Source organism: Microcaecilia unicolor, chromosome 14, assembly GCF_901765095.1.
Source record: "Microcaecilia unicolor chromosome 14, aMicUni1.1, whole genome shotgun sequence".
In the NCBI taxonomy this organism is placed as follows: Eukaryota; Metazoa; Chordata; class Amphibia; order Gymnophiona; family Siphonopidae; genus Microcaecilia; species Microcaecilia unicolor.
The window spans coordinates 53,929,345-54,073,523 of NC_044044.1; the positions used below are offsets into that span (position 1 = coordinate 53,929,345).

General features: G+C 48.6%; 1 protein-coding gene across 1 annotated transcript; it reads left to right on the forward strand.

The window, feature by feature from the left end:
* The first annotated feature begins 21,644 nt into the window (after window positions 1-21,644).
* Window positions 21,645-82,053, forward strand: LOC115458349 (C-reactive protein-like). The gene is made up of 3 exons (XM_030188244.1): window positions 21,645-21,796; window positions 37,911-37,986; window positions 80,862-82,053. Exons 2-3 carry the CDS (start codon window positions 37,911-37,913, stop codon window positions 81,497-81,499), a joined length of 714 nt encoding a protein of 237 aa, XP_030044104.1. The 5' UTR covers window positions 21,645-21,796; the 3' UTR covers window positions 81,500-82,053.
* The last annotated feature ends 62,126 nt before the right edge of the window (window positions 82,054-144,179 follow it).

Genomic DNA, 144,179 nt, shown 5'->3' on the forward strand with positions numbered 1-144,179 from the left:
ATTCTTCCCCTCCCCCACTGCAGTCGGATCGGGTCATCGATTCCCACCCGAGGAGGTGGTGAGTGGCCACCGCTGATTTCAGCGTCCATCTCCCGGAGGAGGGCCGATCCACTCCGCCTGACTGTAGAGGGGGCTGTGTGGTTCCAACAAGGCACCTTTTTCCATTTCAGGGAGAAGCGCACGACGGCGCGGCCTGCGACCCCGGCGGACAGGCGAGTATACTCTACGTAGTGACCGGCCCAGTAAGGACCGAAGAAGAGGCGTGATCACCCTCTTTTAGCCAGTGACTAATACGGACTATTGGTATCCGACTAGGTCCCGAAACTCACTAGGCTCCGGCGACGAAACCGAGCGGCGAACGAACGGGGGGGTTTCTTGTGGCGTGTGAAAGTGTGTGAGTGGGCTTGCAGTTCCAGGCCGGGCGACCGCGTCCTGGTCAGGCCGAGTGTTGACCCTTCTGTGTCTGGTGGAACGAGACCCCTTACTCCTCCACCTCCCTTTTCCCCCTTTGTCCGTCACCTGTCCTTTGGCACTCAGGTTAGGATGGGCGGGGGTGGGTCTTCACCGTTAGATTTAATGACGGAACACTTTAGCGAAGTGTTCGACCTAGATAAATGTAGCAGGGCCGGGATGATACAGAGATGTCAATTTATGTGGCCAGGGCTAGGAATTGCTGGATGGCCCCCGGAAGGGTCATTCGAGTATGAGAAAGTGGCGGCGGTCATGAATATTGTTATAATTGAGGGGAACCCAGGCTGTCCAGAGGACATTCCATACATAGAAGCGTGGTTGGATGTAGTCCGGGATCCGCCGGCCTGGGCCCAACGGAAGGTAGAAAAGGCCGCCCTTATGTTGGTAAAGCAGAGAAAAGGCCGGAAAACCAAGCTTAGAACCCTGCCGACCCATGCCTTCGCTCTTCAAAGCTCGGCAACCGCTGCCGTCCCGAAGGCCGCAGGGACCGCCCCCATACGGCCTACCGCCCCTAGCACTGAAGCCACTGAGACCACGCCCCCTGCTACCAGAGTTAAGGCAGGAACTACGCCCAGTACTACCAACACACTTTCTAGGAAAAAACCCCCAAAGAAAACCGCAGGGACAGTTCAGGGTTTGGCCGAGAAGAAGCTTCCAAAAGCCCCGATACTTGCTACGGCGGAAGCATACGAAGACGACATCGCGCCGCCGCCCTATGCTCCTATGTACCCTGACCTTACGGGCCTAGCAGAAGGCCCCGCTGACGCCGAGACTTCCGGGTCAGAGTCGGATGCCGGGGAGACGTCCCACCCAGCCTCACCTGAGTCACCTGGCCTCGCAACCACACGGAAGAGTACACGGGTTGTGAAGAACATTACTCGGTTCCCCCAATCGAGTCCGCAACAGGCCCTTCCGTCCAGCCGGAAAGGGGGAACCTCCCACTTATTCCCAGTCCGACAGTCCACCACCTATACCCCTAACCCGGCAGAGGGGGGGGGCCAGCCCATCGAATCAACCGTCTATAGCCACGTTCCCTTCTCAAGCGCCGATTTGTATAACTGGAAATTCCATGGGCCGTCCTACGACCAGAAACCCGAGCAGCTGATAGAGCTGGTGGAAGGTATTATATACAGTTATAATCCAACGTGGGCAGACCTTAGGCAGTTGAGCGCCCACATCCTGACCTCTGAAGAACGCCGCCTTTTACAACAAAATATGGAGCAAGCCGTCCGGGATGCGAATCCGGCCCATGCCAATTTACAGAACCTACTAGAAACGGAGGCGCCCATCGCTGCCCCCACGTGGGATTACCGAACCGCCGAAGGCCAAACCTTTATCCGCCGATACCAACAGGCGTACCTGGCCGCCTTAAAGAAGGGGAAGCAGAAGGTTACCAACATGGGAAAAATCCACAGTGTAGTCCAACAAAAGGAGGAGAGTCCAGGGGACTTCCTTGAACGACTTATGGAAGCATTTAGGAGGCACAGCCCGATAAATCCCGAGGACCCTAAGAACCTCCCAACCGTGGTTATGAGTTTTGTTAGCCAGTCAGCACCGGATATACGAAGAAAGCTACAGAGAACGGAGGGGTTCGAAGGGATGAGCCTAAGCCAACTGAAAGCTATAGCTGATCGTGTATTCGGATATCGAGACCAGGAGGAGAAGGTGGAGGCCCGGAAGGAATCGACCAGACGGATGCGGGAGAAGGCAGATGTGTTGGCCACGGTGCTGGAAGAACGAATGAGGTCTAGACCAAAGGGGAGGGGCAGGAGAACAAGAGGAACGCGGTCCCCCATAGGGCGTAACCAGTGTGCAAATTGCCGACAAGAAGGACACTGGTGGGCTGATTGTCCAGAGGAGATACGGGACAACCCGAGAGAAGAGGAATCATGGGACCGGCAGAGAGAGGAGGAGACCGGCGACCGCACGGGGGCCCCTAGGCGAGGCCGTGGAAGGGGCCGAAGAGAGAGAGGACGGGATGACCGGAGGGAATGGCAGATGGCTGTGGACGCTACCCGAGACGGCACAGCATGAAGAAACCGGGAGGGCAAAGTCCCCACTGACCCTCTGGTGGAAATTCGGGTGGGGACAGAATCTATGAAGGCCTTACTAGACACAGGGGCCCAGCGATCTGTTATCACCACTGCCATAGCCCCAGCCACGAAAGAAACTATACCAATTGTGGGAGCCTCCGGGAAATCCCTTGCGGCCCCCCTCCTCAAAGAGCGCCAAGTCCAGATCGGAGGGACGATGGTGTCCCATCAGTTCATACACATCCCTGGATGCCCGGTCCCCTTGATTGGTCGAGACCTACTCTGTAAGCTCCAGGCCACCCTGAAGTTCAAGACTACGGGTGAAGTGGAAGCTCGCTTTGAAGATCGGCCAGTAACACTTATCTGTCCAGTAAGAGAAGAATGGAGACTACACGCTCCCCCAACTGTGGGACCCGGCGACTGCCGTTACGACCAGAATACCCCTTTCGCCCAGCAGAGGCGGGCCATAATGGATGAAGTGCCTGATGTATGGGCGGAATTGAACCCCGGCGGACTGGCCGTAAACGCTATCCCCATCTGGATTGAGCTCAAACCGAATGCTCAAGTTGTTAACCAAGGACAATACCACATCCCCTATGCAGCCCGGCATAGTATGCACATACATCTACAGAAACTCCTTCAACAGGGAGTCCTTAAGCCAATCAGATCCGCATGGAACACCCCATTGTTGCCCGTTAAGAAGCCAGGAACATCCGAGTACAGACCCGTCCAGGACCTGAGGAAAGTCAACAACCAGGTAGCCGACATAGTTGCCCTCGTACCGAACCCATACTCCATCCTAGCCCAAGTGCCCTCTCAGACCAAGTGGTACAGTGTCATTGATTTGAAGGACGCCTTCTTCTCCATCCCTCTTGCTGTTGACAGCCAAAAGTTGTTTGCCTTCACGTGGGAAGACTTACAGACGGGAACCAAGCAGCAATATACATGGACCCGGCTTCCCCAGGGGTTCAAGAACTCCCCCACCCTCTTTGGTGACCAGCTTGCCCAGGACCTGAAAACGTACCAAGACGAGTACGGGCCGGTCGTCCAATACGTGGATGACCTGTTGGTGGCCCGTGAGACGTACACGGACTGTGCAGAAGCCACCCTTTACCTCTTGAAAACCCTGGAAGCCCAGGGGTACCGGGCCAGTCGCAAGAAGGCGCAGATATGCGAGATCGAAGTCGAGTATCTGGGGTTTCGCCTCCGAGAAGGAACCCGACGGCTCGGTATCCCCCGAACCCAAGCCATCCGCAACCAACCCACTCCTGCAAATAAGAAGGAACTACGGGCACTCCTCGGAGCCGCTGGATATTGCCGCATTTGGATTATCAATTTTGCCATCCTGACCCACAGTTTGTACGCCAAACTGAAAGGACCTGAACTCGAGGGCCAAAATCTCGAGTGGGAGAAACACGAACTGAAAGCCCTTCAGGACCTCAAGGAGGCCCTTGTGGCCCCACCAGCGCTCGGACTGCCAGATGTGACTAAGCCGTTCTACTTGTTCATCGACGAAAAGAAGGGATTGGCACTTGGAGTTCTCACCCAACTGGTCGGCACCTGGCAACGCCCTGTAGCATACCTCTCCAAGAGCATGGACAACGTGGCACGAGGATGGCCGGGCTGTCTCCGAAGCATTGCAGCGGCCTGTCTCCTGATACACGAGGCCAATAAACTCACGTTTGGTCAAACACTTTTTGTGACCACACCCCACACCATCCGCGGCCTACTCGAGAGCCACGGACCCAGATGGATGACCAACTCCCGATTGGTCAAATACCAAGCCCTCCTGTGCGAAAATCCGGAGGTGCGGATCTTGGACACGACCAACCTCAATCCTGCCACCCTCCTTCCGGCCCCTGAACCACCACGCCACGACTGTGAAGAGGTCATGGCCACTGTGCACTCGAGCAGACCTGACCTGAAGGATCAACCCTGGCAAGGGGGCATCACCCTTTTTACCGATGGAAGCAGCCAGGTGATAGAGGGAATTCGAAGAGCTGGCTATGCGGTGGTGTCTGAGGACCATGTGATCGAGGCCATGGCTCTGACACCCGGAACATCAGCCCAGAAAGCGGAGCTAATCGCCCTCACCAGAGCCCTCCTGTGGGCTGAAGGGAAAGTTGTCAACATTTACACCGACTCCAAATACGCTTTCCTCACCCTCCAGGTGCACGGAGCCTTGTATAAGGAGAGGGGATTTCTGACAGCTGAAGGGAAAGGACTTGCAAATGCCGCTGAAATCTGCCAATTACTCGAGTCGGTATGGAAGCCGAAGAAGGTGGCTGTGATGCACTGCAGGGCCCACACTGGAAGAACGGACCCTATCGCCCGGGGAAATCAGCGGGCAGACGACGCTGCAAAAAGGGCAAGTCAGCTCCCCTACTCCTCTCACCCTCCTGACCCCGTACTCGTCGTCCAGCTCCCTACGGAGACCCCTATTTACACCCCCCAAGAAACGGAATGGGCCCAACAAGAGGGTCTACAGTCACGCAATGGCTGGTGGATACTACAGGATGGGCGCATATGGATACCCGAAGCCTTGGCCTGGACGGTGGCCAAGGAGGCTCACGACCGCACCCACCTGGGAAGGGACGCCCTGGGGCGCTTACTTGAGAAGACCTACTACATCAACAAACTATCCCTGTGGACCAAAAACGCTTCCAGCCGATGCGCGACTTGTGCCCGGAACAACCCTCGAACGGGGCCCGGCCCTATGCCAGGACATGTTCTCCGAGGCACCAGCCCTTTCCACGTGTGCCAGATTGACTTCACACACATGCCCCCGGCGCGCGGTTACAAAGCTATCATCGTCGCCGTGTGTACCTACACCGGATGGATTGAAGCCCAGCCCACTAGAACGGAAATGGCTAAAGAAGTTACCTCCCTACTGCTTCATCAAATCCTACCCAGATACGGCCTCCCCAAGCAAATAAATTCTGACAACGGCCCCGCCTTCGCCAGTGAAGTAACACAACAGCTCAGTACCAGACTGGGCCTCGATTGGAAGTTGCATTGTGCCTGGAGACCCCAAAGCAGTGGAGTAGTAGAGAGGGCTAACCGATTCCTGAAGAACCAGCTTGCCAAGCTATGCCAAGAAGCAAAAGCCAAGTGGCCCGACCTGCTTCCACTGGCCTTGCTGCATCTTAGGTGTACCCCCAAGGCTACAGGCCTTACTCCTTACGAGATGATGTACGCTAGGCCACCACCACTGCCCTCCTTTCCCGACTCCTTGCAGATACAGGGTGAGAGTTCCTTAGTAAAACAGATGAGAGCCTTACACCAGGTAGTGCAAGACATCCAGCAGTACACTGAAAGAGTAGCTCCCTTGGTCCTCACCAATCCGACGCACCGGTTCAGGGTGGGAGACGAGGTATGGGTAAAAGAGTGGGATGAATCTGACTGCCTAAAGCCAAAATGGAAGGGGCCCTCCCTTGTTCTCCTAACGACCTCCACCGCTGTTAAAATTGCAGGAAGCCCAGTGTGGATACATTGGACCCGATTGAAGCCTGCTGCTCCCACTAGCAGCTCCCTGAAGCGTTGGACTGCGCACCAACATCCTGACGCTCCATTACGGCTGACTCTAAGAAAGACGTGAACCACCAGATTCATGCCTGCCCAGCAACAGGAACTCAGTTTCTGGACCCACTGCGTTTTTGGCTCTCTCTTTATCGCAGCCATAATCGTGGGCCTTATCATCTTCTTGCTGCAAAGGCTCGGATACCTTCCACCGCATATATGATGCTTAGCCTACTACTCCTCCTTTGCTCAGTCCCGAGCTCTTACCCCTTGAGCCCGAACTGTACTGAATGTTTGCGCCTCGTGCGCCACCGTATAGAGAAAGGATATCACCTAGTCACTACCCTCATTCACCAGACGCAGCCCCCGGAAGGCGATTGCCAGTTTCTCCCGACTTGTGCCCTCATCACTCCGAATGGCCTCCAACAGTTCCACAGATGCCTCCAAGGAAATCTCACTATCTGCCACAGCCCTACCAAACCAAGATACTACAATGTCACCCTCAGCGTAGGACTCCCTGCGTATGTGGCCGGACCTCCGGGAGTCGAGGGAGATGGCATCCTGTATTACATTAATTCCACTCGTATCCTTGTCGGTGGCATCCAAACTGTGGCAACCCTCACCTTCGACGTCTGTGCCGCCATGGACAAGCACCCTTGGTCTCGCAAGTGTGGTAGCCAGAGTTGGCGAGAGGCATACGTTAAGGACCACAAGTATGTCTGCCCCTTCAGTCCAGACATGAGATGCTGCTCCCCGTGGGTGTGGCTCCCATGCGCCGGCGATACTCGAGCCTCGGGCTGGGACCGAGTATGTGCTTATACGGGAGGAGGATATGCCGGATGCGCCGGCCTGGGTGAATTTCGTCGAGGTTCTGGTAACTATGTGTCCCTAGACTGGCCCATCCGAGGACACGACATGCCCTGGAGAGGAACGTGGGGCCTCGGCATTGACGGCGGAGGAATGGATCCGTTGACATATATTACCATATATCAGAGTCTCGAAACGAAGCCTCCTACGCACTACCAGACTACTGTTGTCGGCTACCAAGACGTATTTGATGAAATTGCTCGTGCTGAGCAGACCGAGACTAAATTCCCCATTTCCCCAGAAGCCCGAAATATGTTCCTCAATTTGGCTGAAAACATCGCCCTCTCCCTCGGAATTGCCAACTGTTTCGTCTGTGGAGGCACCGACATGGGTGAACAATGGCCCTGGGAAGCGAGAGAGATCCGACAACACACATGGGATGCACTCAACACCACTAACATTACCTTTCCCCAACGGCCGAAGCCGTACGAATGGGCCCTGAGAACAAATATCATAGGTACCCTCTGCGCTAGTCGAGCGCCATCGAAGCGTTACTCTGTACCAGTGGGAGACTCTGCTTGTACGGGGGTTCTTCACTACAATGGCAGCCGGACGACCTGGTGGCAAACGGACAACCTGCCCGCCCCGGAGCCTATCTGGACAGAACCCACCTTGAACATGACATGGACCTACGGAGGGAACGCTTCCCTCAAGTGGGTAGCCCCGGCGGGCTACTACTATATCTGCGGACGCAGGGCCTATGAACAGCTCCCGACCCGCTGGTACGGTACCTGCCTCTTGGGCACAGTCCGACCTAGTTTTTTCCTTCTGCCCATACAAGTCGGCGAAACTTTGGGAATCCCCCTATACGTGGAAAAGGGGCCTGATAACCCTACCCGACGACGACGGTCTTTCCCACCCGTCAAGCCCAAGGTCCAAATTGGAGACTGGAAAGACAATGAGTGGCCGCCTGAACGCATCATTCATTACTATGGACCGGCCACGTGGGCTGAAGATGGTACATGGGGGTACCGCACCCCTATCTACATGCTAAATCGCATTATTCGCCTACAGGCCGTACTCGAAATCCTCACTAACGATTCTGCCCTGGCCCTCAATATCCTAGCTCGACAAAACACTAAGCTCATTACCGCCGTCTACCAAAATCGCTTGGCCCTTGACTACCTCTTAGCCCAGGAGGGCGGGGTGTGTGGCAAGTTTAACCTCAGTAATTGCTGCTTACAGATTGATGACCAGAGCCATGTCATCAGGGAGATAACTGACCGGATGGTCAAACTGGCCCACGTCCCCGTCCAGACCTGGAACAGTGCGTGGGATTGGACTTCCTCCCTCACCAGCTGGCTCCCAACCTCCGGGAGCCTGCGAGGCCTCCTCGTCATGGGTGGCCTGTTTTTGCTGTCCTGCCTATTAATCCCCTTGTCTCTTCCCTTAGTTTTCAGGTGCCTCCGCTCCACCATGGAAAGCATCGCTGACCGCCGTGCTGCTGCCCAACTTATGGCTCTCCAGATGTACTCCCCCATTCCCCAGTCTGATGAAGCTGACGATGAAGCACCTTGTGGCTGACGTGTACTTTGAACCCCTTGAGTCACTCAATGGGCCATCACCCTTGTGCCAGCAAAAGACCGGCTACAAAGGGGGGGGATTCCACTAGGGGCCCTCCGTCTCAACCCCGGCGAAGCGACCAACGGCTGCGCAAGGGCTTAGGGCTCGCTTGTTGCCTCCCTCGCTAACTATCCTTGTCCTTTCTTTCCGTTTCAGGGTTCATGGAGGTGATACTCTCCACCAGAATGGATGTTCAAGTATCAAAAGGGGGGAATGAAGGAGTGGAACGCCGGTACTACCTGAATACTACTGAGCAACAGGACAACCTCATGTTTTGTGCCTACTGATGGACTTTTACTTATGCACTCTACCTCTGCTTTTGGCTGTTTGGCCACACCTTATTACTGCACTGGACATTTGTGCCTTATCCAGTTTTACTGTTTACTAACAAGACAAGTTTGCTGTTTACTAATGTGCAGACAGAATGCAGGGCTATTAGAGATATATCTTGTAACAGTAGTTTGCAAGGCCTATACAAGACCAGCTTGCACGTAGCAACGCCATCTGAATAGGCGACCTTGGAGGGTGCTGACACCCCCCCTGCATTCCTGAGCCGCACCTTATCTCCTGTGCTAGAAAGGAGTATTGTGTGTACAGAATAAGCTGCTAAGTTTCGTTTTTCTTGCCAGTATCATTTCAGTGTTATGACGTGTGTACGTACTGGGACTACAATTTTGTACTGTAAGAACTACAAATGTTTACTGCGCATGATAGTTGTGACGTGTAAGGGGCCAAATGCGCAGGCCCAGAAGGGAAGTATAAATGTAAGTGTCAGATGATTTATGACACACAGTGTCCCGAGGCTACTCGGTGCTGTTCACTTGCTAGCAATAAAGTTGCCTTGTTTGGAACCAAAATTTGCCTTTCGTCTCCTGATTTCCCACCTGTTTCAAAGGTATAGTGCTGTTTTGAGCGCTTGGCTACCTGAACTGTGGATTTAAAAAAGCCAAGTTATATTGCCATTCTGAGAGAGCTTGGCTACCTGAACTGTGGATTTAAAGAGCCAAGTATAGTGCTGTTTTTGAGAGCTTGGTTACCTGAACTGTGGATTTATAAAAACCAAGGTGTCCTGAGCTGTTTTGTTTTTGGGTGTTTTTTTTTTAACTCAGGCTGTATGGTGCCTGGGTTATAACAAGCCCGGGTGGGACTGAATTAGTTTCTCTCTTTTTGGAGCCGCTCCGCCCCAGGAAACCGAAAAGGGGAACCAGCGGCTGAAGCCTGGGCTGAGTTCTCCCAAGCTGAATGAGAGAACAATAAAAGGGAAAAGTTTGTATTTGATCCTGATGTGTTTTTTTTGTTTGTTTCTTTATTGAACAAGACTTGTATGCTAAAGGCTGCTGAGAAGGGCGGATAGCCCTAGAGGCTGAGCAACGCCCAGCAACCTATTACAATTGGTGTCAGAAGTGGGATTTAATTTTTTTTTGGAACCTGTCGCTCGAGGAGGTCGAGACCAGCCCAGCAGAAAAGCCCGACGGAGGGGCCAACGCTGATAAAGGCGCAGACCCATCTTGGGTTCCGGTAAGCGGGGCCTAGACAGGTGGGGGCCGGAGGGATCTTAGAAAGACCCAAGGAAGTGGGGGAAATCGCACTTGGAGTGGTCCTCTGTTTTTTTTTCTTCCAGGAGGCGGTTCTGGAGCCAGGGGATGGATCCGAAGGAAATCTTCGCGTGGATGACCATGCAGTTCCAAAAACAGCAGGAACTAACAGCTAAGATGGTGGAGGACTCCTTGACGGCGGCGAGAGACCAACAGCAGCCGGTGCTAAAGATGCTCCAGGAGTTCTTTCAGAGGGGGATCCCCGCTCCAAGGGACATGGACCCAGCAGCCTTAGGACCATGGACTGGAGACAGCGGTGCGGTAGGAACACTATCCATGAACACACTGACCTGGGGAAAGTTAACAGAGCAGGACAATGTGGATGATTTCCTAACAGCCTTTGAAAGGGTGGCCGTGGCTGCTAGTTGGCCACAAGAACAGTGGGCCATGCGTTTAGTCCCTTCCCTGGCAGGGGAGGCCCTGGCCGCCTTTAGAGACCTGTCTCCAGGCGATGCTGCCCACTATGGGAGGCTGAAAGAGGCCATTAAGGACCGTTATGGCCTTAGTACCCAGGCCTATAGGCGGAAGTTTCGCGCCACTAAGTGGGAAAAGGGAGAAACCCCGAAAGCTGTGGCCAATAGGTTGATGGACTTATTAAAAAGATGGTTAGAGCCCGACCACCACACTATCCAGGAAATTCTCCAAGAATTGGTGGTGGAGCAATTCCTCCAAGGCCTACCTGGAGAAATAAGAGCAGAATTGGTAAAAAGAGGCTGTAAGACAGTTGAGGGAGTGACTGCCGGGTTGGAGTGGTATCTGGAAGCCCAACATTGGGGCGGACCCGAGAGGGAGGGGGGAAAGCCCCGACCCCAGGGGGGTGGGTTTACCAAGAGTTACTCCTCCAAGATGGGGCAAAAGGAAGGGAGGCCGGACTCCACTTGGCTGGGGAAAAAGAAAGGAGGGCTCCCATGGGAGGAAAAGAAGGTGGCCTCTTATGGGGTACAGCAGTGTTATAAGTGTGGGAGAACGGGGCATTTCAGGAAGGATTGCCCGGGTCGGGAGGGATGGATCTCCCAGGTTAACGAGGGATTTAAACCCAGGTATACGGCCCCTTTAGAGGTGGAAGGTTTACCGGTAGTGGCCATGTTGGACTCCGGGGCAGACCAGTCCATGATCTCCCGGCGGTTATGGGACCGAATAAGAGGGAGGAGGAATAGGGGACGGGATACCTATGAGGGAGCGGTAGCAATACAGTGTATCCATGGGGCGAGTACACGATACACCCTCCATAGAGTGAACCTAAAAGGGCCCACAGGCGATATAGAAATGGCTATGGCGGTTCTTCCAAGGTTACCCCAGGAGATGATTTTGGGAAGGGATTGGCCCCCTTTTTCCGATTGTATTAGAGAGAGAAGAGTATGGGTAACTACTCGGGCTCAGGCTCTTCGGGACCTAGAGGGGCAAGAAGAGGGAATAGAAGATATCTTTCCTTTCCAGGGCGAGGTCTTAGGGGAGCCGGGAAAAGAGAGAAAAGGGAAGGCCGTGAAAAAAAAGGAGAAGAGGGGTAGACAGGAGGCATTGGAGCAGGTGAGGGCCGAAAGCTATCTACCGGTAGCCCCAAAAGAACTGAGGGAGCAGTTTCCTCAATTTCACAGGGAACAGGCAAATGATCCGACATTAGAATATGCCTGGGGGAGGGCCCGACAGGGGGAAGATCAAGAGGCTCCGGGGTTCCGGATAGAAGGGGACATCTTATATCGGCAAGTGCCAAACTGGGAGAGCCCTGAGGGGGGCGACAGCTGGTAGTTCCCCAGGCTTTCCGTCCCCTGGTCATAAGGCTCGCGCATGATCACCCATTAGGTGGGCATAAGGGCACCCAAGCCACCTTGACTCAGATTTTGGCTAGATTTTATTGGCCGGGAGTCTATAGGGAGGTGGAAAATTATTGTAAGTCCTGCCCCAACTGTCAGAAGGTGTCAGACATGTTCCCACCCAAAGCCCCTTTAAATCCTATTCCGAGGGTGGAACAGCCGGGGAAAAGGATAGCAATGGATATTATTGGCCCAGTCACGAAATCAAAAAGGGGTTTCTTATATGTGTTGGTGGTAATGGATATGGCCACGAGATACCCATGGGCTGTGCCTTTAAGGAGCATATCCGCTAAAGTTATTGGCCAGGAGCTAATAAAAATATTCTGTGAGGTGGGTTTTCCCCGGGAGGTTCTGACGGATACGGGATCCAACTTCATGTCCAGGACCCTAAAGCAAGTGTGGGAGGCGTTTGGGATACAACATCTCCGTACAGCGGCCTACCATCCCCAAACCAATGGGATGGTAGAGCGGTTTAATAAAACCTTAAAGGGCATGATAAAAAGAGCTCTAGGGGAAGATAGGACCAGCTGGGACCAACTGCTGCCTTTTGTGTTATACGCTTACCGAGAAAAGGTGCACGACTCCTTAGGAGTGTCCCCTTTTGAACTCCTGTTTGGCAGGAGGCCCCGGGGCATTTTGGACATACTGCAAGAACAGTGGGTAACCCCAGAGGCCACTGATCAGTCAGTAGTCGAGTACTTACAGGATCTGAGGGCAAGATTGGGTAAGATACAAGAATATTCCCAGGAGAGGTTCGAAGAGAACCAAATTCTCCAAAAGAAATATTATGATAGGGGTACTAAAGAAAGGGAGTTTCAACCAGGGGATAGAGTGCTCATATTAATCTCGGAGGACCCGCATAGGTTCGCTTCTAGGTGGAAGGGCCCCTGGGTGGTGAAGAAGCGTCTAGGCCCCCTCACGTATGAGGTAGAAAACGAGAAGGGAAGAGTCCAAACTTTCCATGTAAACCTGATAAAACCCTGGGTAGCCAGGGTAGGCTTACAGGCTAGGGTGGAAGAAAAAGAGGGGGAGGAGTTGGGCCCCCAAATAAGCGATATCTTCCAGCCTGGGGAGCCGGGGGTTAATCCCCATTTGACCCCGGTACAAAAAAAGGAGTTAGGGAGCTTACTAAGAAGGTTTAAGGACGTATTAACAGCTTGCCCTGGAAGTACCCAGCTAGTGCAGCATGACATAGTAACGGAGAGGGGAAAGATAGTACGACAAAAACCCTATAGGCTTTCACCCATGAAAAGGCAAGAGGTAATAAAACAAGTGCAGGAAATGTTAAACTTTGGGGTGATTGAGGAATCCAATAGCCCCTGGTCCAGCCCCGTGGTGCTAGTACCCAAGCCCGAGGGGGAGTGACGGTTCTGTATCGATTTCCGCCAGCTGAACACCATTTCTCGGGCAGACGCCTATCCTATGCCCTATATTGAGGAGCTGGTGGACCGGTTAGGAACCGCCCAATATCTCACCACCCTGGACTTAACAAAAGGGTATTGGCAAATCCCACTTACTCCCGGGGCTCAGGCAAAGACAGCTTTTAGCACACCCATGGGCCTGTACCAGTTCAAAAGGTTGCCTTTTGGCCTGAATTCAGCAGCTGCGAGCTGTCAAAGATTGCTAGATCGGGTTCTTAGACCACATCAGGCCTACGCAGCGGCGTACATGGATGATGTGGTCATACACAGTGGGGACTGGGATACCCATGTGGTACAGGTAGCGGCGGTGCTGCAGGCTTTCCGAGAGGCAGGACTCACCCTGAACCCAAAGAAATGTCATTTTGCGCAATTTCGGGTGAAGTATTTAGGTTACAATGTGGGCCGAGGGGAGGTGAGGCCCTTGATAAATAAGGTTAAAAGCATACAGGAGTTTCCCCGCCCAAACACCAAAAAGCAATTGAGGCGCTTCCTGGGAATGGTAGGATACTACCGCCGTTTCATCCCTCTGTTTTCAGCTATGGCCACCCCCTTAACGGACATGCTAAGAGGGAAGAACCCTGATCATTTGAGATGGGGGGAGGGGGAACTGACGGCTTTTGAACAGATGCAGAAGGCCCTGTGTCAAGAGCCGGTCTTGAAGGCAGTAGATTTCGAGAGGCCCTTTATCCTGCAAACAGATGCCTCAGGGAGGGGGTTGGGGGCGGTACTATCCCAGGAACATAACAGGGAAGAACATCCCGTGTTATATTTGAGCCGAAAATTATTGCCCCATGAAGAGCATTACTCCACAATAGAGAAAGAATGCTTGGCCATACGGTGGGCCGTACAGGAATGTAATGTTTATTTGGAAGGAAAAAAATTCAAACTGGTAACAGACCATGCTCCATTGAAATGGCTGAACATGATGAAAAACAATAATGGACGATTAATGCGATGGTACCTAGCTTTACAGCCATTTCAATATGAGGTGGAGCATCGTCCTGGGAAGTGTTTGGCTCATGTGGACGCCCTATCCCGGGTAGACGAAGAAAAGGGAGCAAATGAAAGAAAAGGGAGAGAGGCGAGCTTAAGGGGGGGGGGGGGGGTATGTAAAGGGAATGTGGAAAACCATAGGGACCTGGGAGAAACACAGGGAACCAGATCCTACAACCCCCAAAAAGCCACAGAGGAGATTCTCCCTTACCGGCCGCTGTTCCCCAAGAGACAACTTAGGGGCAAGAACTACAAATCCCAGCAGCCACCTTGGGAAAAAGAGAGACCAACCAGGGTGCATTCACAAGAGTCACCAGAAGGGGGCTGCAGGAGAAGGAGTAATACTAATTCTCCAACCTGGGGGAAAGAGAGGTGGAACAGGTGGGAAAAAGAAGAGAAAAAGCCCGAAAGAGTTAATGAGGAAAATGAGGAGCAGCTGGGAAGAGGGTGGGGCGAGGAGAGTATGGACTGGGCTCCTGAGAAGGAGAAAGAGGAGTTTGGGCCTTGGCCCATGGAGCTGACAGTACCCGAGCAAACCCTGGAGGAGCCCATGGATGTATCAGCTCTGGCCCAGAGAAAGCCACAGAAGTAAGACAGTCCCTGGCTAAGCAGGCCAGAGAAGGAAAGGGGTCAAGCGGGAGGAGGTCAGAGGAGTAAGTAAAAGTCTGACCAAGTGGGTGGGACCCCAGGCTTTGAGCCCGCGCAAAGCCAGAGGAACTGTGGACTTGAAAAGCCAAGGTATAGTGCTGTTTTGAGAGCTTGGTTACCTGAACTGTGGATTTATAAAGCCAAGGTATAGTGCTGGTTTGAGCGCTTGGCTACCTGAACTGTGGATTTAAAAAAGCCAAGTTATATTGCCATTCTGAGAGAGCTTGGCTACCTGAACTGTGGATTTAAAGAGCCAAGTATAGTGCTGTTTTTGAGAGCTTGGTTACCTGAACTGTGGATTTATAAAGCCAAGGTATAGTGCTGTTTTGAGCGCTTGGCTACCTGAACTGTGGATTTAAAAAAGCCAAGTTATATTGCCATTCTGAGAGAGCTTGGCTACCTGAACTGTGGATTTAAAGAGCCAAGTATAGTGCTGTTTTTGAGAGCTTGGTTACCTGAACTGTGGATTTATAAAAACCAAGGTGTCCTGAGCTGTTTTGTTTTTGGGTGTTTTTTTTAAACTCAGGCTGTATGGTGCCTGGGTTATAACAAGCCCGGGTGGGACTGAATTAGAGTTTCTCTCTTTTTGGAGCCGCTCCGCCCCAGGAAACCGAAAAGGGGAACCAGCGGCTGAAGCCTGGGCTGAGTTCTCCCAAGCTGAATGAGAGAACAATAAAAGGGAAAAGTTTGTATTTGATCCTGATGTGTTTTTTTTTGTTTGTTTCTTTATTGAACAAGACTTGTATGCTAAAGGCTGCTGAGAAGGGCGGATAGCCCTAGAGGCTGAGCAACGCCCAGCAACCTATTACACTACGTCATGCAAGGTTCCACGTTAGGAGTTACGGACCAAGAAAGGGATCTGGGTGTCGTCGTCGATAACACACTGAAACCTTCTGCTCAGTGTGCTGCTGCGGCTAAGAAAGCGAATAGAATGTTGGGTATTATCAGGAAAGGTATGGAAAACAGGTGTGAGGATGTTATAATGCCGTTGTATCGCTCCATGGTGCGACCGCACCTTGAGTATTGTGTTCAATTCTGGTCGCCGCATCTCAAGAAAGATATAGTAGAATTGGAAAAGGTGCAGCGAAGGGCGACTAAAATGATAGCGGGGATGGGACGACTTCCCTATGAAGAAAGATTAAGGAGGCTAGGGCTATTCAGCTTGGAGAAGAGACGGCTGAGGGGAGACATGATAGAGGTATATAAAATAATGAGTGGAGTGGAACAGGTGGATGTGAAGCGTCTGTTCACGCTTTCCAAAAATACTAGGACTAGGGGGCATGCGATGAAACTACAGTGTAGTAAATTTAAAACAAATCAGAGAAAATTTTTCTTCACCCAACGTGTAATTAAACTCTGGAATTCGTTGCCGGAGAAAGTGGTGAAGGCAGTTAGCTTAGCAGAGTTTAAAAAGGGGTTGGACGGTTTCCTAAAGGACAAGTCCATAAACCGCTACTAAACGGACTTGGAAAACTCCAAAATTCCAGGAATAACATGTATAGAATGTTTGTACGTTTGGGAAGCTTGCCAGGTGCCCTTGGCCTGGATTGGCCGCTGTCGTGGACAGGATGCTGGGCTCGATGGACCCTTGGTCTTTTCCCAGTATGGCATTACTTATGTACTTAAACCACTCAGAGAAAAATTGCACTGGCTACCAATCAAAGAACGCATCACTTTCAAAATCTGCACGAGTTCACAAAATTACTTACGGCGAGGCACCAGGATACATGACAGACCTCATCGACCTGCCAACCAGAAACTCCACAAAATCTGCACTATCATATCTAAACCTCAACTACCCAAGCAGCAAAGGACTCAAATACAAATCCACCTATGCAGTCAGCTTTTCCTACCTAAGCGCTCAACTATGGAAGGCATTGCCAAAAGCAGTAAAAACTACGCTCGACCACCTAAATTTTCAGAAAGTACTAAAGACAGACCTGTTCAGAAGAGCATACCCAGTCACTTGCGACACAACATAACCAAAGACTGCAACGGACATTACCTGACTCTTCTTCCCCCTTTCCCTCTCTGAGTTCCCCCAACAGTTTCCTACCATACATAAACCTCATTATACCACAATATCACTTTGTATTCATTCATACTATGTATTTGTTCAAACCGTAATCGGCTAACACCATTAACGGTTATATGTAAGCCACATTGAGCCTGCAAAAAGGTGGGAAAAAGTGGGGATACAAACGTAACAAATAAATAAATAAAATAAGTAAATGTTGGTAGATGACAGTATATATAAGTGAAACATCAAAGCATTTCAGTGACAGACATGTTCTACTGCATGTGGAAACTGAAAAGAATAAGACCATTCTTCCCAAGATTCGTCTTTCGCTGCCTAGTGCAATCCCTCGTATTAAGCCATCTGGATTACTGCAACTCACTATACGCAGGTTGCAAAGAGCAAATACTGAGGAAACTTCAAACAGCCCAGAATACAGCAGCCAGACTCATCTTCGGAAAACCAAAATATGAAAGTGCAAAACCCTTACGAGAGAAGCTACACTGGCTTCCACTCAAGGAACGCATTACTTTTAAAGTATGCACATTAATCCAAAAAATCATTCACGGCGAAGCCTACATGTCTGAGTTAATAGACCTACCACCCAGAAACGCCAAAAGATCATCCCGAACCTTCCTCAACCTCCACTTCCCTAATTGCAAGGGCGTAAAATACAAGACGCTACACGCGTCAACCTTTTCTTACGTGGGCACGCAGTTCTGGAATGCACTGCCGCGCAACCTAAGAACGATCCACGAGCAAACCTCCTTCCGCAAACTATTGAAGACCCATCTTTTTGAAAAAAATCTACGGAAAGAAGCAAAACACATAAAGTTCACACTCACTGTTCACTAATGCATCAATACATCCATTTCTGAACTCTCATCCCCCGTAGTCTCACCTCACTCATACCCTTACTTACAGAAATATGTATACCATACATAATGCCCTTTTAACCTCCCGCTGTCTCCTTCCAATGTTTCAAGGTTTGGTTCCAGTGTTTATATTCCTTAACAACACTTTGATTGTCTTGTATAACTCTTCACAATGTAATCCATAACCAAGTTGTAACAAATTGTATTTCCATCATTCATATCGTATTGTAAGCCACACTGAGCCCGCAAAGAGGTGGGAAAATGTGAGATACAAATGCAATAGATAAATAAATAAATAAATAACTGGATGAGGGTGGGTCAGGTGAGAGACAGAGAGAGCCATGTGGATGAGGGACAGGGAGATATGCATGGAGATAAGAAGGTGACAAAGCAGTACAATTTTATAATTTATAATGGGCTAGAAAACCCAGATCTTTGTTAAGTCCACCCTCATCCTGTTAGAATGTCACTGAAATGCTTTGATGTTTCACTTATATATACTGTTATCTACCAACATTTGTTTATTTCCGATCTGACGAAGAAGGGCTTCCTTCGAAAGCTAATCAAAAAATGTATTAAGTTATGGCCAATAAAAAAGGTATCATCTTATTTTCTTTTCCATGTTTTATTTTGTTTTATTTCTATTGATTACCTTCAATATTTGGAAATCACTATTGAATTCTGCACGTCAGATCATCTTTTGCGGGGCTTCCAGCTTCCAAAGCAATGGTTGCTCACTGGATTAAAGAATCTATTTCTGCCACATATATGCTGGGTGGTAATCAGACTCCCACGTCTTTGTGAGTTTACTCTACGAAGTCCTTTTCTACCTCATGGGTGGATTCTCATGCCTTTTCTCTCAGTGAAATCTGCAGATCAGCTATGTGGTGCCTGGTGCATAGCTTTTTCAAACATTATCATTTTGATAAGGTGGCTAAGTTGCAGGGGATTCTGTAGCCCATCCTGTTCCTCAAACAGGACTGCTTTGCTATATCCCAATACATTTCTGGATTCATCTGCTCTAATGCTAAGTACAGAAAAATTATGTCTTACCTAATAACTTTCTTTCCTTTAGTCACAGCAGCTAAATCCAGAGGCCCACCCTTGGTGGCTGTGTTGTGGCTTTCTTAGTTGTTTTTTCTGTTTGGGTTTTTGTTTTTCAAATTTCAATCACATCAAGCTCAGTATCTACAGTTGGTGCTTATTGTATGCTGTGGGGATGGAGAAGTCTTATGGTTTATCATTCCTTTTGCTTTCTGTGCTGAAGAGGATGCATATGTGCCTCAAGATTGGACTACGTATAGGCGTAGATTGACTGTTTCATTTTTTTTTGGGGGGGGGGGGGGGGCAAAGGATGGGCGGAGCATATTAGCATATTCATTTGCATATATACATATGCAAATGAATATGCTAATATGGAGGAAGGAATTGAAATTTACAGGCAAAATATCACAGATGCACATTTCAAAAAGCTGACATATTTCAATTAATAAATTCTGAATAAAATACTTGTATCTACCTTTGTTGTCTGATCATTTAGTTTTTCTATTCACTTTGGTCCCAGTGTCTTCTGTTTTATGCAGGCTTCCCTCTGCTCCCCACCCTCCGAGTCCCATCCATCTGTTGCTCCTTCCCTCTGCTCCCCACCCCTCCGTCTCATCCATCTTCTGCTCCTTCCCTCTGCTGTGCCTGACCTGTCCCAATACCATCCATCTCCTGGTCCATCCCTCTGCTCCCCACCCCTCCCAGTCCCATCCATCTTCCCTCTGCTCCCCACCCCTCCCAGTCCCATCCATCTCCTGGTCCTTCCCTCTGCTCCCAACGCTGCCAGTCCCATCCATCTCTTGCTCCTTCCCTCTGCTCCCCCCCCCCCCCCCGCGAGGTCCAAGATCGTGACTCCGTCTACCCCCCTCTCTTCCTCCCTCCGGCGCAGTCAGCAGTCTTTTCCAGCGTTCCTGGCAGCGGTAGCGATGTACACCCTGCCTTCGGTCTGCCCCGGAAGCCTTCTCTTCAAGTTCCTGTTCCCACCTATGCGGGTACAGGAACTTGAAGAGAAGGCTTCGGGGCAGAGCCGAAGGCAGCGTGTACAACGCTACCGCTGCCAGGAACGCTGGAAAAGACTGCTGCCTGCGCCGGAGGGAGGGAGGCAGTGTTGCCATATTAAAAAAAAATTCCCACCCAAAACAGCCCAAAACCCGCCCAAAAACCGCACACACCCCACCCCCGACGTCCTCACCCCCGCCCCTTCCGTCATCACCCCCACCCCGCCATCAACCCCGCCTCTTCCGTCATCACCCCCACCGTCATCAGCCCCACCCCTTCCGTCATCACCCCCGCCCCGCCATCAGCCCCGCCCCCACCGTCATCGCCCCGCCCAATACGTCACCAAACCCCGCCTCTGACGCCATTAGCCCCACCCCCCTGCCGGCCGAAAAAACGCCCAAAAGCCGCACAAAAAAAAAAAGCAAGCCCAAAAATCCGCAACCCGCCGCGGGCAAAACTTTCCCGTGGCGGGTTGCGGAAAACCGCCCAATTGGGCGGGAAAACCGCCCATCTGGCAACCCTGGGAGGAAGAGAGAGGGGTAGACGGACACGCTCCTCTCCGTCCGCTTGGCTTCCCTGCCCTCTCTGTCTGCGTCCCCTCCCGTCCAGCCCGAAAGGAAATGACGTCAGAGGAAGGCGGGACGCAGACAGAGAGGGCAGGGAAGCCAAGCGGACGGAGAGGAGCGCGTGCCTGCTTGTTTTTTTTTTTTAAACTACTGGCGCGGCGGCGCCTCGTCGTCGTTTGGGGGGGCATTGCCTCCCCCCGCCCCCTCCCCAGTCTACGCCCATACTATCTATTCAGGATTTCCCAATTAACTTTTGAAGAGATTACAGACAATACAGAATATTGCAGTTTGGGTCATTTACTCGGTCAAGACGTTTGACCATATCACCCCTCTTCTAATCAGCAACATTGGTTCTAATCCAGCAACATTGACTGTTAATACAATATAGGATTTATTACAAAATACTCTCACTCCCTCATAAGGTTCTTCATAATGGTTTTCCTTCTTACCTGTCCTCTCTAATAATTCTCCACACACCAACAAGGGCTTTGCAATAACTACATGACTATCACCTCAACATTCCACCTTCTTTTTTGTTGTACCTTCTCTGTGAAGTTCTCTCTGTAGGGATTTGCATATGGAACTTTGTAAATTTAAAGCCGCCTTGAAATCACATCTATTTTGTCTGGCTTACCCTACTCTGTGTGGCGGATGACAGTGCATTCTGGTATAAGATCTGCAAGTCCTATTCCTACTCCTTCTCACCCTCCTTGTCCCTTTTTGTACCTGTATTTCTGTTTTCTATATATTCTCTATCCTATCTGATTATTGGTGCTCCACTTCCTATAATGATTTGTTTATAAACTGCTTTGTTCTATACTATTAATGAAAAGTGGTAAATCAAGCCTATTAAACCATAAACCCCTGTTCCCTCCCTGCTTCTCTCTGCCGGAGAATGTGGTAAAGGTGGTTAGCTTAGCAGAGTTTTAAAAAGGTTTGGATGGCTTCCTAAAGGAAAAGTCCATAGACCATTATTAAATTGGACTTGGGGAAAATCCACTATTTCTGGGATAAGCAGTATAAAATGTTTTGTACTTTTTTGGGATATTGCCAGGTATTTGTGACCTGGATTGGCCACTGTGGCAATACTTATTTATTTATGTACAATCAGGGCTGGAGGCAAGAAGGAAGGAAGACAAGGAGGATCTGCAAGACTTGGCAGGCTGGGGAAAATCTCTCTTAATCCTTTTGGGGAAGAAAAAAAAAGGATAAGATAATGAGAACCTGTCACTGATTTATTGGAAGACCTCAGTGAAGATATGGTATATATGCCAGTGCCTTTAGCACTCCCTTCCACAGACTCAGAGAAACAGACCTGCAGAAAGAGACCCTTCCACAGACTCAGAGAAACAGACCTGCAGAAAGAGACCTCAGGTAAGAGCATTTCTTTCGTTTACCTGTAATATTAATAGTAGCGGGTGTATGTACCCCAAGTTTATAAGCCTCCTTTCCTTCACAATGCAGGATAATAAAAAGTGTGACCTCTCTCTATATCTACAATTATTCTAGGCACTCTCTAACTAAATTGTGTGTGCTCTCTCCAGAAACATTCCATGCAGTGTGCACTCTCTCTTTGAACTGAGTGCGCGCTCTGCAGAAACATTTGGTGCACTCTCTCCAGAAACATTCTCTGCTCTCTTTTAACTAAATTGTGTGCACTCTCTCTTTGAGCTGTGCACGCTCTCTCCAGAAACATTTAGTGCACTCTCTAACTAAATTGTGTGCACTCTCTGCAGAAACATTCTTTGCACTCTCTCTTTTAAATTGTGTGCACTCTCTCCAGAAACATTCTCTACACTCTCTCTTTTAACTAAATTATGTGCACTCTCTCTTTGAGCTGTGCATGCTCTCTTCAGAAACATTCAGTGCACTCTAACTAAATTGTGTGCACTCTCTCCAGAAACATTCTCTGTACTCTCTCTTTTAACTAAATTGTGTGCGCTCTCTCCAAAAACATTCTCTGCACTCTCTCTTTAAGTAAATTGTGTACACCCTCTCCAGAAACATTCTCTGCACTCTTTCTTTTAACTAAATAATGTGCACTCTTTCTTTGAGCTGTGCACACTCTCTCCAGAAACATTCAGTGCACTCTCATAAGTACATAAGTAATGCCACACTGGGAAAAGACCAAGGGTCCGTCGAGCCCAGCATCCTGTCCACGACAGCGGCCAATCCAGGCCAAGGGCACCTGGTGAGCTTCCCAAACGTACAAACATTCTATACATGTTATTCCTGGAATTGTGGATTTTTCCCAAGTCCATTTAGTAGTGGTTTATGGACTTGTTCTTTAGGAAACTGTCTAACCCCTTTTTAAACTCTGCCAAGCAAACAGCCTTCAACATATTCTCCGGCAACGAATTCCAGAGTTTAATTACGTGCTGGGTGAAGAAACATTTTCTCCAATTTGTTTTAAATTTACTACACTGTAGTTTCATTGCATGCCCCCTAGTCCTAGTATTTTTGGAAAGCATGAACAGACGCTTCACATACACCTCTTCCACTCCACTCATTATTTTATATATCTCTATCATGTCTCCCCTCAGCCATCTCTTCTCCAAGCTGAAAAGCCCTAGCCTCCTTAGTCTTTCTTCATAGGGAAGTCATCCCATCCCCGCTATCATTTTAGTCACCATTCGCTGCACCTTTTCCAATTCCACTATATCTTTCTTGAGATGCGGTGACCAGAATTGAACACAATACTCAAGGTGTGGTCGCACCATGGAGCGATATAACGGCATTATAACATCCTCACACCTGTTTTCCATACCTTTCCTAATAATACCCAACATTCTATTCGCTTTCTGAGCCGCAGCACCACACTGAGCAGAAGGTTTCAGTGTACTATCGATGACGACACCCAGATCCCTTTCTTGGTCAGTAACTCCTACATGGAACCTTGCATGACGTAGCTATAATTCGGGTTCTTTTTTCCCACATGCATCACCTTGCACTTGCTCACATTAAACATCATCTGCCATTTAGCCGCCCAGTCTCCCAGTCTCGTAAGGTCCTTCTGTAATTTTTCACAATCCTGTCACGAGTTAACAACTTGGAATAACTTTGTGTCATCAGCAAATTTAATAACCTTGCTAGTTACTCCCATCTCTAAATCATTTATAAATATATTAAAAAGCAGCGGTCCTAGCACAGACCCTGAGGAACCCCACTAACTACCCTTCTCCATTGTGAATACTGCCCATTTAACCCCACTCTCTGTTTCCTATCCTTCAACCAGTTTTTAATCCACAATAGGACTTTTCCTCCTATTCCATGCAGGGGCGTAGCTACGGGTGGGCCTGGGTGGGCCCAGGCCCACCCAATTTCAGTCCAGGCCCGCCCAGCGCCAGCGCCAGCTCCCATTCCCATTGCTGGCCACTGCTGCTTTTCCTGATGAGCAGCAGTGGCCGGCGCTACAAAAAGAAGAAGCGCTCAGCTGACTGAGCTGAGCGCCAACGCGTCGCTAAGGAAGAGGAAAAAATGTTTTTAAAAAAATGCGGCACTGCAGGCAGCCTCGAAGCATTGGCTGCTGGCTCTGTGCAGGCTCCTCCCGTCTCTTACATCACTGCCCCTGTAGCGAAGCAGGGGCAGTGACGTAAGAGACGGAAGGAGCCTGCAGAGCCAGCAGCCAATGCTTCGAGGCTGCCTGCAGTGCCGCGTTTTTTTTAAAACATTTTTTCCTCTTCCTTAGCGACGCGTTGGCGCTCAGCTCAGTCAGCTGAGCGCTTCTTCTTTTTGTAGCGCCGGCCCTGCTGCTCATCAGGAAAAGCAGCAGTGGCCGGCAATGGGAGCTGGGGCTGGTGGGCCTGAATGGGAGAGGGAAAATGGATGGCAGGATGGGGAGAAAGAGGGAAAATGGAAGGATGGGGAGAGAAAGAGGGAAAATAGATGGGAGGATGGCAGAGAAAGAGGGGAAACGGAAGGATGGGGAGAGAAAGAGGGAAAACAGATGGCAGGATGGGGAGAGAAAGAGGGAAAACAGATGGGAGGATGGCAGAGAAAGAGGGAAAATGGAAGGATGTGGAGAGAAAGAGGGAAAACAGATGGGAGGATGGCAGAGAAAGAGGGAAAATGGAAGGATGTGGAGAGAAAGAGGGAAATGGATGGCAGGATGGGGAGAAAGAGGGAAAACGGATGGCAGGATGGGGAGAAAGAGGGAAAACAGAAGGATGGGGAGAGAAAGAGGGAAAACAGATGGGAGGATGACAAAGAAAGAGGGAAAATGGAATGATGGGGAGAGAAAGAGGGAAAACAGATGGCAGGATGGGGAGAAAGAGGGAAAACAGAAGGATGGGGAGAGAAAGGGAAAACAGATGGGAGGATGACAAAGAAAGAGGGAAAATGGAATGATGGGGAGAGAAAGAGGGAAAACAGATGGCAGGATGGGGAGAAAGAGGGAAAACAGAAGGATGGGGAGAGAGAGAGGGAAAACAGATGGGAGGATGACAAAGAAAGAGGGAAAACGGAAGGATGGGGAGAGAAAGAGGGAAAACAGATGGGAGGATGGCAGAGAAAGAGGGAAATGGAAGGATGGGGAGAGAAAGAGGGAAAACAGATGGCAGGATGGGGAGAGAAAGAGGGAAAACAGATGGGAGGATGGCAGAGAAAGAGGGAAAATGGAAGGATGTGGAGAGAAAGAGGGAAAACACATGGGAGGATGGCAGAGAGAGGGAAAATGGAAGGATGGGGAGAGAAAGAGGGAAGACGCTGGATGGAAGGGTAGGGAGAAAGAGGTGACACTGGATGGAAGGATGCAGAAAGAAACAGGGGAGACTATTGGAAGGATGGGGAGAGAGAGGGGAGACACTGGAAGGATGGGGAGAGAAAGAGGAGAGCTGCTGCATGGAAAGGGGGAGTAGTGAAAGACTGGAGAATAAGAGGAAGGGGCATGGGGAGAACAAGGGTGAGAAAAAGATGAAAAGCCATAAGTAGATGAAGGAAATTAAAGAATGGATAGTAAGAATGAATTAAATCTGGACACAGAGAGAGGCAGAAAAATATTGAAGAAAGCAAAGAAAAAGGAGAGAAAAATGACAAATGGCCAGGAAACCCTGGCAGAAGAGTTAAGCGAAAACGAAGGAAAGCAGAATCTAGAGACAGGGAGCAACACAATGAGAAAAAGTAAATGGCCATACAACAAAGGTAAAGAAAATAATTTTATTTTTAATTTAGGGTAAAGTAATATGGTGTTAATAAAGTTTCAGAGACCAATACTTCCTTCCTTAGGTCAGGCGAGGATACCGTAACAGCATTATACTGACCTGAGGCAGGGGGTTTTGGCCTCTGAAAGCTCATTGAAAAGGGTGTTAGGCTATTAAATAAATTTTCTGAAATCTGATGCACTGAAAAGCAGCACTTTACCCTGTGTGACAAATGCATCTGATTAGCGTGACTAAATTTTGCTGGGGGAGGGGGGTAGAGAGAAAATTTTGTGCCCACCCACTTTGGGTTCAGGCCCACCCAAAATTGGCAGTCTGGCTACGCCACTGATTCCATGACCCTCCAATTTCCTCTGTAGCCTTTCATGAGGTACCTTATCAAACACCTTTTGAAAATCCAAATACACAATATCAACCGGCTCCCCTTTGTCCACATGTTCGTTTACTCCTTCAAAGAATTGAAGTAAATTGGTCAGGCAAGATTTCCCCACACAAAAGCCGTGCTAACTCGGTCTCAGTAATCCATGTCCTCGGATGTGCTCTGCAATTTTGTTTTTAATAATAGCCTCTACCATTTTCCCCGGCACCGACGTCAGACTCACTGGTCTATAATTACATTGGCCACCCTCCAATCTTCCGGTACCACGCTCGATTTTAAGGATAAATTGCATATTACTAGCAGTAGCTCCACAAGTTCATTTTTCAGTTGTATCAGTACTCTGGGATGAATACCATCCGGTCCAGGAGATTTGCTACTCTTCAGTTTGCTGAACTGCCCCATTACGTCCTCCAGCTTTAGTCAGTAAGTTTCTCCGACTCGTCCGCTTGAAATATCTTTTCCGACACCGGTATCCCACCCAAATCTTCCTCGGTGAAGACCGAAGCAAAGAATTCATTCAATCTCTCCGCTACGTCTTTGTCTTCCTTGATCGCCCCTTTTACCCCTCGGTCATCCAGCGGCCCAACCGATCTTTTGCCGGCTTCCTGCTTTTAATATACCGAAAAAATTCTTTACTATGCTTTTTTGCCTCTAATGCTATCTTTTTTTCGTAATCCCTCTTGGCCTTCTTTATCTGCGCCTTGCATTTGCTTTGACACTCCTTATGCTCTTTACCTAAATTGTGTGCACTCTCTCCAGAAACATTCAGTGCACTCTCTAACTAAATTATGTGCTCTCTCTCCAGAAACATTCTCTGCACTCTCTCTCTTTTTTTACTAAATTGTATGCACTCTCTCTTTGAGCTGTGCACGCTCTCTCCAGAAACATTCTCTGCACTCTCTCTTTTAACTAAATTGTGTGCACTCTCTCTTTGAGCTGTGTGCACTCCCTCCAGAAATATTCTGTGCACTCTCTCTTTAACTAAATTGTGTGCACTCTCTCCAGAAACATTCTGTGCACGCACTTGTTACTGAGCCATGTGAGCTTTGTGGGGACAGTAGGTTTTTGGTTGGTTTTGGAGGGCTTAAACTTTCCACCACAAGTTTAACAGTTAGAGTGGGATATGGGCCTAGGTCCCCTTCTCCAAAGTGCACTGCACTGACACTAAGCTACTCCACGGACCTGCTTGCTGCTCAAATAGGACTGATCACATCTGAGGCTGTCATAGAGGTACTGTTTCTTTAACATCAAATTTTTTGGGGGGGGGGCAGTGACCACTGGGGGAGTAAGAGGGGTCATTCCTTTATACCCCCAGTGGTAATTTGGTTACTTTCTTGTAGCATAGACGTTTTTAAACAGGTCTAGTCCAAAAAAAAGTCTTAGTTTTAGTCCTGGACGTTTTTATTTTGTTCCATTATGGCAGAAAAACATCCAAGTGTTAGGAACGCCCTAGTCCTGCCCCCAACACCCTGACATGCCCCTTTGTGATTTAAACATAATGGAGACAAATTGCATAGATAAATATCTGCAAAAAAAGTGTTTTATGCCACTTTTTACACATATTTCTCTTTCGAAAATGAGCCCCATTGCAACCAAGAGTAAATGACACAGTTTAGTCAATATAGGGGTTATTTGTTAACTTCGTGCCTAATTAGGTGCCCAGAGAGTGCCTGCTAGGAGCCTATCTATAAAGGAAATAAGTGTCTACTCTCATTAATACAATATTAATTTAACAAATGTACTTAGGTGCCAGCTTTTATGCCAACCATAGCGCTGGTGTAATTGCATGCACCTAGTTGTGGGATATACATCAATAAATTATAGTATTCTCTAAGGTACGCATGTAACTATGCACCTCAGCCTTGCTTCACCCAAGCTCCGCCCATTTGTACACCCACCTGCAAACTATGCACTATCAAAGCTATATGCATTTAGTTACAGAATAGTGCGTAGGATGCATCTGACATTTAGGTGCGTATATGCACACAGGTAGCACCTGGTGACACTAAGGTGAAATTCTCTAATTTCCCCTTAGTGTCACCAGCACTTAGTACTCATTAAGGAAGCTTCACAGTTCATGCACTAGAATTCACATGAAATACACATCTGAATCACTAAAAAGCCAGTCCAGCAAGGACTGGGATGTGGCAGCAGAGGAGATGTGTTTTATTTATTTATTTATTCATTCATTCAAAACTTGATATATCGCTAAAGCTGACGAACAGATCACAGTGGTTTACAGAATAAAAACAAAAAGCATAGGAAAAGAAATACAATTAACAATAGAATAGAAAAGCATACACACAAGAAACTTACATAGAACTTTATATACCTTTAACATATTGTTATATCTACTATCTTCCAAATGCCTTTTGAAATAACCAAGTCTTTAGAAGTGTTTTAAAATTACATTTGCTACGAACAGTTAGTGGCATGGAATTCCAAAAATGTGGGGCAAAAAAGAAAAATGCACTGTGACGTGTAATTTCTAACTGGGCAAATCGATGTCCTGGTAGTACCATTCAGTGATCATTAATAGACCATAAGATATGAGTTGAGTAATAAGGTATTTTTGTGGGAAAAATATTCAGAATATGCTTCATGAGAATTACTTTCCAGTCCTTTGTGCTCTTGTATGTGTGTGTGTGTGTGTGTGTGTGTGAGTAGCGTAGCCATGGGGGGAGGGGAGCTTGGGGGTCTGGGCCTCCCACAATTTGGGTTCAGGCCCCCAAAGTCTGCAGGTTTGGCTGGCGGGGGTCCTCCTCCCAGCAGAAGCATTCCTGCAGTGATATTTGCCGCCGCACTGCCAACCCTGTTTCCCTCTCTCTTGCATGCAAGCTTGGTTTTAATGAAATTGAGAATGCATGAGCTTTGCACATGCTCAATTTCACTAAAGCCGAGCATGCGCACTGGGGCGGGAAAAGAAGGCAGGCAGCATGATGCTGAGTATCACCACAGGAAGGCTTCTGCTGGTGGGGCTTGGAGACCCCCACCAGTCCAGGTATGTGCTTTGGGCTCAGGCCCCCACCAAATCAAGGTCTAGATACACCTCTGGGGTGGGTGTGTGGGTGTGGCATAACCAGAAGGCAATTTTTGGGTGGGCCAACACGTTGGATGGGTGGGCACTAAAGTTGCCAACTTTTTGAAAAAGAATAAAACCCAGCCACCTGATGCACCCATGCTCCACCTCACTCCTAATAACTTCAATGAGGGTAGCAGTGCAGACTTCAGTGGCTGCAGGCCAATTGAGATCTAAGGGAAGTACAAGAGACTGCGCTCTTCAGCCCCCATTGAGCCACAGTCCTCCAACACACATATGATACTGAAGCCAAATATATTCTGCAGCCAGAGTACCTCCTGGCCTTCCACCAACAATGGATGCAGAGCAGAGCAAGGACATTTCCCCATAAAACTCACCATACAAAGAAATTTTGGTTTCTAGTATAATCTCAATAATAGACATATTGTATAATAATTAAAAAAAATCTATTGGAGAGTCACGTGATGCTGTGAGGGGAAGCAGACGTGCTTAGCTTCGCCCGCTCAGGGAACCTCATCCTTCAACTCCTTTTGTTACCAAAAAGAAGTAAATTGGAACTGAAACCGTCTTAAGTACTGGAGAAGAACGTATGGACAAATTTCTAAGCAGAAATTCAATGCAAATGTCCTCGAAATCCTCAAAAAGAATACAAGATCGTGTGCGCCTAGGGGAAGACAAGATGGCGGCGGCGCCACCATCTCCCTCACAAATACAACAACCATCGACCTGGATACCTGAGATAACAGAAGCGGTGGTAAAAGCACTAGATCCCCGGTTCTTACAGCTGTCGGAACAGATAGCAGGAATTGCACAATCTACCGAGGAACTTACTCGGCGAGCAGGGGAGTTGGAGTGCAGAGTGTCGGATGTCGAGGACATTTTGGAAACGCACTCTTCAGCGATAAAACAGCTGGAGGCCTTAAATAAATCTCAGCAAGAGAAGATCGAAGATCTGGAAAATAGATCTCGAAGAGAGAATTTGCGATTTCTCGGCTTCCCTGAATCGCTACCAGAAAAAACTTTATTAACCACTCTGCAAACTTGGCTGACAGCACAATTTCCAATGGCGGGAGAAAATTATCCTATCACCCTAGAACGTGCTCACAGAGTTGGGCCAGTTCGTGCGACAGACACCAGGCCCAGGATCATAATTGCAAAGTTTCATCGATACTCACAAAAAGCACAGATTCTGAGTCATTATAAAAACCATCCCGAGGAGGTAAAATTTGATGGACAGAGAATACGACTCTTCCAAGATTACTCGGGGGCTCTCTCCGCGAAGCGACGGACATTTTCTCCAATTTGTACAATATTAATAGAAAAACACCTACGCTTTTCATTACAGTATCCAGCTATGCTGAAAGTTTCACAAGGGAATCGCTGGCATTCATTCTACTCACCAGAGGAGGCAAAAAGCTGGCTGGAGACATTAGAAATAGAACCCTGACGGGTTTGATAGACTATTATTGAAACTTATAACTGTAAAGGGAATGCAAATGATAACTGGTACGGAAGTAAGTTCCAGAGGTATAGTGTAATAGAAAACGAAATGTTAGATGTTATAAACGAAGGATGGGGGGCACCTTAGGGCATCATTCTGACTATTGTCCCGCGCTTGACGTAGAAGGCTCGGGACAAAATGGTGGGAGTTTGGGGATCTAAAAGAGGGAGGGGGAGGGAGGGGGTTGGGAATGTGAGTAAGGAAGAACTATATACTGCTAAGTGCATGCAAAAGATGATAAATGTGAAAGAGGCAATGGTAAATTGTTATAAATTCTTGCGGTCTAATTTCTCAGCAAGTTACCGTTTTAAAGTCCATGACGGTTTTTTTCAACCTGAGAGATTGGTCAGCAGGTTAGTGTCTCAGAGAGAATGGCTCCCGGAGGAGGCTGGGCATTCGGGGGCTACTTACAAGAAGGTCAAATTCTTAGATGTGGTAGAAAGCGGAGTCACAAGGTGCTGTTAAACTTAGAATAGTTTCATGGAATGTTGCCGGCATCTCATCTCCGATAAAACGCTCTAAAATATTGGCCCAATTAAAAAGACAGAACGCAGACATCGCATGTCTGCAAGAAACAAAATTAACAGATACGGAGCACCAAAAATTGCAGCAGCAATGGGTAGAACATTGTTATTACTCGTCTGCGGGCAAAAAACGTAGTGGGGTAGCCATTTTGATTAGAAAAAGGCTGCAATGTCAGACACAGTTATTGTATAAAGACGATGAAGGTAGAATAGTACTCTTGAAGGTAAACTATCAAGGTCAAAACTTTTACTTATGCGCACTTTATGGACCTAATGGGTATTCACAATCCTTTGTTCGATCTCTCATAACTTTGGGTCACAAATATCTAGATGCTCCTTGGGTTTGGGCAGGTGACTTCAATATGGTCTTAGACTCGCAATTGGACAGATCATCGCCAAGCCCTGGCCCAGGATCAGGAAGGAAGGGAGGACTAGCTCATTTTTGCTCCACTTTACAAATAGTAGACCCGTGGCGTCTATTAAATCCTACTGCCAGAGATTACACACATCAATCGAAGGCCCACCAAACATGGTCACGCATAGATTATATATTGATATCTACCACTTGGTTTCATAAAATCCATCAAGCTATCATAGGCCCTTTAGCTGTATCTGACCATACTCCAATATGGATAGATTTGATAATGGGAGAGAGAGCTAGGGAGTCTCATATATGGAGATTCCCCTCTTATTTAAAACAAGATAAAAAGTTTCTAGAACATCTACAATTGAGTTGGAAGAACTATGAGGAAACAAATTTAAGCTCCTGTTCATCTGCAACACTCTTTTGGGAAGCTTCCAAGGCAGTGATGCGAGGAGAGGTGATAGCATTTATGAGTGCTAGAACTAAACGTTTAGCGAATGCTATTATTAATCTAGAAAAGGAATACCGAAAAACAAAACAGACATTTATAGTAAATCCAACACCCTTAAATAGAGAACAGATGATTGCTTCGCTAGTGGCATTAAACGCGTATATTCATGAAAAAACTAAATCTAGACTAATCTTTAGAAAACATAACTACCAACGTTTTGGAAACAAATCCGGGAAATTATTAGCACACTTGGCACGTTCTGAAAATCATCAGAAATTTATCCCTATGATAAATAAAGAAAGTGGACGCCCTACTTCAAATCCAATAGAAATGGTACAAATTTTTCACTCATATTTTAAAAAGATGTATACAAGGCCACAAAATGAACATGGACCGGTTTTAACTGATTATCTTGAAGATGCAGGTCTACCATTACTGTCTTCGGCAGCCCAATTACACTTGTCACAACCGATCCAAGCTGCAGAAATACAAAAAGTAATTAGATCCCTGCCAGGAGGTTCATCCCCGGGTTTAGACGGGTTTTCCCATGAGTACTATAAAATGCTGGAGACACAACTGTGCGGCCCATTACTGGATTATTATGATACAGTGGTGGATGGGGGTTTTTTCAACTCATCAGAAAATGAAGCGTTAATCACTTTAATACCAAAACCTGGCAAACCTCGTGATAGGGTTGAATCCTATAGACCCATATCCCTACTAAATGTTGACTTAAAAATTTTGGCCAGGATTCTAGCTGACCGACTAGCTATTCACATACCTCAAATAGTGGGAGTACATCAAGTAGGATTTGTACGAGGACGTCATTCTGTTCTAAATGTGAGGAAAATACTTTTATCTATAGCCCATTGTAAATCAAACAAACAACACTTAGCATTGGTCAGTCTAGATGCAGAGAAGGCATTTGATAAGGTTCAATGGGATTATTTATTCCAGGTTCTTACACATATAGGCATGGGAGGTTGGTTTCTACAGGCTATCAAATCTCTATATCATAATCCAACTGCTAGTATTTTGGTAAATGGACATAAATCTCGCCCATTCGAGGTATCCCAGGGAACGAGACAAGGATGCCCATTGTCCCCATTATTATTCTTGCTTTATCTAGAACCCTTACTGCGAACCATTCAGCAAGATACGGATATCTTTGGGGTTGAGTTGCCGGAACAACCAGTGAAGATACTGGCGTTTGCAGATGACATTTTTCTTACGCTCACTCGACCAGATAGTTCTATACCAAGATTGTTGTCAGCGCTAGATGAATTTACCTTTTACTCAGGATTCTCCCTAAATTATCAAAAATCATTGGTCTTACCAATCCAATCTGAAATAAAAGATAATTGGATTGGCCCTTTCCCGTTAAAGTGGGAATCTAAAGTAGTAAAATATCTAGGGATATATATCACGGCGGATCTATCACGATTATACCAATACAATATAGAGGCCCACAAAATCAAAATGGAAGAAAAAATGAAGGGCTGGCAAGGGTTACCCATTTCATTGCTGGGTCGAGTGGCGCTATACAATATGATTTTATTTCCAAAATGGATTTATATGTTTCAAACGCTGCCGCTCATGCTGAGTTACAAAGATGAGAAATGGTTGGGTAGGCAATTAACCAAATTTCTTTGGCAAGGGAAAAGAGCACGTATATCACTCACGAGAGCTATGTTGCCACGTGCCAAGGGAGGACTGGGGCTGTTGAATTTGCGCCTCTTTTCAATAGCTGGTAGTGCTCGTCACCTTTCTGACTGGTTCAGATCAACTCAATTTTTTACCTGTACCAGGTCAGAAATATCCCTTCTGAGACCACAACACTTTGCCCACTGGCTTCACTCCACGACAAAGGGAGCGGATCTCTCGAGACACTTAAATATAATTTTTCGGCCTATGCGTAGAGCGTGGAAGCTGATGTGTAAAATACATGCTATAAATCCTAAGATGACCCCATTATTGCCAATTCAAGGGAATAGTGATTTCCCCGTGGGAGATACATCACGAATATTTCAAATGTGGGCCTCAAAGGGGATACGATATCTCTTTCATGTGATAACGGAGCAGGGAACTATTAAGCCATTTCAAAGTTTATGTGAGGAATTTGGCCTAGCCCAGAGTGATATATTTGCATATTACCAAATCCGCCATTATGTGCAGTCATTGGATAGTACGATGCTCACCTCAGAAGTGTGGGAAAGACTTAAGAATATGTTGGACTTAGAAGCTCAACTTCGCACACCATTAAAATATTTTCATGGCATGTTGAGAGATAGAATTGAAAAATATGACTATTCGAAAGAAACACAGAAATGGAATCAAGAATTAGTCTTAAACATGAGACCAGAACAGATAGAATCTTGTTTAATGTCAATTTATCATTTAACAGACAATGCCAGTTGGTGGGAGTTACATTACAAGTTTGTATTACGATTACACATTTCACCACAAAGAGCATATCGGGCTACTCTACGAGAAAATAACAACTGCCCAAGATGTACAAAGGAGCAAGCCCATCTGGGTCATATGTTTTGGACCTGCAGGAGAATCAGGCTATTCTGGGTAGCTCTCGCAACACATGTTTCTAATTTTTGGAAAACTATATGGCGCCCAACACCAGATCAATTGTTTGATATCTTCCACATACTGAGCCCCATACCACGGGGCATGAAGATCTTCCTGAAAAAAGCTATGCTGATGGCAAGGAAGGTAATATTGCAGCTGTGGTTAGATCCGGCTGGACCCACGATTGCGCACTGGCGCTCATCCATGATTCAATTTTGTACTTTGGAACGATCAGGAATATCAGATCTAGCCTCAAAAAAAGGAGATAAATTTTGTACCATTTGGGCGCCCTTTTGGGACACATTGACTTCATCAGCACGAAGCAAGATTTTGAATTTATAAACTGGACTGAATACAAAGAGATGGATATGCAATAGCAGGAATAGATAACTGTTCGGAGGGAGGGGGGAAGGGGAGGGGGGAGGGTGGAAGAGGGAGAAAACACAGTAACTTTTTTTTGTTGGTTTATTTCATGATGAAAAATTGTTGAACAAGGTTTCAATTTGTAAAATTAATCTAACTGCAAATAAAGAGAATTATAAAAAAAAAAAAAAATCTATAAACAAAGTCACTCAGAATCTAGAGCAAATCTACCATGCCAGCACTAATTTCCAAAACAAGGATCCTACCCATGAAAAGGTAGTGCTCTAAATATTACAGTGGAGCCCTAAAATATCGATACACCTATTGAGAAAACTGAATAAGCCAAATGCTACATAGAAACTTCATGGTAACAGAATACCTCGGTCACACACACAGAACACAAATACCAAATACAGAATAAGTGACCACAAACGCTATAAATATAAATTAAACTGAAACCCCAAGTTGTATTTAGTACAACACTAGAGAAACAAGAAAGAAAGGCAAAATATAAAGATAGCACATGCCAGGGATGGTGTTTGAGGGGTGCAACTAGGGCAGTAGAGCTTGGCTCTCTGGACAGAGAGAGCCCCAAGTCTGCCAGAAGCGGAAGAAGGTGCAGTCTGGTTTGGGGTCCTCTCCCAGATTTCTGCCCTGGGCCCCAGCCATGTCTAACACTGGCTTTGGCAAGATATACATGTGAAATCTGGCATATTCTAATCACAAAATAGAAAATAAAAACAATTGTTGTACCTTTTTGTTGTCTGGTCATTTAATTTTTCAAATCATATTGGTCTCTGTCTCTGGTTTCTGCTTCCCTGTCCATTTAACGTTTCTTCTCTCTCCACGTCCACCATCCATCTCCCATCTCTGTATCCCTATATTTCCTTGTCCAGCATCTCCCCTATGTTCATATCCCCACATCCATTATCATTCCTTTGTGTACCCATGTACCTCATGCCAAGCATCTCCTGTCTGTGTTCCTATTCTCCCCCTTTTCTGGTATCTCTATTCCCATTTCTCACCCCCTCCCCCCTGTGTCAGGCATTGCCCCTCTGTGCCCATATGCCATCCCAACACAAAATCTCACCTGTGTCCCTGTCCCCATGCTCCCACCCAATGCCCATCATCTCCATTGTGTTTCTCTATATCTCCCTATGTCCCCTTTCTCCCTTCCCTCCACCCAATGTGTCGCTCTCCTCTCTGACCTCTGAACCCACCTCAACCAGCTCCTCTCCTTCTCTCTTCCCTCCCCCTTATGCATCTGGCTCATTATCCCACTGTGGGTTCAGCTTTTGACCCCCTCTTCCTTTACCTCCTTGGTCCAGCATCTCTCTCCCTTCCCTCTAACCCCAACCCCTCCCCCTCCCATAGGTCCAGCCTCCCTTGCAGGTCTACATCTCTCCCCCTTCCCTCCAGCCCTCCCCTGCATATCTAGCACCTCTCCCTCTTCTCTCCTGCCCCCCCAACATATCCAGCACCTCTCTCCTACCCCCCTAGATATCCAGCAACCCTTTCCTCCCACCCCCCTGCATATCCAGCACCTCACTCCCTTCCCTCCACTTGAAGGTCCAGATCTCTATCCCTTTCTTCCATCACCTCCTTACATGCCCAGCGCCTCTCTCCCTTCCCTCCAACCCCCGCATGTCCAGTGCCTCTCTTCCCTCCCACAGTTCCGGCACCTCTGCATCTTCCTTACCCTCCCCATGCCTGCACTTCATATTATCATCGCTGCCCAGCAGGAAATCCTCACACTGCCTTTCCCCGAACCCTTCCCAGCAACCTCCGCATCATGTCTAGTGCCTCTCTTCCCTCACACTGTTCTGGCACTTCCGTGTCTTCCTTACCCTCCGCACATCCCTGCCGTGACACCTGCAATTCATGCTGTCATCACCGCCCAGCAGGAACTCCACACAGGCCTGTGTCAGGGACTTTTCTCGCTGCCGCATCCTGCCCTGCTTGCGTAAACAGGAAGTTGCATCAATGGGTGAGACGTGGTAGAGGGAAGGCTCCGACGCAGGCCTGTGTGGAGTTCCTACTGGGCAGCATGATAGTGTAAAGTGCAAGCGCTGCCACAGCAGGAGTGGGAGAGGATAAGAAAGATGTGGAAGTGCTGGAACTACAGGAGGGGAGCTGGAGGGATGTTAAATTTTCCATGGATGGGGTGTAGCGCTTCTGGGTGGGCCTGAACCAGAACTGGGTGGGCCCAGGCCCACCCGTAGTTACGCCCCTGTAGTGTTTATGTGTTTGCACCTCTGTGTTGGCTGTGTGTGTGTCTTTGACCAGGATGGAAGAGAACGGGGATAGGAGAGACAATGGGAGGAACAGTCTGAAAGAAGCAATTCCCTACAGTAGCCCATGTGTTTCAATGTATTAGTGTTTCTATTCTGCAGCTGCCAAAACTGCCTCTCTCAAGAAAATACATTGGGCCATTGGGATATTATTTCTTCAGAACCTTTGATCCAATCTGACCCAGTTTTCAACTTGGTGTGTCTTTTCCCTGGTTTTGCCACCACACCAAATTAGATCATGTTCCATTAAGTTCTTGGAGAGTTACTTTTCATCCAGATACATAAACATTCTGTTGGGTTGAAAAGAAAAAAAATAAATAAATATTGGGGGGGAGGGAGATTTGAAAAGAGACCCCCCCCCCCACACACAAACACACACAAGGCAGTGTGTTACTGGGGAAAAATCACCTGTACATCAGTAAAGAGAAATGGTGTTTCTGGTGGGTAATACTTAGCTCAGTAAAGAGAGACTGTACAGTGTGTAATTGGGGAAGATTGCATAGATTAGTAAGGAATACTGACATCCAGTATTACGGGGGAGAGCGTGCACATTATGTTACTGGAAAGGGGAGGGGGAAGAGTGCCTAGTTAGTAAAGAGGGATAGTATAGGGTGTTATTGGAGGAGGGGTGTGGGGGGTGTATGTGTGTGTGGGGGGGGGGGGGGGGAAACAATGATCAGCTCAGTAAGGAAAGACTTCATGATGTTCCATGAAATTGTGGGGGAAGGATTCTAGCTCTGTAAAATGAAATTAACAGCTCTTGTCCTGAGATTTCTATGTTCATGCTCACAAAGATTGATATCTTTTTGCACCTTAATATAATAATTTTCTTCCAAAAGATGCCAGAGAAGATGATGAAAACTTTGCTGTGTTGTCTCTTCCTTATGATTACCTCAAGGACTATGGCCTTGCAAGGTAAGTGTTGTCACTGAGAACACCAAACACAGCATAACATTCAATGCTTTAATAGACTGAGAAAAGTCTATCTGGAAAGAATTAATAGCACGGAAGTGATCTTCCCCTCCCCCCCCCCCCCCCCCCACCAAAGATGTAGCAAGGTGGGCCCAGGCCCCCAACCCCACCGGCCTTCCTCCCCGGCCTACCCTGAAGAATCCCTGGTGGTCCAGGGTTGGACATTGAGAGAAAATTCAGCAGCACTGTCTAATTACTTGCCACTGAATATTGCTGCTTAGCCCTGGAAAAGCGATTTAAATGGTTGGGAGTCGTTCCTGGCCATTTACATCACTTTGAATATTGGGAGGTTAGCGTACACATTGCACCCTAACTTTAGAAGCCAAGTTGTAGAATGGAAGGGGATTCTATATGGACATAAGAAGATATGGTTTGTCATACTGGGTCAGACCAATGGTCCATCTAGCCCACTATCCTTCTTCCAACAGTGGCCAATCCAGAATCTCTGTCCAGGGGATAAGTAGTGGTTTTCCTCATATTGCTCTTAATAAAAGTCTTTTTATCAATAAACCTTCCTTAAAGTATCAAGGTTGTCCCTCTCATTTCTGGAGTCCACGGTCGATTTCCCACTTGTTTTGTTCTGTTTCTGTTGCTCTTGAGTCTGCCACCCTTTAGCTTCAATTCATGTCCTCTGGTTTTGCCATTTCCCCATATCTGGAGGGATCTGTTTGTATATTGAATTATTGATACCTTTCAAGAATTTAAATGTCTGTATTGTATCTACCCTATGCTTCCTTTCCTCTGGGGTATGCATATTTGGGTGTTTCTGTCTCTTCTCATGTGTCTTTGGTGGAAACCCCATGCTATTTTTGTCGCTTTCTTCTGAACCACTTCGGGTCTGTTTACGTCCTTGGCAAGATACGGCCTCCAAGGCTGAGCACAATGCTCCAGATGGGGCCTTGCCCGGGACTTGTACAGGGGCATCATCCAGAGATGCCAAGGTTGGCCCATCCCAATGCTGGAGATTTACCACCACAATGCTGGAGATTGAAGGCCAAATGAGTGAGATTTTTCTCAAGAGTCCCAGCCATGTCTAAAACTAGTTCTGGCAGATGTACAATCCAAAAACTGACATATTCCAGTCAATAAACAGAAAATAAAATTATTTTTCTATATTTGTTGTCAGAGATGCCAAGTTTGGCCCATCCAGAAGAGTGATATGTACCACCCCAATAAGTGAAATTGAAGGTCAATGAGTGTGGTTTTTCTCACAGTGTATTCAATCTATAAATTTGAAATGGTGGTGAAGGGACTGAAGTCCAAGGAAGAACTGCTGGCTACACTTATTGAAAAGTAATGCCTTCATGTGTCTTCATGGATGACATTACATATTTTAAACACAATTATTTCAAACACTTAACACGGAACCACATACAACAATTCAACTGTATTTAAAGAACCCTCATCTGGCAGTATCTCATGATTTAAACTTGATCACACACGTCTGCTAAAAAGACAACTACTTCAACACACAGCAGACTGTAAATCATTTTCTAAAACTCCATTATAGTTTTGGTGTCACCTCAGTAAGACCAACACATAATCCCTCCACTTCAAAACAGTGTGCACAAACTTGTGCAAAAACACATTCAGAACCTTACCATACCTTAACAAGATTCAAAAAGCGACAACCTTACACATGAAAAGGCAGCACTGTAAATATTATACCATGCCCTAAAACACCAATGCCCTATCTGTTGAAAAAACACAAAACAAACACGACTGCAACAAGATCTCTACACAGGCACTATGTGCCAGCGGAGTACTCCTTATTTCAGTGATTCACAAACTGGGTTATTCAGAACCCTAGGGATCCACAAACTCTCTTCCTCAAGAAATTAGATTGTAGAATCTGTTTGGATGAACATATACATGTTTACATAAATTGAGGGTTCCTTGGTGTATGAAAAAATATTTTTGGGGTTCTGCCATAGTAAAATGTTTGGGAATCACTGCCTTAGTTGGAGACAACAACCCAGACAGACCCTCAACAAATATGAAACAAGGGACCACACATCAGTAATAGAGATATGAAGACATGAATTTGAACTGAAATGCAAAATACCCGAGATAGGCATTTTCAAAAGCTGACATATTCCAATTAATAAATTCAGAATAACATACTTTTTTCTACCCTTGTTGTCTGAGCATTTTATTTTTCTATTCGAGTTGGTCTCAGTGTCTCATTTCTGCATTTTCCCTGTCTGTGCGGGGTCTCCTGTCCATTTGACTTTTCTTCTCTCTCCATGTCCACCATCCATCTTCGCTCTGCATCCCTATCTGTTGTCTCTAGCATTTCCCATCTATATCTGTTTCTACAACTCCCTCCCTCCACATTCAGTATCTGCCCTCTCAGTGTCCTTATCCTCCTCTATTTTCAGCATCTCTCTTCTGTGTCCCTATCTTGACTTGTCCTGCAGTCTATATATCTTCCTCTGTGATCAGCATCCCCATAAGTACATAAGTATGACCATACTGGGACAGACCAAAGGTCCATCAAGCCCAGCATCCTGTTTCCAACAGTGGCCAATCTAGGTCACAAATACCTGGCAATATCCTAAAAAAAACTCAATACATTTTATGCTGATTATCCTACAAATAAGTAGCGGATTTTCCCCAAGTCATTTTAATAATGATCTATGGACTTTTCCTTTAGGAAGCCATCCAGACTCTTTTAAAACCTCGCTAAGCTAACCGCCTTTATCACATTCTCTGGTAGCGAATTCCGCAGTTTCATTACACGTTGAGTAAAGAATGATTTTCTCCAATTTGTATTAAATTTACTACTTTGTAGCTTGTAGCTTCATCGCATGCCCCCTAGTCCTAGTATTTTTGGAAAGAGTAAACAAACGATTCACGTCTACCCGTTCCATGCCGCTCGCTATTTTATAGACCTCTATCATATCTCCTCCCTCAGCCGTCTCTTCTCCAAGCTGAAGGGATCTAGATGCTTCAGCCTTTCCTCATAGGGAAGTCATCCCACCCCCTTTGTCATTTTCATCGCCCTTCTCTGTACCTTTTCTAATTCCATTATATCTTTTTTGAGATGCGACGACCAGAATTGAACACAATATTCGAGGTGCGGTCACACCATGGACCGATACAAAGACATTATAATGTCCTCACTTTTGTTTTTCATTCCTTTCCTAATAATACCTAACATTCTATTTGTTTTTTGTTAGCCGCTGCAGCACACTGAACAGAGGATTTCAATGTATCATCGACAATGACGCCAAGATTCCTTTCTTGGTCAGTGACTCCTAACGTGGAACCTTGCATTACGTAGCTACAGTTCGGGTTCCTCTTTCCCACATGCATCATTTTGCACTTGCTCACATTACACATCATCTGCCATTTAGACGCCCACTCTCCCAGTCTCGTAAGGTCCTCTTGTAATTTTTCATAATCCTCTCGCGATTAACAACTTTCAATAACTTAGTGTCGTCAGCAAATTTAATTACCTCACTAGTTACTCCCATCTCTAGATCATTTATAAATATGTTAAAAAGCAGCGGTCCTAGCACAGACCCCTGACGAACCCCACTATCTACCCTTCTCCATTGAGAATACTGACCATTTAACCCTACTCTCTGTTTTCTATCCTTAAACCAGTTTTTAATCCACTATAGGACACTACCTCCTATCCCATGACTCTCTAATTTCTTCTGGGGTCTTTCTTGTGGTACTTTGTCAAGCGCCTTCTGAAAATCCAGATACACAATATCAACCGGCTCACCTTTATCCACATGTTTGTTCACCCCTTCAAAGAAATGTAATAGATTGGTGAGGCAAGATTTCCCTTCACAAATCCATGTTGGCTTTGTCTCATTAATCCATGCTTTTGAATATGCTCTGTAATTTTGTTCTTTATAATAGATTCTACCATTTTGCCCGGCACCGACATCAGACTCACCGGGCTATAATTTCCTGGATCTCCTCTGGAACCTTTTTTAAAATATCGGCGTTACATGGGCTACCCTCCAATCTTCCAGAACCACTCTCGATTTTAAAGATAAATTACATATTACTAACAATAGTTCCACCAGTTCATTTTTTATTTCTATTAGTACTCTGGGATGAATACCATCCAGTCCAGGAGATTTACTACTCTTCAATTTGTAGAACTGCCCCATCACATCCTCCAGGTTTATAGAGAATTCATTCAGTTTCTCTGACTTGTCAGCTTTGAATACCATTTCTGGCACCGGTATCTCTCCCAAATCTTCCTCAGTGAAGACCGAAGCAAAGAATTCATTTAATCTCTCTGCTATGGCTTTGTCTTCCCTGATCGCCCATTTGACCTCTCGGTCATCTAACGGTCTAACTGATTCTTTTGCCTGCTTCTTGCTTTTAATATATGTAAAAAAATTTTTACTATGTGTTTTTGAGTCCAACACAATCTTTTTTTTTTAAGTCCCTCTTTGCCTTCCTTATCAGCGCTTTGCATTTGACTTGACATTCCTTATGCTGTTTCTTATTATTTTCAGTTGGTTCCTTCTTCCATTTTCTGAAGGATTTTCTTTTAGCTCTAATAGCTTTCCTTCACCTCACTTTTAAACCATGCCATCTGTCATTTGGCCTTCCGTCGTCCTTTTTTAATATATAGAATATATTTGGCCTGGGCTTCCAGGATGGTATTTTTGAACAGCATCCACGCCTGATGTAAATTTTTGACCCTCACAGCTACTCCTCTAAGTTTGTTTTTCACCGTTCTTCTCATTTTACCACAGTTTCCTTTTTGAAAACTAAACGCTAACGTATTGGATTTCCTCCAAAGCGAATATCAAATCTGATCATATTATGATCACTGTTATCAAGCTGCCCTATCACCATTACCTCCCGTACCAGATCATATGCTCCACTAAGGACTAGGTCTAGAATTTTTCCATCTCTTGTTGGCTCCTGTACCAGATGCTCTATAAAGCAGTCCTTGATTTCGTCAAGGAACTTTACCTCCCTAGCATACCCTGATGTTACATTTACCCAGTCAATATTGGGGTAATTGTAATCACCCATTATTATCGTGTTGCCCAGTTTGTTAGCCTCCCTAATTTCCAATAAAATTTCTACATCCATCTGTTCATCCTGGCCAGGCAGACGGTAGTACACTCCTATCACTATCCTTTTCCCCTTTGCACATGGGTTTTCAATCCACAGGGATTCCAAGATGTGTTTTGTTTCTTGCAAAATTTGCAATCTATTTGATTCAAGGCCCTCCTTAACATACAATGTTACCCCTCCACCAATTCGATCCACCCTATCACTACGATATAATTTGTACCTCGGTATGACAGTGTCCCACTGGTTATCCTCCTTCCATCAGGTCTCAGAGATGCCTATTATATCTAATTTTTCATTTAGTGCAATATATTCTAACTCTCACATCTTATTTCTTAGGCTTCTGGCATTTGCATATAGACATTTCAAACTATGTTTGTTGTTCCTATTTACATCATGCTTAGTACCTTACAGTATTAATTTGCAATCTTTTGTCTGATTTTCATATTTAAGGACACCTGCAGGCTTATTTTCGAAAGAGAAGGGCGCCCATCTTCCGACACAAATCAGGAGATGGGCGTCCTTCTCTCAGGGTCACCCAAATCGGCATAATCGAAAGCCGATTTTGGGCATCCTCAACTGCTTTCCATCGCCAAAGTTCAGGGGGGCGTGTCAGCACCGTAGCGAAGGTGGGACTGGGGCGTGATTAAGAGATGGGCGTCCTTGGCCGATAATGGAAAAAGAAGGGCGTCCCTGACGAACACTTGGCTGACTTTACTTGGTCCATTTTTTCTTGCGACCAAGCCTCAAAAAGGTGCCCGAACTGACCAGATGACTACTACTACTACTTATCATTTCTAAAGCACTACTAGATGTACGCAGTGCTGTACACTTGAACATGAAGAGACAGTCCCTGCTCGACAGAGCTTACAACCTAATTAGGACAGACAAACAGGACAAACAAGAGATAAGGGAATATTAAAGTGAGGATGATAAAATAAGGGTTCTGAACAAGTGAATAAGGGTTAGGAGTTAAAAGCAGCATCAAAAAGGTGGGCTTTTAGTATAGATTTGAAGACGGCCAGAGATGGAGCTTGACGTACCAGCTCAGGAAGTCTATTCCAGGCATATGGTGCAGCAAGGTAAAAGGAACGGAGTGGAGATAGCGGTGGAGGAGAAGGGTGCAGATAAGAGAGATTTACCCAGTGAACAGAGCTCCCGGGGAGGAATGTAGGGAGAGATGAGAGCGAAGCTGCAGTGAATGCACTTATAGGTCAATAAGAGAAGTTTGAACTGTATGCGGAAACGGATTGGAAGCCAGTGAAGTGACTTAAGGATAGGGCTAATATGAGCATAACAACACTGGCGGAATATTAGTCGTGCAGCAGAATTTTGAACAGACTGAAGAGGAGAGAGATGGCTAAGTGGGAGACCTGTGAGAAGCAAGTTGAAATAGTCTAAGGTGAGAGGTGATAAGAGTGTGGATGAGGGTTCTGGTAGTGTGCTCAGAAAGGAAAGGGCGAATTTTGGTGATATTATAGAGAAAGAAACGACAGGTTTTAGCAGTCTGCTGAATATGTGCAGAGAAGGAGACGGAGGAGTCGAAGATGACCCCAAGGTTATGAGCTGATGAGACAGGAAGGATGAGAGTGTTATCCACAGAAATAGAGAATGGGGGAAGAGGAGAGGTTGGTTTAGGGGGAAAAAATAAGAAGCTCTGTCTTGGTCATGCTTTGTTTCAGATGGTGCTGAGACATCCAGGCAGCAATGTCAGACAGGCAGGCCAGTGGCGTATCAAGGGCGGGGCGGTGGGGGTGGTCCACCCTGGGTGTCAACGGGTGGGGGGTGCTCCGTCCACCCCCCCCCCCCCGGCGCAGCGCTTCTCACTCCCCCCGACAGTCCCCACCTGCCTACCAGCTGAGCTCCGGCCGGCATCTCCAATCTGCAGCGCTGCTGACTTTAAATGAAGAAAACCGTCTCGTTGTTGGCCCTTCACTCACTGAGTCCTGCCCTCGAGGAAATAGGAAGTTATATCAGAGGACAGGACTCAGTAGTGAAGGGCCAACGATGAGACGGTTTTCTTCATTTAAAGTCATCAGCACTGCAGATTGGAGGTGCCGGGGGGGGGGGGGGGTTAGCGTCCACGCCAGGGGGGGGTGCCGACGCCAAGAGGGATGCCGTTCCACGCCGGGGGGGGCGCCGTGTTGCACTGCACCCGGGGGGGGGGGGGGGGTGCGCTCAGCAGCGATCCGCCCTGGGTGTCAGCCAAGCATGGAACGCCACTGAGGCAGGCTGATATTTTTGCCTGGATTTTGGCTGAGATTTCTGGTGTGGAGAGGTAGCTCTGGGAGTCATAGGCATAAAGATGATACTGAAAACCATGGGATGAGATCAGAGTACCAAGGGAAGAAATATAGATGGAGAAAAGAAGAGGTCCCAGGACAGATCCCTGAGGTACACCAACTGACAGTGGGATAGAAGTAGAGGAGGATCCACTACACTAAAAAGTACACTGGGAGAGATAAGGAGAAAACCAGGAAAGAACAGAGTCCTGAAATCCAAGTGAGGACAATGTATCAAGGAATAGGCTGTGATCAACAGTGTCAAAAACAGCAGATAGATTGAGAATGATGAGGATAGAATAGAGACCTTTGGATCTGGCCAGGAACAGATCATTGGAGACTTTAGCAAGCGCTGCTTCAGTTGAATGAAGGGGGTGAAAGCCAGATTGAAGTGGATCAAGAATAGCTTGAGATGAAAGAAAGTCAAGGCAACAGTGGTGAACAGCACGTTCAAGTATCTTGGATAGGAAAGGGAGGCGGGAGATGGGGCAATAGTTGGAAGGACAGGTAGGGTCCAATGAAGGTTTTTTAAGGAGTGGTGTGACTACGGCATGTTTGAAGACATCAGGAACAGTCGCAGTGGAAAGTGAAAGATAGAGGATATGGCAGATAAAAGGGATGAGAGTAGGAGAGATAGTGTTAAGTAGATGGGTGGGAATAGGATCAGAGGCACAGGTAGTTAGTTTCGAGGAGGAAAGAAGATGTGTAGTTTCCCCTTTCAGTGATTTCAAAAAAAGATGAAAAGGAGGCAGGGGTTGGAAGGTTGAGAGAATGGACTAAGAGAAGGAAAGGTGGAGGTGACCTGGTTGAGAATTCAAGTTTAATCTTGTGAACCTTATCATGAAAGTACTCAGCCAGAGTCTGGGGGGAAAGTGAAGGGGGGCGGGTGGAGGTGAAGGCACTTTGAGGAGAGAGTTCAGTGTGGCAAAGAGACGTCGAGGGTTTGAGCCAAGAGAATTTGTCAACTGGATGTAATAGTCCTGTTTGGCAAGTAAAAGACCAGACTAGAAGGAGGTCAGCAAGAATTTGAAATGTGTGAAGTCAGCATGGGCACGGGATTTCAGCCAAAGGCGTTCAGCAGAGAGGGCACAGGAATGTAGGTAGCGGATTCTAGAGGTCAGCCAAGGCTGGGGTTTGTTACGTTTTACAGAATGGGGAATGGGGGGAGCAAAAGTATCCAGAGCAGAGGAGAGAATAGTATTATAGGAAGAGACAGCCTCATTGACAGACTTGGATAACGTGGAGGGGTATAATCGAACGTCGCCGGCGAAATAGATCGCTGGCAATCTATGTTGGCGGTGGCGCTACAGCTGGCCGGAACCACCGGCCATCTTTTTTTTTCGATAATACGGTTTAGCTCGGCCAAATGCCTTGGAGTTCACCGGGTTTGACATCGCCGGGTGTGTTTTTCCGCGATAATGGAAAAAACTGCCGGTGATTTCAAACCCGGCGAAATCCAAGGCATTTGGCCGTGGGAGGAGCCAGCATTTGTAGTGCACTGGTCCCCCTCACATGCCAGGACACCAACTGGGCACCCTAGGGGGCACTGCAGTGGACTTTATAAATTGCTCCCAGGAACATAGTTCCCTTACCTTGTGTGCTGAGCACGCCAACCCCCCCCCCCCCCCCAAAAGCCACAACTCTACACCACTACCATAGCCCTTAGGGATGAAGGGGGCACCTACATGTAGGTACAGTGGGTTTTGGGGGGGGGGGGGTTGGAGGGCTCACATTTACCACCACAAGTGTAACAGGTAGGGGGAGAATGGGCCTGGGTCCGCCTGCCTGAAGTGCACTGCACCCACCAAACACTGTTCTAGGGACCTGCATACTGCTGTCAGGGTGCTGGGTATGACATTTGAGGCTGGCATACAGGCTGGCAAAAAAGGTGTTTCTTTTTATTTTTTTTTGTAGGAGGGGTTTGGTGACCACTGGGGAAGTACAGGGAGGTCATTCCCTATTCCCTCTGGTGGTCATCTGGTCAGTTGGGGCATCTTTTTGAGGCTTGGTCATGAAAATAAAAGGACCAAGTAAACCCGGCGAAATGCTGATTATCGCCGGGTTTTACTTTTCCATTATCCGCGAAAGCCGGCCATCTGGTAGCCATGCCCATGCCCGCCCATGTCCCACCTTCGTTTCGCCGCTGACACGCCCCCTTGAACTTTCGCCGGCGATGCGAAGGGAAAGCGGCGATGTTGTTAAAAAGCCAGCTTTCGATTATACGCTTTTCGCCGCTTTTGTGAAATCGCCGGCGATCTCCCGATTTGTGTCGGAAGATCGCCGGCGAAAAGTTTCGATTATAAGCTGGATAGTGGTAGAGAAGAGATTTGAAACACTGGAGGACAGAGTAGAAGGGTCAATAGCCTGAAGATTCTTAAATGTATTGGTTAAGATTGGTTAAGTGTGAAAGTTATCAGATGATGGTCAGAGAAGGGAAGAGTTGAGACACAGAAACTATATAAAGAGGAAAGGTCCCACTGAACTTTCTTTCTGAGAAGTTCTGAGAGAAAAGGACATTTCTCTGGTAAGAGAACGCTACTTTGCTTTGCGCTTTGGGAACTTAAAGATTGGGGTTTAAAGGAGGAATTGTAGGTTAGTGTTAGGCAAAATAAAAATATAAAAAGCAAATTTTAACAACTAATATCCATAGTCTTTCCACTTAGTTTTAAAAGCTTTGTACCACAGCATTAACAGATAGAATCTAACAGGCACTGCAGGATCTAGTTTAGTATTAAGGGGGAATAAATAGAGAGAAAGAGGGAAAAGCAAGCAGGACCTAGTATAGTGTACAAACTCTTTTCCCATAGTTTTAAACTGAAATTTTCTCTAGAAATAGGCATTTTTCCTATAGTTTTAAACTGAAACCTTTTCTAGAGGTAGAAACTAAACAGCCCAAAACTCTTGTTCTAAAGGGCAGTTATTTTCTGTTCCTTTGCTGCTGGAGAGGTAGCTCATCTAGCGACCTCAATTAAGTGTTAATTAAGATGTGGGGCAGAATACTTGCATAGGTTGCTGAGTCAGCTTCAAAGAGCCTGTTTAAAAGAGGCCCCTTAGATTCAAAACTATATAAAGAGGAAAGGTCTCACTGAACTTTCTTTCTGAGAAGTTCTGAGAGAAGAGGACATTTCTCTGGTAAGTGAACGCTACTTTGCTTTGTGCTTTGGGAACTTAAAGATTGGGGTTTAAAGGAGAAATTGTAGGTTAGTGTTAGGCAAAATAAAAATATAAAAAGCAAATTTTAACAACTAATCTCCATAGTCTTTTCCACTTAGTTTTAAAAGCTTTGTATCACAGCATTAACAGATAGAATCTAACAGGCACTGCAGAATCTAGTTTAGTCTTCCCACCCCTAGGACAAATCTTCATTTATAGTCAGTTATTGTAATTAGGGTAACAAGCAAGGAGTGCTCTTACAGAATTTTAAATACATTTCGTTACCATCTAAGAAGGAAACACTAAATAAATCATACAATATACTATCCAGCTTATAATCGAAAAAGAAAAACGCCTATATTGCGACCCAAATCGGGAGATAGACGTTTATCTCACAAAAACGAATAAAGCGGTATAATCGAAAGCCGAATTTGGACATTTTCAACTGCACTCCGTCGCGGATGCAGACTAAGTTGGTGGGGGGCGTGTCGGAGGCGTGGTGAAGGCGGAACTGGGGCGTGGTTATCGGCCAAGGAGAGATGGGCATCTTTTGCCAATAATGGAAAAAAAATATGCGTTTTTAGCGAGAATTTATGGCACTTTTCCTGGACCCTTTCCACGAATAAGGGCCCAAAAAGTGCCCTAAATGACCAGATGACCACTGGAGGGAATCGGGGATGACCTCCCCTGACTCCCCCAGTGGTCACAAACCCCCTCCCACCACAAAATATGCCGTTTCACAACTTTTTATTTTCACCCTCAAATGTCATACCCACCTCCCTGGCAGCAGTATGCAGGTCACTGGAGCAGTTATTAGGGGGTGCAGTGGACTTCAGGTAGGTGGACCCAGGCCCATCCCCCCCTACCTGTTACACTTGTGCTGGTAAATGGGAGTCCTCCAAACCGCCCCCCAAACCTACTGTACCCACATGTAGGTGCCCTCCTTCACCCCTTAGGGCTATAGTAATGGTGTAGACTTGTGGGCAGTGGGTTTTGAGTGGGATTTGGGGGGCTCAACACACAAGGGAAGGGTGCTATGCACCTGGGAGCTGTTTTACCTTTTTTTGTTTTTTTTTAAAGTGCCCCCTAGGGTGCCTGGTTGGTGTCCTGGCATGTGAGGGGGACCAGTGCACTACGAATCCTGGCCCCTCCCACGAACAAATGCCTTGGATTTATTCGTTTTTGAAGTGGGCGCTTTCATTTTCCATTATCGCTGAAAAACAAAAACGCCCAGCTCAAAAAAAGATAAACATCCATGTTTTTCAAAAATACAGTTCGGTCCGCCCCTTCACGGACCCGTTCTCGGAGATAAACGCCCATGGAGATAGGCGTTTCCGTTCGATTATGCCCCTCTATATAAAAGACACTTTTATATTAGGCTAATATCCTTAATACTGTAGCAAGTTTTAAATTATTGAAAAACATAAAAAACACTGATGGAGTCAGCAGTCCAGCAGCGAGAGGGGTGCTATCCAGTCTTTTGCATTGAGTGTCACATGTATGATTATCTCCCAGTTGGTGAGATGTCATATGTGTATGCCCAATGCAAAGAGCTCCTAGCTCTTAGAGAACATGTCCGTTCTCTTGAAACTAGAGTAGCCGACTTGGTGGAGCTGGGGGAGACAGAGAGGTACATAGAGGAGACCTACAGGGATGTAGCCCTTGTGCTATTCTTGGAGGAGGGAGGTCTCCTAGAAGGAGAGCATCACCCTGGTGAAGTAGGAAGTACTCCTGTAGCCAGGACCTGCCCATCAGGGGATGCACTATCCTCTCGCACCGAGGATATGTCTTCAAGTGCTGCCCGGTAGGGAAAGGTTAGGACAGCTGTTGTAGTTGGTGATTCGATCATTAGGCATATAGATAGCTGGGTGGCTGGTGGATGTGAGGATCACCTGGTGACTTGCCTGCCTGGTGCAAAGGTGGCGGACCTCATGCGTCACCTAGATAGGATTTTAGATAGTGCTGGGGAGGAGTCGGCTGTCTTGGTACATGTGGGTACCAATGACATAGGAAAATGTGGGAGAGAGGTTCTGGAAGTCAAATTTAGGCTCTTGGGTAGAAAGCTCAAATCCAGATCCTCTAGGGTAGCATTTTCTGAAAAGCTACCTGTTCCACACGCAGGGCCCAAGAGACAGGCAGAGCTCCGGCGTCTCAATGCGTGGATGAGACAATGGTGCAGGGAGGAGGGTTTTAGATTTGTTAGGAACTGGGTAACATTCTGGGGAAGGGGGAGCCTATTCCAAAAGGATGGGCTCCACCTTAACCAGGGTGGGACCAGGCTGCTGGCGTCGGCATTTAAAAAGGAGATAGAGCAGCTTTTAAACTAGAAATGGGGGGATGGCCGACAGTCGCTCAAAAGCGCGTGGTTCGGGATAAGGTAGCTTGCAAGGATACCTCACAAACAGGGACGATAGGGTTTCTGGATAGTGAGGTTGTACAACAGATCGTAGTAGGCCAGGTGCCCTTAAATACAACTAAAGATCAGACAAAAGATGGCAAATCAATAGTGTCAAGTAGTAAGCATCATGCAAATAGGAACAACAAACATACTCTGAAATGTCTATATGCAAATGCTAGGAGTCTAAGAAATAAGATGGGAGAGTTGGAATATAATGCACTAAATGAAAAATTGGATATAATAGGCATTACTGAGACCTGGTGGAAGGAGAATAACCAGTGGGACACTGACATACCGGGGTACAAAGTATATCGTAGTGATAGGGTGGACCGGACTGGTGGAGGAGTAGCATTGTATATTAACGAGAGCCTTGACTCAGATAGATTACAGATTACAAATTCAACAGGACACAAATCACACCTTTGAATCATTGTGGGTTGAAATTCCATGTATAAAAGGGAAAAGGACGGTGATAGGAGTGTATTACTGTCCACCTCGCCAGGATGAGCAGGTAGACGCAGAAATGATAAAAGAAATCAGAGACGCAAACAAAATGGGCAATGTGAAAATAATGGGTGACTTCAATTATCCAAATATAGACTAGGTAAAAGAAACATTGGGACACGCTAGAGAGGTACAATTCCTTGATGAAATCAAGGACAGCTTTATAGAGCAGCTGGGGCCGATGAGAGAAGGAAAAATTCTAGACTTGGTCCTTAGTGGAGCGCATGATCTGGTGAGGGACGTTATGGTACTGGGGCCGCTTGATAACAGTGATCATAATATGATCAGTTTTGATATCAACCTTGAAGTAACTATACACAGGAAGTCAAATACGTTAGCGTTTAACTTTAAAAAAGGAGACTATGATAAAATGAGAAGAACGGTTAAAAAAAAACTTAGGGGGGGCAACTGAAAGGGTAAAAACTGTACAACAGGCATGGAGGTTGTTCAAAAATACCATCCTGGAGGCCCAGGCCAAACATATTCCGCGAATTAGAAAAGAAAGACGGAACTCCAAAAGACAGCCGGCCTGGTTGAAAAGTGAGGTGAAGGAAGCTATTAGGGCTAAAAGAAACGCCTTCAGAAAATGGAAGAAGGAACCGTCTGAAAATAACAAGAAGCAGCATAAGGAGTGTCAAAGCAAATGCAAGGCGCAGATAAAGAATGCCAAGAGGGATTACGAAAAAAAGATAGCATTAGATGCAAAAAAACATAGTAAAAAAGTTTTTCGGTATATTAAAAGCAGGAAGCCGGCAAAAGAATCAGTTGGGCCGCTGGATGACCAAGGGGTAAAAGGGGCGATCAAGGAAGACAAAGACGTAGCGGAGAGATTGAATGAATTCTTTGCTTCAGTCTTCACCGAGGAAGATTTGGGTGGGATACCGGTGTCGGAAATGGTATTTCAAGCGGACGAGTCAGAGAAATTTACTGACTTCACGGTAAATCCTGTTCAGAAGGAATGGATCCTAAGGAGTGTAGCTGAGATTAGGTGACAGAGCTGGTGGCGGGAGGCGGGGATGGTGCTGGGCAGACTTATACGGTCTGTGCCAGAGCTGGTGGTGGGAGGCGGGACTGGTGGTTGGGAGACGGGGATAGTGCTGGGCAGACTTATACGGTCTGTGCCCTGATAAGGACAGGTACAAATCAAGGTAAGGTATATACAAAAAGTAGCACATATGAGTTTATCTTGTTAGGCAGACTGGATGGACCGTGCAGGTCTTTTTCTGCCGTCATCTACTAGGTTACTATGTTACTATGTAAACCTGGAGGACGTAATGGTGCAGTTCAGCAAACTGAAACGTAGCAAATCTCCTGGACCGGATGGTATTCATCCCTGAAAAATGAGCTTGCGGAGCTACTGTTAGTGATATGCAATTTATCCTTAAAATCGAGCATGGAACCGAAGATTGGAGGGTGACCAATGTAACGTCAATTTTTAAAAAAGGTTCCAGGGGAGATCCCGGAAATTATAGACCGGTGAGTCTGACGTCGGTGCCGGGGAAAATGGTAGAGGCTATTACTAAAAACAAAATTACAGAGCACATCCAAGGAGTAAACAAACGTGGACAAAGGGGAGCCGGTTGATATTGTGTATCTGGATTTTCAAAAGGCGTTTGACAAGGTACCTCATGAAAGGCTACAGAGGAAATTGGAGGGTCATGGGATAGGAGGAAATGTCCTATTGTGGATTAAAAACTGGTTGAAGGATAGGAAACAGAGAGTGGGGTTAAATGGGCAGTATTCACAATGGAGAAGGGTAGTTAGTGGGGTTCCTCAGGGGTCCGTGCTAGGACCGCTGCTTTTTAATATATTTATAAATGATTTAGAGATGGGAGTAACTAGCGAGGTAATTAAATTTGCTGATGACACAAAGTTATTCAAAGTCGTGAACTCGCGACAGGATTGTGAAAAATTACAGAAGGACCTTACAAGACTGGGAGACTGGGTGGCTAAATGGCAGATGACATTTAATGTGAGCAAGTGCAAGGTGATGTATGTGGGAAAAAAGAACCCAAATTATAGCTACGTCATGCAAGGTTCCACGTTAGGAGTTATGGACCAAGAAAGGGATCTGGGTGTCGTTGTCGATAATACACTGAAACCTTCTGCTCAGTGTGGTGCTGCGGCTAGGAAAGCGAATAGAATGTTGAGTATTATTAGGAAAGGTATGGAAAACAGGTGTGAGGATGTTATAATGCCGTTGTATCGCTCCATGGTGCGACCGCACCTTGAATATTGTGTTCAATTCTGGTCACTGCATCTCAAGAAAGATATAGTAGAACTGGAAAAGGTGCAGCGAAGGGCGACTAAAATGATAGCGGGGATGGGACGACTTCCCTATGAAGAAAGACTAAGGAGGCTAGGGCTTTTCAGCTAGGAGAAGAGACAGCTGAGGGGAGACATGATAGAGGTATATAAAATAATGAGTGGAGTGGAACAGGTGGATGTGAAGCGTCTGTTCACACTTTCCAAAAATACTAGGACTAGGGGGCATGCGATGAAACTACGGTGTAGTAAATTTAAAACAAATCTGAGAAAGTTTTCTTCACCCAACGAATAAATGGCCGACTGGGAGGACACACTGTAAGGAGCTCCGGTCCGAGGATCGTTTCCCCAGCGCTCCCACTGCAGTGCGATCCCCCCCAGGAGAACAGGTCGGCTCTGCATGGTGACTGCTGCTGTCCCGGGACCAGGCTGCCGAGTCCCTGGGTGCGTTGTGGACGGGTCCGCGAGTCCACTCCGTCGCTCCCTGAGCAGTGCGAGGCCCAGGTTGCGAGACGGTCCCTCGCACTCAGCCGCCCAGGCGCCGAATTCGCCAGGTCTGTGAGCTCGCCCTCGGCCGCCGCACTCCCCGGCAGGAACTGCCCGGGACCGTATCGGCTAAGAGCTCCGGATGACCCAGGTGCAATCGGAAGTCGGAGGGAGCTCACCTGCGGCCCAGCTGCTCCAGCTTTCCCCGACCTCATGGCGCGAGCCCAATCTAAGCGTCGCGATCTGAGCGTCGCGGTGCACGGGCGGTGGACCCTCTCACCTCTTGAATAGGTTGCAGACCTGCGTGGTCCCGGCTCAGTGGTCCAGGGGACCCACCACACCACCACGGCAGTCCCGGTCCCAGCAGCCAGACGCCCACACTGCCCTTCCCGTCATGTGGCACGGCCTAACTGCTCCGCAGTGACCGAGTCCTCCAGACTAGGGCAATTAAGGTAATGCACAACCGATCTTCACGAGGCAGTCTTCCACAGGCGCCCTGGTTGCTCTGTTGCTTTGAAGGCAGCCCAGCTCGATCGCTCTGAAACCAGCCCAGCTGCTCCAACTTTCCCCAGTCCACCCGAGCCAGCTTCTCTCTGCTTGCTGCCCCAGTCCAACGGTCCCAGCTTGTTCCAGTCCGCCGATCCAGCGTCCCCTGATTGTTCCAGTCATCTACTCCAGCCTGCATGTTCCAGTTCAGCGTGTTCCAGTCCGCCTGATCCCAGCTTCCCCTTGCTTGTTCCAGTCCAGCGGCTCCAGCCTGATGCTCCAGTCCAAATGCTCTAGTGTGTTCCAGTCCATCTGATCCGCCTGCTCCAAGCTCGTTCCAGTCTGCATGATCCCAGCCTGTCCCAGTCCGCCGATCCAGCTTCTCCTGCTTGCTCCAGTGTTCCAGCCTGTTCCAGCTTCTCCCTGCTTGCTCCAGTCCATCTGCGCCAGCTGGCTTGCTCCAGTACACCTGCTCCAACCTGCCTGCTCCAATACATCTGCTCCAGCGTGTTCCAGTCCGCCTTAACCAGCTTCTCCCTGATTGTTCCAGTCCGCCCGATCCCGGCTTGTTCCAATCCGCCGATCCAGCTTCCCCTGCTTGCTCCAGTGTTCCATTCCGCCTGTTCCAGCTTCTCCCTGCTTGTTCCAGTCCATCTGCTCCAGCCTGCTTGCTCCAGTACACCTGCTCCAGCCTGCCCACTCCAGTACATCTGCTCCAGCGTGTTCCAGTCTGCCTGAACCAGCTTCCCCTACTTGTTCCAGTCCACCTGCTCCAGCCTGCTTGTTCCAGTCTGCCCGATCCCGGCTTGTTCCAGTCCGCCGATCCAGCTTCCCCCGCTTGCTCCAGTGTTCCAGTCCATCTGCTCCAGCCTGCTTGTTCCAGTCCATCTGCTCCAGCCTGCTTGCTCCAGTACATCGGCTCCAGCGTGCTCCAGTCTGCCTGAACCAGCTTCTCACTGCTTGCTCCAGACCATCTGCTCCAGCCTAATTGCTCCAGCTTCTCCCTGCTCGTTCCTGTCCATCTGCACCAGCTTGTTCCAGCCCACCTGCTAGCTTGTCAGCCATTAACCTACTTGCCTGCCTGCTAACTTACTAACTTGTCAGCCGTTGACTTACCTGCTCTCAGTTTCTTCCTGCTCGTTCCTGTCCATCTGCACCAGTATGCTCCAGCCCGCCTGCTAGCTTGTCAGCCACTGACTCACCTGCCTACCTGCTAACTTGTCAGCCATTGACTTTGTTCATGTCCATCTGCACCAGCTTGCTCCAGCCCGCCTGCAAGTTGCCTGCTTGCTAAATAGCCAGCCACTGACTTACCTGCTCTCCAGTTCATCAATTCCTTCAATCCCGAGCCTCCAACCCAGCTATCCGCTCTATCTATCTGCTTCTCACCTCAGTCACTACACATACACCTGTTACACCGCAATCACTACTTATGGCCCCTGTCCACATTCTCTTCCTTGCCCTGTCCCTTCCTAATCTTTTTCCCCTCCCCTTACCGATGTCTACCGCTGGTACTCATTGCCCACCCGTGTTCCCTCCCGTCCTGCTCGCTACGGCATTACCCTATTCACCCCCATCACTCACTACCCCAACATTTTTTTTTTGTTACATTTGTACCCTGCGCTTTCCCACTCATGGCAGGCTCAATGCGGCTTACATGGGGCAATGGAGGGTTAAGTGACTTGCCCAGAGTCACAAGGAGCTGCCTGTGCCTGAAGTGGGAATTGAACTCAGTTCCTCAGTTCCCCAGGACCAAAGTCCACCACCCTAACCACTAGGCCACTCCTCCACTCTCCACATCTCTCCTGGCCCCCCCTCCTTCCTCGCTCTTAACCTTCAACACCTCCTTCCTGCCATTAACCCATCACCATTCCTCCTCAGTGCACCCCGTCTTCGTCGCCTTCGTCGCCCGACCTCCCCCACCCTCCTCCGCACTCTCTTGCTCCTCCTCCTGCTATCCGCGGGAGACATTAATCCTAATCCAGGCCCCCCTCACCTGTCCTCCTCCTATCCATGCAAACGATTCCGTGATGTATCCAATCTCGTTTCTATTCCCCTTCTCCCCCCTCCTCTTCTCATGTGCCTTGTGGAACGCCCACTCGGTCTGCAACAAACTGCCCTTCACCCACGATCTCTTCATCTCTTGTTCCCTTCAACTGCTCGCCCTAACTGAAACCTGGCTCTCCCCTGATGACTCTGCCTCAGTCGCGGCCCTTTGTCATGGTGGTTATCTCTTCTCCCACACTCCCCGTCCAGCTGGCTGCGGTGGAGGCGTCGGGCTACTACTCTCGCCCTCCTGTAGTTTCCAACCCCTCCTCCTACCGCAGTCCCACTGTTTCTCATCCTTTGAAGCTCACTCCATCCGGCTATTCTACCCATTGCCACTCAGAGTGGCAGTCATTTACCACCCCCCTAATAAACCCCTCTCTTCCTTCCTCACCGACTTCGATGCCTGGCTTTCCGTCTTTGTTGAACCCTCATCTCCGTCTCTCATTCTCGGAGACTTTAACATACATGTTGACGACCAATCCGACCCTCACGCTTCTCAGTTCCTCACTCTAACATCCTCCTTCAACCTCCGGCTATGCTTCACCACCCCTACTCACCGAGACGGCCATTGTCTTGACCTCGTTCTCTCCTCTTCCGGCTCCCCCTCCAATTTCCACGTTTCAGCTCTTCCTCTCTCCGATCACCACCTAATCACCTTCACACTTCCCCCCCCCCCCCCCCTCAGCCCCGTCCAACTTTAACCACTACCTCCAGGAATCTCCAGCCTATTGACCCTCCCACCCTATCCTCTATTATTTCTAATCTCCTCCCCTCCATCTTGTCCTCCGAGTCTGTCGACAAGGCTGTCTCCACTTACAATGCCACTCTCTCCTCTACTCTGGACACCCTCGCACCATCCATCTCCCGTCCCACAAAGCGTACTAATCCCCAGCCCTGGCTGTCCCCTTGCATCCGTTACCTTCGCTCCTGTGCCCGATCTGCTGAACGCCTCTGGAGGAAATCTTGCACCCATTCAGACTTCCTTTACTACAAATTCATGCTATCCTCCTTCCACTCCTCCCTATTCCTTGCCAAACAGGACTATTACACCCATTTGACCAACTCTCTCAGCTCCAACCCCCGTCGTCTCTTTTCCACCCTTAACTCCCTCCTCAAAGTGCCCCCCACTCCCCCCTCGCTCTCTCCTCAATCACTGGCTGATTACTTCCGCGACAAGGTGCAAAAGATCAACCTTGAGTTCACTACCAAGCCATCTCCTCTTCACCCTTCAGCCCTCTCCCTCAACTAACCAACCCAGGCCTTTTTCTCCTCCTTTCCTGTCATCACCGAGGAGGAAACCGCCCGCCTTCTTTCCTCCTCGAAATGCACCACCTGCTCTTCTGATCCCATCCCCACCAACTTACTTAACATCATCTCTCATACTGTCACCCCCCTCCATCTGTCATATCCTCAACCTCTCTCTCTCCACTGCTACTGTCCCTGACACCTTCAAGCACGCCGTAGTCACACCTCTCCTCAAAAAAACATCACTTGACCCTACCTGTCCCTCCAACTACCGCCCCATCTCCCTCCTACCCTTCCTCTCCAAAATACTTGAGCGTGCCGATCACAGCCGCTGCCTTGATTTTCTCTCCTCTCATGCCATCCTCGATCCACTTCAATCCGGTTTTCGCCCTCTTCACTCGACAGAAACAGCACTCTCTAAAGTCTGTAATGACCTGTTCCTTGCCAAATCCAAAGGCCACTACTCCATCCTCATCGATCTATCCGCCACTTTTGACACTGTTAATCATGACTTACTTCTTGCCACACTGTCCTCATTTGTGTTCCAGGGCTCTGTCCTCTCCTGGTTCTCCTCCTATCTCTCCCACCGCACCTTCAAAGTTCACTCTCATGGATCTTCCTCCACCCCCATCCCCTTATCTGTTGGTGTTCCCCAGGGATCTGTCCTTGGACCCCTTCTCTTCTCAATCTACACCTCTTCCCTGGGCTCCCTGATCTTATCTCATGGTTTCCAGTATCATCTCTATGCTGGTGACACCCAACTGTATCTCTCCACACCAGACATCACCGCAGAGACCCAGGCAAAGGTATCAGCCTGCTTATCCGACACTGCCGCCTGGATGTCCAACCGCCACTTGAAACTGAACACGTCCAAGACTGAACTCATCGTCTTTCCACCAAAACCCACTTCTCTTCCTCCACTTTCTATCTCAGTTGATAACACCCTCATCCTCCCCGTCTCATCTGCCCGCAACCTCGGAGTCATCTTTGACTCCTCCCTCTCCTTCTCTGCGCATATCCAGCAGATAGCCATGTCGCTTCTTCCTCTTTAACATCAGCAAAATTCGCCCTTTCCTCTCTGAACACACCACCTGAACTCTCGTCCACGCTCTCATTACCTCTCACCTGGACTACTGCAACTTACTCCTCACCGGCCTCCCACTTAGCCATCTATCCCCCCTTCAATCTGTTCAGAACGCTGCTGCACGTCTCATATTTCGCCAGAACCGATATACTCATATCACCCCTCTCCTCAGGTCACTTCACTGGCTTCCAATCAGATACCGCATTCAATTCAAGCTTCTCCTTCTTACCTACAAATGCACTCAGTCTGCTGCCCCTCACTACCTTTCTACCCTCATCTCCCCTTACGTTCCCGCCTGTAACCTCCGTTCACAGGACAAATCCCTCCTCTCAGTACCCTTCTCCACCACCGCCAACTCCAGGCTCCGCTCATTCTGCCTCGCCTCACCCTATGCTTGGAACAACCTTCCTGAGCCCTTACGCCAAGCCCCCTCCCTGCCCATCTTCAAGTCTTTGCTTAAAACCCACCTCTTCAATGCTGCATTCGGCACCTAACCCTTACCATTCAGTGAATCCAGACTGCCCCTATTTTGACTGTCCCTATCGGTCCGACCGTTCACGTGTCTATTAGATTGTAAGCTCTTTGAGCAGGGACTGTCTCTCTTTGTGAAATTGTACAGCGCTGCGTAACCCTGGTAGCGCTTTAGAAATGTTAAGTAGTAGTAGTAGTAGTAGTAATTAAACTCTGGAATTCGTTGCCGGAGAATGTGGTGAAGGTGGTTAGCTTGGCAGAGTTTAAAAAGGGGTTAGATGGTTTCCTAAAGGAGAAGTCCGTAAACCACTACTAAATGGACTTGGGAAAAATCCACAATTCCAGGAATAACATATATGGTAAAATTATGTATCATACCTGATAATTTTCTTTCCATTAATCATAGCTGATCAATCCATAGACTGGTGGGTTGTGTCCATCTACCAGCAGGTGGAGATAGAGAGCAATACTTTGCCTCCCTATAAGTGGTCATGTGCTGCCGGAAACTCCTCAGTATGTCGATATCCAAGCTCCATCCGCAGGACTCAGCACTTAGAGAATTACACCCACAAAGGGACACTCTGTCCAGCTCACCACCGCCGAAACGGGGGAGGGGAATTAACCCAGCTCATCCCCACACAAGTGGGGGAGGGGAATCCGTCCAGCTCATCCCCGCGGAGCGGGGGAGGGACACCACACCCACCGATGCGGGGGGATCTGGCTTATCCTGCAACCGCAACCGCGGGAGGAGCTGACTGACCCTAACACCGCCGAAGCGGGAGGGGTACAAAGCTGCCCTACTGCCGCACGAAGCGGGAGGGAGCGCCGGCAGAATATAAGTCTCAATTCAGCCCCGTAAAACGGAGGGGAGAGGAATGCAGCAGCTCACTGTAACACAAATTCGTCTCAACTCTTGAAGAATCCATTGAAAAACTTGAACACGAAGTCCTCCTGAACAGGAACTGAAGACTAAACTTGAACCTGAAATGCAACCAGAATATAAACAATACAGGGCTATGGATTGATCAGCTATGATTAATGGAAAGAAAATTATCAGGTATGATACATAATTTTACCTTCCATATCATCATGCTGATCAATCCACAGACTGGTGGGATGTACCGAAGCAGTACTCACCCAGGGCGGGACATAGAAATCCCTGACCGCAACACTGAAGCTCCAAACCGGGCCTCCGCCCGAGCAGCCACAGTCAAGCGGTAATGCCTGGAGAAGGTATGGGCCGTTGCCCAAGTTGCCGCCTTGCAAATCTCCTCCAAGGAGACGGACCCGGCCTCTGCCATCGAGGCCGCCTGAGCTCTAGTGGAGTGAGCCTTCAGCTGGATAGGCGGCACCTTCCCCGCGGCCACATAAGCCGCTGCAATGGCTTCCTTGACCCATCTTGCCACTGTAGGCTTAGCAGCCTGCAGACCCTTACGAGGACCTGCAAACAGGACAAACAGATGATCCGACTTCCGGAAATCATTGGTCACTTCCAAGTATCTGATGATGACTCGTCTCACATCCAGATATTTGAGAGCAGAGTATTCCTCTGGGTAGTCCTCCCTACGAAAGGAAGGGAGACAGAGCTGCTGATTCACATGGAAGCGAGAAACAACCTTGGGCAGGAAGGAAGGCACTGTGCGAATAGACACTCCTGCCTCAGTGAACTGCAGAAAAGGCTCTCGACATGAGAGTGCCTGGAGCTCGGAAACTCTTCTGGCTGAAGTGATAGCCACCAAAAAGACTGCTTTCAACGTCAGGTCTTTCAGAGATGCCCTTGACAAGGGTTCAAAAGGCGGCTTCTGCAAGGCTCTTAGCACCAGGTTGAGATTCCACGCAGGCACCACTGAGTGCAGAGGAGGGCGCAGGTGATTAACTCCCTTGAGAAAGCGCACCACATCTGGCTGCGAAGCCAGGGAAGCACCCTTCAGGCGGCCCCTGAAGCAAGCCAGAGCCGCTACCTGGACTTTAAGGGAACTGAGCGACAGGCCTTTCTCCAGACCTTCTTGCAGGAACGCCAACACTGAAGAAATTGGACCAGTGAAGGGAGAAAGTGAGCCTGCTTCACACCATGCTGCAAAGGTACGCCAAACCCTGGCGTAAGCAGTAGAAGTAGAGCGCTTCCTCGCTCTTAGCATAGTGGCGATGACCTTGTCTGAGAAGCCCTTCTTTCTCAGACGCTGCCGCTCAATAGCCAGGCCATAAGACCAAAGGGGGAGGGATCCTCCATCACCACGGGACCCTGATGTAACAGGCCCTGCTCCACTGGCAGCCGCAGAGGATCGTCCACTGAGAGCCTGATCAAGTCCGCATACCAGGGACGTCTGGGCCAGTCCGGACCCACCAGGATTATCCGGCCCGGATGCTTTGCCACCCGGTCTAGCACCCTGCCCAACATGGGCCAGGGCGGGAACACATAGAGAAGCTCCTGTGTCGGCCACTGTTGGAGAAGAGCATCTACTCCCAGGGATCGAGGGTCCCGTCCTCTGCTGAAAAAGCGCGGCACTTGGCAATTGGCCGATGACGCCATCAGATCTAGGCTCGGCTGGCCCCAGCGCTTCGTGATGTCCAAGAACGCCTGAGCAGATAGCTGCCACTCTCCGGGATCCAAGGTATGGCGACTGAGAAAGTCCGCCTTGACATTCATGACTCCGGCAATGTGGGCCGCTGACAGCTGTTCCAGGTTCGCTTCCGCCCACTGGCATAGATTCATGGCCTCCTTGGCTAGAGGGGCGCTCTTGGTACCTCCCTGGCGGTTGATATAGGCCACAGCCGTGGCATTGTCCGACAGGACCCGTACTGGCTTCAACGCCAGTACCGGGAGGAACTCCAAAAGCGCCAACCGAATGGCTCTGAGTTCCAGGAGGTTGATAGACCACTTTGCCTCTGCAGGAGACCAGAGCCCCTGCGCTGTCCTTCCCAAGCAGTGGGCTCCCCAGCCCGTCAAAGAGGCGTCCGTCGTGACGACAATCCACTCCGGGGTCACAAGAGGCATCCCTGCAGACAACTTGCCTGTCTGCAGCCACCAGCTCAGCGCCTTGCGCACTGCTGGGTCCAAGGGAAGGCGCACAGCATAATCCTCCAACACCGGAGTCCAGCGCTGCAGCAGAGAGTGTTGTAGTGGTCTCATATGAGCCCTGGCCCAGGGCACTACTTCCATCGTGGCCGTCATAGAGCCCAACAGCTGCACATAGTCCCAAGTCCGGAGAGGAGAGGCTACTAGGAACTGGTCCACCTGAGCCTGAAGTTTGACAATCCGATTGTCCGGCAGGAACACTCTGCCTAATTGGGTGTCGAATCGAACTCCCAGATACTCCAGGGACTGAGTCGGGCGCAGCTAGCTTTTCTCCCAGTTGATGATCCACCCCAGGGAGCTCAAAAGAGCAATCACCCGGTCCACAGCTTTGCCGCACTCTGCATAAGAGGGGGCTCGGATCAACCAGTCGACCAGATAAGGATGGACTTGTACTCCTTCCTTTCTCAGGAAGGCCGCGATGACCACCATTACTTTGGAGAAGGTCCGCGGAGCAGTAGCCAACCCGAACGGGAGGGCTCTGAACTGGAAGTGTCGGCCCAGGACTGCAAAACGCAGAAAGCGTTGATGAGGAGGCCAGATGGGAATATGCAAGTACGCTTCCTTGATGTCCAAGGATGCCAGGAACTCCCCTGCCTTCACTGCCGCTATAACAGAGCGGAGGGTCTCCATGCGAAAGTGCCGAACTTTCAAGGCCCGATTGACCCCTTTGAGGTCGAGGATAGGCCGTACAGAACCTCCTTTCTTTGGTACCACAAAGTAAATGGAGTAACGTCCCTTGCCAAGCTGATTTTCTGGCACCGGAACGACCGCACCCAGGCGGATCAGATTGTCCAAGGTCTGCTGCACTGCCACAGCTTTGACCGGAGACTTGCAGGGAGAGAGTACAAACCCGTCTCTTAAGGGTCGGCAGAACTCTAGCTTGTAGCCGTCTCTGATGACTTCCAGCACCCAAGCGTCTGAAGTTACCCTGGTCCACTCGCCCAGAAACGAGGACAGGCGTCCTCCAATTTGCACTGGGCCATGGACCAGGACCCCGTCATTGGGTACGAGACCCTGGGGGAGGACTGGAGGGCGCACCTCCGGGACGGCGGTCTCTGCGAAAGGAATGCTGCTTGGGGGAGAAGTTCCTCTTGAAGGAAGAGGGGACAGAGGAGCCCGACTTGCCCGGGCGGTACCGACGGGCTTCCTGAAACCGTCCTCTGGAGATACCGGGGCGAGCACTGGCCCGAGCCCTGACCTCTGGTAACCTCTTGCCCTTAGACGTGCCGAGATCGGTCACAATTTTGTCCAGCTCGACCCCAAAGAGCAGCTTGCCTTTAAAAGGCAACTTAGCCAGGCGGACTTAGAGGCGTGGTCCGCAGACCAATGTTTCAGCCAAAGCCACCGCCGCGCAGAGACTGTCTGAGCCATACCTTTAGCCGAGGCTCTCAAGACATCATACAGCAAGTCTGCCAAATAAGCCAAGCCCGATTCCAGGGCCGGCCAATCAGCCCTCAAGGAAGGATCCGAGGGGGAAGCCCGCTGCACAATCGTCAGGCACGCCCTGGCCACGTAGGAGCCACAAACTGAGGCCTGCAAACTTAAGGCAGCCGCCTCGAAGGATGACCTTAAGACCGCCTCCAATCTTCTGTCTTGGGCGTCCTTTAGGGCCGTGCCACCTTCCACCGGCAACGCCGTTTTCTTAGTCACCGCAGTGATTAAAGAATCCACGGTAGGCCAAAGAAAGGCCTCACGTTCACTTTCAGGCAAAGGATAGAGGCGGGACATAGCCCTAGCCACTTTGAGGCTCGCTTCCGGGACATCCCATTGAGCCGAAATTAAGGTGTGCATGGCATCATGCACGTGGAAGGTTCTAGGCGGGCGCTTCGTCCCCAGCATAATGGCGGAGCCAACAGGGGCTGAGGGAGAGACGTCCTCCGGAGAGGAAATCTTTAAAATGCTCATGGCCTGCATTAACAGGTTGGGCAAATCCTCTGAGCGAAAGATCCGTGCTGCAGAGGGGTCATCTGCTCCATCCGAGCGGGAATCCTTCTCCTCCAAGGAATCCCCAAAGGACCGTTGGGAGAACTCAGATACACTGCCCTCATCTACATCAGAGGAAACAGCGTCCTCTAAGGCCTGGGAATCCACCGAGGGCGTTTACTTCCGGGGGCCTCAACCCCTTTATCGGACAAGGGAGAAGGGGCAGCGTTCTGCATAAGGAAGGCCTGATGCAGCAGCAAAATAAGCTCGGGGGAGAAACCCCCCAGACTGTGCACTTCAGCAGCCTGGGCCACAGCCCTAGACGCACCCTCAACCGGCGCTCGTAAGAGCGGGCTAGAAACATGCTGCGCATCCAAGATGGCGTCCGGTGCGACACTCCACGAAGGAGCCGCGCGGGAAGAACGGCGCTTAACTTTAGCCGCTTTTTTGCCGTCGCCCAAATCAAGGGCGGCCATGGCATGAACGTCTCCCAGCTCAAGGGCGGTCCAAGAAGAAGCTGTCCGAGCAGAGTGGCCGGCCAAGATGGCGGAGGCGAGCAGCGGGGGATGGGCGTTTATGTCGGGAAAAACCGCCGCACCGGAGGAAGACCCGGGACACTGACCGGCCTCCGAACTGATACTCAACAAGGGCGAATCAGACTTTAATACCCCCGCATCCCCGCTAGGAGTGCACACGCGGTCCGGGGAGTGATTCTTCGCGCCCTCGCCCTCCGACGCCATAGGCCACGTGGAGATCAATCGGGGAACCCCCTGCCCGCTATAAAAAAGGTAAAAATTACCTGCTTCTCGCTCCGAGCTGTAACGACCTGGTGTCCCAGTGAGTAGCTGCAATAAACGTTTAAATAAACGTCGAAATAAACGCCTTTAAGGACGTCCAAAATTTTTTTTTTTTTTTTAACGGAGCCAGCGGGAGGGGGGAGAAAAGGAGGGACCTGGCGCCACCAGGTTTGCACTTGCTCAAGAAGAGCCCTCAACCCCAGGCACTCAACAAAACCTAAAAATTAGGCTTGGAGGCCTAGCCAGAGCTGTGTGACCACCACCTGCTGAGATAGAGAACATACTGAGGAGTTTCCGGCAGCACATGACCACATATAGGGAGGCAAAAGGATTGCTCTCTATCTCCACCTGCTGGTAGATGGACACAACCCACCAGTCTATGGATTGATCAGCATGATGATATGGAAAGAATGTTTGTATGTTTGGGAAGCTTGCCAGGTGCTCTTGGCCTGGATTGGCCGCTGTCGTGGACAGGATGCTGGGCTCGATGTATCCTTAATCTCTTCCCAGTGTGGCATTACTTATGTACTTATGAGCGAGCAGTTTGAGCAGAGGATAAGATAAAGACAGTGGCCATTATGGTGAGTGGGGGCAGTGGAGCACAGTTGAAGATTGAAAGAGGATGTTAAAGCAAGAAACTGTGAAAGGGAAGGAAAAGGGAAATGGAACTTGATATACTGCCTTTCTGAGGTTTTTGCAACTACATTCAAAGCAGTTTACATATAGTGAATGATACATACCTGTAGCAGGTGTTCTCCGAGGACAGCAGGCTGATTGTTCTCACGACTGGGTGACGTCTGCGGCAGCCCCCACCAACCGGAAGAAGCTTCGCGGGCGGTCCGCACGCAGGGCACGCCCACCGCGCATGCACGGCCGTCTTCCCGCCTGTGCGTGACCGTTCCCGCCAGTTGAATGACAAGCAAAAAACAACATGAAAACGCAACTCCAAAGGGGAGGAGAGAGGGTAGGTGAGAACAATCAGCCTGCTGCCCTCGGAGAACACCTGCTACAGGTATGTATCATTCACTTTCTCCGAGGACAAGCAGGCTGCTTGTTCTCACGACTGGGGTATCCCTAGCTCTCAGGCTCACTCAAAACAAGAACCCAGGTCAATTGAACCTCGCAACGGCGAGGGTACAACAGAAAATTGACCTACGAAGAACAACTAACTGAGAGTGCAGCCTGACCAGAATAAATTCGGGTCCTGGAGGGTGGAGTTGGATTTACACCCCAAACAGATTCTGCAGCACCGACTGCCCGAACGGACTGTCGCGTCGGGTATCCTGCTGGAGGCAGTAATGTGATGTGAATGTGTGGACAGATGACCACGTCGCAGCCTTGCAGATCTCTTCAATAGTGGCTGACTTCAAGTGGGCCACCGACGCTGCCATGGCTCTAACACTATGAGCCGTGACATGACCCTCAAGAGCCAGCCCAGCCTGGGCATAAGTGAAGGAAATGCAATCTGCTAGCCAATTGGAGATGGTGCGTTTCCCGACAGCGACCCCTAGCCTGTTAGGGTCAAAAGAAATAAACAATTGGGCGGACTGTCTGTGGGGCTGTGTCCGCTCCAAGTAGAAGGCCAATGCTCTCTTGCAGTCCAATGTGTGCAACTGACGTTCAGCAGGGCGGGTATACGGCCAGGGGAAGAATGTTGGCAAGACAATTGACTGGTTAAGATGGAACTCCGACACCACCTTCGGCAGGAACTTTGGGTGGGTACGGAGCACTACTCGGTTGTGATGAAATTTGGTATATGGAGCATGAGCTACCAGGGCTTGAAGCTCACTGACCCTACGAGCTGAAGTAACTGCCACCAAGAAAATGACCTTCCAGGTCAAGTACTTCAGATGGCAGGTATTCAGTGGCTCAAAAGGAGGTTTCATCAGCTGGGTGAGGACGACGTTGAGATCCCATGACACTGTGGGAGGCTTGATAGGGGGCTTTGACAAAAGCAAGCCTCTCATGAATCGAACGACCAAAGGCTCTCCAGAGATGGCTTTACCTTCCACACGATAATGGTAAGCACTAATCGCACTAAGGTGATTCCTTACTGAGTTGGTCTTGAGGCCAGACTCTGATAAGTGCAGAAGGTATTCAAGCAGGTTCTGTGCAGGGCAAGAACGAGGTTCTAGGGCCTTGCTCTCACACCAAACGACAAACCTCCTCCACTTGAAAAAGTAACTCTTTTTAGTGGAATCCTTGCTAGAGGCAAGCAAGACACGGGAGACACCCTCAGACAGACCCAACGCAGTGAAGTCTACGCCCTCAACATCCAGGCCGTGAGAGCCAGGGACTGAAGGTTGGGGTGCAGCAACGCTCCGTCGTTCTGCGAGATGAGAGTCGGAAAACACTCCAATCTCCACGGTTCTTCTGAGGACAACTCCAGAAGAAGAGGGAACCAGATCTGACGGGGCCAAAAGGGCGCTATCAGGATCATGGTGCCGTGGTCTTGCTTGAGCTTCAGTAAGGTCTTCCCCACCAAAGGTATGGGAGGATAAGCATACAGGAGGCCGGTCCCCCAATGGAGGAGAAAGGCATCCGACGCCAGTCTGCCGTGTGCCTGTAGTCTGGAACAGAACAGAGGCAGCTTGTGGTTGGTCTGAGAGGCGAAAAGGTCCACCGAGGGGGTGCCCCACTCTCGGAAGATCTTGCGTACCACTCTGGAATGGAGCGACCACTCGTGCGGTTGCATGACTCTGCTCAGTCTGTCGGCCAGACTGTTGTTTACACCTGCCAGGTATGTGGCTTGGAGGAGCATGCCGAACTGGCAAGCCCAACGCCACATGCCCACGGCTTCCTGACACAAGGGGCGAGATCCGGTGCCCCCCTGCTTGTTGGTGTAATACATTGCAACCTGATTGTCTGTCCGAATTTGGATAATTTGGCAGGACAGCCGATCCCTGAAAGCCTTCAGTGCGTTCCAGATCGCTCGGAGCTCCAGGAGGTTGATCTGCAGATCCTTTTCCTGGAGGGACCACAGACCCTGGGTGTGAAGCCCATCGACATGAGCTCCCCACCCCAGGCGAGATGCATCTGTCGTCAGCACTTTCGTGGGCTGTGGAATTTGGAATGGACGTCCCAGGGTCAAATTGGTCTGAATGGTCCACCAGAGCAGTGAAGTGCTGCAACTGGTGGAGAGGCGGATGACATCTTCTAGATTCCCGGTGGCTTGAAACCACTGGGAAGCTAGGGTCCATTGAGCAGATCTCATGTGAAGACGAGCCATGGGAGTCACATGAACTGTGGAGGCCATATGACCCAGAAGTCTCAACATCTGCTGAGCTGTGACCTGCTGAGACGCTCTGGTCTGCGAAGCCAGGGCCAGGAGGTTGTTGGCCCTCGCCTCGGGAAGGAAGGCCTGAGCCGTCTGGGTATTCAGCAGAGCTCCTATGAATTCCAGAGACTGAGTTGGCTGGAGATGGGACTTTGGGTAATTTATCACAAACCCCAGCAGCTCCAGAAGTTGAATAGTGCACTGCATGGACCGGAGGGCTCCTGCCTCCGAGGTGCTCTTGACCAGCCAATCGTCGAGATATGGGAACACGTGCACTCCCAGCTTGCGTAGGTAGGCCGCTACCACCACGAGGCACTTTGTAAACACTCGTGGGGCAGAGGCGAGCCCAAAGGGCAGCACACAATACTGAAAGTGCCGTGCGCCCAGGCGGAATCTGAGATACTGTCTGTGAGCTGGCAGTATCGGGATGTGAGTGTATGCGTCCTTTAAATCCAGGGAACATAGCCAATCGTTTTTCTGAATCATTGGCAGAAGGGTGCCCAAGGAAAGCATCCTGAACTTTTCTTTGACCAGGAATTTGTTCAGGCCTCTCAGGTCTAGGATGGGACGCATCCCCCCCGTTTTCTTTTCCACAAGGAAGTACCTGGAATAGAATCCCTGCCCTTCCTGCCCGGGTGGTACGGGCTCGACCGCATTGGCGCTGAGAAGGGCGGAGAGTTCCTCTGCAAGTACCTGCTTGTGATGGGAGCTGAAGGATTGAGCTCCCGGAGGACAATTTGGTGGCAAGGAGGCCAAATTCAGGGCGTATCCGCACCGCACTATTTGGAGAACCCACTGATCGGAGGTTATGAGAGGCCACCTTTGGTGAAAAAATTTTAACCTCCCTCCGACCGGCAGATCGTCCGGTACGGACACTTTGAGGGCGGCTATGTTCCCGTGGATCCAGTCAAAAGCCCGTCCCCGGCTTTTGCTGTGGAGGCGCAGGGGGCTGCTTAGGCGCACGCTGTTGACGAGAACGAGCGCGCTGAGGCTGTCCCTGTGCCTGACAAGGCCTTCAGGCCGGCTGGGTGAACCTACGCTTTTTTCAAAAGAATAGGATGCAGCCTGCCGGGCCCGGGAAAAACGTCCACCTGCTGAGGTGGATGCTGAAGGCGCCCGGTGGGAGAGCTTGTCGAGGGCGGTTTCCCGCTGATGCAGTTGGTCCACCAGCTGCTCGACCTTCTCACCAAAAATGTTATCCCCCCGGCAAGGGACGTCGGCCAGTCTCTGCTGGGTGCGGTTGTCCAGGTCAGAGGCACGCAGCCATGAGAGCCTGCGCATCACTATACCTTGGGCCGCAGCACGAGATGCCACGTCACAGGTGTCATAGATACCCCTGGACAGGAACTTTCTACACGCCTTCAGCTGCCTGACCACCTCCTGATAAGGCCTGGACTGCTCCGGCGGGAGCTTATCGACCAGGTCCGCCAGTTGCTTCACATTGTTCCGCATGTGGATGCTCGTATAGAGCTGGTATGACTGGATGCGGGTCACGAGCATGGAGGATTGGTAGGCCTTCCTCCCAAACGAGTCCAGAGTGCGAGACTCCCGCCCCGGGGGCGCCGAGGCGGTATCCCTCGAACTCCGTGCCCTCTTGAGAGCAGAATCCACGACCGCCGAGTCATGGGGCAATTGGGGCCGCATTAACTCTGGGTCCGAGTGGATTCTGTACTGGGACTCTGCTTTCTTGGGAATGGTGGGATTAGATAATGGTCTCATCCAGTTCCGAAGCAGTGTCTCTTTGAGGACATTGTGCAGCGGCACCGTGGAGGACTCTCTAGGTGGTGATGGATAGTTGAGGACCTCGAGCATCTCAGCCCTCGGCTCGTCCACAGAGACCACGGGGAAGGGAATGCAAATCGACATGTCCCTTACAAAGGAGGCAAATGAGAGGCTCTCAGGGGGCGAGAGCTTCCTCTCTGGTGAAGGCGTGGGGTCCGAGGGAAGACCCGCAGACTCCTCTGAGGAGAAATACCTGGGGTCCTCCTCTTCCCCCCACGAGGCCTCTTCCTCGGTATCGGACATGAGCTCATGTAGCTGAGTCCTGAACCGGGCCCGGCTCGACGTCGAGGCACCAAGGCCTCGGTGTCGTCGAGCGGTGGACTCCCGCGCCGGCGGGGACGAAGCTCCCTCCATCGACGTCGACGGGGACTCCACCTGCGTGGCGGTCGAGACCGGCGTCGCAAGCGGCGTCGGCGTCGATGGCCTCGGCACCAGGCTAGAGCTCGCCGGCGCCACAGTCATCGGCGCCGAGGGCGCAAGCACCCCCGGCGCCGGCAAAGCCTGGCGCATCAGCCCTTCCAGGATCCCCGGAAGGATGGCTCGGAGGCACTCGTCCAGGCCCGCTGTCGGGAAAGACGTGGGGGCCGGTAGAGGCGTCGGTGCCGGAAGCTGCTCGGGTCCAGGAGACTGCACCGAAGTGCTGGGACCCTGACGTGTCGGTACCTCCACCACCGAGGGACACCTTTCCTCTCGACGCGGACGCTTCGGCGTCGACTCCTCCCCGGTACCGAGCGTCGAGGGCGACCGGTGACGGTGCTTCTTAGCCTTCTTGCGGTGCCCGTCACTGGTGCCAGGTGGTATGGAGGAGGAGGAGGTCGATCCCCCTCGGTCCCGAGGAACCGGGTCAGACAGGGTTCGGTCCCGAGGGCCACGGGCTGAGGGAGTGACCGGGGCCGACTGCCCACGCGGCCTCTCACCCCTACCCTCACCGGAGGACCGGCGGGCCGACGGGACCTGTTCTCCTGGGGTCGATGCCATCGGTGCCGATTTCTCGGGCATCGATACCGGTACCGAAGGACCGGGCGTCGATACCGATGCTGTCGAGGTCGACGTCGAGGGGCCGGCGCAAGTTCCAAAAAGACGGTCCCGCAGAACTTGCCTCGCAACCTGAGTCCGTTTCCGGAGACCTAGACACAGAGAACATGACTTGATATTGTGCTCCGGCCCGAGGCACTGGAGGCACCAAGCGTGGGTGTCAGTCTGCGAGATCGGCCGGCCGCACCGACCACACTTCTTAAATCCACTCGGGACCTTCGAGGACATCGACGGAAAAATCGCGTCGGCGAAGTTAAAGTCGTCGATGGTGGCGGAAATCACACCTTGGAAAAATAAATCGATCGCGCGGCCACAGGGCCGCAACGCGACGCCCTCGCTAGAAAACGAGGGAAAAGGAGTGCGTGCTCTCTTTTTTTTTTTTTGGAAAAAGGAAAACTGGAGCGCGCGGCAACAAAAACTTAAATGAAAAATAAACAAAATCGCGTAAACGCGACGGTCTTTCCGGGGCTACGAAGAGAGAGCGGCGACGGCACGACTCTCTCCAGGCGCGGAAAAGAAAAGACTGGCGGGAACGGTCACGCACGGGCGGGAAGACGGCCGCGCATGCTCGGTGGGCGTGCCCTGCGTGCGGACCGCCCGCGAAGCTTCTTCCGGTTGGTGGGGGCTGCCGCGGACGTCACCCAGTCGTGAGAACAAGCAGCCTGCTTGTCCTCGGAGAAATTCAGGTACTTATTTTTTACCAGGGGCACAAAATGACTTGCCCAGAGTCACAAGGAGCTGCAGTGGGAATTGAACTCAGTTCCCCAGGATCAAAGTCCACTGCACTAACCACTAGGCTACGAGTCAGAGGGATCATTAGCATGAATGTTAAAATCCCAAGAATGAGGGAAGGAGATGGTTCAAGAAAGAAGGAAAGCCAGGCATCAAAGTCAGTGAGAAAGGAAGAAAGGGACTTATCAGGGGGTCGATAAATGACTGCTACTCGGAGAGGCACAGGAGCAAATAGACGGATGGAGTGGACTTCAAAGGAAGAAAAACAGTGAGACTGAGGTGGAAGAAGAGGTTGAAATCTACAAGAGGGTGAAAGTAGTAGCCCGACACCACTTCCGCGGCCAACCGGGTGAGGAGTATGGGAGAAAAGAACCTCCATGGCATAGTATGACGACAGCGACGAAGGTGAGATGTACTCAGATAGAAAGGAGATGGATGAATGGAAGGAAGGAAATGTTGAAGGTTGAGAGCTGAGAAAAAGGAAGAGGAGAAAAGAGATGGTGAGATGAATACAGAGGGTGGACAATTTGTTCCTGCAGTGTATAGTGGTTTCAGATGGAGAAACAGATTAGGAAGGGACAGTACCAAGAAGAAAAAGTGTACTGGAGCCATAAGTAGTAACTGGGAAAAAAATAAATGTAAAGAGAAGGCACCTAGAGCGGAGGCCCTGAGTGGATCGGAGTGGACCTGGGAGTCACCCCAGCGAAGGCTGTAAGGATATGCACATGAGCTGCAAGTCCTCCACAGCACCTGAAAGGCAGCCGGTGGTAGAGCTGGGCACCTCTCAGCCAAGGAAAGGCTTACCAGGGGTTAGGCCGAAGCCAGCATTCCTCCTCCTGAGGGTCGCCTGATCTAGCCGTCCAACTAATTATTTTGTCAGCTTCTTGCTTTTAACATACCTAAATAAGTTTTTACTATGTGTTTTTGCCCCCAACACAATCTTCTTGCATGAGCAGGAGCTACTGGTGATTGCTCCTGACCGTGCCGGTTCCAATCCCCAATTTGTGGCTGTGACCTCCTGCAGCAGTCTTGTGAGCCTTCCACAGGATGTCGCAGCCCACCATTTTATAAAATGCAGCCAGCGGGGATGGGAGCAAATCAGTATGTGCCTGCCCTGAAGAGGCCAGGAATTTTAGGTGGTAGGTGCGAGGTGGGGAGAGGGCAGAGCCAGTGGGCAGCCCGGGAATGGGATGGTAGGGGGGATGTGCTTGCAGTGGCAGCAGCGGTGCCACAGTTTCAGTTTCCACCAAAAATACACAAACCTTGATTTCAGGTCAGTTTCAATGCCAAATCAGAAAGTGAAACCAAAATTTGGTCAGCCTCTAATTATATTCTTTGTCTTATTTTCTATCCTTTTCTAATAATTCCTAGCATTCTGTTTGCTGGCTGCTGTTGCTCACTGATTTCAATGCATTGTCCACGATGACACCCAGATCTTTTTCTTGGTTGGTGACTCCTAAAGTGGAACCTAGCATCAAATAACTATGATATGGATTATTCTTCACAATATGCATCACTTTCCATTTGTCTACATTACTCTATCATTTGGATGTCCAGACTTCCAATTTCCCAAGGTCCTCCTGCAATTTCTTAAAGTCTGCATATGATTTAATAACTTTGAATAGTTTTGCATCACTTGTAAATTGAATAATCTCACTTATCATTCCCATTTCCAGTTAAATAGCATCAGTCTCAGTACAGATCACTGCGGCATTCTACCATTCACCTGTCTCCACTTGGAGAAATGGTCATTTAACCCTATCCTCTGCTTTTTATCTTTTAACCAGTTTCCAATTCACAACAGAATATTGCCTCCTACCCCATGCCTTTTTAATTTTCTCAGGAATTTCCCTTGAGGGATTTTGTCAAAAGCTTGCTGAAAATGTAGGTACACAACATTAACCAGCTCACCTTTATCCACATGTTTATACACACCCTCAAAGAAATGAAGCAAATTGGTTGAAACCATGTTGACTGTGTCCCATTAAATGATGTTTGTCTATATGTTCAGTAATCTTATCCTTTTTAATAATTAGTATCACTTTGCCTGGCACTCATGCTTACTGCTCTGTAATTTTCCGGTTCACCCCGAAACCCTTTTTAAAAATTGGCGTTACATTGTCCACCCTCCAATCTTCAGTTTCTACAAATGATTTTAATGACAGATTACTGATCACTAATAGCAGATCAGCAATTTCATGTTCATGTTGAGGAAAAGCCTCAAAGTAGCTCAAAATCAAAAAAGATTTACAGAGCTACGGCGATCAAATAGATCTCTACTTCATCATCGGGGGGGGGGGGGGGGCGAGTTGGAAGTTGGCACCAGATGCCTTTTCTAAAATTCATTTGAGTTATGAGATAAGTGGTTTTCACTATTTTTTGAGCATAGACACATTACAAAGATTGTATTTTTTTGTTCTAAATGATCAAATGAAGTTGCATACTTTTGGGAAGGTTTTTGCCGATGATGAAGTAGAGATCTATTTGATTGCCATAGCTCTATAAATCTTTTTGATTTCGAGCTATTTTGAGGCTTTTCCTTCCTTTTCACCATAAGCTTGTTTCTTTTTAAGGCATTTGCTTTTGACATAGTTGTGTCCCATATGTTGATATTGTGTAGAATACGTTTTGTTTTTTGCTTATTGCTTTTGTAATTCCACGCCCAGTTTGTGTCATTGTATTTTATAAAATATATTCATAAGTGATGCCCTCTTACAAAATTAACTGCCATGTTTTCTTAGTGCCTACTTTTAAGTGTGCATAGACCTGGGAAATTTATAGTGTTTAACATGTTCAAATAGCTTATAAATGTATCCCCTAAGTATATGATGAGGGGGTGGGCAGAGGAGGGCATAAGGTAAAATTATGTATCATACCTGATAATTTTCTTTCCATTAATCATAGCCGATCAATCCATAGACTGGTGGGTTGTGTCCATCTACCAGCAGGTGGAGATAGAGAGCAATCCTTTTGCCTCTCTATATGTGGTCATGTGCTGCCGGAAACTCCTCAGTATGTCGATATCAAAGCTCCATCCGCAGGACTCAGCACTTAGAGAATTACACCCACAAAGGGACACTCTGCCCAGCTCACCACCGCCGAAACGGGGGAGGGGAATCAACCCAGCTCATCCCCACACAAGTGGGGGAGGGGAATCCGTCCAGCTCATCCCTGCGGAGCGGGGAAGGGACACCACACCCACCGATGTGGGGGGATCTGGCTTATCCTGCAACCGCAACTGCGGGAGGAGCTGACTGACCCTAACACCGCCGAAGCGGGAGGGGTACAAAGCTGCCCTACAGCCGCACGAAGCAGGAGGGAGTGCCGGCAGAATTTAGGTCTCAATCCAGCCCCGTAAAACGGAGGGGAGAGGAATGCAGCAGCTCACTGTAACACAAAATTGTCTTAACTCCTGAAGAATCCAATTGAAAAAACTTGAACCCGAAGTCCTCTTGAATAGGAACTGAAGACTAAACTTGAACCTGAAATGCAACCAGAATATAAACAGTACAGATATCTGGGAGGGGCTATGGATTGATCGGCTATGATTAATTGAAAGAAAATTAACAGGTATGATACATAATTTTACCTTCCATATCATCATGCTGATCAATCCACAGACTGGTGGGATGTACCGAAGCAGTACTCACCCAGGGCGGGACATAGAAATCCCTGACCGCAACACTGAAGTTCCAAACCGGGCCTCCGCCCGCGCAGCCACAGTCAAGCGGTAATGTCTGGAGAAGGTATGAGCCGATGCCCAAGTTGCCGCCTTACAAATCTCTTCCAAGGAGACAGACCGGGCCTCTGCCATCGAGGCCGCCTGTGCTCTAGTGGAGTGAGCCTTCAGCTGGATAGGCGGCACCTTCCCTGCGGCCACATAAGCTGCTGCAATGGTTTCCTTGACCCATCATGCCACTGTAGGCTTGGAAGCCTGCAGACCCTTACGAGGACCTGCGAACAGCACAAACAGATGATCCGACTTCCGGAAATCATTAGTCACTTCCAAGTATCTGATGATGACTTGTCTCACATCTAGATATTTGAGAGCAGAGTACTCCTCTGGGTAGTCCTCCCTACGAAAGGAGGGTAGACAGAGCTGCTGATTCACATGGAAGCGAGAAACAATCTTGGGCAGGAAGGAAGGCACTGCGCAAATAGACACTCCTGCCTCAGTGAACTGCAGAAAAGGCTCTCGACATGATAGCGCCTGGAGCTCTGAAACTCTTCTGGCTGAAGTGATAGCCACCAAAAAGACTGCTTTCAACGTCAGGTCTTTCAGAGATGCCCTCGACAAGGGTTCAAAAGGCGGCTTCTGCAAGGCTTTTAGCACCAGATTGAGATTCCACGCAGGTACCACTGAGTGCAGAGGAGGGCGCAGGTGATTAACTCCCTTGAGAAAGCGCACCACATCTGGCTGCGAGGCCAGGGAAGCACACTTCAGGCGACCACTGAAGCAAGCAAGAGCCACTACCTGGACCTTAAGGGAACTGAGCGACAGGCCTTTTTCCAGACCTTCTTGCAGGAACGCCAACACTGAAGAAATTGGAGCAGTGAAGGGAGAAAGTGAGCCTGCCTCACACCACGATGCAAAGGTACGCCAAATCCTGGCGTAAGCAGTAGAAGTACAGCACTTCCTCGCTCTCAGCATAGTGGCGATGACCTTGTCTGAGAAGCCCTTCTTCCTCAGACGCTGCCGCTCAATAGCCAGGCCGTAAGACCAAAGGGGGAGGGATCCTCCATCACCACGGGACCCTGATGCAACAGGCCCCGCTCCGCTGGCAGCCGCAGAGGGCTGTCCACTGAGAGCCTGATCAAGTCCGCATACCAGGGACGTCTGGGCCAGTCCGGACCCACCAGGATTATCGGGCCCAGATGCGTTGCCACCCGGCCTAGCACCCTGCCCAACATGGGCCAGGGCAGGAACACATAGAGAAGTTCCTGTGTCGGCCACTGTTGGAGAAGAGCATCTACTCCCAGAGATCGAGGGTCCCATCCTCTGCAGAAAAAGCGCGGCACTTGGCAATTGGCCGATGACGCCATCAGATCTAGGCTCGGCTGGCCCCAGCGCTTCGTGATGTTCAAGAACGCCTGAGCAGATAGCTGCCACTCTCCGGGATCCAAGGTATGGCGACTGAGAAAGTCCGCCTTGACATTTATGACTCCCGCAATTTGGGCCGCCTATAGCTGTTCCAGGTTCGCTTCCGCCCACTGGCATAGATTCAAGGCCTCCTTGGCTAGAGGGGCGCTCTTGGTACCTCCCTGGCGATTGACATAGGCCACAGCCGTGGCATTGTCCGACAGGACCCGTACTGGCTTCATCGCCAGTACCGGGAGAAACTCCAAAAGCGCCAACCGAATGGCTCTGAGTTCCAGGAGGTTGATAGACCACTTTGCCTCTGCAGGAGACCAGAGCCCCTGCGCTGTCCTTCCCAAGCAGTGGGCTCCCCAGCCCATCAAGGAGGCGTCTGTCATGACGACAACACAGCGTAATCCTCCGACACTGGAGTCCATCGCTGCAGCAGAGAGTGCTGAAGAGGTCTCATATGGGCCCTGGCCCAGGGCACTACTTCCATCGTGGCTGTCATAGAGCCCAACAGCTGCACATAGTCCCAAGCCCGAAGAGGAGAGGCTACTAGGAACTGGTCCACCTAAGCCTGAAGCTTGACAATCCGATTGTCTGGCAGGAACACTCTGCCCACTTGGGTGTCGAAACGAACTCCCAGATACTCCAGGGACTGAGTCGGGCGCAGCTGGCTTTTCTCCCAGTTGATGATCCACCCCAGGGAGCTCAAAAGAGCAACCACCCGGTCTGAAGCTCTGCCGCACTCTGCATAAGAGGGGGCTTGGATCAACCAGTCGTCCAGATAAGGATGGACTTGTACTCCTTCCTTGCGTAGGAAGGCCGCGATGACCACCATTACTTTGGAGAAGGTCCGCGGAGCAGTAGCCAACCCGAACGGGAGGGCTCTGAACTGGAAGTGTCGGCCCAGGACTGCAAAACGCAGAAAGCGTTGATGAGGAGGCCAGATGGGAATATGCAATTAAGCTTCCTTGATGTCCAAGGATGCCAGGAACTCCCCTGCCTTCACTGCCGCTATAACAGAGCGGAGAGTCTCCATTCGAAAGTGTCGAACTTTCAAGGCCCGATTGACCCTTTGAGGTCGAGGATAGGCCGTACAGAATCTCCTTTCTTTGGTACCACAAAGTAAATGGAGTAACGTCCCTTGCCAAGCTGATCTTCTGGCACCGGAACGACCGCACCCAGGCGGATCAGATTGTCCAAAGACTGCTGCACTGCTACAGCTTTGACCGGAGACATGCAGGGAGAGTGCACAAACCCATCTCTTAAGGGTCGGCAGAACTCTAGCTTGTAGCCGTCTCTGATAACTTCCAGCACCCAAGCGTCTGAAGTTACCCTGGTCCACTCGCCCAGAAACGAGGATAGGCGTCCTCCAATCTGCTCTGGGCCATGGACCAGGGCCCCGTCATTGGGTACGAGACCCTGGGGGAGGACCGGAGGACACACCTCCAGGACGGCGGTCTCTGCGAAAGGAATGCTGCTTGGGGGAGAAGTTCCTTTTGAAGGAAGAGGGGGCAGAGGAGCCCGACTTGCCCGGGCAATACCGATGGGCTTCCTGAAACCGTCCTTTGGAGGAACCGGGGCGGGCACCACTGGCCCGAGCCCTGACCTCCGGTAACCTCTTGCCCTTAGACGTGCCGAGATCGGTCACAATCTTGTCCAGCTCGACCCCAAAGAGCATCTTGCCTAAAAGGCAACTTAGCCAGGCGAGACTTAGAGGCGTGGTCAGCAGACCAATGCTTCAGCCAAAGCCAGCGCCGAGCAGAGACTGTCTGAGCCATACCTTTAGCCGAGGCTCTCAAGACATCATACAGCAAGTCTGCCAAGTAGGCCAGGCCCGATTTCAGGGCCAGCCAATCAGCCCTCAAGGAAGGATCCGAGGGAGAAGCCCGCTGCACAATCGTCAGGCACGCCCTGGCCACATAGGAGCCGCAAACTGAGGCCTGCAAACTTAAAGCAGCCGCCTCGAAGGACGACCTTAAGGCCGCCTCCAATCTTCTGTCTTGGGCATCCTTTAGGGCCGTGCCACTTTCCACCGGCAACGCCGTTTTCTTAGTCACCGCAGTGATTAAAGAATCCACGGTAGGCCAAAGAAAGGCCTCCCGATCACCTTCAGGCAGAGGATAGAGGCTGGACATAGCCCTAGCCACTTTAAGGCTCGCTTCTGGGAAATCCCATTGAGCCGAAATCAAGGTGAGCATGGCTTCATGCACGTGGAAGGTTCTAGGCGGGCGCTTCGTCCCCAGCATAATGGCAGAGCCAGCAGAGGCTGAGGGAGAGACGTCCTCCGGAGAGGAAATCTTCAAAATGCTCATGGCCTGCACTAACAGGTTGGGCAAATCCTCTGAGCGAAAGATCCACGCTGCAGAGGGGTCATCCGCTCCATCCGAGCGGGAATCCGTCTCCTCCAAGGAATCCCCAAAGGACCGTTGGGAGAACTCAGATATGCTGCCCTCATCTACATCAGAGGAGACAGGGTCCTCTAGGGCCTGGAAATCCACCCGAGGGCGTTTGCTTCCGGAGGCCTCAACCCCTTTATCAGACAGGGGAGCAGGGGCAGCGTTTTGCATAAAAAAAAGCCTGATGCAGCAGCAAAATGAACTCAGGGGAGAAACCCCCCAGACTGTGCACTTCTGCAGCCTGGGCCACGGCCCTAGACGCACCCTCAACCGGCGCTCGCAAGAGCAGGGGAGAAACATGCTGCGCATCCAAAATGGCGTCCGGCGCAAAACTCCGAGAAGGAGCCGCACGGGAAGAACAGCGCTTAACTTTTGCCGCTTTCTTGCCGTCGCCCGAATCAAGGGCGACCATAGCATTAACGTCTCCCACCTCGAGGGCGGCCCAAGAAGAAGCCGTCCGAGCAGAGTGGCCGGGCAAAATGGGGGGGGGGGGGGGGGGAGCAGCGGGGGATGGGCGCTTATGGCGGGAAAAACCGCCGCACCGGAGAAAGAACTGGGACACTGACCGGACTCCAAACTGACGCCCAAAAAGGGCGGTTCAGGCTTTGAAACCCCCGCATCCCCGCTCGACGCGCACACGCGGTCCGGGGAGGGATTCTTCGCACCCTCGCCCTCCGACGCCATAAGCCACATGGAGACCGATCGGGGAACCCCCTGCCGGCTACAAAAGGTAAAAATTACCTGCTTCTCTCTCCGAGCTGTAATGAACTGGTGTCCCAGTGAGCAGCTGCAATAAACGCTGATATAAACGTCGAAATAAACGCCCTTAAAGGACGTTCAAAATTTTCTTTTTTTTTTTTAACGGAGCCAGCGGGAGGGGGAAAAAAGGAGGGACCTGGCACCACCAGGTTTGCACTTGCTCAAAAAGAGCCCTCAACCCCAGGCACTCAACAAAACCTAAGAATTAGGCTTGGAGACCTAGCCAGAGCTGCTGCTGTGTGTGACCACCACCTGCTGAGATAGAGAACATACTGGGGAGTTTCCGGCAGCACATGACCACATATAGGGAGGCAAAAGGATTGCTCTCTATCTCCATCTGCTGGTAGATGGACACAACCCACCAGTCTATGGATTGATCGGCATGATGATATGGAAGCAGTTCTTGTGGAATTAGGAGATGCTATACATAATGGAATTAGCTTGCTCTGATCTTGCTCTATTCTTTTCCTACAGATTTGGGTAAAAACGTGGCCCTTTTCCCTAAAGAATCCACCACCTCCTATGTGATTTTGAAGTCACAGGTGACAACTTCACTCACTAGCTTGACTGCCTGTGTAAACTTCCACACTACCCTGACTCGTCCTTTTGCCCTGCTTTCCATTGCAAACCCAGGAAAGTTTAATGACTTACTTATTTATAAAAACAGTACTACAAGCTCTAAAGTGTTTGTGGGTGATGAAGAAATTATTTTCACAACACCAGAAAGCACCATGGGCTGGAATCACATCTGTGCCGCCTGGGCTTCTTCTACTGGAGTTGTAACTCTGTGGCAAAATGGCATACCTTCACCTAGAAAAACCATGAAGAAAGGGTACTCTATTGGCACACAACCAATCATTATACTGGGACAAGATCAGGATTCCTATGGGGGATCATTTGAAATAAACCAGTCATTTGAAGGTGAAATAGCTAATGTCCAGATGTGGAACTTCATTTTGTCTCCCTATGAAATGGAGCTGGCCATGGCCAACAGTAATTTGATTGATGGCAATGTGCTTGAGTGGAGATCATTGGACTATACCCTACAAGGTGATGTCATCATCCAGCCCAAGCTACAGTATAAAACTAACTGTCGCTGCAATGGCTGTTAACATACAACTGGGGGTGGAAGGGCACAGCAGGGAATTAAATCACGCAATCACTTTCTCCCATGCAGTTGTTCTTCAATCATAATCTTAGGAGAGATGTCAGCTTCCTGCATAGTTGGCTTGTCACTTCACCTCCAACTAACTCATAAATGTGGTTGACCTAATGTTATGGGTTACTGTAGAAGTGATGATCCAGGCATACAGGAAGTTGAGTAGTGTAGATGGCTACTCCCATGAGTTTCTTGCTAAAATGTTTTTTTCATCAGGGTGTAAGAGCATTTAAGACATATATAGTTTGTAACAACATTCAAGGTAGCCACCATTCTACAGAAAATTGATCTGGGCACTATTAAATAGGGTGTAAAGGTTTAGCAACATTATGTTATGTAGTAACTGAAGATGAAATGAGTTACACATTTTGGTTTTTTAATGAAGATTAAGGATTGTCAATGAATATCAGATATAAATAGAGCCAGCAGCCTACAAAGAATTCATTCATTTCCCATCAGAGGCATAACTATGTGGGGCCACGGGGGTATGGGTCCCCCCAATTTTGCTCTGGGCCCCTGGTTTGGTTGGTGGGGATACCCAACCCCCACCAGCTGAAGCCTTCATCCAGTGCTGATCTCTGGCACCACCGCATTGCCTGCCCTGCTCTCTCCTCCCCTCACGTCCGGCACGCTCCTTTATACTAAAAGGAGCATGTTGGATGTGCAGGCAAGAAAGAACAGGGCAGGCAATGTGGCGGTGCTGGAGACTAGTGCTGGGGACCTCTGCCAGCCAAGGTATTTGCGGCGGCGGTGCTTCAGCTGGCAGGGGTTGAGGACCCCCCCCCCCCCACCAGCCAAGATATGTACAGCAGCAGGGTGGCGGAGGGGAAGGTGGTGAGGCGGCAGAGGGGAGGTGGTGAGGTGGCAGAGGGGGGACGGCAGCGGGGTGGTGTGTCCCCCCACCACCTTGGCCTCTGGTCCCCTCCCACCTCGAGGTCTGGCTACATCCCTGTTTCCTATTAACAAGTTTGGACCAATCTAGTAGCTCAGCAGCAATGCTCCACACTAGCCCCCTGTTTACAAAGTTGTGCATCATTGCCGACACAGCAGTACCGCACCGCCAGCTAGTGACTTTGTAAACAGGGTCCTAGGGATGGGCTGTCATTTGCAATGGCATGAGAAATATCAAACAACATATTCCACTTGGTTAAATGTCACTAACATATGAAAATTATAGTGTACACACTTTCTTGATATATTTTTTTTGTTGTTATTACATTTGTACCCTGCGCTTTCCCACTCATGGCAGGCTCAATGCGACTTACATGGGGCAATAGAGGGTTAAGTGACTTGCCCAGAATCACAAGGAGCTGCCTGTGCCTGAAGTGGGAATCGAACTCAGTTCCTCATTTCCCCAGGACCAAAGTCCACCACCCTAACCACTAGGCCACTCCTCCACTCCAATATATTGTGTGCGAACCATGATTTATATGCATGAACTATTGGGAAAGAGTACACCCTCTTTTCAAATAGTTCATACTCTTAACAACATTGCTCCTGTAATAACAAAATGGCTAAAAATAACTCTGGTTAACGTGGTAAATGATGGCAAATAAAGACCTGAACGGTCCATCCAGTCTGCCCAACGGCGACACTCATTATCAAAACAAAAATTCCTATAAATGACATAGGAAACAATATGAACAGAAAATTTTCCAGCTGCCCATCTGTAGTGCACACAGTTATGTGGAAGGTCCCCAGTTTGATTCCAAGTTAGGTCTTCTGCTCACTGGGTCAGCTAGGGCTGGGAATGCTGCAGAGGCAGTGCTAATCATTCCCAGTGGGGGGTGAGGGGAAGAGTTCTGGTCATTGCTCAAGAGGAAGACCTAGTGACCAGATGCAAGCTCCTAATTGTAGAATTTCAGGAGCCATCATGCATTCCCCAACTTGTTTGACTATTACTGCAACACTTCAGTATATAAAAAAAGAGAAAATTCTCTGGGTAGCTGTGAGAAGCTGACAGAATCCCAGCCATCCCAGCCCTAGTTTTGTTTGTTGTTAAGGCCTCAAAAGAAGAGTCAACTTAAACAGCTGAATTAAAATTATTGCATTGGGCTTATTGGCAAGTGCTGTTTGATTGCCTAGACCAGTACCCTGCTTGCTAGGCCAGCAGTGCTGTGGAGGCAGCATTCTCAGTTGTGGGAGGGAGAGTGGAGTCTCAGCTATTTGATAAAAGTGCCTTAGTGGCTCGACTCCTGTTATTCACAGTCTGGAGGAACACAAAGTCTATTGATAAAGGTATTATTTAAATCTGTTTATTGGCGTAAGGTTCAAGGTTACGTACAAAATATTGCAACAAGAAAGCATTAACAACATCATCAACAATGTTCCTCTGCTGTTGCCATTCCATTTCTTTTTATGCCTTTACACCCCACCCTCAGCACCCTCCCTCATTTCTTCTACTCACGTTTCAAGTTGTAATGTGTATTAATATCAAGTCTTTGAGAGATACATCTGACAGCATGAACACATAGCAGGGCCAAAATAGGCCTGTGCGTTAGAACAAAATGTGCCAATCCCTCCTCAAAAAACGGTTAACATTTCCCCTCCCCCCTCCCCTTCCCCTCTCCTCCCCCCAAAGCCTCCCCCAAACTCTTCCCTTTCTCACCTCTGTCGCCGTGCCATTTGCTACATCTAACTGTGCCTTACGAGTTTAATATCCTGCTCCTAGCCACCATCGTTAATGAGTCCCAGAAGGGGGACCAAGTCTGGCAAAAGATCTCCCCTCTGGGTGAGGCCAAATCACCCACTGCTCTGCGTTCCAGAGAACATTGAAAAATCATCCTCGCTCTCCAGTGGGACAATAATGGGCACTCTGAAGTGATCCACAAGCTCAAGATTGCCTTCTTACCTAGCAGTACCGTCCGTTTAAGAAACGGACGCATCCCTTTAGGGGGCTGTTGAGACAAATGAAACTTATCAAATAATAGTTGCGGTTTCCGCCGCCACGTTATATTGATAAAGGTATAAAAATAGAAAAATAAACTTGGCTAGTTGGGAATGAAAACTAATGGAACCTATTTACCATTAACTTTCTCTTTTTGCTTCATGCACAATTTCTCATTCATAATAGATTTTCTAAATGTTAAACATCCATAGCTATCCCAGGACATTTATGATATTGCAATGTGTGGGAAAGCACGGGGTACAAATGTAATAAATAAATAAATACTGTATTGTAAAATTGGATTCCTATAACAAATTACTTTCTTATGTATTAGTCTTTGTTATGTATCCTATACTGTTTATTGTAAGCCACATTGAACTCACGCTTGTTTGGGATAATGTGGAATATAAATGTCACAAATAAATAAAAATAAATAAATAGCCCAAGGAAAGCTAGATCCAATTGATCTGAAAGCCCCAATATTTAGGATAAAACTGCTGGTGCTCCAACCCTCCCCCCCCAAAAAAAAAAAAAATTATGAGCAGCTGAAATTGGTGAAGGATTTTCACTTGTCTTGTATTGAATATGAGATTGTGACCAAAATGGCACAATGAAGTTCATCCTTTCTATAAGAAACTAGTAAAAAAAGCCCCGTTTCTGATGCAAATGAAACGGGGGCTAGCAATGCTTTCTTCTGTGTGCATGTGGGAGTGTGTGTGTCCCTGCCCTCTGGCCTCAATCCCCTCCCCCCTCTGAGTCCTTCACTGTTACAGAGCGAGCGATTTGATTTTGTGCTCTAAAAAGCCCCGTTTCTGATGCAAATGAAACGGGGGGCTAGCAATGTTTTCTTCTGTGTGCATGTGGGAGTGTGTGTGTCTCTGGCCTCTCTCCCCTCCCCCCTCTGGGGCTAGCAATGTTTTCTTCTGTGTGCATGTGGGAGTGTGTGTGTCTCTGGCCTCTCTCCCCTCTGGGGCTAGCAATGTTTTCTTCTGTGTGCATGTGGGAGTGTGTGTGTCCCTGCCCTCTGGCCTCTCTCCCCTCCCCCCTCTGAGTCCTTCACTGTTACAGAGCCAGCGATTTGATTTCGTGCTCTAAAAAGCCCCGTTTCTGATGCAAATGAAACGGGGGGCTAGCAATGTTTTCTTCTGTGTGCATGTGGGAGTGTGTGTGTCCCTGCCCTCTGGCCTCTCTCCCCTCCCCCCTCTGAGTCCTTCACTGTTACAGAGCCAGCGATTTGATTTCGTGCTCTGCTGTTTTCCTTCACTGACTGTGTTACAGAGAGGGCGGGGCAGACACTCATAGGGAAACCGGATATCTCGCCCCCTTCACACTTCCAGCTGGAGGCTTCATAGAACGTTGGTGTTGCCTTTTATATAGAGAGATAATTGTTTGCTTTCCTTGGACTGTCATATGAGAAAAAGAAAATCTCAGTGGCCTGTTTGTGTAGTAATAATCATAATACTGACCAGCAGACAGGGTGCCAGCTGTGTGATTCCCAATCTACAAACTGAATTTAAATATTCATATTCACTGTGTCCAGTTTTGCTTTCCATGTTCTAATCAAATATGCCCAATATACCTGAAATGCCTAAGAGTAGATCTGGCCATAAACGTTCAAAACATTGGATAGAAATTAATACTAGAAAACTACAATTATTTCCTAAATATTTGGAAGTGTTTAAGCCCTTTGTAGACTGTTGATGAGTCGTGGGAAAATGTGAATCAACTGGCAGGGTTACCCTATTCCACTGTCCTGGCTATTTGCTAATGTAACGGGGTATGTGGGGTGATGTGAGAGATTGATTTCTTTTTGTTTCTGATAATATGCATAGTGTGGTCGATGATTTTTTTGAGTGTATTGTTTTCTTCAATACATACAAATTCACATTATGTGTGGGAACTGTTGAATATTTATATGTCTGGAATGTATCTGGGTTTCTTGCTTAAAATTTAAAAATTTTAATAAAGTGATTTGAACTCAAATTTATATGATGTGTTAAGCAGTTACTGTACTTTTGTCCTTTCCTTTACAGATTGTAGTTCCTAAGCTGTATTCATTACATGATCTTTTTTGTTACGCTTAGAGAGATGTGTTATATATCATTCAGTGTAAGAAATGTGATGAAGGGTGCTATATTGGAGAAACAAGCCAGATGCTAAAGAAGAGATTTAATTTACATAGACACTATATGAAAAATGCCAATACCAACCAGGATACCACCTCTGTGGGACAGCACTTTACAAAACCAATGATTTTATGGTGAAAATACTAAAAGGGAACTTAAAAACAATACAGGAACGTAAGACCTTTGATGTCAGAATGATTAAATATTTTGACACCCACCAGACAGGACTTAAAGATCTGGGTTTTCTAGCCCATTATAAACCATAAAATTCTACTGCCTTGTCACCCTCTTATTACCAAGTATATCTCCCTGTCCCTCATCCACTAGGCCAAGATGCACTAAAAGTCGTCGTTAGAGCTGTTCCGTACCGAATTCCATAGCGAATCGGTAGGGAACGGCTATGCATCAAGGAAAGGGAATGCAAATGAGCTACTCGTTGTAGCTCACTTGCATTCTTCTTAAAACAATCGGCCGGTCAAGCATGCGCAGAGCAGCAAATCGTTATGCTGGCTGCTCTGCGCATGCCAAATATGCCTCCCTGTGCCGCCCAAAGATGCCGCCGCTCACCCCCCCCAATAATAAAAAGAAAAGTGCAGTTGAGGCCGGCCACCGAGAAAAGGCGTCCGTTTTTGCCGTCATTCACCTCCGCAATAATAAAGAATGTCTTTAATGGCCGTGCTTCACTCAGCTGAGAGACCTGGAAGTCTCTGAGCCAATCACAGCGCGTTTAGCTCAGCTAAAGGCGCTGTGATTGGCTGAGAGACTTTCTGGTCTCTCAGCTGTGAAACACTGCCAAAAAAAACATTTTTATTATTGCAAGGGGGGAATGACGGCCAAAATGGACGTTTTTTTTTTTTGGATGGCCGGCCATTCTGGCCGTCATTCCCCCCTTTTTAATAATAAAAATGTCTTTTTTGGCAGTGCTTCACAGCTAAGAGACCAGGAAGTCTCTGAGCCAATCACAGCACCTGTAGCCGAGCTAAACGCGCTGTGATTGGCTCAGATACTTCCTGGTATCTGAGCTGAGTGAAGTACAGCCAAAAAAGACATTCTTTATTATTGCGGAGATGAATGACGGCGAAAACGGACGCCTTTCCTTGGTGGCCGGCCTCAACTAAACTTTTCTTTTTATTATTGCGACGGGGGGGGGGGGGTGAGCGGCGCGGCGTCTTCCGGCGGCACAGGGAGGTCGGCCTCAACTGCACTTTTTTTTTAAATATTGCGGCGGGGTGCAGAATGATTTTTATAGTGGTTTTTCATCAGTTTTCGATCCCGCGCAGCCCCAACGAGAGTTACAGACCTCTCGTTAGAGTTTCCAGCATTAAGGCAATCGGAAAAGCTTAGTGCATCTCATTACAATAGGGTTTCTACACAATTTTCTCATCTGCATTCCGTTTTTGTTAGCTGCTACCGTTGTCGTAAAATGGCTTTTAGTGCATGCCAGGGTTTACTACTTGTTCGTTAATGGCTCGTTAGGTTTAGTGCATCTGGCCCTCTGTGTCTCACCCAACTCACCCCACCCTCATCCTGTGAGACTGTCACTGAAATGCTTTGATGTTTCACTTATATATACTGTTTATCAACATTTGCTTATTTCTGATCTGATGAAGATGGGCTACCTTCGAAAGCTAATCAAAAAATGTATTAACTTAGTCCATCTTATTTTCTTTTCTATGTTCTATTTTATTCTATTTCTATTGATTACCTTTGTTATGCTTACAAATCCAATAAAGTTATGCTTACAAATCCAATAAAATATAAATACGAATTTTAAAAATCAGTTGTTCAAAAGTTGAAACTGCAATAAAAAATGGGAAAGCACCTAAGGAATTTTCAAAGGCACAAGTGAAGCATGGAAGTAAGACTAAGGAGCCCTTTTACTAAGGTGCGCTAAAAGGTGTACTATAAGGTGGGGGTAATATGGTTGATTTTTGTATATCGGCAATAATGTCCAAGTGCTAATTTTTCCATTAGCTTGTGAGCTGTTAACAACACCTATTTTATAGGTGGTAAGGGCTCAAGCACTGATGGGTTAGTGTGCGGCAATACCTATACGCTAACCCATTATTCCTGTATACACCCACTCTCCACCCCAAAACAGGCCCAGTGGTAAGCATTTTTAACTTGCAGCAAGCTGCAGCAAATGGGGGCCGGCGCTGGTGTCGGCGCATGTTTTAAACGCATGCCAAGACCCCCTTTTACCGCAGATGGTAAAAGGGGAGTCTCACTTTCTTACGGGGGAGCCCTTACCACCATTGAGGTGGTGGTAAGGGCTCCTGCGTTAACCCGGCGGTAACCACTGCCTGATTACCGCCAGGTACACTCCGGCGCTACAAAAATAAATACATTTTTGTAGCACTGGAAATGGCGCGCTAGGGTGGGAAGTATTGCTGGGCTGCTGCGGCAGCTTGGCGGTACTTCCTGTTTAGCGAGCGGTAAGCCCGGCTTACTGCCGCTTAGTAAAAGGAGCCCTTAGATGTGCAAAAAAGTGGGTAGTTTAGAAGTGTGGCCATACACTGAAGAGCTGGGCTAATCTTCAACATATCAGAGCTGTGGTGGACTGACAGTGATTTGGGCCTCCAGGCAAAAAGAGGTCATGGGTCCCCCTAATCTCCCATACAACTTGTGGAATTTTGGCATTCATGCAGGTAAAGATGTGAGTTAAATCCAAATTCAAAATCCAGTGCCATGAATATTATAAAGTAATACAAAACCCTACACGTCACTCAGGACCTATAGTGCAATTCTGTCACACTGTAACAGCACTAACTTCCAGTCCTACCTAGAAAAGGCAGCACCGCGAACACTGCAGTGGGCACTAGAACATCAATGCATCTACTGAAAAACTAAACAAATTGGATTAATACAGATTAATCCTACACAGACATTTGATGCTAACAGAATACCTGGCCTTTTCCACATAAAAAACACAGATAGAGCCTCATCAAGTAGAATAAGTAACCATAAACTGAAAATAGAAATATGTAGACAAAAATTAAACCGAACCCATAAGAAGCCAGTCGCTGCATACAATGTAACATCAGAGCAAGAGAAACAGTGATATATTTTCCCCCTTTACTGTGGAAAATATAAATATATCATATATATTTCACTCACTAAATTAAAAATTAATAAATAACAATAAAAGAATTGAAAATAAAGTGATACCTTTTTAGTGGACTAAAATTTAATGCATTTTGACTAGCCTTTGGAGGCCAAAACCTTCCTTAAACCAAGATAGTATGCTGACCGGAGGAAGGATGTTTTAGCTTCTGAAAGTTAGTCAAAATGTATTTAGTCCAATATAAAAAGTACAGTAAACGCCGATTATCTGAATGCCGATCATCTGGATTTCCAATTATCAAGACTCACTATCTGCCAATATTTCCCAGTCAGTCCTCGTAGTCTGCATAGAGAAAGCCCTGCACTTTCCTTTCCCCATTCATACACAGCAGAAAAAAGCCCTTTCTGCCTTGCTCTTGTTAGTTCCTGCTTGTGGGGATGTGGCAGAGGGAGATAGCCTTTCTATCGCTGCTTGTAAATGGAAAAAAAGCAAAAAATGCATGTTTTTGTCAATAAAAGCGAAAACTGATAGGAGGTCACGTGATGCACTGAGAGCGTCAGCAGCATAGGCAGCTGAGCTCCGGGATCCCGCTCCTTGTTTGCCTGAAAACAGCAACTAAATAAAATTCCGGCAGCCTCTGACCTGGTGAGTCGAAGCGGGAAGGTGTATAGACCAGTTCTTAGTCTCTATGCCAGCGGGATCTACAAAAAGAAGTGTTCGGACCGAGAAAGGAAAATCGCCGCCTGTGCTAGAGGTATCCAAGATGGCGGACGGGGAGCCGGGAACGCATGCCGAGTTTTCGGAACGACAGCTCGCGCAGATTTCAAAAGTGATCGAGCTAGCCTTAGAGCCCCGATTCGAATCCCTGGCAACCCAGTTGAGCAAAATGGATGCCAACATCGCGGAAATCTCGAAGCGCACGCAAGACCTAGAGCAACGAATGTCCGACATGGAAGACACGTGGGCCACAAGCGCGCCAAAGATAGAACAGCTGGAAGCAAAGATCAATGTGCAGGCTGAGAAACTGGAGGACTTAGAAAATAGGGCCCGCCGCTCCAGTTTGAGGCTGGTAGGCATACCAGAGGCTGTGTCTGACAAAATGCTGGGGCCCATGCTGGAAAATTGGCTACAAAAGGAGTTTGCACTCTCAGACAGCAGGGGGGGCCTCTGTATCGAACGGGCACACAGGCTCGGGAGATTCCAAGAAGGCAAGAAGCCACGAGTTGTGATAATTAAAATACACAACTTCATACACAAAGAGGAGATCATGCATGGATACAAATTAAAAAGAGACACCCTGAAATTTGAGGGAAATGCAATCCTGATTTTCCCAGATTATTCAGCAAGGATACAGGAGAAAAGAAGGAGATTCCACCCTATTTGTTCAACACTAGCAGAAAAGAAGATTCGTTTTGCTCTGTCCTACCCAGCAGTTTTAAAAATACAAATGCATGGGAAATGGACTGTCTTTTCATCAGAAAAGCTGGCAATGGACTTCCTGAACAAAGAATTAAGTGACCAGACACCACCCACATGAGGGAAGACAAGATGAGCTGAGAAGGTTGGATCACTTCTGAGAAAAAGTGCGGACTGTTGGACATTGAGAAGTAGAGAGTGAGTGCTGAATGACTGATTTTGTGGGCAAGATATGGATTAGATTGCTGTAAATAGGATTTGACTGGGAGAGGAGGGGGGGATCCCAGCACCCTGAGTGACCCAGGTGACGCTTTATGGCGGCACACATAGTTGGCATTAGAGGAGGGGATAAAAGGGGGGAGGGGGGAGGAAGGGGGGAGGGGCGGGAGGGGATGGGGGAAAGTTCAAGCAATATAGTAGGGGTGTCCTGGTGGCGGGTAGGACCGTTGAAACCATGGGAGATAACCAGAAAGGAAGCGTGGGTCGCTGTCTCCTGGGAGTGGGGCTGGGCTCCTGGGGGATCCGATCAGAATGGATTCTATACAAATATGCAATAGAGAATGGTGATGCCAATTGCTAACCAGTTAATCAGAATTGTTTCCTGGAATGTCTCTGGCATCACATCCCCCATCAAAAGGTCTAAAATATTGGCCCAGCTTAAACATCACAAAGCAGACATCGCATGCATACAAGAAACTAAGCTAACTGATAATGAACACGAAAAACTGAAACAACAGTGGGTGGGAGATTGTTATTACTCCTCATCAGGAGGGAAAAGAAGCGGGGTAGTGGTCCTCATCAGGAAAGGGTTCCCATGCCATACAGAATTGATTCACTCAGATAAAAAGGGAAGGGTATTATTACTGAAAATAAATATACAGGGGCAGATGTTTTATTTGTGCACGATATATGGGCCTAACTCTCGTTCTTCCCCCTTTTTCCAAGAACTAATAGCACTGGGACTAAAGTACACTGATGCGCCATGGATTTGGGTGGGAGATTTTAACGAAGTCATGGATCAGCAAGCCGATCGATCGGGAACGAGGCGATCGGAAGAGAGGGAGGGGGTGCTAGACTCTATGTGCACGGCTTTAACCCTAGTGGACCTGTGGCGGCTGACTCATCCCCTCACAAACGATTATACTCATCAATCTAAGGTCCACTTAACCTGGTCCCGACTAGATTACATATTAGTGGCCCATTCATTGTTCCCACACATAACAGCAGCAGAAATAGGCCCCCTGGAGGTATCCGACCATTCGATAATTTGGGTGGATGTAGATTTTGCTGGCCCCGGGAAGTGGGACAGGTTATGGAGATTCCCGTCCTTTTTGATGAGAACTTTGGGAAGTACATTAAAGAGCAGTGGATGGCCTATGTGGATACCAATGCAGAATCCTGTGAATCCCCAATAGTGTTTTGGGAGGCATCGAAAGTGGTCCTTAGGGGGAGTATTATAGCATACATGAGCGCCAGGGAAAGAGAATTGCAGCGGGAATAATCAGATTAGAGAAGGAGTTGAGACAGGCAAAAAAGAAATATCTGAAGACCCCATCGAAGGAGCATAGGGACGCCATGGTGGCAACTTCAGTGGCCCTCAACTCCCTTATACATGACCAGACAAAGAAAAGGCTGTGGGTGAGGGGGATGAGATTTAGACGATTTGGGAATAAAACGGGGAAGATGTTGGCACAGGTAGCCCGCGCACAGGAGCGGAAGAGGTTGATCACGTCAGTGATATCTTCTTCGGGAACCAGGATAAGGACCCCAGAGGGTATAGTGGAGGAGTTTCACGCATTCTTTACCAGGCTTTATGCAAAGGGGGGAGAGGAAAGAAGAAACCCGGTACAAGATTATATAGATGACGCAGGGATGCCCTCGCTGCCACCCGGCGTCTGCGAAGGGCTCTCGAGACCTATACAGATGCAGGAGATACAACAGGTGCTTAAGTCATTGCCACAGGGCTCGGCGCTGGGGCCGGACGGCTACTCAGCAGAGTACTACAAACTCCTGCCAGCGGATTTTGGGGTGCCATTATTAGAATATTATGAGGAGGTGGTACAGAGAGGGAGTATTACCAGGGGAGAGAACGAGGCCTGGATTACGCTAATACCCAAACCAGGGAAGCCAGAGGATCGTGTAGGTTCTTACAGACCCATATCGCTCATCAATGTAGACCTCAAGATTTTAGCCCGGGTACTAGCAAACAGGCTGGCACCTCACTTGACTACTTTGATAGGACAATATCAGGTAGGATTTGTAAGGGGGCGACATTCCGTGCTTAACGTACGGAAGGTCTTGTTAACTATTGCCCAATGCCGTGCAACAGATACTCGTCTTTTACTGGCAAGCCCTGATGCTGAAAAGGCTTTCGACAAAGTGAGATGGAGCTACTTATTTCGGGTACTGGAACATGTGGGGGTGTCGGGCTGGTATTTAGAAGCCGTGAAGGCTTTGTATGCGACACCCACAGCTAGATTGCTAGTAAATGGGAAGCGATCTGATCCATTGGAGATACAGGCCGGTACTAGGCAGGGTTGTCCCCTCTCCCCTCTGTTGTTTCTCCTGTACCTAGAACCGCTTCTCCGTACGATTGAACAGGACCCTGGGATACAGGGGGTTACACTCCCGAGCCAAACGGTGAAAGTGTTGGCCTTCGCAGACGATCTGTTTTTGACGTTGACAAGGCCCCAAGAGTCACTAGGGCGACTGATCGAAGTAATTGAAGAGTTTGGGTTTCACTCTGGGTTTACACTGAACACTAGCAAGTCACTAGCCCTACCCTCAGAACCAGAGATAAAAGAGACATGGGAGGGACCCTTTCCAATGCAATGGGCGCAGGAGGCAATGACGTACCTGGGGGTGAAAATTCCACTCGATTTAACCCGCATATATGCATTAAATATGGAACCCTTAAAAAGAAAGGTGGAGAGTGCTTTGGGCAGGTGGCAGGCGCTTCCCATATCCTTGATGGGACGCGTGGCCTTATATAACATGATCTTGTTTCCAATTTGGGTCTACACCTTCCAAATGATGCCCATGTATCTTAGAGGAAGGGACGAGAAGTGGCTAAGGGGAAAACTAGCAAAATGTTTATGGCAGGGGAAGAGGGCCCGGATGACAATGCATAATGCAATGTTGCCCCGGGAGAAAGGAGGTCTGGGAGTGTTGGATTTGCGCCTGCTGTCAGTAGCTGGTGGGATTCGACATCTCTCCGACTGGTTCCGAAACACAGAATATTTTTCTCTTACACTATCTGAACTACACTGGTTTCAGGAACAACATTTTGCAAGCTGGTTACAGGCTCCCGGGGGACAGGCACAAAAGTTAGGTCCTGTAACCCCGATATTTCAACCTCTGAGACATGCCTGGAAATGGCTCTGTAAATTTTGCAGGCTTAACCAAGTAAGTTCCCCTATGCTACCCATTAGGGGGAATCCCCAATTTCCAGTGGGTAGTACTTCACGGGCCTTTCAGATTTGGGCAACAAAGGGAGTAGGATATGTGTACCATGTGGTGAATGAACAGGGAATAATAAAAACATTTGCGGAACTTTGTAGAGAGTATAAACTACATGAGGCAGACTTGTTTGCATACTTACAGTTACAGCACTATGTGCGGACCTTGCCTAGAGAAACTTTGACAATGGAAACATGGGAGAAGTACAATGAACTACTGGGCTTGGACGCACAGGCCAGAGTCCCGCTGAAATATTTCCATGCGCATTTGAGAGAACATACTAAACTAGCAAATTATTCTGTGGTGTTACAACAGTGGAAATCAGAACTTGGAGTACAACTCACACAGGAACAATTGGAAATGTGCATTAAGCGGATCTATAAATTAACTGAGAATGTGTGCTGGCGGGAAACTCAATATAAATTTATTTTTCGATTGTATATATCACCGCATAGAGCCTACAGAGCCACGCTGAGAGACACTGACTCCTGCCCGAAATGCGCCCGCACAAATGCACACCTGGGCCACATGTTCTGGTCCTGCCCAAAGATACATGGTTTTTGGAAAAACTTGGCGGAGCATGTATCGGACATGTGGGGAATTCGATGGCACCACTCTCCCAAACAACTTTTCCATGTATTTACTGTTCAGGGCCAAGCGCCGACTGGCATAAGGGCGTTCCTCCAGAGGGCAACCCTGATGGGGAAGAAAACAATTCTACTAGTGTGGCTGACAGAGGAGCAACCCACAGTCAGTTGTTGGAGATAGTTGATGATACAAATGTGTGCTTTGGAACGGCATAGTATTACGGACCTGGCATCAGAGGCAGGAGACCTGTTCTGCAAAATTTGGTCCCCCTACTGGGACACCCTGACACCAGTTGCTAGGAGCAAAATTTTAAATGCTTGAACTGGGGGAGGGGGGAGGCAGGGGAAGGGTGGGAGGGGAAGGGAGGAAATCTGGGAAGTTGAATACGAAGTGTTAACACACATGGTTGTAGCATGAGATGTTGTTTGTAAGCACTGTGTTTCGAAAACAATAAATATGATTATTTAAAAAAAAAAGAGAAAACTGATATTGTGCAGAAAATAAGAAAGGGAGCATAGGGGAAAAATTGGCAGAGGAATATGTTGTAGCAACATCAACAATATCTGACATAAAATGACAAGCAGGCTCATTTTCAAAAGAGATGAACGTCCAAAATGTGACATACATCGGCACTTGGACATCCATCTTTCAGAGACGTCCAAATCGGTATAATCGAAACATGATTCTGCAGGTCTTTATTGGAAGTCCGTCGCAAGGACGTACAAATCTCAAGGGGGTGTATCGGAGGCGTGGTGAAGGCGGGACTTGGGTGTTCCTAAGACTTGCATGTCTTTGAGCCATAATGGGGAAAAAGCAGAGACGTCCAAGACTAAAACTTGGAAGTTTTCACCCAGACCTGTTTTTATTACGAATAAGGCACAAAAAGGTGCCTGAAATGACCAGATGACCTCCTGTTACTACCCCAGTGGTCACTAACCCCCTCCCACCCTCAAAATACATCGTTAAAAATATTACTTGTCAGCCTCTATGCCAGCCTCAGATGTCATACTCAGGTCCATGACAGCACATGCAGGTCCCTGGAGCAGTTTTAGTGGGTGCAGTGCACTTCAGGCAGGTGGACCCAGGCCCATACTCCTCCTACCTGTTACATTTGTGGGGGAAACAGCGAGCCCTCCAAAACCCACCAGAAACCCTCTGTACCCACATCTAGGTGCCCCCTTCACCTGTAAGGGCTATGGTAGTGGTGTGGGGGTAGTGGGTTTTGGGGGGGGGGATCAGCACACAAGGTAAGGGAGCTATGTATTATTATTATTATTACATTTGTACCCCGCGCTTTCCCACACAATGCAGGCTCAATGTGTACCTGGGAGCATTTTATGAAGGCCACTGCAGTGCCCCCTAGGGTGCCCGATTGCTGTCCTTGCATGTCAGGGGGACCAGTGTACTACAAATGCTGGCTCCTCCCATGTCCAAATGGCTTGAATTTGAACGTTTTAGACGTGGACGTCTATGGTTTCGAAAATTGCCGAAAATCAAAGACGTTCAAATCCAAGGACGTCCATGGTATTTTCAAAACGAAAGATGGATGTCCATCTCTTTTAGAATATGTCCTTTTCCCTGCCTCCGAATTTGGACATTTTACAAAGACGTCCAAATTCCAACTTAGACGTTTCTTTCGAAAACGCCCCTCAAAGTGATGCTATTGAGTTTTTTAAAAAGATGAACGGAGTTGTTCCAGAAAAACCATGAAAAGGTCACCTATTGAAAAGGTAGATAAAGCTCTGTATCTTTGGTTCCTGCAAAAAAGATCCTTGGGCCTCCCGATTTCTAGGCCACTATTAGCCAAAAAGACAATGTTTTTCAATAAGTAGCTTCAGGGGGATTCAGACTTGAAAGCCAGCACTGGATGGCTTCAAAATTTCAAGCACTGCCACAGAATAAGGCAAATTGAAATCCAGAAAACATAACATAAGAACATAAGAGTAGCCATACTGGGTCAGACCAATGATCCATCTACCCCAATATCCTGTTTTCCAAACAGGGGCCAAGCCAGGTCACAAGTACCTGGCAGAAACTCACACCGTGGCAACATTCCATACTACAAATCCCAGGGTAAGCAGTTGCTTCCGCACGTCTGTCTCAATAGCAGACTATGGACTTTCCCTCCAGGAATTTGCCCAAACCTTTTTTTAAACCCAGATATGCTCATCACTGTTACCACATCTTCTGGCAAAGAGTTCCAGAGCTTAACTATTCGTTGAGTGAAAAAATATTTCCTCCTATCTGTTTTAAAAGTATTTCCATTTAACTTCCTCGAGAGTCCCCTAGTCTTTGCACTTTTGGAACAAGTAAAAAATCGATTTACTTCTACTTGTTTTACACCACTCAGGATTTTGTAGACCTCAATCATATCCCCCCTCATCAAGCTGAAGAGTCCTAACCTCTTTAGCCTTTCCTCATATGAGAGGAGTTCCATCCCCTTTATCATTTTGGTTGCTCTTCTTTGAACCTTTTCTAATTCCTCTAACTGTTTATTATGCAATGCTGCAATTATCCAGATTTATGATTACCCGGACCAGCTTCTACAGTCTGGATAATCGGTGTTCTACTGTATCACCTTATTTTCCTTTTTCTGTTTTATTTTTATATATTAATCTTTAAAGTGGACTAACATGGCTACCATTAAAAATAAAATTCTTTGTAGTCTGGTCAATTCAAGTTTATTTATAGATACCCCACCACTGCTCATGAGTGAAACCTTCTAAATGGCTTACATGAAACTAAGGGCCAGTTGCACTAAAGTCCTCGGAAGAGCCCTTCCCTTACCGATTCCTTAGCAAATCAGTAGGGAACGGCTATGCATCAAGGAAAGGGAATGCAAATGAGCTACTCGTTGTAGCTCACTTGCATTCTCTATTCCATCGCTAAACAGTCGGCCAATCGGTCGGTCGAGCATGCGCAGAGCAACAAAGCGTTATGCTGGCTGCTCTGCACATGCCAAATACGCCTCTCTGTGCCGCCCGAAGACGCAGTGCCGCTCACCCCCTCCACGGCCTACTGCAGGTTCCGATGCGGCTCGATGCAGGAGAGTGCAGTTAAGAACGTCCATCAAAAAAGACGTCCTTTTTGGACATCATTCAACCCCGCAATAATAAAAACTTCCTTTTTGGACGTGCTTCACTCAGCTGAGAGACCCGGAAGTCTCTGAGCCAATCACAGTGCGGTTAGGCAGGTGGACAGCTAAACACGCTGTGATTGGCTCAGAGACTTCCAGGTCTCTCAGCTGAGTGAAGCATGTCCAAAAAGGAAGTTTTTAATATTGCGGGGGAAGGACGCCCAAAAAGGACGTCTTTTTTGAAGCGGAGCGCTAATAATATTTAATAAAGCTTAAGGGTGGGGTTTTTTTTTTAATTTTTTATAGTGAAGAACGTCCATAAGGACACCCCTGGCGAGCACTTGGGCAGTTTTTCAGGTGAAGAACGCTCATAAAGGACGTCCCTGATGAACACTTGGACGTTTCCCCCCCCGATTGTTTTTGTTACATTTAATGAAGTTTTCAATCCCGCGCAGCCCCAACGAGAGGTACAGACCTCTTGTTAGATTTTCCAGCGTTAAGGCAATCGGAAAATTTTAGTGCATCTCATTACAATAGGGTTTTTACACAATTTGTTCATCTGCAGTCCGTTTTCGTTAGCTGCTACCGTCATCGGAAAATGGCTCGGAGAAGCCTTTAGTGCATGCTAGGGTAATCTACTTGCTCGTAAATGGCTTGTTAATGGCTCATTAAGTTTAGTACATCTGGCCCTAAGACAGATACAAGCAAATGGAAAGAGAAGTTAAAAATCATAAAAGAAGAAATAAAGCAAGGTTAATGTATTCTATTTAATTTTTCTAATTGTGTAGGTCCCAGTCTCTGGTTACTGCCGTCCTCGTAACTTTCCTTCTAGGGTTTCTGGCCAATTATCATTTTATTCTCTCCACTTATAATCAGGGGCGTATCTGAAAGTCGGCGGTAGCGGGGGCCGAAGCCAAAGTGAGGGGGCACATTATAGCCCCCCCCAGCCACCGCCGCCATTTCTGACCCCCCCCCCCCCGCCGCCGTGGGTACCTTTGCTGGTGGGGGACCCCAACCCCCACCAGCCGAGGTCCGCTTCCTCCTGCCGCTGCGAGGTTTTTTAAGTTCTTCATCGGGATTCGTCCTCCGTCACTCTGTGCTGCTGTTCAAAGAAGCTGCTAGCTGAATGCAGTTTCGGACTGAGTCTGACGTCGCTGCTGCACGTTGTACGTGCAGGACGTCAGACTCATGTACAACATGCAGCAGCGACGTCAGACTCAGTCCGAAACTGCACTCAGCTAGCAGCTTCTTTGAACAGCAGCACAGAGTGACGGAGGACGAATCCCGATGAACTTAAAAAACCTCGCAGCGGCAGGAGGAAGCGGACCTCGGCTGGTGGGGGTTGGGGTCCCCCGCCAGCAAAGGTACCCACGGCGGCAGTAGGGGGGTCCAGGGTGAAATCTGCGGGGGCCCAGGCCCCTGTGGCCCCACGCAGATACGCCCCTGCTTATAATCTTCACCACTATACCTGGCAAGATCCTAAAAAAGTACAAAACATTTTATACTGCTTATCCCAGAAATAGTAGATTTTCCCCAAGTCCATTTAATAATGGTCTATGGACTTTTCCTTTAGGAAGCCGTCCAAACCTTTTTAAAACTCAAGACCCACCTGTTTAGAAAGGCATACCCTACCGATCCAACGTAAAATGCCTGATCTCTGCATCACAATAACACTAAAGTTCGTAATGGCCTACACACAACCCTCTGCCGACCGATTCCTTTATGTGGTCCTACCACACGAACATTATCTTACCACAATACCACATTGTATTTGTTTACTCCGGAGTCTGGAAACAGCTCTCCGGCACTATGTAAGCCACATTGAGCCTACAAAGAGGTGGGAAAATGTGGGATACAAATGTAACAAATAATAATAATAATAATATTCATCTCTGACATGTATTCCTCTCAGGTTTCTTCCATTTATTTTTCTGCCTCTCTGCCCACTCAGATTTTATTCATTTTTACTATCCAGTCTTTAACTTCCTCCTCTTTTTACTGTCTTTCTCTCCTCCCTGCCATCTAGCATCATCCTTCTGTTTCTCTCTTCCCTTCTGCCATCTAGCATCTCCTCTCTGTCTCTCTCTCTCCCCTCCCCCACAATCCAGCATCTCTTTCCTGTGTCTTTCTTACTTTCCAGTTTAAAAATTACAGTGGGTGGGGAATCTGGCTTTTAGAATGGAGAGGATTTGGTTTTACCTATTTGTTCCTAGCACTGCAGATGAGCTGGGGGTGGGGGTGGAGCGCCAATGTTTAACTTGGTGGGCGGATTGTAGCACTTGACTTGACTCATTTTTTTCAGTTCAGCCTTTAATAAAAGAATGAACTAATCTTGAAGTGAATAATGTTGATCCTTCTATATCATGTGGAGAGGCATAATCGAATGGGGATGACCATCTCTAAGGACGCCCATCTCTGAGGACGTCCCCGCGAATGGGCGGGGCATCCCGTATTATCAAAACAAGATGGGCGTCCATCTTTCATTTCGATAATACGGTCAGGGACACCCAAATCTCAACATTTAGGTCAACCTTAGAGATGGTCGACCTAAATGTTGAGATGGTCGACCTTAGAGATGGGCAACCTCAGTTTTGCCGATAATGGAAACCGAGGACGCCCATCTCAAAAACAACCAAATCCAAGGCATTTGGTTGTGGGAGGAGCCAGCAATTGTAGTGCACTGGTCCCCCTGACATGCCAGGACACCAACCGGGCACCCTAGGGGGCACTGCAGTGGACTTCACAAATTGCTCCCGGGTGCATAGCTCCCTTACTTTTGGTGCTGAGCCCCCCAACCCCCCCAAAACTCACTCCCCACAAATGTACACCACTACCATAGCCCTAAGGGATGAAGGGGGGCACCTACAAGTGGGTACAATGGGTTTGTGGTGGGTTTTGAAGGGCTCACATTTACCACCACGTGTAACAGGTAGGGGGGATGGGCCTGGGTCTGCCTGCCTGAAGTGCACTGCACCCACTAAAAACTGTCCCAGGGACCTGCATACTGCTGTGATGGAGCTGGGTATGACATTTGAGGCTGGCATAGAGGCTGGCAAAAAATATTTTAATTTTTTTTTTAATGGTGGGAGAGGGTTGGTGACCACTGGGGGAGTAAGGGGAGGTCATTCCTGATTCCCTCCAGTGGTCATCTGGTCAGTTTGGGCACCTTTTCAAGGTTTGGTTGTGAAAAAAAGGGACCAAGTAAAGTCGGCCAAAAGCTCATCAGGGATGCCCTTCTTTTTTCCATTATCGGCCGAGGACGCCCGTCTCTTAATCACGCCCCTGTCCCGCCTTTGCTACGCTGCCGACACGCCCACGTGAACTTTGGTCGTCCCCGCGATGGAAAGCAGTTGAGGACGCCCAAAATCGGCTTTCGATTATGCCGATTTGAGCGACCCTGAGAGAAGGTCGCCCATCTCTCGATTTGTGTCGAAAGATGGGCGCCCTTCTCATTCGATTATGCCCCTGATTCTGTCTCTCTTAATTATTTCTGTCTCTTGAATAATTGAATCATTACCTGATCACTCTACAATCAAAGATTACCTAATATTACTTTGTATAGTCTAGTCGAGTCTCCGTTATCTATCAGTTCTATACTGAAACTGTTAACTTAGTTGCTTTTATTTTTCTATCAATTCTCAGTGTAGAACTGTGTATTCCTGGATTATGGTTATTCATGTTGAAACAGCTCATCTTAAATTTCAACTGAAAATTATATGATGTATTATATGAATTGACACCTTTCAAAATGTGTACCATTCTACTGATGCTTGTAGCCACAATGAACCTGAGCTCTTCTTGAGCTAATGTGGGCTAAAAATGTCATCAATCAATCAATCAATAAATAAATGTAAAGATATCAGGTTGACGGAAGGGGTTGCGGGATTATGCTGGGAGTGAATTAGAGGTTAAAGTGCTCACATATTTATGGGGGTGTAAAGATGTATCTTCCTGAAAAAGCTTTTTGCTGATATGGCCAGCTGAGTGTTGATTAAGTTGAGTAGATGTTTTATGATATTTAGGCATTATGGGGCCCTTTTATAAAGGTGTGGTAGGCTCTACATGCATGCAGAGCACGCCAAAATGAAACTAACACCAGGCTAGCTTGCCCTCTTGGTGGTAATTTCGGATTTGGTGTGCGGCCATACTGCCGGGACAAATTAATTATTTTTATTTCCTACCACGTGCGGCGTTTCCGGCAGATGGTGTGTGCAGACTGGTCAACACACGTGTAGCGCATGAGCCCTTACTGCTAGATCAATGGGTGGCATTAAGGGTTCAGGCTGTAAATAGATGCGCTCTGGTTTTAATTTGACCACAGGCCCTTTTTCCAGCCCATAGATAAAAAGCCATTTTCCCCCAGATGCAGTTATGCCAACCTTCTGGAAGTTACTGAAGACGCACCTGTTCGAAGAGACTTACAATAAAAATCCTCCTTAATGACTTGATTCTATTCTATAAACCAACAAATACTGATCCCTTCTAATTTGATTATGTTAATCACATTATCACTATTGGTCATTATATCTTACCTGTTTTATTTTGCGTTATGTAAATAATTCTACTGACCTATCTACCTAATTTTTTACACAGTGATATGTTAAATTAGACCATACCTCCTACTCTGTTTATGATTATACCTTTTGAAACATAGTGTAAGCCACATTGAGCCTGCAAATAGGTGGGAAAATGTGGGGTACAAATGCAGCAAATAAATAAATGAAAAATAAAATAAAAAGCTGGCCCGCGCGTACAGCACAAACACACGCCCACACTACCACAGGCTACTTTTTGCCATGGCTTAGTAAAAAGACCCTTATGTGATGATTTAAAGTTTATCCGTGTTTTAAATTTGCTAGAATGTACAGTATGGATGTACAACATATTGCATAAAACTGGGGTTCTCAACCCAGTCCTCGGGACACACCTAGCCAGTTAGGTTTTTATAATATCCACAATGAATATGCATGAGATAATTTACATACAATGGTGGCAGTGCACGCACATTTTTCTTTTGCATTTTCGTTGTGGATATCATGAATACCAGACTGATGTAGGGTTTCCCAAGGACTGGATTGAGAACCCTTGGAATAGAATATGCTGGTTTGTTTGATTTGACTTGATTTGTTCATTTGATATACCACACTTACACCAATGTTCCCTGTAAGCGGAGCACATACATTTTAGGAGCGTTGCTCAAAAAAAGTTTAAAAATGTTTGTGCTACATACAGAAATGCATTGCTAAGACTGTACATAAGTACATAAGTAATGCCACACTGGGAAAAGACCAAGGGTTCATCGAGCTCAGCATCCTGTCCACGACAGCGGCCAATCCAGGCCAAGAGCACCTGGTGAGCTTCCCAAACGTACAGACATTCTATACATGTTATTCCTGGAATTGTGGATTTTTCCCAAGTTCATTTAGTAGTGGTTTATGGACTTGTTCTTTAGAAAACCGTCTAACCCCTTTTTAAGCTCTGCTAAGCTAACCGCCTTCACCACGTTCTCCGGCAACGAATTCCAGAGTTTAATTATGCGTTGGGTGAAGAAACATTTTCTCCAATTTGTTTTAAATTTACTACACTGTAGTTTCATCGCATGCCCCCTAGTCCTAGTATTTTTGGAAAGCGTGAACAGACACTTCACATCCACCTGTTTCACTCCACTCATTAGTTTATATACCTCTATCTTGTCTCCCCTCAGCCGTCTCTTCTCCAAGCTGTAAAGCCCTAGCGTCCTTAGTCTTTCTTCATAGGGAAGTTGTCCCATCCCCGCTATCATTTTAGTCGCCCTTCGCTGCACCTTTTCCAATTCTACTATATCTTTCTTGAGATGCGGCGACCAGAATTCAACACACTACTCAAGGTGCGGTCGCACCATGGAGCGCTACAACGGCATTATAACATCCTCACACCTGTTTTCCATACCTTTCCTAATAATACCCAACATTCTATTCGCTTTCCTGACACTCAGAAATTGTTGGTCTTTAAAACTTGTTGCTCACATTTGCACCTACCAAGCCAATCCTTAGAGGAAACATTGATTTACACCCTAAGGGGCCCTTTTACTAAGCTGTGTAGGCGCCTACGCACGCCCAATGCATGCCAATTCGAAACTACCATCTGGCTACCGTGTGGCCCGGGTGGTAATTTCATTTTTTAAGCGCGTTCACTCCATGCAGTGGAAAATATATTTTACTTTCCGGCGCACGGCGCTAACTGGGTGGTAATGGGCATTGTACACATGCTGACGATTACCGCCCAGTTAATATGTGAGACCTTACCGTTAAGTGAATGGGTGGTGGTAAGGTCTCAGGCTCAAAATGGACATGTACAAATTTTCATTTTGCCGCACATCCATTTCCCCCCCCCCCCCCCCCCCAAGGCCTTTTTTGCAGGTGTGCTGAAAAATGGACCTGCGCACGTCCAATAATCATGTCTACACCAGCGCAGGCCACTTTTTGGCACACCTTAGTGAAAGGATCCCTAAGGCACCAACGTAGTTCACAATACAGCAATTTTACAACATATGTAAAACCAGATTTTTAACAATGCAGAAGATAACCTAAACTCATCATTTACAATAAACAGATTAATAATTATGATGATGGGGCAATGGATTATATTACATTACCAGAGATTTCTATTCTGCTCACACCAAGAGATAGTTTGGAGCGGATTACAGTATCAAGAAACCAGTACAATAACTGAGAATTTACAAATACTGAATAATCATTGATCTAAAAGTGCGTGGGGGTACAAATGCAATAAATAAATAAATACATTTATGAAAAATTATGCATGAATAAAGAGTCATGACAGAAGCTGATACAAGCTTGCAAAGTACTCCAAATTTTTGAAGTCTGGTATATAAAAGAATTTGAAAGCATTTTCTTAAAGGATAATCCTTTAAAAGAGGGCAAAGATAAACAGAAATAGTTCCTGGTATTATAGGTCAATGTTAGTATTGTGATCAAAGAAAGCAAAATGCAATATTTTACCTAGGGTCCAACAAAGGATTAATTCTGTTCTTGGTACATGGCTTTGAGAATTGGCTTTTTGTCTCCCTGCATCTGAGTTCTAATCCTGGATCTGTCACTGACCCTATATGACCTCTGCAATCATTTTCTCTCCTTGGGCCTCATCTCTAACCCTGGCCCCGACATTGGGTCTAGCTGACTGCTGAGTGATTCTCTCCTCTTCTGGACACAACAGTACAAACAGCTAGTTTGAAAAGTTAACTTTTAGAAATGAACTTAAGTTACACAGAAATCGAGAGAATAGATCTCTTGCTGTTAATGAGCCCAGAGAGGGTACCAGCCATCACCGGGGCCTCGTTGGCACAAGAGAATCTATACACTTTCTGATCTTAATTAGAGAATAATAAAAAACTGGCATTTAATTAGGAAGGCAGAGCTGAGGGAAGGAGAGGAAGGTCCTCTGGTGCAGGAATAATATGATGGACTGTCCCCAGGCAGCAGTTGTTAAAAGTAGAAGGTAGAACCTCAAGTGTTTAGCTTTCTATTGTAATCATTGCAGCTTTGCTCAAGGTCTCTTCGGCTGCTATTAAGCAACAGGGCTCTGCAATTATTCTGTGCGCCTCTCCCTAGAGCCCTAATTCCAAGTCTCCCTATGAGTGTGACACAGCAAACATGCAACAGTGTGCATTTGTAAACAACAGCCAAAGGTGATTGCAAGAAGCAAGTACAGGAAGCCGAGACGGGATTTCCACAGACTGCTGTCTGCCCCATGTTTCAACATTCAGCATGCTGTGCCGTCACTTACTATGCTATGTATGTTATATACCGCTATGTTGAAAAGAGATTCTAAGCAGATTACAAGCAATAAGTCCTTTTTCAGGAGAATTTACAATTGCTTATCTAATACATTGAAACTTTAAAAAAAAAAAAAAATCTTTCTCATCAATTGCACATCTCAAACATTAATTACAGTTGCATTTAGTACACCTGTCTTGTGTCCTTAGGGCCGCCGAGAGGGGGGAGAAGGGAGACAAAATTCCCCGGGCCCAGCCCTGCAGTCCCCTCCACCCGTCCCCTTCCGTCCACCACCGGGCCAGGCCCCCCTGAATTCAAATCATAGCGCCTCACCTCGACCTTGCTCCGTGTGAAAGAAGCGCAGCAGCGGCAGTCTGTACATCACCTCCGTTCGGGCCTTCCCTCCCTGTGTCCCGCCCTCGTCTGACATAACTTGCGCGAGGGCTGCGCTTCTTTCACACGGAGCGAGGTCAAGGAGAGGCGCTATGATTTGGAGAGGCGCTATGATTTGAATTCAGGGGGGCCCGGCCCGGTGGTGGATGGAGGGGGGTGGGTGGAGGGGGGCGGCGACGACGACGACCTCGGTGGGGCTCCAGGTCCGGCCCAGTCTCTCGGCAGTCCTGGTCCTTCCCCCCATGCTGTCACATCTTTGGCCGTGACCACCCTCAGATTTACCTTATTTCTGTGGGTCAGCTTCTAAGCTGGCTTCTGGAGTAGTTTTCCTTCTGTGTGCTGGCTGCTTCCAGCATGGCTCTAATTACTCCACTCTACTGCACCTGGGGGTGCTGCCTGAGTTAGCTCTACCTCTGTCTCCAGCATGGCTCTGTTTGCTCCTCTGTGCTGCACCTAGGTATTCTAAGTCTCTCTATGTTCTGTGTGCGCTCTGCCTGCTCCTTGGTTTGTGCTCCTCTCACCCGCTGGTGGCCAGAGCCAGTGGCTTTCATAGTTTGTCTTGCTGTTCCCGTTCCAGACTTTAGCCCAGTCCGGTCCGGTTCTTCCAGGCTTCCAGACTTGTCTCTCTCGTTTGTGCCTGGACAGCCTCCGTAGTTGCTTACTGATGGCTGCAGCTGCTCCTCAGGGGTTGAAGGGCTTTATTAATCACTTAGAGACTGCAGCCTTTGCCTTTGCATCCTCTAAGGTCCCTGGTATGTTAGAGTACTCTGTGCACTGCTACCTTGTCCAGTTCAGTGTGAGTTTCTAGCTTGTTACTAGTAGCTTGGGCATAGCTTTTCTTGTTGGCTTGTGTACAGCTTTACTAGTTCTCCTGTGTGTTGTGTGAGATCCTAGCGTGTGACTAGTTAGCTTGGGCATAGCTTTGCTTGTTAGTTCGTGTACAGCTTTTCTAGTTTTCTTGTGTTTAGCTTTCTGGTTTTCCTGTGTGTGTTTTCCTTTGCTTCTGGAGCTTCAGCCCTAGTCCTGTCCGCTGCCAGTACTCCTTGCTACTGGAGCTCCAGCCATAGGCTTGCTGCTTGACCTGACCATTGCCTGCATCTGACTACTCTCTGCCTGCTGTTTGACCTGACTACTGCCTGTACCCAGATATTCTCTGCTTGCTGCTTGACCTGACTGCTGCCTGAATCTGACTACTCTCTGCCTGCTGTCTGACCTGACTGCTGCCTGTACCCAGATATTCTCTGCCTGCTGCCTGACCCAACTACTGCCTGAACCCCGATACTTGCTGCCTGACCCGACTACTACCTGAACCCCAATACTGGCTGCCTGCTGCCTGACCCGACTACTGCCTGAACCCCGATACTTGCTGCCTGACCCAACTACTGCCTGAACCCGGATATTCTCTGCCTGTGGCCAGATCTGACTATTGCCGGAACCCGGACATTCCCTGCCTGTCTGCCTTGCTTTCGCCTAGGTGCCTGGGGGCACTTCTGTATCCTGATTCCTGTTGTTCCTGCTTGCTAGTTCCAGTTCCGGTTTTCCTGTAAGCCCTACCGGCTGCCCGAACCTGAGGGCTCAACCCTCGGGGAACGGTGGCTAAGCGTAGGTGAAGCCTAGGTCCAGTATGTTCCTGTCCAGCGGGTTCCAGTCCTGTGTGTTCCAGTCCAGTGGGTTCCAGTCCAGTGCGCACCCGTCCGGTGTGTTGCAGTCCTGTGTATTCCAGTGCAGAACTCCGGTCCGGGGTTCCAGTCCAGCCTTGCCTCGTCTCTGCTTTGAAGGTGACCTTGCCTGCCACTGCCGCTCCATGGTAGTGGTCCAAGGGCTCACAACCCAGTGCTTCCAGGGAAGAAGCCTGACACATGCAGCACACACGTCCCTCAAGTGATTTCTCTAAGTTATTTGATTTTGTTTGAAAGAGTTCAGCACATTTGAGTTATGTTAGGTGCTATGTTTCTATATATCAGAATAGCCCACCTGGCACAGAGTAGCTTTTGGTAGAATCTTACCACCTACTATGCTCAGAGCAAAACAGGAGAGTCGGGGTCATTCTGGGGGAGTGGCGGTGGGATGTAGTTTATGACTCATGGGCTGTGGAGGAGGAAGATAGAATGTGGGCTTTACAAAAAGTTATGCAGGTCCCGACCGATATTCAGCCGGGGTCCACATGTCTTATGCAGGCCCCAGCTGGATATCAGCTGGGACCTGCATAAGCTCCGGCTGCCAGGTTCCTTTCAATTAGTCCCGGTTATTAAGTGCTGGTCCCTGGACATGGCCCAACACTGAATATTGGGGGCTAATCTATCTGGTAACAGTCAGCATTTAAAAAGTCACTGCCTGCTGCCAGCTGAATATCGGCTGGTGTTTGAATAAACTAATTTGAGACATCTTGCCAAGGGCCCTCCCGCCCTGGGAAATTTAAGCTATGAATGCCCTTACTCGAGGAGACCTTCATCCAGGGAGCCTCTATGGACCAATAATATTTACCTGGTTACCTCCGTTAGCACCATTATCTTGGTGAATGGTGCACCTGACCTCTGGCAGTACACTGCCAAATAAGTGGACTTCCTCCACCTCTACCAGTCACCCTGGAGTCCTATGAATATGGATGAGCTGCACTTCCTGCATGGGCATCAGTATGGGAGAATAGGAGCAACCAAGGTTGAACCATTGCTTGTATTATTTCCTGTGTGATAGGAATATTAATCTTCTTTTGCCTATTTCGTTGTCATGAGAGCAGAGTTATTCAGTGTGTGCTCTTTTGAAATAGTGCACCCTATCCCCCAGATTTTGATTCGAGTTCAACATGCAAATCGGCAAGCGTGGCCAATTAGTGAACAGAATGTAATTGGGCAACAAGCCAATCAGCACCAATAATTGGATGCTAACAAGCAATTATTGGTACTTATTGGTACTAATAAGGATTTACACGCATACCTCGCTAAGTGTATTCTATACAGCAATGCGAGTAAATCAGACCGCGTGTTAGCCATGGGAGGTGCAAAGGTGGGTCGTTGGCATTCTTAAAATTTGCATGTAGTGTTATAGAATATATCCAATCCACGCCTAAATTAGTCATGCAGTTTTATAGCAAGCATTCTACACAATCATTTTGAATATATCAAAATGACTGTGTAGAAGCCGATGAGGAATTTGGTGCTACATATATTACCAAAAAATAATTTATTGGTTAATAAGCACCACTGAGGCAAAAATTGATAAACATTGAAAGCATTGGAATAATTGAACAAATCATATAAGTTGGTGAATGTGGTGAAGACATATATATATATATATATATATATATGAAATCAATGCATATCTAGGACTAAGGAAGTTTGAGGGTCTTTACATACATGGGTCTTCACAAATGTTGAAGCACATAACAGGAAATGTGGATGGAAAGCGATGGCCACAAATGCTCGCAGTCTAAGCAATAAAGTTCATGACCTTCAAGCCCTGATGTTGGAGACAGACTTAGACGTTGTTGCAATCACGGAGACGTGGCTCAATGGTTCCCATGAATGGGATGCAAACATACCAGGCTATAATCTATTTAGAAAGGATACAGAGGGTCGTAAAGGTGGAGGAGTAACTCTATATGTTGAGAAATGATATCACAGCGACCGAAAAGACAGGGACCTGGGGAAAGGAAGAAGCAATATGGATCACCTTAAAAAGAGAGGATAGAACCTCTGTCCACGTGGGTGTTGTCTACAGACCTTCAACACAATTGGAAGAATTAGATAAAGACCTGATCGCAGATATTCAAAAGTTGGGAAACAAGAGAGAGGTGCTGTTGCTGGGAGATTTCAATCTGCCGGATGTAGATTGGAAGGTTCCATCTGCGGAATCGGAAAGAAGTAGAGAGATCGTGGATGCTTTCCAAACTGCTCTGCTCAGACAAATGGTGATGGAACCCACGAGGGAGGGAGCGGTGCTGGATGTGATGCTCACAAATGGGGATAGCGTGTCAAATGACCAAGTGGGTGCCCACCTGGGCAGCAGTGACCATCAAACGGTTTGGTTTGATATGGCAGTTGAAGTGGAGGGCGGCCACTCAAAACTCAAAGTCCTGGATTTCAAGCATGCTGACTTTAGTAAAATGGGGGAATACCTAAGGAAGGAGCTGATGGGCTGGGAGGACGTACGAGAAGTGGAAGGACAGTGGTCCAGGCTGAAAGAAGCTATAAATAGGACCACAAACCTTTATGTAAGGAAAGTAAATAAAAGCAAGAGAAAAAGGAAACCGATATGGTTCTCCAAGCAAGTGGCTGAGAAAATAAAGGCTAAAGAGTTGGCGTTCCAGAAATACAGAAAAACTCTACTTAGATTTCAGCAAAGCTTTTGACACGGTTCCCCACAGGAGGCTCTTAAATAAACTGGACGGGCTGAAGATAGGACCCTGAAGTGGTGAACTGGATTAGGAACTGGTTGAAGGACAGACGCCAGAAGGTGGTGGTGAATGGAATTTGCTCGGATGAGGGAAAGGTGAGTAGTGGAGTGCCTCAGGGATCAGTGCTGGGGCCAATTCTGTTCAATATATTTGTGAGTGACATTGCCGAAGGGTTAAAAGGTAACATTTGCCTATTTGCGGATGATACTAAGATCTGTAACAGAGTGGACCCCCGGGAGGGAGTGGAAAACATGAAAAAGGATCTGAGGAAGCTAGAAGAATGGTCTAAGGTTTGGCAATTAAAATTCAATGTGAAGAAATGCAAAGTGATGCACTTAGGGAGTAGAAATCCACAGGAGACGTATGAATTAGGCGGTGAGAGTCTGATAGGTACAGACGGGTAGAGGGACCTTGGGGTGATAGTATCTGAGGATCTGAAGGCAACGAAACAGTGTGACAAGGCGGTGGCCGTAGCTAGAAGGTTGCTAGGCTATCTTGCTAAAGACTGGAAGTGGTGCAAAGAAAAGCTACGAAAATGGTATGGGATTTGCGTTGCAAACCGTATGAGGAGAGACTTGCTGACCTGAACATGTATACCCTGGAGGAAAGGAGAAACAGGGGTGATATGATACAGACGTTCAAATATTTGAAAGGTATTAATCTGCAAACAAACCTTTTCCAGAGATAGGAAGGCGGTAGAACTAGAGGACACGAAATGAGATTGAAGGGGGGCAGACTCAAAAAAATGTCAGGAAGTAATTTTTTCATGGAGAGAGTGGTGGATGCTTGGAATACCCTCCCGCAGGAGCTGGTGGAGATGAAAATGGTAACGGAATTCAAACATGTGTGGGATAAACATAAAGGAATCCTGTTCAGAAGGAATGGATCCTCAGCAGCTTAACCGAGATTGGGTGGCAGAGCCGGTGGTGGGAGGCGGGGCTGGTGGTTGGGAGGCGGGGCTAGTGCTGGGCAGACTTCTATGGTCTGTGCCCTGAAAAAGACAGATACAAATCAAGGTAAGGTGTACACAAAAAGTAGCACATATGAGTTTATCTTGTTGGGCAGACTGGAGAATTCCTTTATTAAATGAAAGCGGAAAATCAAATTTCAATACATTACACTGTGCAGTTATAAAGCCAGCCCCTCTATACTTTTATACAAAAATGCAAATTTTACACAAAAAACCGTCCCCCCCAACCCCCCCCCAAACATTCAACTCAACTTCAAGCGTACATGCTTCCACCAAACCCCAAAGGTCTTTACCCCCACCTCCACCCGTTCCCATCGGGCCACTTCCTGGACAGCTCGGACAACGTCCCAGGAGACCTGCTCAGCAGACCTGCACTCCTGGCCCAGGGACACCCCGCAGCGAGCCATCCATAGGCAGTATCTGATGATAACTGAGATTAGAAAGGCGGTACCTGGCTCTAGCCGCCCCGTCTCCCCCTGCCTCCCATACACCCAGTCCGCATAGGTGTAGGACGTGAAGCTGGGGATGGCCAGCAAGGCAGCCACTCTCCGGCAAACCGCTACGGAGAATGGACACTCCTTCAGGAAGTGGTCCATGGTCTCCAGCCGGCCAGCACACTCCCCCCCTCGGGGCAGTCTCGGTCCTGCTGGTTCCTACACCGAAGGTTTGCCCTAACATACAACCTGCCATGTAGGGACAGCCAGCAATGTCCCTGTACTTGTGTGGGATGCGTTTGGATGAAATAAAACGCAGGCCCTGCCTCAGCACGGGCTCTGGAGCATCCCTAAGAGCCAGGGGAGAGGAGAAGCGTTGGGAGCGAACCCGCTCCACCCAGATCTCCCTCTGCCCTGCCCTAACTTCCTCCCATGTAATGTCCCACAGCCGAACCAGCTTTACCAAAGATTTATAGTAGCCTACCCCCTCCGGGAACCCTTTCCGCAACCGTCCCACCCTACCTCCCCCCAACCAAGGACCCCAAAATCCCTCCCACCACTGGACAACACTGTGTACCCATCCTGGGGCATTCAGACCCCCCGCCCGCCCCAGGTTAAACTGGATGAAGAGGGAGGAGAATAGCAAGACTGGGTTTACCATTCCCACCCCCCCTTCCTCCCGCGACCGGTAAGTGAAATTACGTCGAACTGGGTTCATCCTGTTCCCCCACAGGAGTTGAAAGAACACGCTGTAAATTGCCGTGAAACAGCGTTCCGGCAGGAGACAGATGTAGCTCAGGAACAGGAACATGGGGACCACCTGGCTCTTCAGCAACCGGACCCGGTCCTCCATGGGCATCCGCCACCCCTTCCAGCGGTCCACCTTCTCCCTCGCCTCCGCTATCCTTTGTTCCCAATTTTCCCGCCCGTAATCCCCTCCCCCAAAATACATTCCCAAAACCCTCATTTTCTCTATCCCATCCGGGAACCCTCCACCTAAATTAAACCGCCGTCCCTCTGGCCCCACCCACAAGCTGGTGCTCTTGCCCAGGTTTACCCGAGACCCCGAAGCCTGGGAGTATGCTGCAAGGGTCTCCTGCAGCCTCCTCCCCTCCCTGCGATCCGCCACCCAGACGGTGATATCGTCCGCATAGGCGATGACTCGCAACACATTCCCTTTGCCTACCTCCACTCCTCTGAGCCCGTCCTCCCCCCCCCCTTCCAGCCTCCTCACCAGGGGATCAATGGCGAAAGCGTACAGCAGGGGGCTCAACGGGCACCCCTGCCGCACCCCCGCCGAGATCCCCACCTCCGCCCCCCTCCATCCATTCACCAGGGGAAAGAATCGCGCCCCCGCATACAATAACTGAAGTTGCGCGATCCATTCCCCCGGGAATCCATAGTGGTCTAGGACCTTCCATAAAAAACCCCACTGCACTCGGTCGAAAGCCTTGTCCTGGTCCAAGGCCACGACCAGCCTGCCCTCTCCCACCCGACTACGTTCCAGGCCCTCCCTCACCCAGGCCACTGCCTCTAGCACCCCCCTTCCCGGGACCCCACACCCCTGCGGGGCTGCCAGCACTTCCCCGGAGATCTTCCTCATGCGGGCAAGGAGCATGTGAGCGAAGATCTTCCGGTCGGTGTTCAGAAGTGCAATCGGCCGCCAATTTGCCACATCCTGGGGGTCCTTGCCTTTGCTAAGGAGGACCAAAGCTGATGCCCCCATCGACTCAGGCAAGGATCCCCCTGTTCGTGCCGCCTCCCAGATTGCCAACAAGACTGGCGCCAACTGATCCCTAAACCGCTGGTAGAACTCTGCCGGGAGTCCGTCTGGCCCCGGCGCCGTCCTGCGCCGCAAGGCCCCAATGGCCTCCTGTACCTCCCGCAGCGTCCACGGCCGCAGCAAGGCCCGAAGATGAGGCCCCCCCTTACCCACCCCTGGGGTTTCCTCAATGTACCTCGCCATGGCCTCCTCCCCCAACCGTTGGTCCAAAAAGACCCGCCCAAAGTGGGTCCCCACCACCTGCAAGATACCTTCCCTAGACTGCTGGAGCGTCCCCCCCTCATCCCTTAACCCCTCTACCACCTCCTCTCCCTTCTTTCCTTACAGCAGTCATAAGGGTTCGGGCTGAGCAGCTTCCCGAAGTCCCGCTCATAGACGAGGGAAGAGTACCGATTGTATTGTACCCGTTCCACCTCCTGCTGCAAGGCCTCAATGTCCTCCCTCTTCCCTCCCCTGGAAATCAAATTGTCCCTTCGCTTCCTCAGAGCAGTTCCTAGCCGGGTGACCTCCCTCCCCTGCCTCCTCGCCTGACGGAGAAAGAACCCCCCTGGTGCGGTGTTTCAAAACTTCCCACCAGTCCCCTAGGGAAGGGAAGACACCTGGTCTGCCAGAAACTCCAGATACTCCTGGTACAACACCCCCTCCCTCAACCATTTCTGATTTAAACGCCACAATCCTTCCCCAATCCGTGAATCCCCCCTCCCCCAGCTCGACCAGCACCATCTTGTGGTCTGAGAAATCAACCTCTACCACCCTTGGTGCCTTCCCACACGCCCCTCCCCGAACTAAAAACCGGTCGATTCTACTTCTACAAGTGCCCCGGGCAAAAGTGAAACCCTGCGTCCCACCACCAAACTCTATGTGCGCGTCCACCAATCCCGCTCCCTTCATGATCCCTGCTAGCCGTACCCCATCGTAACCTACTTGCGCCGCCCTCCCCCCCTATCCTCCTTCCTCAGGACTGTGTTAAAATCCCCCCCCCAAACTAGCTGCCGTGAGGTGTAAAGGTACGGCCGAATTTTCCCAAACAGTGCTGCCCTTCCCCGTTTGCTTTGCGGCCCGTAGATGTTAATCACCCGCAAAGCCACCCCCCGCAATCTCACATCTAACACCAGACACCTCCCAATTCCCAGCTCCACCACCCTCTGGATCTCTACTTTAAATGTTTTGAAGAGGATGCCTATCCCCCCATACCGTTCCCCTGCCAGACCCCAAATAGAGGGCCCCCATCTCCAGGCCTGCTTTGCCCGCCGAACCTCCTCCAGCGTTCGCAGCCTGGTCTCCTGCAGAAGAAAACAGTCCACCGCCACGGCAGAGAGGCCATCGAACGCCAAGCATCTCGCCCTCTGGGAGGCGACACTAGCCACATTAAGTGTGGCGAATGTTAACAGCAGTCCAGCCATCATTGTGCCGTTCCATACCCCCCGCCCTCCTGGCTACCTTCCCTCTGCTCCATGCTACCTCCAGGGATCCCTTCCCCTTCACCCTCCCCTTCCTCGTCCGCCCAGTCCCGGACCCCTAGCTCAAAAAGCCCCCCCCCCCCTTTCCTTACTTTCTTCCTCCCCTTCTTCCTCTTTTCTTCGCCCACCTCCCTCCCTCCTTGGGAGTCGTCCACTGACCCTCCCCCCCTGCCTCCTCTCCCGCCCCTTCTGCCCCTTCTTCGACCCCCTCCATCAATCCTGCCTCCAGCCCATCCTCCCTCTCCTCTCTTGCCTTCATCCCTGCCTCCTGTCCTACCCTCCTTTTCTCCCCCACCCTCCCTTCAGCCCCCCCAATCTGCCCCCCACCTCCCCGACCTCCTCCACTACCATTTCCTCCTCTTCGTCCCTCAAAACCTTCTCCCTCTTCTTCTTCTTCCTTTTACCCGCTGTTCCCTTTCCAGCGTCTGCCATGCTTTCCAACCCATCCTGCCGGCTCATCCCATCCTCTCCTTCCTCTCCTGCCAGTTCGTCACCCCCTCCCTCCTCTTCCAATCCCCTAAATCTGTTCTCTACTTCTATCCCATTCCTGCCTCCCCTCCCCCTTCCTCCCGTACCCCCATCACCTTCCGTTGTTTTTTTGACACCCGCGTCCAACCCTCATCTGCCCCGTCCTGCCGCTTCCGCCCTTCCCCACCTCCCACTCCCTGTCCCTCCGCAGCTCCTTTCCCCCCACCCCGGGAACCTGATCTCGCCCTACATTCACTCCCCCCCTCTCCCTCTGAACTGGACCGCCCCCTCCCATGTCCTCCTCTCCCCCGTTATGGGAGGCCCAAGGGCAAGCTCTGAATGCATGCCCCAGACCCCCACACAAATTACACCGGATAGATGCACAAGACTCCGTAGGATGCTCCTTAGACCCGCACTTCCCACACTGCCGTACTGGGCACGACATACTAAAATGTCTGAATGACCCGCACTTGTGACATTGCCGCGGCTGCCCCTTGTAAAAGCAGAGAATCCGATCCCTGCCAATGAACGCCGCGGAGGGAATGTGCTGGGTCACGTGTCCTGCCTGCTTCAGCCTAACCTGCGCACACCATCCTCCCGCCCACACCCTACTGGGGTCAGGGAGTTTGGACAAGGGGGTACGCAATTCTGCGTACCGCTGTAGCCAGAAGGCCAGGTCCGCCCCTGAAATGGATTCATTTCGGACCAGCAGGGTTACCTGCACCAGGTCAGGTCTGCTGATCGGTACGGCCCTAAAGTTTCTCCAATCCCCTTTCCCCCTTACCCCCTCGTATTTCTCCCAGAAGACCTCCATGCCTCGCTGGGTCAGAAAACTAACATCATACTCTGGGATATTCACCGGGTGGATACAGGCATAGAGGTCCTCTGGGAGAAATCCTAAACCCAAGACCAACTTCAGGGCCTCATCCCTACTTGGCATCCCCCCTCCCCCACCCACCTTAACTGAATCACATTCCTCCTTTTGGGAACCTGGCCCCCCCCCCCTCCCCCCCATCCTTCCCCAATGCTTCCTGCCCCCCCATTCCCCCTGCGCCCGCCCCTCCCACCTACTACCGCCGCAAAGGATGGAGCACCCCCCCACCGTCCCCCTCCTCCATCTCCTGCACTGAGACCCCCCTGCTCCTGCTGCGCCGTACCCCCCCTCTCTCTCTTGCCTCCCCTCTCAGCCTCCCTCCCCTCTCTCCCTTCTGTCAGCAGACTTTGCACATCCCCTGCCTTCACAGTGTCCTTCTGTACCATTTCCCCTGCAGCAAAAAACCTGCCATTGTCCCCTTCAACACGTTCGCTAGAGACAGTGAGGGCAGGTTCCCCTAAATACTTGTTCCCCTCCCAATGCCCCTGACCCCCTCCCCCGCCCACCGAGCCAACCCTCCCCTTCCGGCCCGAACACTCCCCCCTGGCTCGCACCCCTGCAGCCTGGCCAACTGCAAAGTCAAAGGTACCAGTCAAGTTTCCTTCTGGCGCACACTGCAAGGCAAATACCTCCCGCTCCTCCCCCCCTCCTTCCCCCCCGGAACCTGCTCTCTGTGCTGGGTCCCTCCTTGCAACGTGCTGCTCCAGCTTTCCCTGTGCGGGCCCGCTGTTTTCCTGGGAACTGGTCTCCCCTCTGGCGTCCTGCTTCGTTGGGACTTCCTGCTCTGCCGTTTTGCAAAGTAAGAGTGGCTTCCCGCACTCCAGCACCACTCGCTCTCCCAAACATGGGGAATCCTCCTGCGCTGTAGCATTCTCCTCTGCGGCCATCCCTGCTCCTCCAGCCCGATTGGCTGGCGCCTCCTGCTCCAATGTGCTGGGCGGGCATGGCATCCCGCCACCCGGCAGCGCAGTTCCTTGCCATTCTGAACCTTTATGTGGGGAACACTGTGTGGCCTCCTGTGCTTTCTCTATGGAAAACCACTCCTTGTCTTCACCTGCCTTTCTTCCTGCATTCTCCTTTAAGAGGCAGCTCCCTGCTGGAACATCTCCACTTTCAGTCCTTAGCCCTGCTGCAGGCTGATTGGCTGGAACATCCTGCTCCTCAGAGCTTTGTGGGTGAGGCCTCCCAGGCATTTTTTCCTTGCCCTCTGCTCCTACTACAGGCAATGGGAACAGGACAACCTCCTCTTCTCCAGGTAAGTTCTCTGTTTCAACTTCCACCACCACTTCTGTGGAAAAAGGTTTCTCTCCTGAAATTGCAGCCTCTGTTTCAACAATGTGAAAAGTCTTAGTGTTAAAGTTTTTTTCCTGTTCTGCTCTCCCACACTCAGGTGCTCTCAATAAGGCTTCCACAGCCCCACCTTCAGTCCTGCTTACTCCAGAAGCTGCCTGCAGAGGCCCTGACTGACTAGCAAGGTATTGCATGAATTTCAATGTATTTTGGGTGCTAGTTCCTGGCAGCTCCCCTGATGCTTCAATGTTCTGGGGTCCAAAGCCTGGGCTGATTCCTTCCTGCTCTGTTTGTTGCTTCCACTGTACCGAGGCTGACGGGGCCTGTCCCCCCGAGGCCATCCTGTCTCTGTTGATATACAGTTCTCTCAGAGGATTTCCAGGGCCTTTCCTCAGGGCCCTCAGCAGCTGTTCTTTTCTCTGGAGAAGCCTAAGCAGCCTGGTTTCCTCTTTCATATAGGTCTTGCGATGCTCTGCTGGGGCCAGCCTGCTCAGGGCTTTTGCCATTTTGACTCGCTTCCCCAGGTCCACCACCTCCTTCTCCGTACTTTTAATTCTCTTCACCACTTTAATTATGCCACTGGCCGGGTCCTCTGTATCCTGGCAGTAGTCCACAAGCTCTTCCTCCTCTAGATCGTCACTATCCTCACTGCTTTCCTCCTCCACCTCCGGCAGGGCCTCTTGACAGATCTCCATTACCACTCTTTCCTTCTCAGACCAGCTCTTCTCTAGGGTCTCCGCCAGCTCTCTCCCCCCCTCACCTGCTGGACGTCGTGCGGCCGCGAGGGGGGTACCAGTCCGGCTTCCTCCCTTGGAGTCTGGCCCTCTTCTATCCACAGGGCTCCTTTCCCTCCTCCCTGCGGCACTGCAAGGGAGGAGACCGCTTTTCCTGACCCTCTGGTCCCTGAGCCCAAGAGGCCCCATGGCCTGGGCCTGTCCTGGGGAACGCTCCCCAGAGGCCCTCCACATCCTTGGGGAGGGAGTTAGGCCTCACTCTCCTCCCATTGGAAGTCTGCAGAGCTCTCTGAAACACCTCCTTCCACCTCAGCAGACTGGATGGACCGTGCAGGTCTTTTTCTGCCATCATCTACTATGTTACTAAATGTTCACGGTTCCTAGTAAGATACATACAAGATAACTGTCTAATATACTAGTATATTGCACAACTAAATGTAGTCGCAGAAACAGGTGCTATGCATATTCTGTAAACCACACCTTACTTTAGGCGAGCTTTATGGAACAGTGCTAAGTATGTTTTTTTTGGGCAATGATTTTTAGGCGCCATATATATAATTTCCACGTGTGTGTAAATTCCTTTCCTGATAGTGCATGCATGTGTGATGGCTTGTGTATCTGGAATGGACTGAATGAGCAAACTATTAGAAAAAGAGTGTGCATTATGATGATCAAATGAAGAAGCATGGAATATTGCAGGTTTTCCCACCCATTTTCATTCATTAACAACAAGCAATGAATGGGACATGTTGTTGATATTTCCCATGTCGTTGTAAAATGACAAGCAGGAGAAACACCCACAGGGGGTGAAGAAACAGCGCACCCTAGGACTACAGTAGAATCAATCAAGGAGTAGGGCAGAGATGGCACTTCCAGGAACCACGAGGAAGACACAAGGAATGATAGCAAGCAAACTTTATTTACAATCGACCAGAAACGACAATCCATTCCTTCTATTGATTGACATAGCAATGGGACAGCAGCAGAACAAGGACATAATCAACAGTAATAAACTCCCTCCCTGCAGCTGAATTGATAGAAGAACCACCGAAATGTCAAGGTCAGTGTATCTATCCCCTTCAGATTGTTCAATGTTCCATTGCCAGCACTTATTTTCCCTCTGGGGTGTCTGGATTCTAGAACAATAGGAACGCCTGAGGTTGCTTCTAAGAATGGTACACTTTACAGTGGAAGATTTTTTGAAAGCTGCGACAAGGGTCTAGAATATTTGATGGATTCTATTATTCAGCTATGTGTATTTTCCAAAGAGATAGTCACTAAGCTAGGAGATCAGGAAAAGAGAACTGGAGAAATGGAAGGAGTGGCTGGTTTGGAGATAAAAGCAACCTCCCTACAAGTGACTTATATTAAAGACAGCTTCTTGTCGCACAATAAACTGGAGTCTATGAATGAGGCTACAGCCAGGGGCGTATCTGGACTTCAGCGGTAGGGGGGGGGCCAGAGCCGAGGTGAGGGGGCACATTTTCCCCCCCCCCCCCCCCGCTGCCATCGCCGCCACCCCCCTGCCGCCAGCACCACCTCCAACAAGTTTGACCCCCCCTCTCAACCCGCCCACCATCCATCGCCGTCTGTACCTTTGCTGGCGGGGGACCCAACCCCCGCCAGCTGAAGTCTTCTTCCTGCGTTTGGTTTCTTCTGAGTCTGACGTCCTGCTGCACGTACAACGTGCAGGACGTCAGACTCACAGAAACAGAATGAAGCCTTGCGATCTGCAGGGCTTCGTTCTGTTTCTGTGAGTCTGACGTCCTGCACGTTGTACGTGCAGCAGGACGTCAGACTCAGAAGAAACCAAATGCAGGAAGAAGTCTTCGGCTGGCGGAGGTTGGGGTCACCCGCCAGCAAAGGTACAGACGGCGACAGCGGGTCGGCGGGGGGGTTGAGAGGGGCATCGGCAGGGGGGTCCAGGGCCAAATTTACGGGGGCCCAGGCCCCCGTGGCTCCTTAGCAGCTACACCCCTGTCTAGAGCCAAAGGCTCCTTAATTTTCTGAGCACAAGGTTATTGTTCCTTCACGATTAGATTGTAAGCTCTGTCGAGAATGTTTAGTGTACAGCACTGCATACGTCTAGTAGCGCTATAGAAATGATAAGTAGTAACTGCAGTATTTAAGATGTACATAAGGGATATTTTGAAAATTTCAAATGGAGAACACATTTTGATTTACTAAGGGACTCATTTTCGAAAAAGAAAAACATCCAAAAAGTGGCACAAAGCAACAGATGGACAATTTCTTTGTCCAAAAAGTCCAAGTCACTATTTTTGAAACCCATTTTAAGACATTCTTCTATGCAGTTCAGCTGCAGTATGTCCAAATCATAAGCGGGCATGTCAGGGGCGTGTCAGGTGGGATTTGGGCATTCCCAAAACTTGGACGTTTTTTTTTGCCATAATGGAACCAAGCAAACACATCCAGGGCTAAAAGGTATATGTTTTGGTCTAGACCTGTATCAATCATGACTAAGTCACAAAAAGGTGCCCTAAAGAACCAGATGACCACTGGAGGAATTAAGGCATGACCTCCCCCCCCTTATTTTCCCAGTGGTCACTGACCCCCTCCCCCCTCCAAAGATGTGAAAGAAACAGTACATACCAGCCCCTATGACAGCTTCAGATGTTATGGCCAGTTCTATTAGAGCAGCAAGCAGGTCCCTGGAGTATTGTAGTGGTTGTGCAGTGTAACGTAGAGAAGGAGACCCAGGTCCATATCCCACTCTAACTGGTACACTTGTGGTGGAAAGTGTAACTCTCCAAAACCTATTAAAACCTACTGAACCCACACATGACACCTGCAGGCATAAGGGCTATTGTAGTAGTGTACAGTTAGGTAAAGTAGGTTTTTGATGGGTTTTTGAGGGCTCACTATACAATATAAGGGAGCAACGGTGAGATGTGTACCTGGGACTTTTTATGTGAAGTCCATTGCATCACACCCTAGGATGCCCCACTGCTCTGCTGGGATGTCTACATGACCAGTCTACTAAGAATGCTGGCTCCTGGGTACCATGTGTACATCCCAAAATTACAGTGGGATGCCTCAGTGCTCCGTGCAGTAAGCCATTTTGTTTTGCTGCAGTAAGCACACATTAGTGCTTACTGAAGCTTTGTAAAAGGGCCCCATATTATTTATGGTAGGTGATGTATTATTTATTAAGATTTATTTACCATCTTTTGAAGGAATTCAATCAAGGCAGTGTACAGTGAGAATAAATCAAACATGAGCAATATACAATTACAGCAGTAAAAATATTCAAATAACAACACAAAGTATGGAAAAGTATACTGCTTACAACGTCAACACAATACGTAATAGAAATTTTAATTGACAGTGTAGGTTATAAGCAAAAATGGAACATATAGATAGGTGAGAGAGTACGAAGAGTTAGAAAATAAGGTGACTAATTTAAAGAAAGGTGCACATGAGGTCAGAGAGATGGGTAAATATTATCTCAGCTAGAGTCAGAGTGGTTAGCATTTATTGTATTAACACCTAGATTTTCTTACTGAATACTACGTAGATTAAAATGTTGAACTTAAATTAAATGTATATGTACCTCAGAGCAGGTGTAAATGCCAGTCTAAGGGCCCCTTTTACAAAGCGGTGGTACCCTTACTGTAGCTTTGTGGTGCGCCAATCTGGCAGTAGTGCCTGCACCCAATGCACACCATTTTTGGCGCAGAGTTTATTTTGTACCAGGGGCTTACCTGGTTGTATCGGGCAGCGCTGCGCTGCACAGTTACTACCAGGTATCGCGAGAGCCCTCACCGCCTACTAAATAGGTGGTGTTAAGGGCTTGGCTGCTCAGTAAGTGTTTCATTTACCACATGGCCATTTCCGTCCTCCACCTGGAATTTCCTTTCTCCGGGTGGTGGTAAAAGGGGGGGGCCTTGGCGTGCAGCAAATCCACACGCTGACATCATCACAGGGACCCTTTTACTGCCGCTTGGTAAAAGGGGCCCTAAATTGTCATTGAAAAATTGGAAATACATGCATAATTTTCTAGCCCACTCAAACCACATTCAAAACATACCTCTTCAAAACTGTGTATGCTGCAGATGTGTATGTGTAAGTAGCAGAGATTCTATAATCACTATTTATATATAATGGATCCTCAGGAGCTTAGTCGAGATCGGGAGGCGGGGATAGTGCTGGGCAGACTTATACGGCCGGTGGTGGGAGGCGGGGCTGGTGGTTGGGAGGTGGGGATAGTGCTGGGCAGACTTATACGGTCTGTGCCAGAGCCGGTGGTTGGGAGGTGGGGCTGGTGGTTGGGAGGCGGGGATAGTGCTGGGCAGACTTATACGGTCTGTGCCAGAGCCGGTGGTGGGAGGCAGGGATAGTGCTGGGCAGACTTATACGGTCTGTGCCAGAGCCGGTGGTGGGAGGCGGGGCTGGTGGTTGGGAGGCGGGGATAGTGCTGGGCAGACTTATATGGTCTGTGCCCTGTAGAGCACAGGTACAAATCAAAGAGTGAATGATACATACCTGTAGCAGGTGTTCTCCGAGGACAGCAGGCTGATTGTTCTCACAACTGGGTGACGTCCGCGGCAGCCCCCACCAACCGGAAGAAGCTTCGCGGGCGGTCCGCACGCAGGGCACGCCCACCGCGCATGTGCGGCCGTCTTCCCGCCCGTGCGTGACCGTTCCCGCTCAGTTGAATGACAAGCAAAAATGATCAACGCAACTCCAAAGGGGAGGAGGGAGGGTAGGTGAGAACAATCAGCCTGCTGTCCTCGGAGAACACCTGCTACAGGTATGTATCATTCACTTTCTCCGAGGACAAGCAGGCTGCTTGTTCTCACGACTGGGATATCCCTAGCTCTCAGGCTCACTCAAAACAAGAATCCAGGTCAATTTAACCTCGCAACGGCGAGGGTACAACAGAAATTTGACCTACAAAGAACAACTAACTGAGAGTGCAGCCTGACCAGAATAAATTCGGGTCCTGGAGGGTGGAGTTGGATTTACACCCCAAACAGATTCTGCAGCACCGACTGCCCGAACCGACTGTCGCGTCGGGTATCCTGCTGGAGGCAGTAATGTGATGTGAATGTGTGGACAGATGACCACGTCGCAGCCTTGCAAATCTCTTCAATAGTGGCTGACTTCAAGTGGGCCACTGACGCTGCCATGGCTCTAACACTATGAGCTGTGACATGACCCTCAAGAGCCAGCCCAGCCTGGGCGTAAGTGAAGGAAATACAATCTGCTAGCCAATTGGAGATGGTGCGTTTCCCGACAGCAACCCCTAGCTTGTTAGGGTCGAAAGAAACAAACAATTGGGCGGACTGTCTGTGGGGCTGTGTCCGCTCCAAGTAGAAGGCCAATGCTCTCTTGCAGTCCAATGTGTGCAACTGACGTTCAGCAGGGCGGGTATGAGGCCTGGGGAAGAATGTTGGCAAGACAATTGACTGGTTAAGATGGAACTCCGACACCACCTTCGGCAAGAACTTAGGGTGGGTGCGGAGCACTACTCTGTTGTGATGAAATTTGGTATATGGAGAATGAGCTACCAGGGCTTGAAGCTCACTGACCCTACGAGCTGAAGTAACTGCCACCAAGAAAATGACCTTCCAGGTCAAATACTTCAGATGGCAGGTATTCAGTGGCTCAAAAGGAGGTTTCATCAGCTGGGTGAGGACGACGTTGAGATCCCATGACACTGTAGGAGGCTTGATAGGGGGCTTTGACAAAAGCAAGCCTCTCATGAATCGAACAACTAAAGGCTCTCCAGAGATGGCTTTACCTTCCACATGATAATGGTAAGCACTAATCGCACTAAGGTGATTCCTTACTGAGTTGGTCTTGAGGCCAGACTCTGATAAGTGCAGGTTCTGTGCAGGGCAAGAACAAGGTTCTAGGGCCTTGCTCTCACACCAAATGACAAACCTCCTCCACTTGAAAAAGTAACTATTTTTAGTGGAATCCTTCCTAGAGGCAAGCAAGACACGGGAGACACCCTCAGACAGACCCAACGCAGTGAAGTCTACGCCCTCAACATCCAGGCCGTGAGAGCCAGGGACTGAAGGTTGGGGTGCAACAACGCTCCGTCGTTCTGCGAGATGAGAGTCGGAAAACACTCCAATCTCCATGGTTCTTCTGAGGACAACTCCAGAAGAAGAGGGAACCAGATCTGACGGGGCCAAAAGGGCGCTATCAGAATCATGGTGCCGTGGTCTTGCTTGAGCTTCAGTAAGGTCTTCCCCACCAAAGGTATGGGAGGATAAGCATACAGGAGGCCGGTCCCCCAATGGAGGAGAAAGGCATCCGACGCTAGCCTGTCGTGTGCCTGTAGTCTGGAACAGAACAGAGGCAGCTTGTGGTTGGTCTGAGAGGCGAAAAGGTCCACCGAGGGGGTGCCCCACTCTCGGAAGATCTTGCGTACCACTCTGGAATGAAGCGACCACTCGTGCGGTTGCATGACTCTGCTCAGTCTGTCGGCCAGACTGTTGTTTACACCTGCCAGGTATGTGGCTTGGAGGAGCATGCCGAACTGGCAAGCCCAACGCCAAATGCCGACGGCTTCCTGACACAAGGGGCGAGATCCGGTGCCCCCCTTCTTGTTGGTGTAATACATTGCAACCTGATTGTCTGTCCGAATTTGAATAATTTGATAGGACAGCCGATCTCTGAAAGCTTTCAGTGCGTTCCAGATCGCTCGGAGCTCCAGGAGGTTGATCTGCAGATCCTTTTCCTGGAGGGACCACAGACCCTGGGTGTGAAGCCCATCGACATGAGCTCCCCACCCCAGGCGAGATGCATCCGTCGTCAGCACTTTTGTGGGCTGCGGAATTTGGAATGGACGTCCCAGGGTCAAATTGGTCCGGATGGTCCACCAGAGCAGTGAAGTGCGGCAACTGGTGGAGAGGCGGATGACATCTTCTAGATTCCCAGTGGCCTGAAACCACTGGGAAGCTAGGCTCCATTGAGCAGATCTCATGTGAAGACAAGCCATGGGAGTCACATGAACTGTGGAGGCCATATGACCCAGAAGTCTCAACATCTGCCGAGCTGTGACCTGCTGAGACGCTCTGGTCTGCGAAGCGAGGGACAGGAGATTGTGGGCCCTCGCTTCGGGAAGGAAGGCCTGAGCCGTCTGGGTATTCAGCAGCGCTCCTATGAATTCCAGAGACTGTGTTGGCTGGAGATGGGACTTTGGGTAATTTATCACAAACCCCAGCAGCTCCAGAAGTTGAATAGTGTACTGCATAGACCGGAGGGCTCCTGCCTCCGAGGTGTTCTTGAACAGCCAATCGTTGAGATATGGGAACACGTGCACTCCCAGCTTGCGTAGGTACGCCGCTACCACCACGAGGCACTTTGTAAACACTCGTGGGGCAGAGGCGAGCCCAAAGGGCAGCACACAATACTGAAAGTGCCGTGCGCCCAGGCGGAATCTGAGATACTGTCTGTGAGCTGGCAGTATCGGGATGTGAGTGTATGCGTCCTTTAAATCCAGGGAACATAGCCAATCGTTTTTCTGAATCATTGGCAGAAGGGTGCCCAAGGAAAGCATCCTGAACTTTTCTTTGACCAGGAATTTGTTCAGGCCTCTCAGGTCTAGGATGGGACGCATCCCCCCTGTTTTCTTTTCCACAAGGAAGTACCTGGAATAGAATCCCTGCCCTTCCTGCCCGGGTGGTACGGGCTCGACCGCATTGGCGCTGAGAAGGGCGGAGAGTTCCTCTGCAAGTACCTGCTTGTGATGGGAGCTGAAGGATTGAGCTCCCGGAGGACAATTTGGTGGCAGGGAGGCCAAATTCAGGGCGTATCCGCACCGCACTATTTGGAGAACCCACTGGTCAGAGGTTATGAGAGGCCACCTTTGGTGAAAAAATTTTAACCTCCCTCCGACCGGCAGATCGTCCGGTACGGACACTTTGAGGGCGGCTATGTTCCCGTGGATCCAGTCAAAAGCCCGTCCCCGGCTTTTGCTGTGGAGGCGCAGGGGGCTGCTTAGGCGCACGCTGTTGACGAGAACGAGCGCGCTGAGGCTGTCCCTGTGCCTGACGAGGCCTTTGGGCCGGCTGGGTGTACCTACGCTTTGCAAAAGAATAGGGCACAGCCTGCCGGGCCCGGGAAAAACGTCCACCTGCTGAGGTGGGTGCTGAAGGCGCCCGGTGGGAGAGCTTGTCGAGGGCGGTTTCCCGCTGATGCAGTTGGTCCACAAGCTGCTCAACCTTCTTACCGAAAATATTATCCCCCCGGCAAGGGACGTCGGCCTGTCTCTGCTGGGTGCAGTTGTCCAGGTCAGAGGCATGCAGCCATGAGAGCCTGCGCATCACTATACCTTGGGCCGCAGCACGAGATGCCACGTCACAGGTGTCATAGATACCCCTGGACAGGAACTTTCTGCACGCCTTCAGCTGCCTGACCACCTCCTGATAAGGCCTGGACTGCTCCGGCGGGAGCTTATCGACCAGGTCCGCCAGTTGCTTCACATTGTTCCGCATGTGGATGCTCGTGTAGAGCTGGTACGACTGGATGCGGGTCACGAGCATGGAGGATTGGTAGGCCTTCCTCCCAAACGAGTCCAGAGTGCGAGACTCCAGCCCCAGGGGCGCCGAGGCGGTATCTCTCGAACTCTGTGCCCTCTTGAGAGCAGAATCCACGACCGCCGAGTCATAGGGCAATTGGGGCCGCATTAACTCTGGGTCCGAGTGGATTCTGTACTGGGACTCTGCTTTCTTGGGAATGATGGGATTAGATAGTGGTCTCATCCAGTTCCGAAGCAGTGTCTCTTTGAGGACATTGTGCAACGGCACCGTGGAGGACTCTCTAGGTGGTGATGGATAGTCGAGGACCTCGAGCATCTCAGACCTCGGCTCATCCACAGAGACCACGGGGAAGGGAATGCAAATAGACATGTCCCTTACAAAGGAGGCAAAGGAGAGGCTCTCAGGAGGCGAGAGCTTCCTCTCTGGTGAAGGCGTGGGGTCCGAGGGAAGACCCGCAGACTCCTCTGAGGAGAAATATCTGGGGTCTTCCTCTTCCCCCCATGAGGCCTCTTCCTCGGTATCGGACATAAGCTCATGTAGCTGAGTCCTTAACCGGGCCCGGCTCGACGTCGAGGCACCGAGGCCTCGGTGTCGTCGAGCGGTGGACTCCCGCGCCGGCGGGGACGAAGCTCCCTCCATCGACGTCGACGGGGACTCCACCTGTGTGGCGGTCGAGACCGGCGCCACAAGCGGCGGCGATGTCGACGGCCTCGGCACCGGGCTAGAGCTCGCCGGCGCCACAGTCAACGGCGCCGAGGGCGCAAGCACCCCCCGGCGCCGGCACAGCCTGGCGCATCAGCCCTTCCAGGATCCCCGGAAGGATGGCTCGGAGGCACTCGTCCAGGCCCGCTGCCGGAAAAGACGGTGGCCCGGTAGAGGTGTCGGTGCCGGAAGCTGCTCGGGTCCAGGAGACTGCACCAAAGTGCTGGGACCCTGACGCGTCGGTACCTCCACTCCCGAAGGGGATCTCTCCTCTCGACGCGGACGCTTCGGCGTCGACTCCTCACCGGTACCGAGAGCCGGATGCATCGAAGGCGACCGATGACGGTGCTTCTTAGATTTCTTGCGGTGCCCGTCATCGGTGCCAGGTGGAATGGAGGAGGAGGAGTTCGATCCCCCTCGGTCTCGGGGAACCGGGTCAGACAGGGTTCGGTCCCGAGGGCCATGGGCCGAGGGAGTGACCGGGGCCGATTGCCCACGCGGCCTCTCACCCCTACCCTCACCGGAGGACCGGCGGGCCGACGGGACCTGTGCTCCTGGGGTCGATGCCATCGGTGCCGATTTCGCGGGCATCGATACCGGTACCGAAGAACCGGCCGTCGATACCGATGCCGTCGAGGTCGACGTCGAGGGGCCGGCGCAAGTTCCGAAAAGACAGTCCCGCAGAACTTGCCTCGCAACCTGAGTCCGTTTCCGGAGACCAAGGCACAAAGAGCACGACTTGATATTGTGCTCCGGCCCGAGGCACTGGAGGCACGAAGCGTGGGTGTCGTTCTGCGAGATAGGCCGGCCGCACCGACCACACTTCTTAAATCCACTCGGGACCTTCGAGGACATCAACGAAAAAATCGCGTCGGCGAAATTAAAGTCGTCGATGGTGGCGGTAAATCACACCTCGAAAAATAAATCGGCCGTGCGGCCACAAGGCCGCAACGTGACGCCCCCGCTAGAAAACGAGGGAAACAAGCGCGTTCACACTTTTTTTTTTTTTTTTTGAAGAAAAGAAAGGCCGGAACGCGCCTAGAAACAAACAAAACTAAAGAAATTCGCGAAACGCGATGGTTTTTCGGGCTGAACAAGAGAGAGCGGCGACGCACGACTCTCTCCAGCGCGGAAAAAACAAGACTGAGCGGGAACGGTCACGCACGGGCGGGAAGACGGCCGCGCATGCGCTGTGGGCGTGCCCTGTGTGCGGACCACCCGCGAAGCTTCTTCCGGTTGGTGGGGGCTGCCGCGGACGTCACCCAGTCGTGAGAACAAGCAGCCTGCTTGTCCTCGGAGAATAGGGTATACACAAAAAGTAGCACATATGAGTTGTCTTGTTGGGCAGACTGGATGGACCATGCAGGTTTTTTTTTCTGCCGTCATCTACTATGTTACTATGTATCTATACAGAGCAGTATACATAAACACATATATACTAGTAAACATGTGGATAAAGGTGAGCCAGCTGATATTGTGTATCTGGATTTTCAAAAGGCATTTGACAAAGTACCTCATGAAAGACTCCAGAGGAAACTGGAAAGTCATGGGCTAGGAGGTAGTGTTCTATTGCGGATTAAAAACTGGTTAAAAGATAGAAAACAGAGAGTAGGGTTAAATGGTCAATATTCTTAATGGAGAAGGGTAGATAGTAGGGTTCCCTAGGGGGTCTGTGCTGGGACCTATGCTTTTTAACATATTTATAAATGATCTGGAGGTGGGAGTAACTAGTGAGGTAATTAAATTTGCTGACTACACGAAGTTATTCAAAGTTGTTAAATCACAAGAGGATTGTGAAGAATTAAAAGAGGACCTTACAAGATTGGGAGACGGGAAATTCAAAAGGCAGATGATGTTTAATGTGAGCAAGTGCAAAGTGATGCATGTGGGAAAGAGGAACCTGAACTATACTTATGTGATGCAAGGTTCCACATTAGGAGTCACTGACCAGGAAAGGGATCTAGGTGTCATCGTTGATAACTTTAAACCCTCTGCTCAGTGTATGGTTGCAGCTAACAAAGCAAATAGAATGTTAGGTATTATTAGGAAAGGAATGTAAAACAAAAATGAGGACATTATAATGCCTTTGTATTCCTCCATGGTGTGACCGCACCTTGATTACTCTGTGTGTTTCTGGTCATTGCATCTCAAAAAAAGATATAGTGGAATTAGAAAAGGTACAACGAAGGGCAATGAAAATGATAACGGGGATGGGAAGACTTTCCTATGAGGAAAGGCTAAAGCAGCTAGGGCTCTTCAGCTTGATGAAAGACGACTGAAGGGAGATATGATAGAGGTCTATAAAATAATGAGTGGAGTGGAACAGGTAGACGTGAATCGCTTGTTAACTCTTTCCAAAAATGCTAGGACTAGGGGGCACACAATGAAGCTACAAAGTAGTAAATTTTAAAACAAATCTGAGAAAATAAAACTTGTTAGTTCTGATTGGCCTGGAGTTTGAGATTACCCAGCAGTTATTGCTGGCTGTTACATACTGTAACATAGTAACATAAGTACATAAGTATTGCCATACTGGGAAAGACCAAAGGTCCATCAAGCCCAGCATCCTGTTTCCAACAGTGGCCAATCCAGGTCACAAATACCTGGTAAGATCCCAAAAAAGTACAAAACATTTTATACTGCTTACCCCAGAAATAGTGGATTTTCTCCAAGTCCATTTAATAATGGTCTATGGACTTTTCCTTTAGGAAGCCGTCCAAACCTTTTTTTAAACTCCGCTAAGCTAACTGCCTTTACCACATTCTCTGGCAACGAATTCCAGAGTTTAATTACACATTGAATGAAGAAAGATTTTCTCCGATTTGTTTTAAATTTACTACACAGTAGCTTCATCGCATGCCCCCTAGTCCTAGTATTTTTGGAAAGCTTAAACAGATGCTTCACATCTACCCGTTCAACTCCACTCATTATTTTATAGACCTCTATCATATCTCCCCTCAGCCGCCTTTTCTCCAAGCTGAAGAGCCCTAGCCGCTTTAGACTTTCCTCATAGGGAAGTCGTCCCATCCCCTTTATCATTTTCGTCGCCCTTCTCTGCACCTTTTCTAATTCCACTATATCTTTTTTGAGATGCGGTGACTAGAATTGAACACAATATTCGAGGTGTGGTCGCACCATGGAGCGATACAAAGGCATTATAACATCCTCATTTTTGTTTTACATTCCTTTCCTAATAATACCTAACATTCTATTTGCTTTCTTAGCCGCAGCAGTACACTGAGCAGAAGGTTTCAACGTATCATCAACGACGACACCTAGATCCTTTTCTTGGTCCGTGACTCCTAACATGGAACCTTGCATGATGTAGCTATAATTCGGGTTTCTCTTTCCCACATGCATCACTTTGCGCTGGCTCACATTAAACGTCATCTGCCATTTAGATGCCCAGTCTCCCAGTCTCGTAAGGTCCTCTTGTAATTTTTCACAATCCTCCTGTGATTTAACGACTTTGAATAACTTTGTGTCATCAACAAATTTAATTACCTCACTAGTTACTCCCATCTCCAGATCATTTATAAATATGTTAAAAAGCAGAGGTCCCAGCATAGACCCCCTAGGGAACCCCACTATCTACCCTTTTCCATTGAGAATACTGACCATTTAACCCTACTCTCTGTTTTCTATCTTTTAATCAGTTTTTAATCCACAATAGAACACTACCTCCTATCCCATGACTCTCCAATTTCCTCTGGAGTCTTTCATAGTAAATGACGGCAGATAAAGACCTGAACAGTCCATCCAGTCTGCCCAACGATAAACTCATTTTACATGGTATGCAATACTTTATATGTATATCCAAGTTTGATTTGTCCTTGCCTTTCTCAGGGCACAGACCGTAGAAGTCCACCCTGCACCAGTTTTATTCTCCAAATACCGGCGTCGCCACCCAATGTCCGCTAAGATTCCATAGATCCATTCCTTCTAAACAGGATTCCTTTGTGTTTATCCCACGCATGTTTGAATTCCATTACCGTTTTCATCTTCACCACCTCCCGCGGGAGAGCATTCCATGTATCCACCACCCTCTCCGTGAAAAAATACTTCCTGATATTATCCTGAGTCTGCCCCCCTTCAACCTCAATTCATGTCCTCTAGTTCTACCACCTTCCCGTCTCCGGAAAAGGTTCATATATGGATTAATACCTTTCAAATATTTGAATGTCTGTATCATGTCACCCCTGTTTCTCCTTTCCTCCAAGGTATACAACTTCAGGTCGGCAAGTCTCTCCTCGTACGGTTTGCAACGCAAATCTCATATCATTTTCGTAGCTTTTCTTTGCACCACTTCCAGTCTTTTTACATCTTTAGCCAGATACAGCCTCCAAAACTGAACACAATACTCCAAGTGGGGCCTCACCAACGACTTGTAGAGGGGCATCAACACCTCTTTTCTTCTGCTGGTTATAACCCTCTCTATATAGCCGAGCATCCTTCTAGCCACGGCCGTCGCCTTGTCATATTGTTTCTTCACCTTCATATCCTCCGACACCAACACCCCAAGGTCTCTCTCCTGAGTCGAGCTTACTAATCTCTCCCCTCCTATTCGGTATCTCTCTTTTGGGTTTCCATACCCCAAATGCATCACTCTGCACTTCTTGGCATTAAATTTTAACTATAACATATCACAAATGTACTCCAATTGCAAATAAACAATCTTTTAATTGTTGCTAATACATGTACATCTACTATCAACACAGAGTTTCTGCGGAGCTGTCCTCCTCAAGTCAAACACGCCGACCCATCTGCAATCATTCCAAGCACCTATCACCACTCAAAGAAACCAGCACCGAGCAGCAAAATGTAACAAACCTGTTACGGAGTACAAATTGTCACTTAGCTTTGATAAATGTATACAATAGTATCACTTGCGTATATTATTTACAATGTCCAAAGTGAAAACCAAACCTCAATGTCTAAAAGCCTGTGACAGGCTGTTTCAAAGTTCAAACTGGCTCCAAACATCCAGGGGTAAGGAGTCTTGGTTAGTGCTGAGTGTTCATATGAAAAGCTTGACCCCACTGTATCAAACTTGTTGACTTGCGTGGCAGGCCTGCCTGGATGAGGGAAGACTTTTCCGGAGAAACCCAAAGGTCAGCTCACCGGCATAACATTAAATCTTCCAGTTCCTCAATACGAGGCTGCATTTCGTAACATCCTTCTTCAGGAGGAACCCTGTTACACAACCTGCAATATCGATCATAACATATCCACAACATCGAATACCATAATCACAATAGCTATATTCTTCCACCCTCTAAGCGTCTTATTAATACCCATAATGGCTGCTTACCATCGAGACTATTGTCTGAGCGGGATGTCCAAGTCACCACCCCTAATCGTAACTTACCTATCAAGCTGTATCGTGGTTAAATAGCCCATCTAGGACCGCCCCTACACCTGAAGATCATACTCATTCTACTTCGAGGTTAAGGCCCTTAGGGCCTTATCCCATGTGAAAAAGTACCGTTGTTCAATGGCTGCTCGGTGCTGGTTTCTGTGAGTGGTGATAGGTGCTTGGAGTGATTGCAGATAGGTCGGCATGTTTGACTTGAGGAAGACAGCTCCGTAGAAACTCTGTGTGTGTGTTGATAGTAGATGTACATGTATTAGCAACAATTAAAAGATTGTTTATTTGCAATTGGAGTACATTTGTGATATGTTATATGTAGAGGTTGTACTCTGATACTAAGATATATTCCCCTGTCTTTAAACAATTAAATTTTAACTGCAAGACCCTCGACCATTCTTCTCACTTTCGGAGATCTCTTCTCATTGTTTCTACTCCCTCCAAGGTATCCACTCTATTGGCTATCTTCATGTCATCCGCAAAAAGGCAAACCTTTCCTTCCAACCCTTCAGCAATATCTCTGACAAATATATTAAACAAAATGGGCCCCAGCACCGACCCCGGAGGAACCCCACTGCTCACCATCCTTTCCTCCGAGCGGATTCCATTTACCACCACCCTCTGCCACCTGTCGGTCAACCAGTTTTCTATCCAGTTCACCACTTTCAGTCCTAAGTTCAGCCCTTTCAGCTTATTCACGAGTCTTCTGTGGGGGACCGTATCAAAGGCTTTGCTGAAATCCAAGTAGATTACATCTAGCACAGAGCCTTCATCCATTTCTTCTGTCACCCAGTCAAAGAAGTCAATGAGATTCGTTTGGCAGGATTTTCCTTTGGTAAAGCCATGTTGCCTCAGGTCCTGTAACCCGTTGTCTTCTAGAAAGTTAATTATCCTTTCTTTCAGCAGCGACTCCATTATTTTTCCTACCACCGGCTGTTGCTTCAGTCTTAGCCTGAGAGAAAAGAGAGACAGATCTCTTTGCTGAGGCTCGGTGAATTATATGTCCTGATCTTCCCAGGTACTGTTTAGACAGTATGCAAATGTTTAGTTGGTATTATAATCGATCCATATTTCAGTTACCTGTTATTGTTTGCTGATTTCACTATTTTGTTCCACTGTTCGATTTTTTAAATGACAACAATATTTAGTTTATTGCCTCTCTGTCTGGACTGATAAAGAATCCCGGTGGTTTGTGTGTTGGGTCTGTGAGTGCTTTCTGGGAACTGAGGGACCACTGGGAGTGTGGCCCCAGTAACCTAGAGATCACTGGGGATAATTGGAGAGTGGGAGACTCACCTAGAGGCAGTTGTGACCCAGTCAGTGAGTGCCAGTGTAGAGCACAAGTGGCAGGTGCAGGTGGATCTGAGCGTACTGGGGATAGACCCTCTAAGTGGCTGTGGGGTAACCCCAGGCGGGCGGATGACAGCACCTTGAAACAAATTGCTAGAGGAGGTAAAAAGGTAAAAACAGGACACTTATGTAAGTGGTGTTCACAGAGCACTCCACCACCTTGGTGCTATATTAAAAAAAAAAGTAAAAATGAGCTCAATTAAAACAGCAAAGGGTGTGTGACTACAAGAAATAAGTCCAGACCTCAGTCAGTAATCTATTTCCAGCAGCATGAATTATGCTTAAAAAAATAGAATGTTAAAGCACAAAAACAGGATCTAATGCACTGCAAAACACAGGTTAAATAATCCTAAACCAATGCAGTGAATATGAAAGTTCTTAAAAGATCTATTATAAAGGAGGAAATGACTTCATAAACTGTGGCTGTCACGTCCGTGGCTGTGACAACCCTCAGACTTACCCTGTTTCTGGGAGTCAGTGTCTGTGCTGGCTTCTGCTTGTCTCTGTGTCTGTGTCTGTCTTAGGTTCTCTCTGGCTCTGTGTGCTGATTGCCCTACTGAACCTCACCTGTGTGGGCTTTGCCTCTTCCAAGATGGCTGCCGCCTCCTCCTCTTTGCCAGTATCCAAGATGGCTCCCGCTGTTCCTTCCTATGGGCTGACTGCTCTGTGTGTCAAGCCTCTGTTTGGTTGCAAGGTGATTGCTGCAGCTGTGGCTCTGGTGTTGAAGGGCTTTATTAATCACTTGGAGACTACAGTCCTGGCCTTTGCATCTCATCTAAAGGTCCTGGTGTATAGAGTGCTCTGTACACAGTTTCAGTGTTAGCTCTGTGTGAGTTTCTATGTTTGTTTAGACTAGCTAGCTTAGGCACCGTCTGGCTTGTAGCCTGTGCATAGCTCTGCTAGTTCTCTGTGTTTGTTTCCAGTGCATGACTAGCTAGCTTAGGCACCGTCTGGCTTGTAGCCTGTGCATAGCTCTGCTAGTTCTCTGTGTTTGTTTCCAGTGCATGACTAGTTAGCTTAGGCACCGTCTGGCTTGTAGCCTGTGCATAGCTTTGCTAGTGCTCTGTGTTGGTTCCTAATACTTGACTAGCCAGCTTAGGCACCGTGTGGCTTGTAGCCTGTGTAAAGCTTTGCTAGTGTTCTGTGTTGTTTCCAGTGCATGACTTGTTAGCTTGGGCACAGCTTAGTTGTTAGCTGGTGTATAGCCTTCCAAGTCTCCTGAGTTTGCTCTGTGTATGTTCCTGTGTATGACTGGTTTGCCTGGGTATAGCGTTCCTATTAGCCTGGGTACAGTTTACTAGTCATTGTGTTGATTCCTGCCGACTGCCAGAACCCGGACAGTCCCTGCTTGTCTGCCTTGCCTTTGCCTAGGTGCCAGGGGGCACTCCTGGATCTTCATTCCTGCTGTTCCTGTAAGTCCTACCGGCTGCCAGAACCTGAGGGCTCAACCCTCGGGGAAAGGCAGTCAAGTGTAGGTGAAGCCTAGGTCCAGGGTGTTCCAGTTCCGCGGGTTCCGCTCCAGTGTGTTCCAGCCCAGCGGGTTTCACTCCTGTATGTTCCAGTCCAGTGGGGCCACTCCAGTGTGTCCAGTCCAGCGGGCCCCACTCCAGTGCACACCCGTCCGGTGCATTCCAGTTCCGAGTGTTCCGGTGTAGCACTCCAGTCCGGAGTTCCGGTCCAGTCTTGTTTCCTCTCTACCTGGAAGGTGATTTTGCCTGCCACTGCCGCTCCACGGTAGTGGCCTATGGACTCACAAACCCCGCGCTCCCGGGGAAGAAGCCTGAAGGTATGCCAAGGTCCTCGAGAGCGCGGCAAGCGCGAGAGACACGACAGTGGCAACATCTCAATAGATACATGAACTACTTCCTTTCAGTGTTCATTCTTGCCCATAGTTAAAACAGTAATCAGAGGTTAAAAAAAAAACTCCTTAAAATGGAAATAGTATCTAAAGTCTCTACTAATAAATGCGCGGTTCAAACAGACTTTAAATATATTTTTTAAAACAGCACTTATCTTGTGTCACCAATCTTGTAAGGTCCACCTTCAAAGACAATGTTGCTGCACATGATAACCTCCGTTTTCTGAATTTTCTGAGGGTGCCCACAGTTAGGCCCCTGGAAATGCTGAAGTGCTATATGAAAGAAATTTTGGATTTAATGGAAGATAAGTTTCCTCTGAGGAAAGCAGTGGAGCACCAGCAAGAACTTTTAGACGTTTCCGCAATATTAGAAACTTCTGATTCAGAAATAGCCACCGCAGCGACATTGGTTGCTTCGGTGGCATTATCCCCTGATAAACAATGGTTATTCAGGATGTTTTTTAAAAATAGAGGGAAAGGGAAATGATATACTACCTTTCTGAGGTTTTTGCAACTACATTCAAAGAGGCTTACATAAATTCAGGTATTTATTTTGGTACCAGAGGCAATGGAGGGTTAAGTGACTTGCCCAGAGTCACAAGGAGCTGCAGTGGGAATTGAACTCAGCTCCCAAGGATCAAAGTCCACTGCACTAACCACTAGGCTACTCCTCCGCTTTAAAATAGAGATTACCTTTAAAAGTGGACTAACACGGCTACCACACCTCTCTACTCAAGATGGAAGATACCGCATACAGAAGACTGAAAAAGCAAATTAACAAACTTATGGAAAAAGAAACAAAAGTGAACAGTCATCTTTACTTTCTGACAATCTGCAAGAAGAATGACATCATTCCTAAAGGACTGAGGATCAAAAATCCTTTGGCTACTACTTACAATTCTGACAATACAGAGAAACTCTGCAAATGTGTCACGGTTGTGCCCAGATTCTGGCTCTTAGTCACCTCACCCCCCGGTGGTTAAACCTGGTGGCTGCTGTGAACTGATGGCTTACCGTTTCCCATGTTCCACAAGATATGCTGGTCCGGATCTTCCAGCCTTCCAGATTGTTTTGGGAGTTTTTTGGAACTAAGCAGTACCTGTACCTGGTGAACTCCCTTGTATGCTGCCTTTATTAACCACCTGGGAAGGTCTCTAGTTTGCCTTGCAACAGAGGTCCTCAGAGGAGTTTTCCTTTGGTGAGAGTTGTTGCAGTGCTGCTGTGCTTTTTCCTGATTGTGGCTTTGACCCTGCTTGTCTCCTGGTTTAGTCTTCTGTCTGCTGCCCGCCCAGACCCGGCTTGTTTTCTGGTTTATTCTGCTGCTTGCTGCCTGCCTGGAACCCCGGTGTGCTTTTTGGAAGTTTCCTGCTGTTTGCCAGCCGGCTGCTGTTTCCTGCAGTTCTGCCTTCCAGCATTGTCCGGTAAGTCCTGTCGGCCGTCTGCACCCAGGGGCTCAACTCCTGAGGAACGGCGGTCAAGTGTAGGTCAAGTCTGAGATGAATTCCTGTCCTGTTTGCTCCAGCTTGAGTTGCCTCGGCTGCAGTCTTCGCCTGGTAGTTCCTGTCCTGGGTTTGCTGGTACGTCTGTCCTGCCTTGTCTGTGTTTGGGTGATTCTTCTGCCGCTGCCACCCCTCGGCAGTGGCCCAAGGGATCACTAACCCCAAGATTCCGGGAGAGACGTGACAGATTGCAAGGCCATGAGCTCGGAGGGATCATCCATCGTGCAGGCGCTGCAGGAGCAAGCTAATGCCCTCCATCAGTGGTGTAGCTAGGTGGGGCGCCAGGGGAGCAGCCGCTCCCCCAAACGGAGTTCTGACAGCGCCGGCGCCTATTTTTTTCTTGTCATGTTGCCGTCAACTTGGCTCCGCTTCTGCCCTCCATGTCTTGGGGGCACATATGGACCAGTTAGAGAGACTTATGTCAGCATCCCTAAAGGCAGCAGCGGATGCTTCAAGTTCAGGTCCAGCATCAGCAAGAGTTCCGGCCACACCAGGGATCCGTCTGAAGTCACCACCCAGAAACGACGGCAATCCCAAGGACTGTAGAGGTTTTCTCAACCAGTGTGAAATAATTTTTGAGCTCCAGTCCCAAGATTTCCCCACTGAAAGAACCCAGATAGCTTATATTATGTCTCTATTGTCCGGTCAAGCATTAGCTTGGGCGTCCTCTCTTTGGGAGAAGGATAATCCAGTGCTTCATGATCTCCAGGGCTTCCTGGATCAATTTAAACAAGTTTTTGAAGAGCCTGGGAAGGTTTCTTCCGCAACTTCTGCACTCTTGAGACTCAAGCAAGGAACACAGACCCTGGGTGACTATACGATCAGGTTCCGCACTTTGGCTTCTGAATTAGCTTGGAACAATGAAAGTCTGATCGCGACCTTTTGGCAGGGATTGGCACCGCAAATTAAGGATGAGCTAATCAAGATTTGTAATATGATTGATATTTGATTCCAGGAACGTGGCTGAGAATGGCGTTCCATAGAAAAGATAGGTATTAAGACACCTAGCCATCAAGTTTTACCACAGACTCCTTGTCCACAGGAGGTTCCCCCCAACCACCAGTAGAGCCCATGCAACTAGGTCATACTCCTCTCATGATTCAAGAGAAACAGAGGCGTCGGACCCTCAATCTTTGCCTGTATTGTGGTGATACGGGACACTACGCGGTCAACTGTCCACAGAAACCCGGAACCTTGGGGCCAGGTCTGACTGCAGGCACAGTAATAAGTCAATCTTCTAGCCTTCTGCGTACCCAGTTTTTAATGTCAGCAGTGCTCGACTTAGGTCACAGACAGGAACATACTGAGGTATTTCTGGACTCCGGGGCGGGTGGAAGCTTTATAGCCGCGTCCCTAGTCCATCGACTTAACATTCCGACACAAGAATTACCTAAGACTATCCCACTCTTTTCAGTGTATGGAAGCATTCAAGGATATGTAAACACTCAAACGGTTCCCGTGAGCTTACGGATTGGTGATCACAGGGAGGACATCTCTCTATATGTCCTTCCCTCAGCAGTGCAGCCCATTGTATTGGGTCTTCCATGGCTACAGAGACACAATCCGGTCCTGGACTGGGGAAAGGGTGAGATATTGGACTGGGGCGAGTCTTGCAGAAAACTTTGTTTTATCCCTGACACCGATAGTGTGGTCGGTGAACAGCTGGACCAAGACTCAGATGAGTGGACGGACATTAGTGACTCCCAGGACTCTAAGACTTTTACGAGGGGGCTGACCTGCGCATGTGCGTTACCTCAGATCAGCCAGTGCCAAGCGGAATCCAGTAATGTGCCCAGGCCCCAGCCAACAGGAGGTCTAGGACGACTCCTTGGGGCCGGTGGTCCCGCACCTTACGTAAAAAGCCGACCCCAGGCCTTAAGCTTCAGGACAATCCTGAGATCCAGAGATCTAAGAATCGGAAGTCTAGCTCACAGCAAATCATGGCCCGTAGCTCCACTCCAGCACTGGGCACTCAACCCAGCTCTGGGGACAAAGCCCAGTCTCGCCCTCAACCGGCCATCTCACGACCCACGCCTAATGATATGGCCATTGGTAACACGCCGAAACTTGTCAGCCGATTCCACCAAGAAGATCCAGGGAAATCCAGACCTCCCGAGAAGTCCGGGGAGGCCTTAAGAGGGAGGTACTGTCATGGTTGTGCCCAGATTCCGGGCTCTCAGTCACCTCGCTCCCTGGTGGTTAAACCTGGTGGCTGTAGTGAACTGATGGCTTACCGTTTCCAATGTTCCACAAGATATACTGGTCCGATCCGGATCTTCCAGCCTTCCAGATTGTTTTGGGAGTTTTTTGGAACTAAGCAGTACCTGTACCTGGTGAACTCCCTTGTATGCTGCCTTTATTAATCACCTGGGAAGGTCTCTAGTTTGCTTTGCAACAGAGGTCCTCAGAGGAGTTTTCCTTTGGTGAGAGTTGTTGCAGTGCTGCTGTGCTTTTTCCTGATTGTAGCTTTGACCCTGCTTGTCTCCTGGTTTATTCTTCTGTCTGCTGTCCGCCCAGACCCGGCTTGTTTTCTGGTTTATTCTGCTGCTGGCTGCCTGCCTGGAACCCCAGTGTGCTTTCTGGAAGTTTCCTGCTGTTTGCCAGCCGGCTGCTGTTTCCTGCAGTTCTGCCTTCCAGCACTGTCCAGTAAGTCCTGCCGGCTGCCTGCACCCAGGGGCTCAACTCCTGAGGAACGGCGGTCAAGTGCAGGTGAAGTTTGGGCTGAATTCATGTTCTGTTTGCTCCAGCTTGAGTTGCCTCGGCTGCAGTCTTCGCCTGGTAGTTCCTGTCCTGGGTTTGCTGGTATGTCTGTCCTGCCTTGTCTGTGTTTGGGTGATTCTCCTGCCACTGCCGCCCCTCGGCAGTGGCCCAAGGGCTCACTAACCCCGAGATTCCGGGGAGACGTGACAAAATGCACTAGTCAGAAACTAAGAAATAAACTTATACATCAACTCTAGAAGAAGAAAATAATACAAACCCAAAGGGATGAAATCATGAGGAACATGGAGGAACTACATCCACACTGTATGAGCCAACTTAAGGAGGACCTGCAGAACATCCAAGGAGAAAAACAATAGATTGCTATCCGCAAAAAAGAAATTAAGCTGTCTTCTGTAGAATCACAGAGAGAAAAACAGCTTATTGTGGAGCAGAAACAGCACTGCAGAACAAACATTCCCAGACAACTTGGATACACATCTGAGGTATGTGAAAATCTGAGCCCAAACAAACCAAGAAATACTGATCACACTTTTGGAGATACAGATCAAATGGGGATAGTAAACCTCTCGAATCATCAATTATCACAGCATGAAGTCTCTGTATTCTCCAGGAGTGGCCTAGTGGTTAGGGTGGTGGACTTTGGTCCTGGGGAACTGAGGAAATGAGTTTGATTCCCAGCACAGGCAGCTCCTTGTGACTCTGGGCAAGTCACTTAACCCTCCATTGCCCCATGTAAGCCGCATTGAGCCTGCCATGAGTGGGAAAGCGCGGGGTACAAATGTAACAAAAAAAAAAAACCTTTCATTTTGCCCATCCAGCAAGCTGGACGAAATCCAATTATACTCAGACCTAGAAGAATTCTTTAGAAAACTGTGCCTGAAGCACATTTTCACAACAAAGACCAGAATACAGTTTTAAACAAAAGAACACTTATTTCACCCCACAGGATGGACAAAACTACAAGAAAGCTTCAGACATAGGGTTAAATCACAACTTTCCAGCAAACAAAAGAAAATTCTGTACAATCTTACTCCACCAGAAAGAGCGGCCATAAGAACTCTACAAACTAACCTATACATTATCATCAAACCCGCAGACAAAGGAGGCTCAGTGGTGATTATGGACACAGAAAAATACACTGAAGAAGGGCACAGACAGCTCTCAGACAATACATACTACAGGAAACTAACCGAGGATCCGACACAGGATTATACAAAGCAGCTGAAAGACCTGATCAGAACATTTCCTAAACAAATACAGCCACATCTGAAGAAACTCATACCAAACCAGCCTTCTGTGGGCACATTCTACATACTACCCAAAATCCACAAACCTGGAAACCCTGGCAGACCAATCATATCGGGTATTGGCACACTCACGGAGGAAATATCTGGACTCATAGAGGGAATTCTGAAACCCCTCGTGCACAAAATAAACACCTTCATACAAGACACCACAGACTTTCTGAATAAATTGAGAAACATCAAGCAATTACCACCAAGCACCCTTCTGGTCACGATGGATGTAGAATCAATATACAGCAACATTCCCCATGCAGATGGCATAGCTACATGTGAGAAACTCCTAAAAACATCCACACTGGACCATCAATACTCACCAGAAACCATTACAAAACTAATCAAATTTATTTTAACTCACAACTATTTCCGCTTTAACAATGATAGCTATCTACAAATAATACAGCACCCCAATATGCCACCCTCTTTATGGCTGAGCTGGAAGAGACATTTCTGAATACATACCAGACCAAACCCCTAAAATACTACTGGTACATCGATGACATTTTTATGATTTGGACTGAGGGGGAAGAAACTCTGAAACATTTTACAATTCCTTCAATACATACCATCCTACAATCAGATTCAAAATTGACTACTCCCCAGAAAAAGTCAATTTTTTGGACACCACAGTCTCAATCAGCGATGGCTATATACAAACATCCATATACAAGAAACCCACAGACAAATGCAGCTACCTCCACAACTCAAGCTTCCACCCTTCACATACAAAAATATTCATTATTTACAGCCAAGTCACAAGATACCACCGTATCTGCTCTGACCCAGGGGACAGAGACAGACACCTTGAAATCCTGACTGCATCCTTTGAACAGAAAGGCTACAACCCCAAAATAATCTCCAAGAATATTGCCTCCTCCCTCAAAACACCCAGGGAAAATCTGCTACAGTACAAAGAAAAAAAAGCCATAGACAGAATCCCCCTTATAGTGACATACAACCCAGAGCTAGAAAAATTAAGAAAAATCATAAGAGATCTATATCCTCTACTCCAGGAGGATGAATTACTGAAAGAGATATTCCAACAGCCACCCAACTTAAAACACAAGCTAATTAGAAGTAAGCTCCCAACACAGACTCAAAAAGAAAAGAATGGCACACATCCTTGCAATATATCCAGCTGCAAACTATGCCAAAATATCTCACAGGACCCCACGGTCATTCACAAAAGAAAAATATTCAACATTAAGGAATCTTTCACATGCTCATCTTCCAATGTGGTTTATATCATTCAATGTAAAAAATGTGATGAAGGCTGCAACATTGGAGAAACAAGTCACATGCTAAAGAAGAGATTTAATTTACATAGACATCATATGAAAAATGCCAGTACGAACAAAGATGCCACGCCTGTGGGACAGCACTTTACAAAACCAGAACACTGTACCAGTGATTTCATGGTAAGGATCCTGAAAGGGAACTTTAAAACAATACAGGAACGTAGGACCTTTGAATTCAGAATGATCAAATATTTTGACATCCACCAGACAAGACTTAACAAAGATCTGGGTTTTCTAGCCCATTATAAAGCATAAAATTGTATTGCTTTGTAAATTGTATTGCTCTGTCACATTCCTGTCTCCCTGACTCTCACCTATCCACCCCCATCCTGTTAGACTGTCACTGAAATGCTTTGATGTTTCACTCCTGTCTCCATGCACATTGACTGTCACTGAAATGCTTTTATGTTCCCATGCATATCTCCTATCCACCCCCACCCTATTAGACTGTCACTGAAATGCTTTGATGTTTCACTTATATATACTGTCATCTACCACATTTGCTTATTTCCAATCTGACGAAGAAGGGCAACCTTCGAAAGCTAATCAAGAAATGTTTTATGTCCAATAAAAAAGGTATCATCTTATTTTCTTTTCCATGTTTTATTTTGTTTTATTTCTATTGATGACATTTATGTGGATCCCAGCTGAATATCAGCTGGGACCTACGTAAGGGGATCTGTCATTTACTATGCTCCCCCTCCTATTTCAATCATCCCATGGTTCACTCTTCTCTGATCTCTCCTCCCATTCACTTGCTCCATCCCTGAACCCTTCGCCATCCCTAGGATTTAACTAGAGGTCCTCTTCCACGTCTGACTCTGGGTTCA

Excerpts from the sequence above, each read along its gene's own strand:
- LOC115458349 (XM_030188244.1), top strand. The coding sequence starts at position 37,911 with ATGCCAGAGAAGATGATGAAAACTTTGCTGTGTTGTCTCTTCCTTATG. Across the intron at positions 37,987-80,861 it reads AAGGACTATGGCCTTGCAAG|ATTTGGGTAAAAACGTGGCC; the intron begins GTAAGTGTTGTC and ends CTTTTCCTACAG.